The 135,255-nt window shown below is 43.6% G+C and overlaps 1 protein-coding gene across 4 annotated transcripts; it reads left to right on the plus strand.

Moving 5' to 3' along the window:
- Window positions 1–34,711: 34,711 nt before the first annotated feature.
- LEPR (leptin receptor) lies at window positions 34,712–117,573 on the plus strand. 4 transcript variants are annotated; one of them, XM_090049634.1, is made up of 19 exons: window positions 34,712–41,115; window positions 51,381–51,433; window positions 55,693–56,001; window positions 57,899–58,016; window positions 71,852–72,057; window positions 74,594–74,733; window positions 75,869–76,013; window positions 83,946–84,239; window positions 84,418–84,535; window positions 90,265–90,464; window positions 94,836–94,984; window positions 95,263–95,422; window positions 95,525–95,607; window positions 97,390–97,606; window positions 101,140–101,322; window positions 102,113–102,208; window positions 103,844–103,946; window positions 104,733–104,808; window positions 110,619–117,573. In XM_090049634.1, the coding sequence occupies exons 1-19, from the start codon at window positions 40,778–40,780 to the stop codon at window positions 111,444–111,446; spliced, it is 3,816 nt and encodes a 1,271-aa protein (XP_089905760.1). In that variant the 5' UTR covers window positions 34,712–40,777; the 3' UTR covers window positions 111,447–117,573. The 4 variants fall into 4 exon arrangements, with proteins under 4 accessions (XP_089905760.1, XP_089905763.1, XP_089905762.1 ...); XM_090049637.1 differs by lacking the exon at window positions 110,619–117,573 and adding an exon at window positions 105,451–108,652 and having other exon boundaries at window positions 34,731–41,115; XM_090049636.1 differs by lacking the exon at window positions 34,712–41,115 and adding an exon at window positions 41,137–41,203.
- The last annotated feature ends 17,682 nt before the right edge of the window (window positions 117,574–135,255 follow it).

The raw sequence follows: 135,255 nt of genomic DNA on the forward strand, positions 1-135,255 counted from the left end.
GTCGGAGGGCCACTTAATGGGTTTTGGTGAGGGGTCAAGGCCTGCAAGGGTAACCCCACCCCTTGACAGGTGCCTTGCCCCCTGGTTGCCATCTTGTGACTGGAAGTCCTGCCTTTTACTCCCTGACCTTTGCCACTGGAAGTCTCTCCCCTTGGCCAGGAAGTATGGAGTTTGCCTGTATATGGTGTGTGGAGGGATGTGTATGGTGGGGGGAGTATGTGTTTGGGGGTGGGGGGGTGTTTGGGGTGTAGGAGGAGTGTGTGCGTGTGGGGGGGGGTGTGGGTGCGTGTGGCAGGGCACTGGTAGGCAGCTACCAGGTGCCTGATGAGGGCAGCCATTTTGAACAAGGCATATAATGGCTCCAGTTTGCTGCATCCAGGGAAGGTGGAAACATCACCTAGCTGTGCTGCAGCAGGAACAACCTTGGAGGTAAGGGCAGGAGCTTATGGATATGGTTTAGAGGCTCCTGGTCCTGGTCATGACCTAAAACTGCACCCTGCCAGGGAAGGATGACCTGGTGGGGCTCCTGGTGGCGCAGGAGTCCCCAGGAAATGTCAAGCCAGTTATCTCCCCAGTGAAAGGTGGGGGCTGGCGTTAAGGTGCCCCTCCTCATCTTCAGGTGGGCTTTGGAGAAATCTGAGGGAGTAGTGGGGTCAGTTAATTGGTGGGTGCCTGCCTGTGGGCTGGATCCAATCAGCTGGCGAGCCAGATCTGGCCCGTGGGCTGTATTTTTCCCACCCTGATGCAGTCCTATCCCATGGTAAATAGAACCTAAAATGTGGTTAAACCACTGTGATTTGATTTTTGCCTCCAATTACTGAAGGATAGAAAGGGATGGAAAATTTAGCACAGAGCGGCTGGTGCGCAATAAGCCCTCCTCCCCGCATTAAAATATGGTACAATTTGCTTATATGCCTGTACACTCACTGGAAAATTCACATAGGTGCTTTCTGGGCACTTTGAAAGCACCTAAGCCAGTTAGGCAAATACTCTGGTTAGGTGCCTTTGAAAATTCCTCTAGTTGATGATCTGTATCTTTAGATGCTTAAAAGCTTAATGCTAAAGGTTCTTAAGGTTATTATGGGTATTGGTAATAATGTGTCTTAGATTTCAGATTTTTAAGTGCTCATCAATAGCGGACTCATGTTGAAGTGCAGAACACCTACTTTCCTTTATATTTGAAGGGCTGCTGGACAGGGGTCATGGTCTTCAGTTTTTCTTTAAAATAGATAATGAAATGTATCAAGGCATTGTCTGTGTATCAACAACAGGGATCCTGGTTTTCTCTTTGCCATGGAAAAACATGGTAAAAGAAGATTTTCTCCTTTAAGGAGAAAAGCATGGGAAAGTGCGGGTTTCCTCTTGCAGGCTAGCAGAGTTCCAGGCTGCAAGGGACCACCTGGGGCTGGGGAAAGCAGGACACGTGTGGCAGCCAAGCAGTGTGGTGGAGAGCAGCTCTCGCAGCTCCCTCTGGGTAAATCTGTGAGGGTGAGGAGGGTATAGGCAACGTGGCAGAGGGGCATAGGCAATGTGTAGGGGAGACAGGTGGGCACATGATCTACCCCCCTCCTCCCCGCCCCCCTGATTTTGGCACCTGTGACACGAGGCTGGAGCCTGGGTGGACTGGCAGTGGGCAGGAGCCATCTCAGCGGCCCAGCAGTTGGGACCTGGTGTGGCGGGGAGTGCTGCACCACCATGGCCACCAAGGTGAAGTGCCCTTTGCCCACCCAGCAGCAATAGGAGGCACAATTCACCTTTGTGGGTCCTGATCACTGGGCTGTGGAGGTGACTCCTGCCTGATGTGGGTCTGCCAGGCTGTAGCCCCATACCCTGTGCCTCATTGTGGGTGCAGAAATCTCGGGGGCAGGGCATGCTTCCCCCCACCCCAAATGCATTGCCTATGCCCACACTCACCCTTCCCCACACAGCCACCCCCTTCCTCACACGCTGGAGCCTGGGGGCAGGGGGCAGTGGGTTGGGAGTGAGCGGCACCAGCAGGGATGAGGAGAGGAGGGACTGTGGATCGGGAATGGGGGGACTGTGGTTTGGGACTGAGGGGCAACTGCATGGCCAGGGCACCAGCATATTAGGGTTGCTCAATGCCACAAAGCATTGGAGTGGGGACAGCTGCAACAGGTCCCATGTTTTGGTGCATGGAGGGGGCAAGGGGAGCTCTGATTTTCTAAGATAAAAAAAATCCAAAATCAAATGCCCAACATATAGGTATTTCAAATTTATTTTATTATAATGAGTAAAGCACTGGTAGTCTTCCAAATTGCTTTAACATTCATCGTAAATGTATCAATAAAATATTGTCTTCAACTGATAGCTATATGGATGGTGGAATTTCATTTCAATGGCAGAAAAATGCTGATTTTGAGTGTTTTAATCAGAGAATTTTGGATTTTTAAACAGAGAAAACCAGGATCCCCAACCAACAAGTTTCCAGCTTCAATAAGCTGAGAGAGCAATTCTGCTTGAGAGAGAACTCACTTACTAGATATTCTCATAACTCTTGGTTCCTTTTATGGATTTATGGTTCTCATCCCTTTATAGTTCTAATTTTTTATAACTTGGGCCTAGTACAGACAGGGCAAGAGTATTTCTGGTTCCTCAGTAAGAAAATGACTTTGAGCAGTTTACCAGATCACCCACATCTAGGTAGCAATTCAAAGCCAGTTCCTCTAAGCAAAGAGTACTGGTCACGCCAAAATTCATCTGTCCCAGCTCTCTGGATTGTTCTTGCCCTTGTTGGTGCCCTGCAGGGTCAGGACCTGAGGCACACTAAGGTGGTTCGTTTTGCCTTTAAGGGAGAGGCTTTTTCTTCTCTATTTGTGGATCGTGGAGCCTTCCGATCGCAGAACAGGGCACGAGTTTTGTAAATTGTAATAAAGAAACTTTTATTTGTTTACTTGCATGCCGATGACCGAGACGCGTAGGTGCAACAGCTTGATTAAACGCTTTCTGTTTCAACGTGAGGCTACAAAACAAATCAATGACTCTCTCTCTCTCTCTCTCTCTCTCCTCGCGGATCGCAAATCGAGTCAGTGCGCAGGGAAGGGGTACGCTGGGACAGTCGGTGGCGGAGAAGCGCTGACGCGGTTGGCCAGACCGCAGCAAAAGGGACTAATCTGCTGGGTCCCAAAATGGCTTCTGCCGTGGTGCGGACTTGGCGCGGCTTTTAAAGATTTCCCCCTTCTCCTCCCCCCCCAACTCCTCCTGACCTCAGAATGGTATGCTGTTTTTCGTGCCTTTTCTAAGCTTGTGGGAGGGGCTGGGTGTTAAACTTTGTGCTTGTGGCACTCTAACTGAAGTGAAGTACAAAACAGCCCTGTTTCTACTTATCAATGAGAAAGATAACACAGGGGTAAATAGGCTTTGCTCTCTTGGGTAACGGATATGGCTATCTTCCCATATAAAATGCATTCCTTTTTGTCTCTCATTTTTGAAGTATAATCTCACTTCTCTGTCTTGCATTTTCATTCTACCATAACACAGAACATATGTGTGGGTAGCAGCTTGACTTTGAATCTGGGAGAGTATGCAATGGCATACAGAAGTTTTTTAAAGTTAACTGTAACAATCGTTTGCTTTCCATTAGGAAGTGTTTGTTAATTGGGGCATATAGTTATAGACAAGGCTCCTTTCTTTTCTGTGTCCTCGTGACAAGGTATTTATCATAATTCGCAGATTTGCTAGAATCTGACAGCCTCACTTTGTGCACTTCTGCTGTGGCCTCAAACTTTTAACCTCTGGGTTGTCAGCTAGGTGCCTTAGGGCCCATGCCACCCTAACCCCATGCGTAAGGGTAATACCATGGAACGTTCTTTAGAAAATACTGTAGATTATTTGGATTCACTTCACTAAATATATGGGGCCAGCCAGAATCTAAACAGGGATCATCAGTCTCTCTCTTATTTTTTACTGAAACAAAAAACTGGCAGTTGGTTTTGTTTTGTTTGTACGCATGTAATGTTATATACTCTGTAAATAATGATATTGTGTAATTTAAATACTGCACAAATGCAACACTGATAAGGCCTAGAATCCCTCTTTAAGTATAGATGCCTGTCGCTAACCATATTCTTCAGAACAATTGGCACAGTAAAAATGTCCTGTGATTAGCTTATATACAGAAAAGTTTTATTCATAAAAGTTCACTGAGTGCAAATAAGTTCACACACAGAAGCTCTCAGCCTGTCCTCGTAAGGTCTGTTTCCTGCCCTCTGATCATGCGCGTGGCTCTCCTCTGGACTCTTGCAAGCTTCTCCACATCCTCTTTGAATTGTGGAGCCCAAAACTGGACGTAGTACTCAACGTAAGTACTCAGTAGGTATTCAACGTAAGACCACAAGGTGGGTTCTCCACGAAGGAAGGCTTAGAGTTGTATCTTCAGAAGTGATTGGGATACATTTGGCCTTTTCAAGTCATTATCCTTCAAGCTAATTTATTAAATCTTTTCATATGGATTCAGTGTTAACTATCTTATACTTAAATAGACACTTTGGCTAAGTACATGCATTCAAGAAGCCCAACGCAGAAGTGCTCTCACTTTCGAGCTTTACTTTAAGTGCCCAAGGTTAGGTTGGGAGCAAACGGAACAGAAGTTAGCCTTTTTGGTGGGGTGGTGCTCGGAGTCTGCCTACACAGGCTGAGCCCAACAGGTGGTGGGGTACATTTTAGTGAGTGCAGGATTAGGCCCTGAATCCTTGAAAAATGATAAGCCCAATTTCAGATTTAAATATTACTATATTTCAACAGCTTGCATGTGACTGAAGGACTGTGATAAACTTAAAAACAACCTCCCCCACCAAAGTTCTCTGCTCTATTAGACCACTTCAGAAAACACACAATAGGAGCGTTACTACCCTGAGTGCAAATAAAGGATGCCTTTGAAAACCTTTGAACAATTTCTTGGTAAATAATGTATTGTATTGGCACTACAGGTAGTGGCTTTACTGCCTGTCCAACTAATTGGGCAATTAAAAAATAACTAATGGACTATTGACACAGTACCAAATACCCGGTGATCCTAAGTCTTCCTTTCTGGGGCATGAGCTGATAAATGGAACAACCTGACTTCCTCCACTTAGCAGGGCTTCAGGAGCATGGCCCTGTTTGTCTCTTGGCTTTCTAAATTCTGTACAGATTTTAGGGAATCTACTGGGTTCAGAAGGGAAAATAAAATCACTGCTGCTTTTGCAGGCAGAAGATTGGGAAGGTAGGGAACGAGTTTCCTTTCCTTCCATTGAAGAATGTGAGGTGTTTCCTATGGGGAACACCATAGACACTGTCCCAGATGGGGTTTTTTGGGCTTGCTAAGTGGCTCAAAGAAAGGAACACTGCACTAAGGCTAGTGCAGCAGGCTTGTCTTTTGGAGCTTGGGTTGAGTCCCAGGCTTGAAATCTTGCAGTTTTGATTGGTGGAGCTCATCCCCCAATCAGGAGGCAGCGAGAGGAGTTCAGTCACACCTCTTTCCTTAGGGGAGGGGGAGAGGAGTTCCCGCCTCTCCCCCTCCCCCCCCATCTCGTGGACCTGATTGCAGACTGCGACACTCAGGTCCAGAAGACTGCAGGGGCGGAGCCCTGGAGAGTATAAAAGGAGCTGTGTGCCCAGCTTGAGGGGAACACATCTGGGAGAGAGAAGAGTGGGGCTTAGAAGAGCTAGGGAGAGCTGCTCAGCAGGGCGAAGCAATAGGCCAGGAAGAGCCCCTGAAGACTTCCATCAGTGGGGAATGGCAGACGGCTCCAGCAGCTAGGCTCTTGGTATGCAGCACGGTGCACAGTGTCCAGACCCTGCGAGCTGCGTGAGGCAGCTCGGGTCTGCAACCTCTGGCATGCGGTCGGAGACACGGTGCACAGGCCAGTGCACAGAGTAGGACCTTTGGAGCGCTTGGGTGGCTCAGGTCCTCAACCCCTGGAACGAGGCTGGGAGCTCAGTGCAGGAGGCGCTGCATGGAGGGTCCAGGAGCAGACCAAACCTGGTGCTTCATGAGGCAGCCCAAGCCTCCAACCCATAGCAAAAGTTTGAGTCCAGAGAGCCAGACAGTGATCAGGCTGCTGAGCCAGCCAACATGGCCAAGCCAGAGGCCCCAGAAGCCCTGCATAGAGGAGCCCTGTTCCAGGGGACAGTGACCCCCTCACCGAAGCCCACTGCAGGCGAGAGAGCAGCCTGGTGCAGAGGATGAGGACCACCCACCAGGCCTGGGGAAAAAGGATTCCCACAGGGGAGGGGAGGGGAGGTCTCCACCCCCCCCCCCGGTAAGTTAAGGGCTCCTGAAAGGGGAGGTCCCACTGAGAGGGCCCCCCCCCCAAAGTTACCAGCTTCTTTGTGGGCCTTGGGAAAATCCCTCAAGATTAAGTTTATCTTTGGGGTTTATCTGTTTCAGATCAGATACTTACCTGTGACTTACCTGTATCTGGAGCACTGGTGTAAGGTTTTATGTCATTTACCCAGATAGTATTGTTGATATTACTGGTTTAGAGATCTTTATAAATATATATATACAATGTACATATGTTTATATCCATGCTCCTTTCCCCTGTGATGAGATAATGTAAATAAATGTGTATATAGTTAAGTCCCCTGCCTGTCCTGGCCTGGTTCTATAGGGACGGAGAGAAACTGAGCGGTCTGCAGTTCCCACACGGCACACCTGCCAGCTAACAATCCCCTTCAATTGGAGAAGGGGAGTATATACCCAAATTACCTGAGCTACACTAGCAAGACTATTGGACATTATTCATATAGCCAGGAAAAGTCACAACTGTAAAATGGTAGCTAATGAAACAATCGGTGTGGGAGCTTGATGAAAAAAAGAGTTCTTGGAGCTAGCTGGTCTATGTATGTATCCAGGGAACTCCAAGCAGCATACCCCAAATTCTGCAACAGACTGTCTGAAACCAGCTTTGTATCAAGTGCACAGACCTTTGTTTGAGTGAACAGCATTATTAGAAATTGGTTTTAAGACATGAGAACAGAGAAACACCCTCTGCTTCTTTATGGTCTATTGAATGCATCAAAGGTTTCTGGGACTTCATGTCTGTAAGCTGGATTCATGTGTTTCTGGTTCTGCATCATGTATTGAGCGTGGGCAGCATAAGTATTTCTTACAATCTACATTTTACACATGCATTTGGTTTTCCAAAACAAGTTGGAAAGTAGTGATGCTACATATTAGTATGTATAGGTGTGCTGATGTACATCTGGGCATGTTCACGTAATAGGACTTGGGGTTCCTTTCTACACCAGGGACTCTGGAATGGCATTTGAAAAGCACAGTACAGTTTGTTTCAGTGTACCTTGGTAGAGGCTGGGTTTAGAGGGCATTTTCATCACCAGACTTATCTCGTTACCATTCTGAACCATGTTAAATAGCCAGGAGTTAAACATGATTTTATGTCAAAAGCCTCATGTCCATTAGGGAACTCGCCTGCTGCCAGAATTCAGTAATAAGCAGTTTTCTTTGTGTGGATCTATGCTAACCAGAAGGAGGACGTAGGTGGGCCTGGGGACAGAGGCTTCGCTGACCCTCGTCAGTGACAGCGCAGGGATGGGCTGGCCTGGCGCTTGGGCCGAGGAGAGGGGCTCTGGCTGAGGCTAGGGCGCTGCCCTGTGATGGGGTGCCACAAAGCTCCGTAGGTTGCTGGTGGCAAGCAACCTAATGCGAGTCATGATGGGATCCGGTACAGATGTTCGTTACAGTGTTCTAACCTACAACCCTGAAGTCTGATACCACATCCCCCCGGGGTTATCTTACAGTGGATCCGCCATTTTTACAGCAATCAATGTACCCTGACTGTTCAGTTACAGCTGTAGAGTGCTCTCTGCACATTTACCATGCAATAAGTATAATGTTTGTACCTGGCCTTTGTTATTTATTTATATTTTTACCAACTCTTACTTGGGGTTTTCTATTCCTTTTCACTATTTTAATATTCATAATGAATATAAAACCTTATCTGTGCTCTAAGTAATGTCTGGCACGGGAAGGATTCAGATTAATCATAAACTACTAAAGAGCTTTTATTTTATGATACTTCAAACTAATAGAGATCTGGCAGTAAATGTACATCTATTTTTCATTTTAAAACGTTTTTTCGTGTGAGGTGAGTGTAAATATTGGGATCTCCTGAAACGTTGTAAGATGGTAGGTTTTTCTTTTGCATCCTTATTTTTGACTTGGTGTGACAGAAGTCCTAATTAGCTTAATTCCAACTCTAGCTGCTGCTGTATAACTATGATGCTACTGACAAGTGATGGAAGAAACAAGTAGCTAATGATAACAGCACTCATGGCTATGCACATTGCATTTTCTTTACTGACAAGAACAATTAGACTAATAGACAGAAATCAACAACAAGTAGATTCTTGGAATCAGTTATCAGACATAAAACTTGGATTTTCTTATTCTTTGTAAAATAATTTAAGTAAATCAAGGGGCAAAAAACAATGTTCGTTCTTCCATTTGTTCTTCTGACACTTAAGTAGACATGCTGTAGTGCACATCTCCACTAGGTTATGGTGCAAGGTATTATAAGTTACTGAAGCTAATTTTATTCTCATCACCAAATCTCTTTTGTAATGTCTAGGTAATGAGGAAGTCTGTGGGTAAACTCATTACAAGAATCAGTCAATACATGTTTTCCTGTAGCACTTTCAGTAATTGCATTAACTTGATAGCATTTCCCTGGTTTTCTGTAAACTTTAAAATTGAAGTAATAGACCATTTATTATTACTGTATTTTTACTTAAATAAGAAGCCTGGGAACAGGTTTTAGGCTATTTTGCTCCCACTTAAACACCAGAACATCCTGCCACAACTAAACCTCTTGAAGTTTGTTTCATTGGTTGTTTTTGATAATTGATTTACCCCGTTGCTTGCACTCATCGGAACTTGAGTGGGTGGAATGAGAAGTAGTGTGGGAGAAGAAAACCACAGGTAGATATCGGTGCAATTATTAGTGAAATGCTATGTTGATTGCATTAATTCAGGTGTCTATGGTTATCCCTAAAATGCCTATGGATAATTGTATGGCTTGGTTCACTTAGTACTTAGAACGGAATTGGGGAGTTACGAGTATTTGCACTCGTGTAGCATCTTTCATTAAGAATCCTCAATTATTTTAGCCATATTAATAATTTAATCCTCCCCAAACTCTTAGAATGTGACTTGCTCAATCAGGAATAGAACCTATAACTTAAAATTATAAGGCCTTTTCTCTTATCTGCTACATTACAGATCCTCCCTGGTTGACTCAAAAACAAATTGGGCTTGTAGCAGGACGTCTTATTTCTTCAGTAGCATTGAGACTCATTGATGATGTAACATGACAGAAGTACAGGTGGAAAAAGACATTGAAATCTATTGAAAAGAAAAACTACTTATGATGTATTATTGTGTTGTGTTAATCTGCCACTGTTATATGAATAAGATTGCTTCGTCTCATAGACCTGATGACGTGTTTGGGTGGACTTTTGAAATAAATGGAGCTGTATGTGAGCTGCTGCTGCTGCTGCTGCTTCAGAGTTGGTTGTAGGATCATGTAATAAAACTACAGTCTAGTCAAGGAAGGTATCTGTTTCTGGAGGCTAGAAAATTAACTTTTCTAGTTTATATTTGTGCATGGCCAAAATTGACTATTGACTGACTGATTTTTTTTTTTTTTTTTTTAAACGTGCAAAACTTGGACTGTAGAGAGACACAATTTCATTTGAGCCTCCTTCCTCTTTACCCAGCATTATATTAAAGGGGGTGTTTGTTTTAGGCATTTTCGAAAGGCCAAAACTTGAGGGATTTGGCTAAAATGTTGGTGGCCTCATATAGCAAGCTTGAGTAGTAATCCTGAGCAGCTACATACATGCTTCAGGGTAGGAGGGGAACACTTTAATTAGTGCAGATCTCAGAGCTATTCTAATTCGACGTGCCCACAGTGTCACATGCATTCAGCTTTCTGCACTTCAACATGGTGGTGGGGATGTTTTAACTGAAGGTTGTTTGAAGAGCTTTATTTAAAGTGCCACTAACTACACTTGACAGGCAAGCTGCTGGAGCGTGCTAACACTCAATCAAGTCTGCTCTGATATATGCTAATTAGGATGCATTGGAACAAAGGTCCATCACATGTATCCATGCCCCCTGTGTCTGGCGCAGAGTCTGAAAGAAGGCAAAGAGTTGGGACTGAGTGAGACAGTGTTAAAGCTGACCTCACTGTCAGAGTATAGAGTGCAGGGCATAGTAAAAGGTATGATTTGAGATATAGATCTAGCCAGAATTGGGTAAAGTCATAAAGATGAGGCAAAGACTCTTCAGTGTATGCTCCCTCCTTTTCTCATCTGTTTGCGAGGATGCAGAAGGAGAGCATATTTGAAGAGGTGCATGTAAAATTGAGGCCAAAAGAATGGGGCTTTTCTTAGGTTTACAAAATGGCTTTTTTAAAAGAAAAGCCCCTGAGTTTTGCTCTTGATTGGGCCTGCTTGCATTCAGAAATGGCACATTTTGTTTTGGTAAAAAGATTTGAAAATGTATGAAATTTTGTTTGGATGAAGACAGTTTTCATACCTAAACATTTGGGGTGATAGTCTGCCCCCGTTTAAGTAAGCAAAATTAACTTCAGCCAGGATTTCATTGTAGCAATGCGCTGATGTGAAACTGAGCATCTTGCGAAAACTTCACCAAATTCAAAATTTCTGAGTTCCCAAGTGGAATAAAATGAGATTAAGTCTGTGGATACTTGTCTTGAAATTTTGCAAAATACTTGCTCAGTCTACTTTTATTCAATACCTCTCTGGCTGGATATACTGTGTGAGTATAAATCTTAAAAGAAGGGTATTTGAGAAACTGGAATGATTGTTGGATTTTATAAAGCCCTACTTTTTTGGAAATACTTCTTACATAGGAAATTAGAGTGTTTATCTCTTTTGGTTCTATGCTGAGCATTGCTGTCATTTTGGCAGGTGATTATAATTTTGTCTTTAAGCCTGTGAGAAAACTGTACTTTTGATGAGGTTACAGCAGCATCTAAAAGTAACTTTGCATGACCAGCAATGTCCCTTTTTCCCCCTGGTATTGTTCATGTACATCTGCACGACAAACTGACTAAAGTGTACATCCAGAAGACAAGAGGCAAAAACAAACCGACTGTTGGAGAGCCTGCAGACTGCTCTGTCTGAAGTTGCTAATGCTGCTTACTGTCACTCACTCAATTATCCTCTGTGCTTCTGATATTGTCCACTGCTAATTCATGGTAGGTAAGTGCATGATCTACAGGCGTTTTTACTGGAATCAAGAAGCCTTGCTAAAACGCTAGTAATTTTTTTACATTATATAAAACTGCATCATTTTTGTCCTATCTTCCTCTTTCTTCCTCCAAGACATCTTTATTCAGAAGAGACTGCTGTCAGGAGCACATTTGCCCTGTTAAGTATTGAGTACATCTCTGCAGAGCAGAGAAGTCTTGAATTACCTTATTCTCTTGCTGTAGCTTGGAAATCTGTATCAAGTGGCATGTGACCCATAATGTGGTCTCTAAGGAGAAAGGGAGCCATTAGGGGAAAAACCTCCTTTCAGAAAATGGAAAAGTGAATCATTAGAAAGAAGCAGTGGGCACTGAGAGGGCTCTCCTTAATGGGGGGAAAAAGCACTGGATATAAATTTAGCTGATTTTTTTTTTTCTTTTGGACACGCTTCTGAGTATGGATATAAATCTTGTAGTTATCAAGCTCTTCAGCTTGATAAACACAGTGGTGGATGCATTTTTATAAGCCCCTGTCTCTGCTAATCTACAGAGGATGTGAGCTGTTGCAGATCCAGCTGTAGTCTCTCATGATCTGAGCTCTGGAGGTCTCTGGTTCAGGTCCTGGTGTGGCAGCCAAGAGGGTTACAGTTTCATTTGGCATCTACTTCTTGGCTTCCTTGAAGTTAGAATAGGGATTGATTTAGTCCTTGGTGTCAGGCTATCTTTGATAGCTTGTGCTAACATAAGGCCTCCTGCAGAGTATAATTAAGTCATCCAGCTGTAAACAGGGATGTTAGAGTGTTAGAAATGGAATATTGTTAGAAATGCACAGCTTGCATCTTGCACCCGATAAGAAAGAAACACTGCCAAGGACTTTGTTCCTTTCCCAGCCTTGCCACAGCTTTTCTTATGCTAAATCGCAGACTCTCCCCCAGCTTCTCCCTAGCCTTTCTCATACAGATTACAGAAGCTGGAATTCAACTGACTGTGTCCTTGAAAGGGGGGGCGGGGTTGAACTCGTGGTGACCTATAGTAGTCTCTGAGCATGCTTAATTAGCTGATGCATATTTACCTCTCTGCCCTGCATACTTAAGTAGTTAATTATACTATACATGCGATGTATGTAGTGATGTAACCACATGTATGCTTGTATGAAACGGAAGTGAGCTGTAAGAGTTCCTGTTTCTGCACACGTACCCAGGAGGAAAAAGATAAATACAGCCTGCAAAATTCCTTGGTGGGTTCAGAGTAATCTGAGTTTTTGACTCTGCTCTGACCCTATTTGCAAATACACCTTTTGTGCCATCTAATGAGTGTGTGTCTGTGATTTTGGTGGCCTCCAGAGAAACGAACTGCTTTAAGCATCAAGAGGATGGTATGCTTCAGACTGGTGCACAGGTTCTGCAAGAGCACTTGTTAAATAAGAATGACAGGATGTGCTGAGCTCAACAGTAATGAAGCAGACTGACAGGAGTCTGACAGTGCAAATATAATGGCCTGGTGGATGTATTTTGAAAGTGGAAAAGTATCAAGAAGGGCCAAGGTAAAGGGGTACAGAGGAAGGGGGAAGGTATAGCAAAAACCAACCAACAGACATCACATTACAGATTGCACAGTGTTACTACTGTAGCAGGCCAAATGGGGAAAAAAAAGATGGCAGAGAGGGGGCAGAAAGTGCAGTTACCCAAAGAAGTATTAAAAATTCATCATTTTAACCTTCATCCCACAGGAGGACATAAACCTAGTACCAAGGAACAGTATTATTCTCATTTCTCCACACTCTGGCTTCCCTTCCACCTACAGTTTTTCTATTCTCCCGCCCTGGAATCTGGTTATACCTTTCCTGCACAAAAGGGTTAGTCATTTTAAAAGAAAATTAGATCAAATATGTTTTAATTTATAATCTAAAGGAAAAGCCTTGGGGAGAAAGGTGTCAGTTTCTTGAAAAACAGGTTTGTCCTTTAAAATATTGAACAAGTACAAAGGTTCACATGGCAGACTGGTTTTCTGTGTCTCGGAGGCAGCATAAGTACAACCTGTGATGTAAATGTTACTATAGTAACAAGTGTTTTTATTTAAAAGCCCGGTAAATAGACATGTCAAACCCATATAACTTGTCGATGTGTAAGTTAAGCTGCAAGCCCGCTAGTTGAAGCTACTTTTCTTTGCAACACCTGTATTTACACTGCAGTTGCTTGCCTAAGTATTTCAGGTTTTCCTTTTAGCCAAGTGTTTTATCGCCTCACTGTCTCTAAAGCTGGCTGTCCATGTAGAGTTTGGGAGAACATACTATATAGCCCATAGAAACACATGATACATTCCTCCCCTCCCCAGAAGAACTGGGACAGGCATTGCATGTCTTGAAGTACCAAGTTTCCTGGTATTTCCCTTTGCCTTCTAGCCCCTGTGGCTGCATCCAGACAAGCATGGCCATTTGTTTTCCTGGGGACAAGTAGCAGCAGCACAATACCTTGTGCCGCTGCTACTTGTCACTGGGGAATGCCTGGCATGCATGGCAGGTTACCCTGGGTGGGGTAGGGGAGGCTGCGGCCAGCAACTGTGCTGGCTCCAGCAGCCTTACCTGCAGTCCCAGGGGCTTCCAGGAGCTGCAGCCACAGTGGCGCTGCAGCTGTGGCTCTGGCCAGCCAGGCTCTGGTTTTGGGTGGCGCACACTGCTGCCACGTGTGTCACCATGCTTTTTTTTTGCCATGGGTTTTCTTGACCCAGGGATTTCCCAGGGTCAAACTGCCACCCCCTCCCCCATGCTGCAAAGTCTGTGGGGCTGTGGGGTCACACACTGCATATCTGTGGTCATCTGAATTTGCCCTGCGAGTGCAGCCCCAGGTCACTCTTTACTCATTGGTATACACCAATTAGATCTGAAAATGAACCTCCCTCCCTCTTAGATTTCAGCAATATTCTGCTGTCCTGTATGCATTGCATGCTTCCTTGTTGGAAGAACTGAACAACTTGCACAACCATGGTACCATGTTTCATGGAGTCCAACAGCATATATATCTTCTGCTCTTACTAAAGTTGTGCTCAACCTCCATTCTGAAATTGTTCCGAAGGAACGTGTTATCTGTTTGCCTAAAGAACTGGTCAGACTAAGGAGGTACTAACTTGATTTTCCCCAATGCACCATTCTTGGAAAGCTTTGTTCCTGTTTTGTCAGATGCTGCAGCTTCTGTGACTAGCACATCAGGGAGCTGTTAGCACAGGACCAGGGAGTCTGGGGTGAGGTGGCAAAAACTGCTGGGACTGGGAGTTCTTAAAAAGCAACATTTTCAGCAGCGTATTTTCCATAGCTCATGCCCAAAATGTTTGGCAGTGCCACAAGAGTTAGCTGACCCTTTGAAGAGTCTAGGTCACTACAACTTGTTTTAAAACAGCGATTCTCAACCAGGGAGAATCCTGAGGTGCCTCCAGATTCTTTTAAGACTACAGTATAACCTCATAAATCCAGATATAGAAAATCCAGAATTAACAAAAATCCAGCACTTCCCTCCACCTCTGCTCCAGGAGGGGGAAGTTTGCACGTGATGGGTGCGGCCACTATTCACCACCAGGTGCTTGTGCTACGCTGCTTCTCCCCCACTCCACAACCAGCCAACGCTCCGGTTTCAGAAATCCGGCATTTTCAAATTTCCAGCTGGTGCTTGATCCCAAGCATAAAGTTATATTGTACTAAGGGCTGTCGCTCAGTATTGACACTGTGAGGGGTACGAACCCTGCCCATGCTTCACAAGATAAACCCAGAGATTTCAAATATGAATCCACAGTGTCAAAAACATTTAGACATGTTGTGGTCTGTCTGAGTTCTTTGCAACAAAAGAATTGGTTGGGGTTTTTTGGTAGTCAGAAAAAAAACAGTGAAGGTTAAGGGCTGGCTTTTGCTGAGAGTGCTTTGAATCTAAAAGGTTTGAGAACCACTGCTTTAAAATCTGAGAGAGAAGCATCAGTATTGCAGGTGGAGGACCTGGGTCACGCAAAGACTTTGAGTGTAAGGGGAAGACTGCACCCCCTACTCCCCCATACACGACTGACATGAAGGACTTCTAAGATAAGTGGTACTGATAAACTGCAAGGATTAGCTGCATTTAGAGAAGTGAGAATTTCATGGTTTCACTTTCCAAAGGGGACTATACTGGGAATGACAACAGTGTGAAGTTTTGTTAACTTGGGAAGAAGGGAAAACTAATGTAGTAGTAAGGCCCTTCTAGGTCATTTTAATGATAAAAATCTGTAAACCCAAGGCATTTGAAAATATAATACACTAAATTAAAGTTTACTTGTTTATTGTAGATCAATCTTTTGGGGGTGATGAGCAAATATAACTTCCACTGGAGCAAGAGACACACAGATGCATCTGATAAAGGAAGTTCCCTTTAAAAAGCTACAAGGCAGCTATTTATGCTTATTTTCTATACATATAATTACCTACATTTTATAGGCATAGAGCATGCTTATTTATTAACCTTGAAACCAGTTAAACAGGTGTAATATTGATACTTAAATCATGAGAAAATGTAAATAGAATCTAGAGTCCTGGTGCTATTTAATGACTTAATCAATGGCTACATAAATTGGTAATAGGTGTAGAAAGCATGATGCAAAACTTGGAAACTGCAGTAGTTGAGTCAAGCATTTTACACTTGTGTCATAAACAGTTATCTTCCATTTTATCCTCAGAGATTCGTTGCGAGTCTCATATCATCTGTATTTCTGTGAGTCATTGAATTACTTCATCCTCTCTAGCTGTTTTCCTAACTCAAAAGATTAAGATGGGAACAGTATTGTTGTACCACAGGGTGAATTTGTACACATATTCAGAGCCCTGTCCTATTTATTTTTTGTTGCACAAATGTGTGCAGTCAAACACTGCATTAGCATTCTGCCCAGTGAACACTGAGAATATGTAGCTGCATACAGGTGTCTGGGGGACAGCATTTTTTATATTACAGTAGCAGTAGTCCTCCCCCCATTGTGGTGGTGTGCGTCTTTCATCAGGACTTTATTCACATCTGGCTAGATACCTATTTGTATCTGCACCATCCATGTTAGCAATTGTACTAAATAAGGAGTGGCACGTCAACTTTGGGAGACTGACATCATGCATACAAATCATGAGGATATATCTTCTCTTTAGCCAAACTGCAGCAAAAGGCATGGTAAGCTGGGGACTGGGATTGGGGCTGAGGAAGGTCTAGTTAAAAGTTTGGTCCAATGTTGGCTCATTTTGGAGTGGGGAAGGGGCAAATTTTTCTGCATCTGTCAGTTTATCCATCTTTTGCCTCCTATCTTATATTTTAGAGTATAAATTTTCTAGACCAGGGACAGTCTCTTTGTTAAATGTTCTTGTAATACCTAAGACAATTGCCTTCTGGTCTGTGACAGCATGTGCACTGGTTTTTAAAGTGTAGCTACATCAGTAGCTTCAAGAATGTGCAGCATGGATCCGGCGGGTTGCAGAAGTGTATATGTACATTTTTCTTATTTCTATTATCATACAAGGAACATAAAGTGAGGTCTTGTGGATTAACTTGTGCTGGGCTGTGCTCAAAGAAAACAGAAAATGGATGGCAGGGCAAGCAGTCCTGCATCCATCAGACAGGCAGAAACAGTAAGCTCCAATGACCAAATCCCCGAATTAGGTGTACATTTTACTAGGGAGCGTAACAAATCACTGTTAAAACAACTCACCAGTGCTCTTAGTCAATATGGTGGATTATTAATCTCTGGAAATCTTTAAATCAGAATGTCTAAAACAGATGCTCAGACTGAAACAAAAATAATTCAGTGGGATTCCTTGGCCTGAGCAGGAATTAGGACAAGATGATTTCTTGTATGTTGATCTGTTCTGTGGATTCAGGGTTACCAGCAAGGCTGTTAGATTTCAATCTTGGAGACTGGAGAGTAGAATTCTTCTAGCATAAACCCTCCTACTGAGCCAAAGGTTGTTGCTTACATGTACCCATTTTTTTTTCTTTGTGCCAATAGATCATCTTGAAATAATTTCCTGATGCCAAGACGGAAACCTCATTCAGTCTATGAAGAATAGAATGATAAGGCCCTGACGTTGTTTGGGGGCCCTGGGCACTTCTCCAATACAGTCTGATATGTGCATAGCAACTGCCATTAATATCCTGTGTCTCACAATCGCAGAGAGTAGATGCTGAAAGGGAGAGTGAATTGAGTTCGACCAGGGTTTTGTCTACTGTTCCTCTCTCACTTGCAACTTCACTTGAAAGTGTGATGGTTTCAGTTTTTTGGCAAGGATAGTTGTGGCGTGTGAAGCTTCTTACTTCTCAACTCTCCCATATCCTTACTTCCCCTAACCCATAGCTGTTTTGGGGCCATGAATCTGCTTTCTGCAGGAACCTACTGGCCACGTTTCTTTCACAACGGTGGATCACTCAGACTTTCTACACAGAACTATTTTGGAGATCTGTGCTGGGTTTTGCAGGGAACTAGTTTTCTTCTGCTGAACTGCCCCTCTTTCAACGCCCTATCTTTTGCAGCAAAAACTGAATTGTCAAGTAACCACATTCTGCACCACATTCTGTAGACGGAGTGATAAATTTAACTGAGTTGAAAAGTTACAAAGCCACAGATAATACCTGTGGTGAAGTATGCAGCACAGTGTGGCCAACTTTTGCAACATTTGGTCTTAGCTCTTGGAATCAAGTGCTAAAAAAAAAATCTCTTTTCACTTATGATTGACACGTTAGAATTTGCCATTTCAAAAACTAACAGATAAATGAAAAGGACCCAACTTTTAGGTTTTTTTTAATTCTATAATTTTTACGTGGGAATAATTTGGGGGGGGGTGTTATTTGAGTGGTTATGGTGGGTAATACCTATTGCCTTAATTTGTGAGATTTAAGATATTTTATAAGATATACAGGTTAGAATTGTGGGAAAAGATACCTGGGTATGTGCTTTAAATGATGGTGAAACATATATGCATTTAGTAGTGGACAGCCTAAATATAATAATGTCATGCATCTGCAATGTGGATTTAGAGGCAATCTGTTCCTAAAACTCTAGTTCAATGGGAATCAATGGGAGCTGCAGCCACTGAGTCCATCTGAGAACAAGACCCTTGATTGCACAGATAATACTGAAGTTATTTAGATATGATGTTGATTATGGTGTATGCATGTACTATAGGCTTGGCAGCTTCTGGTTGAAACTCTGATATTAGATTTTAAGAAAAGGGTAAAAATAATAATTCCTTTAACTTATAGCCTGTACAAACATTTGCTCTCCCAAGAGAAACTCTCCTGGGAGTGATATAATCCTGGCTGTTCCCAAGTTATTTTGCTTCTGGAGTGACCATTTTTACTCTGGGAGAAAAATCCTAAACATCTGGACACTCTTGATCTCTCCTAGGAAAGCAGCAACTCTTCCAGGAGAAACTGAATGGTTGGTCTCTGGTCTTTGACTTCAGCAACAGTGGGAAAGTTGCACTGGTTTCAATAGCAGCAGGATTAATCCTTCTTTTCTTTAATATTTGGAGTTCTTATTTAAGCCTGTGCTCCTTTTTTTTTTTTTTTTTAAATCTTGATGCTTGGCACAACAAGTGAGAGCTTTGCTTTGCCGCTAGCATCTCTATTATTAGTTAACATGATTCATTCCTGTGTGTCTCCAGGGTGAATCACTGTCAATGAGGTTTAGACAGCTAACAATGAATGATTCTGTCCTAGAAGGTAAACACAGATGCACTTGGATATCAGCAATTGTTTTTTAAGTTCAGAGTGACATTTTTCCCTTCCTTTGTATAACAAAATGAATCAGTGAAGTGCTCTTGAACTGGCACAGAAGAATAATCACTGTTTTGGTTATAAAGGTGTATATCTAGGCAAACTTTTCTGAAAACTAGTTATGCTAGTGTCGACTTATAACAAATATTGCACACTGGATATGGCAATCTGTGCTACTGTAAACCAGTTAGAATGAGAAGTTCTAAAAAATAAAATACTAGTAATATGACTTGATTTTCTAATATAGACATCTGCTGTCTATGGATCTAATCCCAGGGTGCTGGCTTATTTCCTCACTTAGAAAAAATTAATTTTAAATCCAATAATTCAAAAGATTGAGTATGTACAATCGTATCAGGGTGGAAATGTTATAACCATCTTATAGTCTATGTTTATTTGCAGCAACACCTGATAAGAATAACCATCTCTCACCAACAAATTTTCTCCTGGGAACATTTTCGATAGCATTTTCCATCATAGCTTCGTAGTTTCTAGGGTCAGAAGGGACCTGAGCAGATCATCGAGTCCGACCCCCTGCCATGGCAGGAAAGAGTACTGGGGTCAAACGACCCCAGCAAGGTGTACATTTAGACTCCTCCTAAAGACCCCCAGGGTAGGAGCCAGCAGCACTTCTCTTGGAAGTTGGTTCCAGATCATGCTATAGAAAATGTTCACATGACACCCCCCTATAATAAAAACAGTAATTTAGGAGCAAGACAATGCTAGGGCTCCACTGTGTTGCTATACAAAGCTATTAGGCGTTGGCTGTGTATAGTTTCAAACCTTGTCTCTGTTTATTTTGAAATACTTTATGAATATGAAAAAATAAAGCCATGTTTGATGGATCAAAGTTACTATTCAGATGCATGAATAGGACCTAAATGAACTTGGAAAGCCTCCTGGGAAAGCAATATTCAGCTTTGAGGAATGGAGAAGTTCTAAAAATACGTTTTGTTTTTTTCAGGTCTATATTCTTATGATGCATGTTAAAATGAACAGGATTTCTCAATTTAGAAGTTTTGGCTTGTATAATCTGTCTGGCCTTGCATGTGAAACAAAAGAGGAACCTTTAGGGGAAAGAAAAAAGTAGCAGACTTAGGGAGATTTGGACTATGTCTGGCAATAAGGAGATTGCCATACCCATGCTCTTAGCCTTTCATCCCAAGAAAAAGTGAAAAGTCCCAATGGAAGCCAGGGAAGAGGACAGTTTGAGGCTTCTGTTCCTTTTTGAATGTATGGAAAGACGCTAGATTTCTTCTTCCCCTCCAGGGGATTCTTCTCTCTTCCCAATGTCCTTCGCAAATAGGGATAGGAGAGGAAAGAGTGCATTTAAGTTTGAACAGTGTTGCTGCTTTGCCCTACTGCTGATTTGAGACCTTGCCTATATGTAGTGCTGGATCTGAGCACCAACATTTCCTTTGAAAAAGCTCAAGATTTTTTCCCAGTCTACAGCATTTGAGTGGGTAGAAGATCAGCCCAGGCAAGTCTTTCTTTCTAACCATGTATTTTCCGTTGATTTTCATAAGTGCCAGGAACTCCGTAAAAACACATCTTTGCAGCAGATCAGTCATTGCAGCATAAGTTACATTTGACTCACTTTGACAATGAATTTTATATTTTCATTAGACAATCCTAACCTTTGCTACATAAACCAAATAATTGCATTGTCAGAGTGTGCGCCCTCTTTGGCCAGTATTTGATGGATTTTGAGCATAATGATGGTGAACTTTACGCCCACTGTCACGGGGCCGTTAGGTTAGGTACGAAATCTATGAATTATAGAAGAGATTGGTTTCATGCATAGTGTTGGGCCTTGGGTAGTAAAAGAAAAAAAAATCCACTGTTACTTTTTATTTAGCTTAGGTTATCCTAGCTTTGCTGTTTTCATTTACTTGTACCTCCTGCAAACAAATAAAATTAATAAAATTCCTAGTCTAAAACCATTACAATGCATTTAATTAATTGGATATGTTTGATACTAATTCATCCAGAACACATTTTTAAAAAAGTCTGTTTAGTTCGTTTTACTGTAATAAAAAGGATCTATTTAGTCTGGCTCTGCTTGAGAAATCCTATGTTTTTCCATAGTTGTAGCCTGTTGCCAATTTATGAAGGTAAATATAGACCTTGGAGTGTAAATGAATGTAAAGCCCCAAGGAATAATGGAAGATGAATCCCTCAGGAAAGGGAGCACATTTTTGTACAGAATGTGCCTAATCTCCTCCTCTGCTTCTTGTCTGCATCATGGATTGCTAAAAGCAGCTCGCTGAGTGCACAAAACTGTAAATAAATTAGTCAGGACCAGTTGTTGTCTGTCTTTTTTTTTTTTTTTCCCTGCTCCAAAAATTATTTAGAATACATTGAACATACAATTCTGCTCTTATTATTAGTGGGAGTAGGAGTAGACTCTTACAGCAACAAAAAATGATCTCTATAATGAAAATAACCAATAGCCTCTGGTTCTTCTTTCCATTTACCGTATAGTGAAAATGCATCCTAAAATGTCATCTAGTAGGTGGCCTTGGAATTTCCCACATAGAAAAAAGTTCAGTAAATAATGACTAATAAACAATTTTGTTAAAACAATGTTTTTCCATATTAAAAACTTCTCATGTAATGAAATACAGGAAAACGCTTCTTTTACTTTTTAGATGATATGCAGTTTTCCATTGTATGCTTTTTTCAAAGAATATCTATAGAAGAAAAACATGCAGCTATTTTTTACCAAAAGCAGCATTGTTAAAATAGAATTAATAAGATTTAGAGCCTCAGCTGCCACTTTATTAATACATTCAAAATGAAATCCCTGTAGCAACAGATATGGGATAATAAATACTACATTTAAGGATGAAGTTAGAGGGGTTTTTTATGTGGCATTGCATTCCCTATCCTCCTTACATACCAAACAACTTGCGCACTGAGGTTGGGATATAGAAATTATTCCTGAGGCCTTCACTATATGAGGAATAATAGCACAGGGCAGAATCTCCTATGGCAGAAGAAGGTGGTTCCTCACAGATCTAGAGATAATGTGCCAATGAAGTGCGACAAGGATACAATTCACTGTTGCCTGTTTACATTTCTTTCATTGGTTAAATACCATGAATAGTACAAAAGGCATGGATTTTTGGGGGATATTTTTTTACTTGATCAACTGTGTAGTTGGGAGAGAGATTACACAAGCTTTAGGGAACAAATTGCACATTTTCAGGTTTGGGAAGGAAGCAGGCATTGCTTGGGCTTTATAACAGATAGAACAGCAGCATTTCTATAATTCCATATGGAAATGAAAACAGTCTGCTGAAAAAAATGGAGGACAGCTATGAAGTAGAAGCAAAGGGAAGTTACCAGAAGTGGCTTCAAAGCAAGAGAAGTGCAGGAAAACAGTTAACCTAATTAATGGAAGAGCAAGACCATCCAAAATGGAAAAGGGTTATTATTACCTGTGGAGTGAGGGAGATTAATAGAGGTAGCAGGTAGATTGTAATGAGTCATAAAGCCATTGTCTGTGTTTAATCATTTTTGTAGTGTCCAATAAATTTTGAATTTTTGACTCTAGGCCCATTTCCTGAAGGAGTATGAGGGTTGTAAAGTCAGGAAGGGAGTGGATCTTCGGTGAAGTGTTCTCCTACTAGTTAGTGTCTCCGTCCTTTATAACTTTTTTCTGTAAGAATTCGTTGTGGTGCATAGTCTCTGTTTAGTTTCACCCATATAGTTTCCATGAGGGCATTTGCTGTACCGGATGAGAGAGACCACATTTAGTGTTGGTTCCATGGGTTCTGATGGTTTTGCTGCTGGATTGTGGGGCCACTGATTGTGGTGGCAGTGGAGACATGTTGGCAGGTTTTTCATTTATTATGAAAGCAGTGTTGTGTCCCATTTAATGTCTGTTGTTCAGTGGGGAGTTTGCTTCTGACAATGAGTTGGGCCCGGTTTGGGGGCTGTGTGAAATCCAGGATCAGGGGGTGGTGGGAATATTTTTCTCAAGGTTTGATCCTTTTTGAGTATAGATTGTAGTGGTGATCCTTCTTATATGTTCCAATGTGAGATGACGTGTGACAACCAGGGATATGTGGACAGTTGAGGGTGGGGGGGATGTGCTTCCGTTTGTGTTGGTGTTAGAGTAGTTTACTGCAGGGTGTTTGGCTGGCTGGTTTCAAGATGCGTTCTTTTTCTCTAGTGGAGTTTCCTTGCTGGGTAAAGGCTGGTGAAGTGGATGTCACGGGTCTTCTCAGAGCAGATGCGGTGGCAGCTGAAGCCCTGGTTATACATCACAGCTTTATTGCTTTGTTTGGGATGTTGGCTAGTTATGTGGATGCAAGCAAGATGATCCATGGAGTGTCTTTTGGTATCCTTCAATGTGGTGGGACCTGTCTCTCTAGCTGTGTAGGTTAATAGTATGTGCTAGGCTGGGAAAATTGCATTGGAATGCATTGTCTTTCCCCTGAGGTGGAGAAAGCAAGGACTGGTATTTGTTAACAGCACCCTGGAACCTTTCTTGAGAGGGAACATGGGATGGGGTACCTGAAGTCTGCATTGACACCTCAAAAGGATTCATGAACCGCTGAGGGATGAGCCTGGCTCAGTTGGATGGAAAGAGAGAAGACTCGGTTCTCATTCTGAGAGAGAAGCACAGGAATTAACTTGAAACTACTGCTTACTATGGCTTTCCTGTGGGAAGGTAACTGATACGGTACCATTGTTTTGACTTGCTATCAGGGACTCATCTGTTGTTGCTGAATCAGACAGCTGAAGGGACTCGCAGCCCAAATAGAAACTTCTTGTTTTTTTCACTTGAGTGAGGTCTTTGTAGTAGTTTGTCATTAGTGCTGGGGCAAATTGGTCACAGTACTTAAAGACAGGAAAACTAGATCTCCTCATAGGTGAAATGAGATCTGACTTTACAAGTTCCCACAACAAATATCAGTCCAATAGTGCCATGAGCATAATTCTAATATTATAAAAGCCTTAATCTGTCTGTCTGTTCATAATGCTTTATTTGAACTCTGATTGGTTGTCTGAAGCAAGCAATCAGAGTGCTCCAAGAGCACTCCAGACAGGGGGTGATGGCAGCGCTGCAGGTTGCCGCCATGATGGTGGTGATTGGGGGGGGGAGGTGAGGCCAGTGCTGCTGGCCTCGTGCCCCCCCCCCCCACTCCCTGGAGGCAGCGGCAGTGGAGCAGGGTGTGAGGCCAGTGCTACTAGCCTTTCCACACGCCCCCCCCCCCCGGCCTTGCTCTTTAGAGATGGTGGCGGCATGGGGTGTTGGCAGAGGGGGACAGAGTGGATGGTGGGGCATGTCCCCCTCCTGCAAGATGGCAGTGTGGGGTGCTAGCGGCGCAGCACTTTCCCTCCCCCGCCTCCAGCCTTACCACCACTGCTGGGCTCCAACAAAAGCCAGCAGGGACGGGGAGAGAAATGGGAAGGGGGCTACAGTGGTGGTGCTCCACCACCGCTGTTGAGCCCTGAGAACAGCCAGGGGGGAGGAGAGCTGAGGAGGGGAGGGGGTTTCGCATGGCTGGATGCACAGCGGCAGCAGTGCTGGGTGGTAGCTGCAGCCGCCAAGTTCAAGCTTCCCCCTCTCCCCCGTGTCTGGGAGGTAGTGGTGCCACAGGGTAGAGCAGCGGAGGGGGAGGCTCTTGGGGCTGGAGGCGGAGCGGCGGCAGCATGAGCTGATGGGTGGCAGCACTCTGTCCCCGCCTGCCCCCCCCCCCCGTCATTCTTGTTGCACAATTGGCTGGTGTTTTATTGTATAGAATAGTGGTCTCCAAAGTGGGGTGCCCAAGATGATCCATTGGGGTGCAGGAAGAAAATATTAGAAAATATATATAATATATAAAAAATATAAATAAAAATATACTGGGGGTGCGTGCTCAAAAATTCTTTACTGATAGGGGTGCATAATCAAAAAAGTTTGGAGACCACTGGTATAGAGGATTAATTTGTATTCAGGCTGTGCTGCCTGAGGAGAGCAGGGAGCAAATCCTTTTGCATTTGAGGTTTTGTGCTGCTTAATCTGGTGCCATACTTAGACACTGTGCTGATGGGCAGTGAATTTATCCGGCCTCCAGAGGAATTGGTGTAAAGTGTAGAGTAGTTTTTATGTTGGATTATTAAGATATCTCCAAGGCTAAACAGTATGAAGTACTCTATTATCCTGTCCTGTCAATGAACCTTTGCTTAGAGTTAGATGTTCTTTGTTCTCAGTCTCTTGTAAAATATGAGCATAGGTCACAGCATCTTCTCAGTGCATTGCAGTAATGCTTGGAAGCTAGTAATTCACAGTGACAGTGACTGTTTGTCGATAGGCTGCTTGAGCTTCATTATTTATCTAATATTTCAAGGGAGAAAGTTCTAGACTGAATGTATGTAAACAAGTGTTAAAAACAGGGCTCACAGAAAGCTGTTTGACTTGGTGAGCCTGGTGCTATGCAGAAGTGAAGTGATATATGTTCACTTGCTGTATGTTCATAGCAAAGCTTCAGGCTGAATCTCCTTTTTATACCCTTTTTTTAACGTGCTTAAATTCTTCTGGTGAAAACATTTGGCATTTCTGTTCTCCATGCCCTGTGTTTTTGTGAAAGAGTCTGGATTGCATTTTCATGATAGTCAAGATCTATTAGCTACAGCTGGAGATGGGGAGCCAAGGGAACACTTCCCAAATAGGTTGAATAGTATGTTAATGGTGGGACAAAAGTCCTGAAAATTTCTGTTAATTTTCACTTAAAAATTAAACTTACAGTGCTTATGGGCATGATATTTTGTTGTGAGTTAACAATGTGGCATAGACTTCATGGTAAAATAAAGCTTTCACAGATAATGAAGAAATGGATAGTTTTCTGTTTTGTAGAAAATACCATCAGAAATTGATATTTCTGAAGGTACTGTTAGTAACATAGCAATTAAAACTAATCTAAAATACCAGTTATTAGAATCAGAGTACAGTTTTTCCCTGACTAGAAACTCACCAGATTTCTGTGTTCAGTCCCATGGGTTTTTAAACTTCCTTTAATCAGAAGTGTCCAGCCCTGCCCCTGGCTGAGGAGGTCTCACACTGGGCTAGCATGTCTTCTGAGTATTGACATCCCATTGCCTACCTTGTAGAATTACTGTACAATTGTGCCCCAGATCCCAACTGTGTAGGCATGCCAGTGTTACAGTTACAGACTTCTCTAGGGACATCTTTTATATTCTGAGTATGACCCTAGCAGTACATAGCAGATTCCAGGTATACAGAAGGGTATATAACAGCTCACACCTTTCCATGGGTGGATCCAGGATTTGTAAAGGGAGAGATGCTGGAGCAGCGACCAGAGCTACAGGACCTTTTGATTTTCCTGAATCGGGGCCCCCTGCTCTTGGCACCCCCTCCTTCTCCAAGCTCAACTATACCTCCATTCCCTTCCCATTTCCCTTCTCCCCCACCAGCCATTGCCACTGTCCCTGCCTGACTTGGGTGAGGGAGAAGGCTCCAAAGCCATTTCAGCCAGATGCACAGGGAGCCAGGAAGAGCAGCAGTGAATGGTTTCCCCATCGCTTAGCTTTCTCCCAGACTGGTGGAGAACACCTAGGAGGACTGGGGCAGGAATAAAGAGTCTGCCCAATGCCACCACTGTTGCTGTCCCCAGCTAAGCCTGGCTCCCTGCACAGCCTGGTTGGAGCAGGACAAAAGAAGCTCTGGAGCTCCCCCTGCCTATAGGTCAGTTGGGCCAGCAGCAGCAGTGGGCAGGGGAAGGGGGTATGCCTCTGAGCATGGAGGGGAAAAGAAAAAAAAATCCCCAGCTGCTGTTCACACGGCACAGTCTGATGGAGATATGACTGTGCCTCTTTACCCACTCCTATAGATCTGCCCCTGAACTGCCCCTCTAGATCTGCCCCTGTGATGCTGCCTGCATTTTCTGCTGTGTCCCAGGTGGCCTTTTTCTGCACACACAGAATCATAGAATATTAGGAGTGGAAGAGATCATCTAATCCAGAAGATCATCTAATCCAACCCCCTGCTCAAAGCAGGACCATCCTAGATCATTCCAGCTAGGGCTTTGTTGAGTCAGGCCTTAAAAACCTCCAAGGATGGAGATTCAACGAGCTGTCTAGGTAACCTGTTCCAGTGCGTCATCGCCCTTCTAGTGAGAGAGGTTTTTTTTTCCTAATAACCAACCTAAATTTCCCTTTCTGCAACTTAAGCCCATTGCTTCTTGTCCTGTCATCTGCCACCACTGAGCACAGTCTAGCTCCATTCTCTTTGGAACCACCTTTCAGGTAGTTTCATAGTTTCATAGTTGGTAGGGTTGGAAGGGACCTAAGCAGATCATCTAGTCCGACCCCCTGCCACGGGCAGGAAAGGATGCTGGGGTCAAATGACCCCAGCTAGGTGGCTGTCTAGCCTCCTTTTGAAGACCCCCAGGGTAGGAACAAGCACCACTTCCCTTGGAAGTTTGTTCCGGCTCCTAGCCGCCCTGACAGTGAAGTAGCGCCTCCTGAATCTACTCTCGGTCAACTTATGGCCTTTGTTCCTTGTTACCCCTGGTAGTGCTCGAGGGAACAGGGACTCTCCCACTGCCTGATGGTCCCCCTTGGCAAGTTTATAGGTGGCCACCAGATCCCCTCTCAGCCTTCTCTTGTGGAGGCTGAACGGGTTCAGGTCCCGTAGCCTCTCCTCGTAGGGCCTGCCCTGTTGCCCCCTGATCATGCAAGTGGACCCTCCTCCGGACCCTCTCCATATTGTCCACATCCCTCCTGAAGTGCTGTGCCCAGAACTGGACGCAGTACTCCAGCTGGGGGCTGACCAGTGCGGCATAGAGGGGGAGGATCACCTCCCTGGACCTGCTTGTGATGCATCTATGGATTCATGACAAGATGCAGTTAGCCTTCCTGACCGCGTCCCCACACTGCCGGCCCATGTTCATCTTGGAATCAATAGTGATTCCAAGATCCTTCTCTGCCTCTGTGCTGATGAGAAGGGAGTTCCCCAGCCTGTAGTTATGCTGCTGGTTCTTTCTCCCCAGGTGTAACACCTTGCACTTGTCCATATTGAAACCCATCCTATTCTCATTCGTCCACCTCTGTAACCTGTCGAGATCTAGTTGTAGCCTGTCCCTCTCTTCTAGCGTGCTCACTTCTCCCCACATCTTAGTGTCATCTGCGAACTTGAACAAGGTGCTTTTCACCCCCTCGTCCAAATCGCTGATGAAGATATTGAACAGTGCAGGCCTGAGAACCAAGCCCTGGGGAACCCTACTGCCCACATCTCTCCAGGTGGAAAATGACCCGTCTACCACCACTCTCTGGATGCAACCCTCCAGCCAATTTGCGACCCATCTGACTCTGTAGGTGTTGACACCACAGACACCTAATTTTTAATGAGGATGGGGTGAGAGATGGTGTCAAAGGCAGTCCTAAAGTCCAGGAAGACTACGTCCACCACAACACCTGCGTCCAAGGATTTTGTGACCTGATCATAGAAGGCAAGCAGGTTGGTCTGACAGGACTTGCCTCTAATGAACCTGTGTTGATTGCCCCTAAGTATAAACTCTCCTGCTGGCCCCTCGCAGATGTGCTCCTGGATAATTTTCTCAAAGAGCTTCCCCAGTACCAAGGTAAGACTGACGGGCCTATAGTTTCCTGGGCCCCCTTTCCTCCCTTTTTTGAAAATGGGGACCACATTGGCCCTTTTCCAAGCACCTCACCAGAGCACCTCACCAGAACACCACGAGTGCTCGTAAAGCTGTGCCAGGGTCCTGCAATGACCTCTGCCAGTTCCCTAAGCACTCTGGGGTGGGGAGGTTATCAGGACCTGCTGATTTGAACGCATCTAGTCCCTCCAGAAGTTCCCTGACTAGGTCCTCACTGACCCTGGGCCTGGCTGCACCTCCCCTGGGTCCGTCCAGAATCCCAGTGTGGGGGATGTCCCTGTCCCTGCTCAGAAAAATGGAAGCAAAGAATCTGTTAAAGAGATTAGCTTTGTCATCTGGTGCTACCACCAGATGACCAAGCATGTCCTGCAGAGGCCCCACATTGTTGGGCACCTTCTTTTTACCCACTATGTATTTAAAAAAAGACTTCTTGTTGTCTTTGATCTGGGTTCCATCTCTACCTCAGCCTTCCTAATAGCCCCCCTACAATCTCGAGCCAAGGAGGTATAATCCTCCTTGGTGATGGCCCTTCCCTTCCATTGGTTGTACACCTCCCTTTTGGCTTTGAGGTGTTTGTGGATTTTTTGGTGAGCCATGGGGGCTTTTGTGCACTCTTGCCCCCTTTGATCCATGTGGGCATTGTCATGCTTTGGGCTTGGAGGATCGTCTCCTTAAGGAGCAACCACTCTTCTTGGACTCCCAACTCCCCTCCCCTCCTGGACCTGAGTGCCTTCCCGACTAGTCTCCTTAGGTAGTTTAAAGGCTGCTATCAGATCCCCCCCTTAGTTTTCTCTTCTGCAAACTAAATAAGTCCTTCAGTCTCTCTTCACAAGTCACAGGTCCCATCCCCCTAACCATTTTTGTTGCTTTCTGCTGAACTGTCTTCAACTTGTCGATGTCCTTTCTATAGTTCAGGTCCCAAACCTGGACACGATACTCCAAATGTAGCCTCCCCAGTGCAGGATAGAGTGAAATAATTACTTCTTTCAATCTGCTGGCAGCACTCCTACTAAAGCAGCACTGTATGCTGTTAGCCTTTTTGGCAACAAGACCACACTGTTGACTCATATTCAGCTTATTGTCCACTGTAGCCTGCAGGTCCTTTTCTGCAGAGCAAACCTGTAGCAATGCATGGGATTGTTCTGTCCTAAGTGCAGAACTGCACTTATCCTTGTTGAACTTCATGAGATTTCTCTTGGCCCAATCCTCCAATGCATCTAGGTTACTCTGAATCCTACCCCTACCCTTCTGCGCATCTACTACACCCCACAGCTTGGGGGTCACCTGAAAACTTGCTTAGGTTGCAATCCATCCCATCTTCCAGTTCATTAACATATTGACACCACCTAAACGATGCATTCAGAATTTTAATAGGTTGCCTAAAACCCATCTGTAGCAGGGGACTGTTTGTGCCTGCTACTTTAAGGGCCTGCAGCTGGCAGCTGCCAGGTGCCTGATGAGGGCAGCCATTTTGAATCTAGGGCTGCCCATATAAACAAGGCAGTACTGCTGCTGGAGGCCAGGCAACAACATTGCCTTGTCGGAGGGCTGCTGATACCATCTGAAGGTAAAGGAGGAGCTGTAGGGGATGGTCAGGAGGCTCCTGGTCCTGGGTATGACCTAAAATTGCACCCTACCAGGAGTGGGTGGCCTGGTGGGGCTCTCAGTGGTGCGGGAGCCCCCAGGAAATGCCAAGCCAGTTACCACCCTGGTGAAAGGCGGGTCAGGGCGCTTTAACCCCTAGCCCCCACAACTGGGTGAGTTACCCCTTGTTGGAGGGTCTGGAAGGTGGACCCCATGGAGAAAGGGAGTGTGGCCTAGCTAAACTTCCCCTGACTGGTCCATGCTGGGGCCAGGACCAGAAGGGTCAAAGGGCCAGGGGCCCACCGCGAGGGACACCCAAGAGCTGAGGGTCTGGGGTTCTGACTGGCCTGGAGGTGGGCCAGGGCTAGTGAGCCGAAGGTCCCGGGGGGACCACACGCAAAGGAGAAGCAGTTCAGGGAACTGTGCTGCCCAGTATGAAGGTGAAATAGACCGCCTGAGAAGAGGAATCCAGGCGGGGTTCAATTAGAAGGATTCTGCAGCCCAGTGTAGGGAGCCGGTGATTATAATAACATCTGGATGCCATCTGTGAGGCTTGGGCTGCTGTGTAGGGGAGGAATGGAGCTGCAGATAGCGCCCCCTGGCATCAGGGCAGGAAATGGGCAGCCTTCCGCTTAATTGACATCAATTAATTACCAACAAGGCATGGCAGGAGAGAAGGTGGGCAATTAGCTCAGAAACAGGTGGGCAGGCCACGGTTAAATCAGCTCTGAGAAGGCCTATTACACCACCTCCATTCCCTGCCTATACGCACTATCTGGCATACTGCCCCCTTACATCAGGAGGAAAGTAGGAGGTGACAGTGACCAGCAGGTACAAGAGTCAGATGACCGCCACCTGCTATGTGGACATCAACAAGTGCACTGTCGTCTCTCATCGAGAAATAGCTTTTTGACCTCATCCATACCATTATCTCTTACCTTGATTTCCAGACAGCCTTTGATCTGGTATCTCACAAGGTACTGATCAGAAAACTGGAAGGTATCGAGTCAACTGTGGGACCATCAAGTGGGCGTGAAACTGATTGCGGGGTAGGACACAGGGAGTCCAAATGAATGGATTGGCATTGTCCTGGTGAGATGTGGGCAGCGGCATACCCCAGGGGTCAGTACTGGGCCCAGTGCTGTTCAATATCTTCATCAATGACTTGGATGAGGGAGTGAAAAGCCCATTGGCCAAGTTCGCAGATGACACCAAGATATGGGGTTGTGTGGACACACCCGCAGGCAGGCTGCAGATACAAGCAAACGTAGACAGGCTGGTGTGTTGGGTAGAACGGAACCAGATGAGGTTCAACTTGGAGAAATGCAAAATGCTGCATCTGGGAAGGAAGAACCCCCAGCACACCTACAGGCTGGGCATTGCTAGCCTGACCAGCCCTACAAATGAAAGGGATCTGGGGGTAACAATAGACCCCAGCATGAATATGAGCCAGCAATTAGACGCGTTAGCTGCTAGGGGCAATAAAACTCTGGCATGTATCATTTGATGCATCTCCAGGAAATCAAAGAAGCAATTCTCTTGCTTTACTCAACATTTTTGTGGCTGCAACTGGAGTATTGCATCCAGTTCTGGGCACTGCACTTGAACAAGGATGTGCTAAAGCTTGAGAGGGTCCAGAGAAGGGCCACCCCCATGATCAGGGACTTGCATGGCAAGCCATATGAGGAGTGGCTGAGGGATCTTGGACTCTTCAGCCTAAAGAAAAGAAGGCTGAGAGGGGACCTGATTGCAGCTCACCACTATATCAGAGGCATACATCAGGGGCTCAGTGAACAACTTCACCAGGGTGCCCTGGGGGAAACTAGAAACAATGGCCACAAACTCCTGGAAGATAGTTTCAGGATGAACATTAGGAAAAACTTCTTTACAGCTAGCGTGTCCAGACTATAGAACAAGCTCCCCCCAGGGGACCATCTACCCTAGAGGTCTTCAAGGGAAGACTGGACGGTCACCTGGCTGGGGTCGTCTGACCCCAGATGTCTTTCCTGCACATGCAGGGGGCTGGACCCCGATGATCCTTCAGGGTCCCTTCCAGCCCTATGATTCTGATTCAATATACCATTGACCACATCATTGAAATCAGCCAGAACTATCCTCTGGCAAAAAGAATGGGATAAATTAAGTGACAAAGTTGTTGAATGGAGCTGGCGAGGAATTACTCCTAGTGAGGCGTTAGCATGTGGCTCCAATTACAAAGGGCACACAGGGCAAAGCCTAAACAGATTGAGAGTGGATCTGGCAGATGCAACTTTTGCAAGAAATCATGGGGCCTCTGTGCAACTGACCCATGTGTTTGTCAGGAGAAGCAAATCGTGGAACATCTTTTGAGATGCCCTGTAGCACTACAGTGCACCCCACAAGATCTGACAACACCAACGCCAGAAGCAGTGGCCTGTGCAGAATATTGGGAGAAGGCCATATAGGACAGGTGGACTGGAGACACAAAGACAAAGAACTCAAATATGTTTTCAGTTATGTCACAAGCCACTATAGGTGCAATCCTGGCTATGCTGTGAATGAAAGGAAAACCAGGTTCTTATTAGGGCTGTGCAAAGCTGCGGTAGCTGATTCAGTTTGGAGGAGATTCAGCCCAATTCGGCAGCAAATCTCTGAATCCAAATTGAATTGGGAGACCTATTAAAAGGTCTGGATTGACTTGGAAGCCTCTGAATCAATTCAGAGAAATTCAGCGCCAATTGGGAGATTCAGCCATAGACTAAACAGGCAGCAATCCTCAACCATGCTGGACACAGCTGCTTCCAGCTGATAAGTCTGTTGTGGTGAGCAGAGGGAGGAGGGAAGGGGCATGGGGGAGCAGATCAATGCCCCACAGTGAGGGAGGAATTGGGGCTGAGGATGGGACAAGCTGCCTAGCCAGGGTGGGCGTGGGACTCAGGGAGGGGGGCTCCCGCCACTGTGTGCCGCCGGTCCAGTAGAGCATGGGAGTGGGTGCGTGCCCTTGGATCTGCGTAGGGTAGACTGGGCTAGGCTGCACTCCAGGAGGCTAGCCTCAGCAGCCCATTGCAGGGCTGTGCTCCACAGGGTGGATGGAGCCAGTGCTGCACTCCAGGTGGCTAGCAGTAGCCTGGAGTGTAGCCCTGCCTCTGCCCACCCTGCAGAGTGCAGTGGAGCGGGGACTATGGGGGGACTGCAGCCACCCTAAAATTCCCCATAGGCCCTGTCACCGGCCCCTCCCCAATCTGGGTACATGTGCCCGCCCCCATACCCTGCTGCTGCTTGCCCAGCCAGGGCATGGCGGGGCAAACCGCGGCTTGTCCAGGAGCTGCAGGGAGGTCAGAGTGGCTTGTGCTGCTGTGCGCCGCTTGTCTGAGGCAGCACAGCAGCAGCATCCTGCACCTCCCTGCCCCGGCTGGGTAAACGGCTGGAGAACATAGCCCCCACTCCCAGTACCTTCCGCCACCTGTCCGGAGTGCAGCCTGGCCCAGCCTGCCCTATGCAGATCAGGGGGCACACACCTGCTCCCATGCCCTTCTGGACCGGTGGTGCGAGCTGCCGGAGGAGCCACTGGAAGAGCAGCTGCCAGACTATTGGAGTGTAGTGGTGGGAACCCCCCTCACCGAGTCTCGCGCCCCCCCACCCCAACTGGGCAGCTTGTCCCAGCCCCAGCCCCAATCCCTCCCTTGCCATAGGGGTGTTGATTCCACCCCACTCCTCCCCCTTCCACCCACCACAACAGACTTACCAGTAGGAGCAAGCTGTGTTCAGCATGGTCGAGGACTGCTGCCTGTTTAGTCTATGGCCAAATCTAATCGGGACAGTGACTTGAATCACTGTCTCTCTGAATAGCTGAATCCGAATCCAAATCCAAATCGAATACTTGCTGCTTTACACAGGCCTAGGTCTTATCCTGTATTAATTACACAATGGAGATTATATGCCGTCATGTATAGTTAGTGTAATATTTTTACAATAGAGGTTTTTTTAGATACCTAGATCTTTTTAAATGACTATCTGTTATTTTTTTCCAACTTGCATGTTTCTAATCATGGCAAGTTATTGTAATAATTACTTGAGGAAGAAATATTTTCTAGAGTTGGGTATCTGACCTGTCAAATAAACTCTGGTCAATTGACTGGTCAAATTTTCCATTAAGAAATGTGTCAGAAAACAATAAAATTATATTTCTGTCAAGAAAACTATAAAAAATAGCAATTTTCCAAATATCTGTATAATCTTTGACTGGTCAAAAAATGTGCAGTCAATTGACTGGCTCACCAGCCCTAATATTTCCTCATCGAATTTATATTCTTATATTACTCCTAGATATAAGTATTAAGAAAGAAAGAAACTCAGAAAACCAATAGTTAATACTTATAATATCTACTAGAGTATTGATTTTAATATTTTTTCATAACCTTTACAAATGAGCTCTTTAGTGTCATATTCACACCACATAGTACCTAACTCAGTATATTCATTGAGTCCTACTGAAGTGAGTAGCACTTTTGGAGTAAGACACTGCATAGCGTGAGTAAAGTTATTAGAATTTGGCTCTTAAAAGCCAATATTTTTTGTCCTTCAGACACAGTAATAAGAATATTTGTTATGAATATCACAACATTTATTCTAATTGTTTGGTGAAAACATAGAGATCCTTGGAAACTGCAACAAAACAGGCTTAAGTAGCTGGCAAGCATTCCTCTGTTTAGTTTTGTTTGTCACCTTTCATATTACTAATGGGATACTTGTGCATGCTGCACCATTAAAACCATTAACCAAAATACTTAAACAGAAAATAAGTTTAATTTTTAACAAATGTTACTATGGATTCAGACAGTACACACTGTTCCCAGAAGGTTCTCTATTTAGGTAAAATACACCCACTCTGCATTCAAGAAGGATAAGGATTGTCATTAAATTTCTTTACATAGTAATCAGTGTGCACTAGACAAATGCATCCCAAAAGAAAAAAAATCTATGAAAATTCATTCATTTTAAAAATGAATTTGCTTTATCTTATCTCATGTAGTTGCCATCATCTTTTCCCACCACCTCTCATGAACAGTTGAGTAATCAGACAGTACTGTCAAGAATGCTTGAAGGAAATGAATTTCAAAGTTGAATATACACATGTTTGTGGAAACTTCCCTGTGCAAGCCAGCTCTTCAGTTTGAACTCATTCGGTAAAAGAACCAAAAGGATATTGTGCAAGTTAGCTAACAAGTCACAACTCAGCAACACAACAAAATTTGAATACTTAGTATCAAAATACTGGTAGTAACCTCTGATCAGTTATCAGAAAAATAACAAAAATATCCAATTGAATTCATTTATTTCAATTTAAGTACTATGCTCATTGATACTAAAGAGGTTTTAACAACTATAAGAAATAAATAAGAACTGAAGTACCCAACTAAAGAACTAAAATAACCCAATCCTGGCTCGGATATCGTGATTGAACAGCAACTACTTTTCTCTTATGAAAGGCCACAATTAAGGTTTGAGAAAAAGTTCATTTATTATACGTAATTGTAAAAGATTGTTTTTAAAATGGGCTATTCATGGTTTCAGTCAGCCCTGCAGATACTTGCACATATTTTTACTTTCATTTATATTAATTGCTGTTTTCTGAAGGATTAGATCCAATTTTATCTGCAGTGGTTGGCTGACCCTATGTAACTTTAAATCAAATGTTGTTGAAAGGTGGAATCATATTTTTGCCTCACCATGTCTCAGTTTATCTAACAAATCTAAGACCTGAGTGAAACTAGTAGTGAGAAAAATGTTTTTTTTGGTGTTCACTAGATCTTCCTATATGGAAGGAAAGCAGTCATAATGCTACCTGCCAATTTTGGTGCAAAGGTGACAAGCCAGAGAGAACAGATATCTACCACTAATGACTTGAAGATTATGCCAGAACTCTCTCACACCTGTTACTTAAAACTGACCTGTATTGCAGGCCTGCAACTAATGCATGCTAGTGTAAGATATGTGGTAACTCTTGCTGGGACACACTCACCCTTTCATCACTGTAGGATCAAGAAAATGAATATGCTTGAGGGAATAATGTGTTTTGTAGACTAAACAATGTCTGTGGTCCTTATTCTGCAATTGGGATTATGTGGTCAGATCTTTCTGCTGCCATGGATGCCAAAGGGCACAGATCAGTTTGGGTAAAATCTGGGCCTGTCTCCTTAATTTCATGCTGCAACTTTGGGGATAAATAACAACATAAAGGCTGATCTGCCCTGTCCACTGAGAAGTGTATGGAGAATCCCTGTGTAAGGTTCAACTTTTTGTTATGTTTGTGTCCAAGCAAGGGACTAATATGCCCAGGCACCACCACAGTACATTAGATAACAATCTCCCTCTCTTTGTAGGCACCATATCCAAATCAGATGTTGGTGACTATGGTCTTCCACAGATCTCTTTTCTTTGAGGCATACAGAATTTCCAGTGTCGAAATCATCCATTTAGATAGACTCTTGACATAAGTCAACATCTGTCTTCCACAATCTCTCCTTCCTTCAGTCTTTCCAGTTATGACCAGACTTTCAATTTCCTCTTTCCTCATAATGTGTCCAAGAAACTCCAACTGTCTCTTTCTGATGTAAATCAGCAGCTTCCTTCTGTAGCCTGCTCATAACCAAATATCTTCATCTGCAGTGTGACTTATCCAACATACCATCAAGATGCACTGTAAGAACCACAGCTTGGTTGCTTCAATTCTCCTTCCATACTTGGCGATATTGTCCAGCATTTTGATCAGGACTGGTGTAACATAACAATCCAAAACTCTTAACTTTGTCCCTATAGAAATTTTTCTATTTGTCAATATCTTTTTCATTTTCAGAAATATGTCTTTTTCCATCCCTATTCTCTGTTTTATTTCATGATCTTGTGGCCTGTTATAAACTAGTCAGGGGGGATCAGCAGGCATTGGGGGAGTCACTGTTCCCCCGAGCACTACCAGGAGTGACCAGGAATAATGGTCACAAGCTGGCAGAGGGTAGGTTTAGGTTAGATATCAGGAGGCGCTACTTCACGGTCAGGGCAGCTAGGATCTGGAACCAGCTTCCAAGAGAAGTGGTGCAGGCTCCTACCCTGGGGGTGTTTAAGAGGAGGTTAGATGAACATCTTGCTGGGGTCATTTGACCCCAGTACTCTTTCCTGCCATGGCAGGGGGTCGGACTAGATGATCTGCTCAGGTCCCTTCCGACCCTAGAAACTATGAAACTATGATCACATGTACCAGTTTCCCAAATAGTTAAATTTATCAACCTGATTTATCTGTTCCTTTTCCACTTTGATGTTGCATACCGGAATAACAATAGATTGGGGCAGACAATTATAATTTCATAGTTTCTAGGGTCAGAAGGGACCTGAACAGATCATCAAGTCTGACCCCCTACCCTGGGCAGGAACGAGTGTTGGGATAATAATACCCCAGCCAACCTCCTCTTGAAGACCCCCAAGGTAGGGGAGAGCACCACCTCCCTTGGGAGCCCATTCCAGAGCCTGGCAGCCCTAACTGTTAAGCCTGAACCCACTCTCAATCAATTTTGTGGCCATTATTCCTTGTTATCCCAGGTGGTGCCCAGGAAACAGAGCCTCTAAATTATTTCAGATGGAGGGCTGCTTAATGAGGTTTGGTGAGCTTTTGAGGGCTGCGTGGGTAGCCCTGCTCCTTGAAAGTTGCCCTGCCCCCTAGTTGCCATCTTGGGACCAGAAGTCCTGCCCCTAACTCCTGACCTTTGCCACCAGAAGTCCCCCCCTGCCCCATGGAATACTCCTTTTGGGAGGGGAGGAATTGCCATCTTATAACCAGAAATAAACCATATCGTACACTACAAGTCAAATGCCTACTATAACATATTTTAATAGTTTTGTCATGATTTGTTTGTATATTTTATATAGAGGTGATTGCATAATAACTCAAAAATAAATTCTTAGTCTTGAATATCATGTGAGGGGTGTGTCTGGGGTGTGTGTGTGTGGTGAGGTGTGGGGGTGTGTGTGTATGGTAGGGTTGTGTGGTGAGGTATGGGGGGTTTGTGGTGGGTTGTGGCTGTGTGTGGGGACATAGGGTATGTTGGGGTTGTGTATATGTGGGGGCACAGTGTCGATGTGTGGGGTTTGTGGGGGGAGTATGGGGATCTGTGCAGCAGGGGACAGGGAAGGCAGCTGACTCCAGTGTGTGGGCTTTTCATCTTGTGCTCCATGAGCGTGGGGCTGCGTGTGCATGGCGCTGGCAATAGAGATGGCCTGTCGGGGCCTGTGCTTGCTGCAATGTGGAGTGCTGGCTGGAGCTGCCCACTGCTGGGCACCAGCACCCCAAGTGCCCATACCTGCTGCTGCTCCTGCTGTCGCTGCTGCCTGCTGGGGCTCCACACCACGGGGGAAGTGTGGTGGGGGGGATCCTCGCACCCTGCCACCTTCTCTCACACCCACGTGCTGCCCACCTGAGCTCCGTGTTGCTGCTGCCACCTCCCTGGTTGCAGGCTGTATGCTGCCGTAAGTCCAAACCCCACACCCTGTGCTCTTGCCCATCTGCCATTTTGCCCCCATCCCCATCACTTCCCTATATGCTGCTAGGAGTGAGCAGGATGCCAGGGAAGCTGAGCAGGTCCCCAGTGGCTGCAGCAGCCCCGCCTGGAAACTGCCTGCTGGCCGTGCTGGACCCTTCTGCCCACAAGGGTGCGAGCGAGGCACAGTAGGGTATGTTGGGGGCATATATATATGTGGGCGCCACGCTTCCACCCTTGTGGATGGAAGGGCTGGGCAAGGTACAATTCATTGGTGAGTACTGTGGGCTTACTGAAAGTGCCTGGCAGGCCAGATGTGGCCTGCAGGCCATATTTTGCCTGACCCTGCAATAGATTAATGTAAATTAAGGATCTGGGATTTTGTTCTAGATAAGGCTTTTGACGACAAATTCCCATGTGACCTTCTCATAAACAAATTGGAGAAATATGGAGTAGACAAAACTATTATAAGGTAGATTAGATAACTGGCTCAATAGCCCCAAGCAGCAGTAGGCAACCATTGATCCTCTGGATCATGGTTTACACGTAAGAGGTCTAGTCAGATGAATCCATTTGTGGTTGCAAGCTCAATCTGAGAGCAACACAGCTTGTTACAAGTTTCATAGATCCATATGTTGTCTGAATTGGAGTCCAAGCATACAGACACTGTTTTCTTCTTTCTTGCTTTACTTCCAAACTCTGGATTAAAGCTGCTTCATGTAGAGCTGTTCCCTTCAGATCAGACAGGATTTCACACGCTTCTCCCAACTTTCTATGTTGATGTTGAAAGACTTCCTATAATTTTGGCATGCATCATGGTGCCACCATAGAGGGTGACTCCACTTTGTAGAGCCATCTCGAATCTCACAATACAAAATGTTCTTTGGGGATAAGGTCTCCTCCCATTCTCTTGACATGGCAGATGCATCACAACATCCTTTTCTTGATGGTGGTTTCCAAGTGTGTCAGTCCTGCAATCTCCAGTACCTCTGTGTTTGGTAATTTGTCTTCCCACTTTATTTTCAGATCTTACGCAGACATCTCATGTCATTGGAGACAGGTAGGGGTGCACACAGGTGCACATGCACCCCTCGAGATTGGCTGTGCATCCCCTGGCAGGACCAGCTGCGAAATCGGAAGTGCACTTCCAGTTTCACCACTGGCTCGGCAATCGGCCACTGGGAAACACTTCCCCCCCTTGACGATCTGGTGCCCCCCCCGCCCCCAGACTTGGGAGGCACCAGCTGCCCATGTATCATGTGAAAGCTGTTCAGTCTTTTGATGTGTCTAATCCCAAGCAAAGGATAATTATACATCTATCCATGGAAGAAGGTTTTGAGTGGAGTCCAACGGGGGTTTGTCCTGTTCAACATTATTTATGTTTTGGATACTTAGGGAGTTTCTCGAGCAAGCTTGCAGACAACATGAAACTGGGAAAGATTACAAACACACTGAAGGGCAGTAGTGCAATTCAGAAGGATCGTGACAGATGGGAAGCTGGGCTGGAGCTCTGCACTGATTAAGCCCCTCAAGAGTATTGTGTGCAGTTTTGGGCTCCACTTTTGAAAAAGAAAATAGAAAAAGGATATGGGTCCAGAAACAGGCAACAAAAATTATATGAGAAGTTGAGGGAAATAGGCATGTTCAGCTTGTGAAAAAGGGGATGTGGTAGCAACTTTCAAAAATGTGAAGGGCTGCCATGAAAGAGAGGGAGAACACTTTTTTTGGGGGGGCACCTTTTTTCTTTTGCCATAGAGAGCAGGACATAAACCAGTGGCTTGAAGCTGCAGCAAAGGAGTTTTAGTTTGGGTATCAGGAAAAAGCTTCTTCCCTGCTACAGCAGTGAGGCAGGGGACTAGACTGGGGGCAGCTGTGCCATCTCCATCCCTGGAGGTGTTTGAGAAGAAGTCAGATAAGCTTGGGTTAGGGACGCTGCACCGCAGTGGTTCCCAAACTGCGGGTCACGGCCCCAAAGGGGGTCACAACATCAGCGGATAGGGGCGTGGGGGTGGGTTGGGAGTGAGGGGCCATGCTGAAGAAATGGCCCATAAATGGGGGTGCTGCTGAGGAACACTTTGGGAAGCACAGCTCCAGGGGTAGCTACGACATGGGTTCTGGGCTGGGTTGGTTGTCCCGGGGCACTTGAACAGCCCTCACGGCGGCAGGGCGCTGAGCACCGCCCCTGGGGCTGCCCGCGTTCACGGAGGCCGGGATTGTGGTGGCTAGCCCGGGCAGGGGGTGGGCTCCAGGGCCTCCTTCGGGCCCTCCCTGGGCAGGACTCGCTGCCACTCCCATGCCAGCAGGGTTGCGAGGAGGCGCCGGGAGGGCTCCCTTCCCGCATCCAGCCAGCCCCGTCCTCCTGCGCTGCTGGGGGCGCCGAGCGGAGCAGGTAGGTGGTGCCTCAGGGGCGGGAGGAGGCTGCGCGGCCCGGCGGCGGGAGCAGGTGCGGGGACGGCGCCCGGGCACGCCGCTCCCAGGTAGGTCGGTCGGGGCCGCCCCGGGCTTGCCCCGGTTCCCAGGGGAGCGGAGCGCAGTCGTGGGGCTCGGCGCTTCGCTCCCCTTCACGGCCCCCCGGGGAAGTAAGGCTTTTGAAATCAAATGTATCCCCCCCCCCACACACACACACCAATGATAGAAATGGGGAAGGGCGCGGGGGTCTTCCCCAGTTTCCCCAAGATTTTCAGCAAGAAAATTCCTCAGAGGCCACCGAGTGGGGAAAAGATCAAAGCAAGCGACACGCTTGGATGCTCCCTTCAGCGTGCGCTGCGCCGGGAGCCTCTGAGGAGCCGGGGGAGCGGGCTGACCAGCCGGGCACGGGATTTCTTGCCTGGTGTCTTGACGCCCGGGGTGTGCAAAATGTTAAGAAAACAGCTAGAGTCCAGTCTGGTTCTGAACTCGGAAGGAGAGAGCTAACTAAATAATGCATTTAGACCTCCTGGAAGAGGTCCCAGAAAGCGGCAGAGGTTAACTAAACAGAAGTTTAGCTTGAAGTTGGCAAGAATGTGCCTACATAAAATATATAGTGGTGCTAAAAACTAAACAGAGATCTGGAAAGAGAGTCCGTGATCTGGTTTGTTTTCCACTTTAAGTCTGTTTGGCTAGAAACTAGTTTGATTCGCCCCCCCCCCCATAACAAAATCAAGTAAAAGTCATGTTTCTTTTTGCAAATATTGTAAACATGACCGCAAACAAAGCAAAACAGCAGTTCCAATATCATTGCAAAGATCTCGGAAGTGAGACTAAGTTGGTCTGTATATTTACTCTCTTAGTTTTGTTTAGGCTTCTTCTGGCTGCTTCATGTAATAATAATTAAATTAACTCTTCATCGTACCATATGTGACTCGCAGTGCATGAAACAAGGGCAGAGTTTGTCCAGACGAATCTTTCTTCTGTAGAAACTAATCATGTGTGATTACTGTAAAAAAGAGAGACTTATTTTTAGAAGTGGTTTGTGTGAAGATACATAGTAGCTAGGAGTTGCTATGAGTTATCTGTACCTGTCCATTTGCTTAGGTACAAATGTTTGAACTTAGCTGGTTAACATTGCATGCCTAAGGCAACTTGAAGTTTTCATGGCTCTCAGAAAGTTAATGAGAGCCCTTGCTGCTTTGAAAAGTCATTTTGTAAATTGATATATAGACACTTAATGACCAGCACCCAAATTAGAAAAAAAAAAGCAGCACCTTCATTTTAACACTGTGCTGCTGGTCCTGACCTGTGCTTGGGAAGTAACTGGCAGTTGCGGGGTTTAGAGAAGTGTAGCTCTGCAGAGGTACACCTCCACTACTGTCTGATTACAATAGCTAGCCATGAAAGTAGTTTCTTTAAGAAAAAATGGCTTGAAGGTGGTGAGTTGTTCCATATCCATCAAAACAATTACATGAGTCACCTATAGAGAACCGTTCATGTGATCCATTGACTCCTTCCTTTCTTAATATTGATAGTAGGTGTCAGAAAGGATGACTGAGCTTACAAGCGTAAAACTAAAAATCTTTATTCCAGAAAGCATTGCAATTTAAACCTCTGGATTTTTGATCAAACTTTCTGTAACAGGTGAAGCTTTCCATATAACAGATCAACTGGGTCTACAGAGCTAGACCCTCCTCAGGCTGGTGTGGTCTAAAACACTGACTTTGTTTTTCTTGGAGTTTTAATGGTTAAACCAGCAGAAGACAAGTCTCAGCAAATGTGCAGTGGATGACTGGCTGATCTGTGAGTCACTGACACTATGGGAGCCATTATAGTCCATAGTGATAAAATAGTACTTAGGAAATTTAATCCACTAATTATTGACACAGAAGCTATAAATAGAGTTTATAATGAAAACACTGAGAAACCCATAACTACCTTGTGCAGCTATAATATAGAAAGAGTTTTAAATGTTAGATAATTACAAAAAGCTTTACTTTTGATAGCACTGAGAACACAAAGTGAATACGTGCAATGATAAATAATAAAGTATCTGTACAGTTAAAGAACAGTTGTTATCTATTAGTTATTTGAAATGATTAGTATTTGTGCAGTCTCCATCACTTGCAACGAATGTGCATTACAAGCATGCAAAAGCTACAATTTTTGCTATATTCCCTAAAGAGAGAGTAAAGTACAAAGATTCTGTGGCTCAACCTATTTAGTTGATTTATATGTCACTCTTGATTTATTTGACTTATTTGTCACCCTTCCCAACATGGCTTAGGGTAGCTTGTGATTGAAATACAAGGAATGGGATTTTAAAGACAAGTTACGTTACAACTATGAGCAGATCCAGGATTTCAAAGAGGGGTGTTGGGGATCAGTGACCAGCACTGCAGGGGTGGTTGCACACCCTGCTCCCCCTCCTTGTGGGAAGATCATACTGTGGGAGCAGCAGGCGGAGACTTTAAGTCCCCAGTGAAGTCATAAGAGTCTCCCCCCTTCCTCCACTCTTGGCAGCCCTCCCTTTTAATCTACGTTCATGGCACGTTCCCCTCCCCTCCCAGTCCCCTTCTTGCCCTCTCTGCTTTTTCCTCTGGAGCAGGAAGGGTTTTGGGAGATCTGCTTGCCACCGCTGTTGGTGTCCCAGCCGCTCTGGCTCCGCTTCAGTCAGGACTGTGGTGAGTGGATGCATGGGGTACTGTTCCCTCTCCCTACCCCTGCTCCTGGGCTGTTGAGGAACACCAGAGGGGGGACTGGGCTGGGGGGGAACCCACCTGCTGCCACCGCTGTCCCCACTGAGCCCAGCTTCACACAGCCTGGCTGGAGTGGGGCCGCAGCAGCTTTGGAGCTCCTCCCTGCTCCAGGTTTGCCAGAAACAATGACAGTGGTGGGTGGAAGAGGGAGGAACAGGAGGGGAGGGAAAGGGAAGCGCCTCTGCCAATGAAGGGCAAAAAAGGGGATGCCAAGCAGGCAAGGGGAGATGGGGAAGAGATTTTTTACCTGTTTCTGAGATCTTGAAGTCCCCAGCTGCTGCTCTTGTGATCCAGAAGGAATCACTGTAATCCAAAGTGGGGATGTAACAGTTGCACTACACACCCTATGGATCTGCCTGGTTATAGCAGCATGGATGTTTGCAGTCTTTGCCCAGCTCCTGATAAATAGGTGGCCTCTTCAGAAAACCATGTTTAGTTATAGATGGAGCTCTTCTGGCATTCTCAGAAAAGAGGCTAAGTACTGACTGCCCGTGAAGACTGAGCAGCCCATTAAACTTCTACATAGGTTCCTCCTGCTCAGACCTGAGGCATGTTGGTGTGGCAATGTGGATATAGTTGCTCTTTGCAGACTTTATTGTATGTAGTGACTAAAGAAATGAAAGATCTTGGGCTTAATGGCTAAAATGTTGGTATTAGTCACAAGCAAAATCAGTTCATGGCTGATTTCCAAATTGTTTCATTTACTTGAGTACAAAATCCTCTATTGTACTAAATCACAAACAAATTGAATAAAATCTCATGGCCAGAGGTGTTGACTGAGGAACCACAGGCTTTACTGAAATCAATGGGAGCTGTGCCTTTGAAAATCAGGCCAGATGCCTGTAAGCCAAGATGTTATTCCTAGGATATTCTATCCTTAAAATGATCTATTTAATATTTAAAAGCAGCTGTAGCAGAGTGGTTTTTTTTAAGGGCAAGAACAGTCTGTGTGCATATAGTATTATGCTGCTATTTCCCATTAACTGGCAGCTGTTATTTTTTTTGTAAGGAAATACAAATCTTCTGTGATATTCTAATAACTGGGTTCCTGCAAGTTTCTGACCTTGGAGATTCAGGGTGCTTTTGATTTCAGTTTGATCAGTCATATCAAATAAATAGGTAACAGAAAAAAAGCTTTGATCCAGCAACTCATACTCATGTAATCTCTGTTAGGGAAATCCTGGCCCCACCTAAGTCAATGGGAGTTTTGTTTTTACATGGATCAGAGTTGAAAAACAGTCAAATTAACAATAACAGCTAAATCAGTAATACTGATGCAGCACTATTAACCAATGCCATGCTCTTTTTATTACTAATATTTTGTTCAAATACTAGTGGACCATTCCAATAGGACAAGTTCTTTCATTCCTCTCATTTTAATTAGATATTTAATATACAAGAAATAAATATTTACAATAATAAGGTGGTTGGAGTGGAGTGAGGAAGGCTCTAGGAGAAACAAATTAAATGTTTTTGATATTCCTCCCCTGTGAATAGCTTAGTTCCCCATAGATGGGAGCATACAGGCCACCAGGTCATTCTACCTCTATTTCAGCTTGAATACTGAAGGTCCCAATCTTGAAACTACATTCCTGTGCCAGTAGTCCCAAGAGGTTGTACTACATATGTAATAGCCTGATTTTATTTTCATTATCCTCCTTTCCATCATCGTGTTTGTCAATTCCAATTAGAGATAAGACCACACATATTACAGAGGCTTTCCTTACAGTTTCATTCTATAACACTTAGCATGGTGGGTCTAATCCTAACTGGGGTGTTAAGTACATTTGCAGTACCAAACTACTTGTAGACGGGGGCAAACATGCTGGGCAACTATCCAAGATTCTGTGCTGCAAGGACAGGGTACAAGTAGAGCTGCCTCTTTCCATCCCCACCTGCATCACTGGTGCAGAAAATTATTCACTGTCCTTAAGTCTAATCTTATATCTACCAGTGCCACCTGAAAATATTTAATAGCATTTGTTCTCTGACTTTTTTTTTCAGGACTGAACTGTAGGTAGAAATCTATCAGGGCAATAAAAAAAACTATTACGTGCTAAGAAAAATAATAAACCTGCATTCCCAGAATCCCCCTTTCCCTGTGTTCCCTGTTTACTGTGACTTACTGGGAGGAGCTCATTATTTTTAGTGTTCATTAAAAAGAGTTCATAATTTATATTGGTAAAGAGATCCAAAGTTGTGATTGGATCCAGCCCACTAAGAGCAGCAGCAGCTATTATCCTACTCTAGGGATTCTTATCTATAGACTGCTACAGGGCTTGGCTTATTAGCCCACTTTATTCAAACTAAATGTAAAATCTCTGGAAGGCCAATTGATGCCAGAAACTTCACTCAGCAACAGCTTTCCCAACTATACAGTTGGTCTGGTAAAGTCCTTGCCTTGTACACTTCCTGGATCATCACACCTACAACAATATTTCAACCCTACTCTGAAACCTCTGGAAGAGATCATCTAGTAATGGACAGCAAGGCGTCAGTACACTGATGACACCCAGCTCTGCATTTGTTTTTTGCTAGCATGGGCAATTGTGTTTCCCATTTCTGGTGTTGTTGGAACCAGGATAAAAAAAGGCAATAAGAAAAGGAAAATGTTGTTAGGAAATGGCTGGAGCTATAACTTCATCTTCTCTTCAGGACATCTGTCCATTCCTAGTATCAAAGTGTGTTTGATTTCTTACTATGCCTGTTCCCTGGCAATTGGGTCTAAAAATGCATGTAACCTTAGAAGACACCTAAGACTTCCTTTTTGGCAACAACTGGGGTGAGCAGTGGGAATCTGTGCTTGGTTTTGCCTCCAACCTCTATGTAATCTATCTGGATGAAAGCAGCACAAAAATAGGGAAACAAAACAGCACCCCTGAGTTTTAAACCTGCGAATGCAATAGGGCCTTGGTATTTCAGTAGCAGCCTCTCCTCTGTGGTAGCTGCTCTTGATGAGAACCCAACGACTTACAATATCCAAGGTAGAAGGTGTAGGGTGTTAGAGGCAGGACCTTTTCTCTTGAAGCCTTTTGGGTGTTAGTTTCCTACCAGGAGATCAAGATGAGTCAGGCTTAAGATGGGAACCTTCTGTTGCAGTTATGCTAACATCTGATAACATGGACATACATTATTTTTATTTCCACCGATTAGCATCTGATTCCTGATACAGCCAAGAGATGTTGTTTTCTATGCTTCAGTTGAAATCCGCCTTTTTGAAATCTAGCATGCTAATTTTGCTGACCTCATGCTTTCCCTGTCTCAGGATCTAGAATGCTGTTGTATTGTTGATCACTTGCTCCCAAGTTACCCATCACCTTCACTTCCTCTACCAATTTTTCCCTGTTAGTCAGGACAGCATCCAAGATGGATGATCCCCTAGTTGTATCTGCCACTTTCTGGAGCAAAAAGTTGTCCTCCACACAGGTTAGGAACAAGCTTGACATTTTATGTTTGGCTGCATTTTTCTTCCAACACATGTCTGGAAAATTGAAGTCTCCCATCAGTACCACCCCACAGCTTTTGGATAGATTTGTCACCTGGTTGAAGGATGCCTCATCCACCTCTTTTTCCTGACTGGGTGGCCTATAATAAGTCCCGATCATTATATCAGTGCTGCATTTTTCACCTTTCATCTTCACCTTTCGTCTTCACATTCTGTTTTGCAGTCTTCTTTCTCCTGAACCAGGGAAAAAGGTATGTGCAACACCAACACCTTTTCTCCCAACACTGTCCTTCTGGAACAGAGTGTCACCCTTGATGTTGACATTCCAGTCGTATGAGCTATCCCGCCAGGTCTCAGTGATGCCAGTCAGATCATGGTTCTTTTCCAGGCTGCAGCTTCCAGCTCATCTGGTTTACCCCCCATACTTTATGCATTTGTTTACATGCATTGGACATCTTTTGCATTCTTGCTTTCCTTTTGTGCCACTTGTTACAGTCCTATAGTTCTCTGGCCTTTTTCCAGAGTTGAGTTGCTTCTCTGAGTCCTTTCCCCTCTGGACTGCTTGCTCTGTTGCTGGAGGGTTTTGAACACCATCCCCCGTGGAACCTAGTTTAAAGGTTGACCAGGGGATGCCCAAAGATGCTATTCGCCATTCCCCTTAGATGGATCCCATCTCTTGACAGCAGTCCTCCTCCCAAGAGCATCTGCCCTTTGTCAAAGAAGCTGAAGCCTTCATGTTGACACCACCATCTCAGCCACACATTCACTTCCAGGATACGGTGGTCTCTACCTGTACCCTTGCAGAATCGATGAGAACACCACTTGTGCCCCAGACCCCTTGATCCTCCTGCCAAGAGCCTCATAGTCACCTCTGATCTTCTTGGTGGTATTCTTGGTAGTATTGTTGGTGCCTACAGGGGCAAGGAGGAACAGGTAGTGGTCCAAAGGATGGCTGAGCTTTGACAGTCTCTCTCTGATGTTCTGAATTTGGGCTCCTGGCAGGCAGCACACCTCCCAGGCCCCCAAATTTGGAGGACAAATTGGTGCCTCTGTACCCTGCAGAAGGGAGTCATCAACTACCACCACTGTTCTCTTCCTTCTTGAAGCTCCTGACCTTGCACTTCTTGCTCTCTAGGCTACTGCCTCTTCTGCCTCATGCTTTCAGGTGTCCTCTCCTCTGCTTTTTCCTCAGCAGTTCCATTGGAGAGTGCTTGAAAGCAGCCACTGACATCAATCTGCTGCTCTTCAATTCTGGGAGTCCTCCTTCAAATAGTTCCATGCTGCTACTTGTCCTTGCATTTTGGGGTCTCCACTACCAGCCTCTCATAACTCTTGTCCAAGTAATCTTCTTGGTTGCAGTTGCAGTACAGCATGGATACCTGCATTGGCAATGCATCCGGGGCGCGCATGGGTGCACCTGCACCCCCTGAGATTGGCCATGCTCACCCTGAGACGCACCAGTGGTACTTCCGGGTTTGCTGCTGGCATTTCTACTGGTGATTGGCCACTGGTGTCCTGTCCCCCCTCAGTATTAGGATACTGGTGCCTCCCCAGTATTAGGAGGCACCCAGTTGCCTGCGCCTCCAGTCTTTGAATCGTCTCCTCCAGGGCAGACACCAGTTTACAGTTGGTGCAGATGATGTGCTCTTGATCCTGTGAGAGGAACACAAATATAGCACATCCCACACAGGCCAACAGCTCACCCAGACTCCATTTGTGTCTCCTTTGCTCCTTGGAGAACACCCATCCTGTAAGGAGGAAGAAGCAGAGGGGGAGGAAAGGGGGAAATAAGACGTGTCACAAGAACCTGCATGTCAAACACTTGCACCAGGGCTCTTACACACATACACGCAGGCACAGAGTCTCCTGCTCCCTGGCACCCTTCTGGGGCGAATGCCTTAAGCAAACTCCCTCTCTTTTTGCTGCCCTCTGCTTGCTGCTCCCATGGGTTGCTTTTTATAAGGCTGCCTATTCTAGCTTCATCCCTCAATTACTCAAACCAGAGTAAGCTCTGTCACTTGGTCACTCCAGAAGGGGGAAGAAAAGAAAAGAACAAAAAAGAGAGAAGGAAAAAAAGAAAAGAAAAGGACCCCCCAGTTCCCAAACACACACACCAGGCACTAGTCAAACGTACCCATCAGCCACCCTAAGTTCCTAGCACAGAGCAAACCTTCTTCATGGCAATCTCACACCTGAGCAGCTTATCCCAGAGGGAACTGCTCGCTGCTTACTGTTCAGCAGTTATATTTATAAAAGTTATTTTTCTGTTTGTCAGAAATAAAGAAAAGTTGGGGGTTTTTTCATTGTAAGTGCATGGAAATATCACTAACTGTGAAGCCTATGAATTGACAAGTTTGACAAATGGCTGGAGGTAGCCTGTTACACCCAGGCTTCATGTCCAGCTATTACAGAATGCACTGATAGAACGAGACTTAGATAAGACTTTTTATGGAAAATGACCTTATAATACCTCTGCTGCACTACAGGATAACTCCCTCATCAGAGTAAACCCTGGTTATGGGTTGACAGGTAAGAACACTAGCAAACTGAGATAGCCCTTTATCCTAAGCAGGGGCTATGAAGCGTTACATCTACAATTTGCAACTCTCTTCTTTAATAACTGGAACACAGCTCAACTGTGTCTTAATTAAACTGGATGAAGCTAACAAGTAGGCATGGCGAACTCTTCTCACAGGATGTAGCTACAAACAAAAATCCTGCACAGTCAAGGTACTTAGTACAGAAGAGAAGGGCATGCATGGCTTGAAATTCAGTTGCACTGCTGTGGGTTTCTTGAAGAAGAAAAACCCTGATCTTGTAAAAACTGAAGTGCCTTTATAGCAAGAGCATTTTTCACTACCGCCTTAATGAAGGGTGATAGTGGTGTCATTGTCATTTAACACTGCCAGTTTAAACTTCTCCCTGTGTTGACAGATGCTCTGAATAACCAGGCTCTGCACAGTGAAGGTGTGGAGGAGCTGGGATCAAATGTCTTCTTTTGTAATAGTCTCTGTCTTTCTCTCTGCCCCTGTTCTCACTCTAGACTGGAGATTTGGGAACAGATCTGCTGTGAAGGCATTATTGAAGACACTGTATATAGGAAATGAATTATCAATGGTTTATACAGTCATGGGTATACTTGCCCTATTGGCATCATATGGGGAGGCCCAATGGTGTGATGCTCTGAAATATACAAAGATTGTGAATGTGTTGGGAAAGCTTCCTAAATTTTGTTTTCTGAGAATCATATCCATTTAGTGTGGCTAAGGAGCTCTATCTGGGTAGGAAAAAACTACGTCCAATATTTTTTCTTTAAAAACCTGAGTCTTCTACTGAACAAACCATGTTTATGTAGTTCTGCTAGATGCCTCCATCATAAGTATAAATGTGTTTACATGTGGATCTGAGCAGACCTCGTGAAACTGCAAGGTTGAAATGCCCAAACTGCCATCTACCGATCTAATCTATACACAAAGTCGTTATGTGTTAATTGTAATATTTAGCTAAATGTCTACAGTTGAAATAACTTATTACTGAAAATGGATTGCTGAAATCATGGTGCTCAGATGTGTGTGCTGTATTCTAGAAATTAGTAGTGCTCAGTCATTATGGCTGTGTGGATTTATAATACCTTGAAGAAGTGCAAAGACAGAAAATAAGCCGTATATGAGTTGAAAAATGCATGAGGGAAATGAAGTGCTGCCTAATTTTAATGCTTAGAAATTGGCTTTTTGATATTTAATCACGACTAAGCAGGATTACTTTGAGGAAAAGCCTGTCACCATTCTTCTATAATGCTATTCATTCTGATTTTCTTCATATGAAGCAACCAGCATCAAATTAACAACAGCATACCGACGCAAGTCCAGTGTTGTTTTCAGAAGAATACATTTTCTTACTTTTGCAAACAGGTATAATTTAGAAAGTGCCAGCATCCTAGTAGAGTAATAGATAGGCAGTTGTCAATTTATGAGTCTCCATTTATTGTGGGTTTTTTCTTTTTTTTTTCTTTTCTCTCTATTTTTTTCTCTTTTTTTGCAGATCTAGTCTGAAGATGTATTGGCAAAAAGTTTTGACAGTGTTTCTGCACTTGGGTAAGTTACCAGGGCACTGACTTTGGCATAATGTTTGTTTCTGAATACTTGTATTCCCCTGGCTATTGACTTGACAAATAAAAAACTTGATTCTGGAAGATTTTCTGGTATCATTTTTATTTGCAGTGTTCAAGAGAACAAGTTTTAGACCACAACTCTATTGTATTAGATGCCACACAAATACAGAACAAATCCTAAATGCATGTATTTCTCACCTAGCATTTAAGGGATTTGTTTAGTACCTTTTACTGGACCAGCTATATATTTGGGAGTGATGTTGGACAAGACTTCAGGCATAACATGCCCTTCCTTATGACTCATTTCTCATTGCATCCAGAATTTCTGTTACCAACATAGCACTTTGCAGGATTTTTCCGTAACTTTCAGGAGCTAATTTAAAAAAATGTAATCTTTAAATAGCAACTGTGAAATAGTTGTGGTGAATCAAGCCAAGTTAATACAACTAACTCTATAAAGGTTAGAAGTTTTGGGGCAATTTGAGCTGTTATCCTGACAACACCAAGTATGTATGTATGTATGTGCAAAAGATTTTTTTAAACCCTGTATTATAAAAAAGTTAAAAACAAAAGGTGAAAGTACAAAGTGTGTGGGCCCCTGAGAGGCTGAGCATGAAAAGCTTGTTAGTAACAAAACTCTCAAAGAACCAGAGATTACAACTTGCTTCCCTTCTAACACCTTTCATGGGGTTCCACACATAGGATAAACTATCCACTTTGAGGTGTGCCCCCTTGGTGTCTTGGCATGACACAAACTGGTCCACATTCTGTTATAAAGTGAAGTATCCAAACTAAAATGAGACGTGCCCGGAAAAGAAGCTGAAGATTTGTAGGGTGGTGTTGGAGTTGGGTTTTGAGAGCCACTTTCTGCAGTTTTTCAGATTTGCTATCTTGGCCTGGTGCAGCAGCGAATAGCTCAGGCAGATCACACTCCTATCTGCTGTTTGGTATGAGATGGAGAAAATGTAAACTGTCTCAGAGAAGTCCAAGGCCAGCATGCCAAAGGGTGCTGAGGGCAGCAGAATGGCCACAGATGGGAACAGCTGAGGAAGTCATGGAAGAGAGTTTCCTCCACCTCCTCTTCACAGAAAGGGCATGCCACCAACACTGCTGGGTTTAAATAATGGACAAATGTAGTGCTGGCCAGGGCCCTGTGCAGCAGCTGCCACTGAAAATTTCCAAGTCTTGGTGATGGGCAGGTCATACAGGGTACACCAGGCTGGGTAGGCTTGGTCTAGTGTTGCTGCTTCTGGGTGCTGCCTACATGTCATGTCAGGGTGGGCAGCAAGGTCACTGGCATGATGTGTTTTGTACATATGTACAGTGCCTTCCTATTCAGGATCTCAAAGCAGACCCCAATGCTGGTCACATTGGACATGGGGACAGACAGCGGGGTATGGGGCCATCGCTCGTTGTTGGCAACTGGAGAGATGGGCAGTGGTGGGGATGGCCTGTCTAGTAAGGTGCCATCAGAGAGGGTTCAGCTGACCTCTGGTCTTTTCAGTCAACAGGAAGCAAAGTGGACAGAGGGCTGGCCCAGCTGGGTGGGCTGGGCTTTGACCAGGAGTGAGGTAGACCCATCTGAGTTGAGGAAGTGGATCAACAATCTCTATTGAAATCAAAGGCAGCGTTTATATTGGTTCAATGGGAGCAATAATTTGCTCTGATTTCCTATTTATCTATGTTTGCACTTAAATACCAAGACCTTCACATACTGAATCCTTCTACTGGGTATTCAGCTAATCAGAGAATATAAAGACCTTTTATTTTTGTTTTTTAGAAGTAAGAAGTAAATGTTAATTTGGTACATGCTGGAGAACAGATTTATTTATTTTTTTCCTTGTATTTTGTTTATTTGGCAGTAAAACACTCAATCTCACTTAAGGGTGATCTCCGTCAAATTCCAAGGGAATACAAGTCCATTTTACAAGCTAGCACCTTCATGACAGTCTCAGCAGAGAACTTGCAGACAGTTGAACCTCCACCTCTTAACCTGAATATTAATAATTCGTGTATTATAATTGTATTTTTGCCATTCATAACATTTACATTTTCATGAAAAATGAACAATGGGATGTGTGCTGGGATTTAGTTTCATGTGTTTACAGCGATATGCTCTTCAACAGCTATATGAAGCAAACTGCAATTCCTTTCCAGACTCAGCTGCAAAATGAACTAGATGTTCTGCCCCACAGGCAATCATGTCACTCTTTTTTTTTTTCATCATGGATTAGGCACTAATATGCTGTTCAGTCAACCATATCCTCCATATGGAACCAGTAACCCTAATGAAGCTTATGTTTAACAAGACAAAGACTCTGCCTTGTTAAATGAGAGAGAGAGAAAGAAAGAAAGAACAGAACTTATCAGGGATTCAGTGATCATAACATGTATTTATAAAATAAACTGAACATAGATACTAAAGTAGTAACATTTAACTACTCTTGACAAGCATAGAAAATAATCTTTCACTGTCTGGTGATTTACTATTCAGTTTTCCTTAGCAACTGAGTTGTGTCTGTAAAAAAAATTCTCAGCAGCTCATATTTTTGCTGTTTTGGAATTTGTTTGGAGAATGCAGAACAAGAATTTTAACAAAATGTAACAGTGGTGGAACTGGGTCAGCAGCCTTGAGTGCTAACTTGTCAGGGGTGGGGAATGCAGAACTAACGTCTGCTGCTGCAGCCCCCACCCCCAATCGCACCAGTGGCACAGCGGTATCCAGTAGTCACCACTAGCTCCATGCATCCTGCTTCCCTGGGCACCTGACGTGAACACCTCTGGTAACATTTACAGTATTCTTGCTAAAAGCAAGAATGTGCAAAAATGAACCGCATATATTTCAATAATTATTTTCATTATGGGTATTAATCCAATATTTTTGGTCAGTGCCGTAGCAAGGAGGGGGGTGAGTGGGGCGACTGTCCTGGGTGCCAAAGCGAAGAGGTGCCAGCAGGCAGTGCCCAGCTGGGGTGGGGCACGGGATGGAGCCATGAGCGGCTCATTTGGAGGGGGCATGGGGACAAGGGGAGGGCAGCTCCTGCCATTGCGTGCACTCCCAGGCAACCACAGGGAAGGCGTCTTCCCCCTGGATCTGCATGCACAATGAAGGTGGGGTGCCACCGTGCGCTTTGCCCTGAGCGCCAAACTTCCTTGCCACAGCACTGTTTACAGTAAGCTATTTACAGGAGGAATTTGCTCATCATTGCCAAAACAAAGTTGCATAGTTCCCTGGAAATAAAACCCTAAATTAGACAGATAATTTTACTCTCTTTCTACATTTCATTTCTCAGAAAATGCTCCTGGAAGATTCTTTTAAACTTATCCAGTAGTGTATTAATGTAAAATATATTAATCAAGGATAATAAATAGTGTCTGTTTTGTTGTAACAAAATATTTCAGTGGGTTGTGCCAAAATGATAAAATAAGGCTTATGAACAACCCTAATTTTGGAGATGTCCAGAAAATAGTTGTAAAGTGCAAACCTAGGTTTAGATTTGAATTCCCCCAAATTTGTGTGCACTCAGATCTTGGGCTAAATTCACTCCTGGTATGAAAATGGTGTAATTTGTTTGATTTTGATCCTTGATTAATATTTTTGAATTTCAGTGAGTTTATGCCAGTTAAAGCCAGACAAAAATTTTCTAAGATTTAGAAAATAAAAAGTTTGGCTCATTAATTTGGGGAGGGTAAGAAGGATAGGAGGGTCACTCAGTCGAATATGAGGCATATGAAAGTCTTGAGAGCCTAAGTCAGTGGTTCTTAACCTTTTTAAATGGAGGCACTCTTCAATAGCCTTGAGGCACCTCTCAGAAAACGCTAACTCCTATTAGTTTCCACTTGTTTTTTTTGGCTATAGAAAAATAATAGAGCAATGTTTCTGTTGTATTCTGTTGCAGGTCAGAATGGTTTTAACACTAGGGATTCGTATGTGAAATTTCTGGGTTTATCATACAAATTATGTTTGCTCACCTAACAGTGCTAATGTTGTGTGGCACCCTTGAAAGAATCTCAAAGTACTCCATGGTGCCCTGGTACACTGGTTTAAAATCACTTGCCTAATTCAACAGAAACATCCACACCAATGCAGAGGACATTGGCTCTTGGAGATTGGTTCTGCAAAAAATGTTTAATATTAAAAAAGTTTTCGTATAACAACATTCACTTTATTTTCATCAAGGATGAAGTAGAGTAATTGGTTTCCTTGATTTCATATTCTTCTTTCATATTCTTTATTTTCAGACTTTCTTCAAGTGTCAGTTGCTCATTGTTTAGTACATCATATTCCTCCTTGGAGCTTTACGTTACCTTGCATGTCACCAGATGAGACGTCTATCATACCAGTGCCTTCTGGAGCTGTAGAGACCAACTCCTGTTTGAATGGGGGCTGTGGAATGGCTGATACCAACCCAGTGGTGGGGGTGACTGAACAGAGTTTTCTTTGCTGCCTTTGGAATGATATAAACATAAATTGTTCTTTGTACAAACCAAGCATGGAAACAAAGAGTTTTATTTCTACAGAAATAAGTGTCTTAGCTTCTCTTCACACAGGTAGGTTTGTAATGTAAGTATTTAAAGGAATTTGGACCTCACAGTTTCTTCATTTTTCAAGCATTTTGGCCGCTTACAGACATTTAAAAAAATGGCATTTTACTTAAAATGCCATGTGCCCCGTGCCAAACCCAGCACATGCCCAGAAGAGGCATCATGTTAGTTGGACTTGGCTCACCCAACATCTGTATAGATCAGGTGCTTCAGCCGGGCTTTTATGGCACGTTTATCTAATAGCTGATTGAATCAGCTACTAGCTAAAAATGCCAGGAAGCCCCACTGAAGCACCTGATCTATACAGATGCTGTGGAGCCAGGTTGAACTAATGCATTGCTGCTTCTGGTAAAGTGCGTTTTCCCTCCTCACCCAACATCTGTCCTTTATTAATTACTTTTTTCCATTTGTATTGGGTCCTGTACAAGCATGAAGGAAAATCTTTGCTTCAGAGAGACTGCAATAAAAAAAATAATGATAATGAAGTCAGTGGCAAAATTAGCTTTGATTTCAGTAGGGTAGGAATTTAATCCATCCAACATGGCCTTCTTTGTTAAATAAGTCATTTTGTAAAGTATAACCATAAGAATTTTGTTGCTTTCTCATACCTTATACTGGTTGGTAGAGCTGTAACAAAAAAAACTGGCGAATGACAGAAACTTACACACACACACACAGACCCACACACACAGACCCACACACACCCTTTCCTACCTCTCTCCATTTGTACTGGTAAGCAGAACTTTTTGTAATTGACCTTAATTATGTCCTTCTTTGTATCTGAACAATATAGTGAGTAATTGCCAGGCAGATCATGGCTAAGATGTTAATCTTTAAAACACTACATATATGCATGTGCTTTCTATAAATTCATTTAAACTCAAGAAGGCCCCTTCCTAAAATTTGCAGGGATGAGGCCCAGACGTAACTGCAGATGGGAAAATGTCAGTTTTTTTCTTTTTCACTTCCTGTTGTTTCTGTCCGGCCCAGCAAGTACATTGATGGTTAAAAATACTGTATTGACCTGAATCCAAGCTGACCCTGAATTTAAGATGACCCCCCAGTAATTAGATTTTATACATGAAAAATTTATAAATGATATATACATCATTCATGTATAGAATCTAATTATTGGAGGAGTGTCTTAAAATCATCCCCACCTCTGCAGTGGGGAAGGCAGTGGTAGTGCGGCAGGTGGTAGGGAAGTCAGTGTGGGGGGGGACAGGAGGAGGGAACAGTTGGGAAGGAGGCAGTGGGGGGTAGGGGCCAGGCAGCTTGACCTCTGATGCTTTCCCCCACCCACCTCACTTAACCTCCCTAGTGCCTATCCCCACTCTTCCCCCACGACAGCCTCTGCCCCCCTCATGTCCTTCCACCCCCCCAACCTTTCTCCAGTGCCAATAGGCTCTGTCCCTGCTCCAGCCTGGGGTTTGGCCCCATAGCAGGGGTGCTGGCTCCACACCTAAGTGGGTACGGAGCCTACTGGTGCCAGAGCAAGGACGAGGGGTTGGAAGGGGAATAAGGGGCGGGGGGGCGGGGAGAAACTGCAGTGGGAGGAAAAATGTGGGGGGAAATGGCCAGAAGCTGTTCTGGTGGGAAAGGCAGGGGTGCAGAGGTGGGGGGTGGGGCAGGCAGGCAGCAGCTGCGGCTCTGGCCCCAACCCAGGGCTGTGGACGGAGCCAAAGCTAGAGTCGAAGCAGCTGCCTGTCATCCCGCTGCCTCCTGCCTCCACTGCCTCATACTTTATTCCAGGATGAGGGGCTTTCCCTGACCATGTTAAATGGGGGGGAAAACCTCATCTTGGAATCAAGTAAATGTTGTATTGGTGGATTTATTTTAGCTTTTCAAATGTTTTAGGTTTCAGTGTGCTTTAGAAAGCATTAAAGTCTTTCTTCCTGTTTAGATTTGAGCTGGAACACTGAATGTTGGACTAAAGGAGATCTGGAACAGCTAGTCTGTATCTTGAAATTGTCTAAGTTGCATGTGAATGGTGATTTGAAGGTTCATCTTTTATATGCTCTGTAAGTACGAAATGTATTAAGTTTGCCATTGTCAGCGGTAGAAGTGAAAGGATTTCCTAAAGCACAAGTAAACATGCCACAGTTTTACAGTTCAAAAATAGTATTTCTCATCTGTAACGTTTCGATAGCATTAAGTCTTATAGTGGGTAAAATATCCATTTTGACTGTTGGCCTGTTTGTTTTAAGATCATTTTTACCTAGGACAGCAAGGTATTGTCATATATGTTTCAGTGTTTAAATGGTATATGGGTAAGATGAAATTTCTTTTCTCTTTTTGTCCTTTCCTCATATTTATGAAACTGCTTATTTTGTTTTGGCTAAGTCAAAGATGCTTTGCATCAATATATTTATTTTTGCAACCCTTAATTCTTTTTATACTTAAACTTGACTGTAGTCCTGTCTGCTTTAGTTTACACCTATTCTGTTGTGTGTCGCAGTAATTTATCATGGTACAGTAAAAGCTTTTTATCCGGCATGAGTGGGGTAAAGGGGGATTCTGGTTATTTGGGCTTGCAAGTGGTGGTGGCAGTGGTGCAGGGTGGTGGCTGGTAGCAGTGGCCTCCACCACCGCCACATGCAATTTCCTGCCCCTCTTCTGTGAAATCAGAGCTCCTCCAGCTTCCTTTGCTCACTAGGATGCAAGTCCAAACCCCTCACACCTCACCCCCAGCCCCCCCACTCCTGCTGGTGCCCCTATCTCCCCACCCACAGCGCTTCACCGCTGCTGGTGCCCCTTACTCTCCGCAACAGTCCCCAGGCCCTGCTGGCACCCCTCACTCCCCAAATGCAGCAGCCCATCCCCAAGCCCTGCCAGCGGGGGTTACCAGCTGCCAGGACTATGGGGCCAGGGACCCAGGTCTGCATTCCCCTATCCCCCACAGCAGCACTGTGGGAGCGCAGGTGTGAGCTACCTGCTGAGGGCTCAGGGCTCCCCACTCTGATGCCCTCCCCCTAGGGCCTCCACAGCCTAACGGGCAGGACCCAGTGTGGTAAGACAGAGCAGGGCCAGGCAGGGTAGTTCCTTGCCAGTGCAAGTCTTGTGCTGCCCTGGCAACGTGCCCCCTGCCTGCCCAGAAACAGTGAGGGACACAACTCTGCACCGCTTCTCCTGCTGCTGCCAAGAGGGCAGGGGGCACCTTGCCATGGTGGCACAGGACTTGCAGCAGCAAGGAGCTTCCCTGTCTGGCCCTGCTCTGCCTTACTGTGCTGGGTTCCCTCCACTGGGCTGCAGAGGCCCCAGGGGGAAGGGCACCAGGGAAGGATGCCTGAGCCCACAACAGGCATCCTGCCCCTGCTGCACACACAGATCTGGAGGGCATGTGCCCCCTTGCCTCTCTCAGGAGTGCACACAGCAGTGGGGAGCCCGTCCCTCCTCCCCTGCCCCTCCCTCCCTATGGAAGCCTCTGTCCCTCCTTCACCCACCAGACTTATCTGCAGGAGCTGCTCTTCAGGTTCCCCGGCAGCCATGTGCATGTGTGAGCATCCCCTGCCTGACCACCGTCCTCTTGCTCCCCCCAGCCCCTTGAAGACTGGAACTCTGCCAGCCTGCAGAGAGCTCTTTGGAAAAGAAGAAAATCTGCATTTTTCCATTAAAATGAAAAATCCATGTTTTTCTCAGTTAAAAGGGGGAAATCCGTGTTTTACCGTTTTTCAGTGGGAAACAAAAAACCCAGATCCTGTCTTATTTGATAGAATCTAACATTTTTGATATGCCTCTGAGGGTAAAAACAGATGTTGTTTTTGTTGCAGCAGCATCTGTGCTAGAATGTGTTCTGGCAGAGCTGATGTGATTGAGCAGTAGAAACAGATGACACCGAGGTTGCTGTTCCTCTGCTTCCCTCTGAAACCCCAGGAGTGTTAGCGGCCCAACCCTATGGCACAATGGCCTCAGATACCTGGGCACACATTTCATGCTGTTGTACTCTGACCCTGCAGGAGAATTCCCAGGGCACACAATAAGCAAACAGGCATCCACCCCGTAAGGCATCACAAACCAGATTTCATTGCACAAGCATTTTGGGGCAACTGGGGTGCAAAAAGTTTGCTTGAAACTTGTGCCTCCATAAACGTTTTTATGGTATAAAGGCAACTACTGTTTGCACTCCTAGAAGCAATAGACATAAAAATAATATTAAAGACTGTTCTAAATATTTGTTTGAAAGGTAGCAGATTTTAATGACCTGGAACTTGAGAAAGGTGCCTCTTTAATATGTTTATGCATTAAATGAAAGGATAATTCAGTGATAAGTGTATGAGTTTACATTTCAAGAGTATCTTGCTCTCCATGTGCAACTGTTGAATTGCATGGCATTCAACCCTGATGGATTTTCTATTTTCTGCTTTCCTTTTAATTTCAACTTGTATAGAATACTGGGGTTAACATCTGTGTAAGGAAATATGTGCTTCTTTAATGAAGGTCCTGCTGCTGCTAGGCTGCTGTTTTAGCTTGTTGGATTACTGTAGCAGTGTGATCTCGCCCTTTAAGTGGAGCAGACAGCAACTCAGCAGTGAGTGACTAGTTGGCAGTTAAAAACCCAAGGGCAGAGAGAGCAGGTAGCTCAAGCTGGAGAAGGGCAACTGTGGCCAGGAGGCAGACTGAAGCTCAGAAGAGCTTGCTTCTAGGAAGGGCCAGAATTAAGGGCTCTTGCCTGCCATCTGAAGAAAGGCCAAAGGTTTTCTTTTGCTGGTTTGTTTGCTGTTTTAGGCAAGGATTATTGTTGGTGGTATGAGGGCTCCCAAGGGAACAAAGCCAGCTGGCACTCGAACCCATTTATGGACTGGCTGAGGGGCTCCTAAGTGGACCAAGCCCATCTGTGTGGGAGCAGGCACACCAACTCACGTACAGCGATCTTGCAGTGAGGGAGCGTCCGCCACCAATAGAAAGGAACATTGGTCTTGTGGTTAATTAGATTGGATTTGGAAGATTTGGGTTCAGATCCTTGCTTTGCCTGTGTGTCATTTGATCTCTGTGCTTGTCATTTGTACAATGGGGATGATAAATGTTCATAGATTCATAGATGTAGGGTTGGAAGGGACCTTGCAGATCTTCTAGTCCGACCCCCTGCCCTGGGCAGGAGAAAAAACTGGGTTAAAATGACCCCAGCCAGGTAATCATCTAGCCTCCTCTTAAAGACCCCCAAGGTAGGAGCCAGCACTACTTCCCTTGGAAGTTGGTTCCAGATTCTAGCTGCCCTGACTGAAGTAGTGCTTTCTAATGCCTAGTCTGAATGTACTCTCTAACAAGTTATGGCTGTTATTCCTTGTTACTCCAGGAGGTACTCCCCACTGGTCCCCCCCTAGTAAGTTTATTGACGGCCACCAGGTCCTCTCTCAGCCTTCTCTTGTGAAGGCTGAACAGGTTCAGGTCCTGTAGCCTCTCCTCATAGGGTCTGCCCTGCTGTCCCTGGATCATGCGGGTGGCCCTCCTCTGGACCCTCTAAATGCTGTCTACATCCCTCCTGAAATGCAGTGCCCAGAACTGGATGCAGTACTCCAACTGCGGCCTGACCAGTGCTGCATAAAGGCGGGGGGGTATCACGTCCTTGGCCCTGCTCGAGATGCATCTGTGAATGCGCGACAAGGTGCGGTTATTGTGTCCTCACATTGGCAGCCCATGTTCGTCTCGGAATTGATAAGGACTCCAAGATCTCTTTCTGCCTCTGTGCTTTCAAGAAGGGAGTTCCTCAGCCTGCAGGTATGCTGCTGGTTCTTACTGCCCAAGTGCAGCACCCTACACTTTCCAGTATTCTCATTTGCCCACCCCTGTAACCTGTCCAGGTCCAGCTGCATCCTGTCCCTCCGTTTTAGTGTGCTCACCTCACCCCAAATCTTGGTGTTGTCTGCGAATTTAAACAGGGTGCTTTTCACCCTCTTGTCCAAGTCACTAATAAAGAAATAGAACAGTGTGGGCCCAAGGACCGAGCCTTGTGGGACTCCACTGTTCGCTTCCCTCTAGGTCGAATGTGACCCGTCCACCACCACTCTCTAAGTGGTTCATTTCCATCTTTTTCTTTAAAATGAACTTTTTAGGGCAGGGACAACCTGTTACTATATATTTACTCAATTGGACCCCAGTATTACCTGGGGCATCATGGTGCTGCCATAATACAAATGACAAATTCTAGGAAAACAATAGAGCAGTCAAGATGTATATGTAGTGGTCCTTATTTAAAAAGTCAGCACTGGTCCACAGATACCAGATATCAGTTTTTCTCTGTACTCAGACTGGGAAGCAACTGTTGTAACTGGTAGTAAAGGCAAATCTTTTTTATTGCCACTAAATACTCTAAAACCAAACACTCATTATGCTTTCTGTATCTCTATAATTATTATGCATAGTCATGTTGGAAACAAAACAGCACTTCCTCATGTTCCACCCCAAATCATTATGTAGAAACATCCAAGTTGGTAGGGATAATTTAGTGACCTGTGCATCAGTTTTGCCATTTCTAACCTCCTTAGAGTTACAGGTTCAAATTCTAGCCAGGTTGTAAAAGCTGTTCATTTTCTCAAGACAGATTTAATCAATATATTTATTTTGTGTGAGACAAGGATTTTTTGGGGTGATTAACTTTTATTGGACAAGCTCAAGGGCTGGAACAAAAACAAAGTTAGACAAGGTTTTGAATGAGGGGAACTCAGTGCCCAAGATGAGTGGTCATTCCTTAAGGAGACGATACTCAGGGCCGAAGGGGTGACCATCCCAACAAAAAGCAAGGGGGGCAGGAGTGCCCAAAAGCCCCCCTGGCTCACCAAGGGTGGCCAGGAATGCCTGACTGCCAAAAAGGCGGCGTACACCCGGTGGAAGGGGGGCATTCTTCATCAGGTTCTGATCATTCCTGGACCATCACAGCTACAACATCACTCTAACACTACCATTTACTCTGTGTGTAACTTTCAAATGAGAGCTTAAAAACAGAAATCCTGTGTGCACACTGAAGACTTTATGCCATCCTGTATAGACATAATTATTATGCGTAGGCATGTTAGAAACAAAAAAACACTTCTTTGTGTTCCACCCCAATGAAAGCATTATGTAGAAACATCCAAGTTGGCAGGGATAACATAGTAACCTGTGTATCACTTTTGTTATTTCAAACCTCCTAAAAATTGCAGGTTCAAATTCTAGCCATGTTGTGTGTGTGTATGTGGATGATTTTCTGTGGTATTATTAGTTCAAATTTGATCTTTCTCAGCCAGCCATTGTATTCTTAGTTAAAACTGTGATTAAGGAGACTTCTGTTTTCTACCCCAAACTCCCTATGTAAACCAGTGCACACACGTCCAAATTATACAAGCTTACCGCTGATATGTTCATTCTCTGAGGGTACGGTATCCCACCAAGCTGTATGTGAAGGTATGTCCACATGGTGGTTGGAAGTGGGATTGCAGAACGTGAATGCACAATTAACCTAGTGTTAATCTAGCAGGCTCGTCTACCAATAGCAGCCTGGGCTTCAGGATGCATTAGAAAAGCCCAACTGTAACCCCTGGTAGTAATATGAGCTCTCATGCTGACTTTTTGGCTGCTTCAGGTTCAGGTACATAGCGATGCATCCCTATTGAGCATAGATACATCCTAAATGTAAGTAAACAGCTTGCTTGCCTTGTTCACCTTTATATTTAGTGTTATAATTCTCTGGAAGAGGGATGTTTTCTCTAAAGCATCTCTGCAAAATTTGTCATAATGACTATGTTGCTATAATTTCCTGTGTGTTTAATAGTTATTTAGAAATTTCTGAATATTTTAATCAGTTCTTTGGAGCTGCTGTGTGCTGGTCAAGAAGATGGGAAAGAAAGTGATTTCATGCTTGAGCCTTTTTTTTGCTGCTCTGATTTCAGTGCGCTCATCTAAGCGTGTAGTTACTAAGCAGTGTTAGGCTGTGTTAAAGTTAGCAGGTGCTGTGAGCAGTCTCATGTTAAAGGTTTATACTCTCTAATGGGGACCTCTCAAACCTGCCACTGGAAGGATGGGGAGGAGGGTTGTAGCCTGTCCCTCTCTCTGACCTGTCCCTCTCTCTGGCACTCTAGTCACAGTATAGACTGGGGAAGGAGAGGGGAAGGAGGCAAGGTGGGTAGGGACCCTCTTGTGCTGCTTGAATCATTCCTCAAACATCCCGACTATTCCCTGATCATGCCTCCAATTGTGCTTCTTGGATCAACTCCTCTGCCCTGATTGCCCTCTTTTCATCCTGATCCACACCCCCGCACCCTGCCACCTGGATTACCCTCCTGCTGCCCTGATCAGCTTGAGAGCATCCGTGGCAGCAGGGAGGTGGTTTCCCTTTTCTTCCTGCTCCCAGGCTCCCTCCAGCCTGTGCTGCCTCTGTGCTCCTGGAACTAGCTTGCGTGCCCCAGCTGGAGCCTGAGGCTGCCTGCTCACCCACCAGCTCCTCCCTAGTGATTGTCCAGTCACTTCCGGCAGGGGAAAGGGGAATGAGGTGGAGGGAGTAGGAGCTGCTGGGCAGCTGTGGGGGGGCAGGTGGACATGGGCCTGATCTGGGTACACGTGGAGCTGCTGGCTCCACCAGTGGAGCAGCCAGAAGTTGTTAAGGTAATTCAAGGTAGCACTATTTAAAGACAATCCTCACTTCAAGCATCATCACTTTAAGACACCTAGAAGGCACTTGTTAATTAGGTGTACTGTGGACACCTAATTAAGTGCTCTTAGTGTGGTCTGATTGTGTAACCTCACCCATAGAATATCTTCTGTGTATTTATTGATCTGATAATGCATATGGCTGGCTTTTATTTAATTTTTCTCTGCTCCCATGTGGTATGTAAGGTTGCTCATGTCTCCTAACTTGTTAAAAGAGGATCCCAGATGATTTCTTTTATAAAATATCAGGACAGTTATAATGGAGCTTTATTTTATCCTAGTTTTACTATCTTTTCATTAAGAAAGGGCATTTCTCTTTGCATAAATGGTCCATACTTTATACATACATACATAAACTTTTGGTAAAAGCAATGATAGTAAAACTACAAGATCATATTTTTGCAATTGTTGCTGCTTTTATTATTATAAAGCAAAATCATTTAGCATTCCATGTTTGGCAGTAACTCTTGTTTTCTTCCAGAAGAAAAATGATGACTAGTTTTCTTACAAAGCTCTTATGATCCCAAGGAACAACTGACTTGTTTATTTCATATTTTGGTAAAGAGGCAGCTTCCCCTCTTGGCTTGCTGATATCTTAACATTTTCCACAAAGTCCCAACTACTCTGAAAAGAGTCCCAGTTTTAAAATATGCTTTCCTGGCATTTATTTCTCTCTTGGAAGACTGGAAAGCAATCTAGGATCAAACGCCAGGATTCTTGTACTTAGGCCAGGGAGTGATGAAATTAATGGCCTTGAGGAATCTATAACAAAACAATAGCTCACATATGGCCCTCAATAACTCAAGCATTAAAAAAATATTTTGATTCCCCCACTCGGATTGTAGTGATGTGAAATAGCTCTGAACAGAAAGTGCTTCCTACTGTTCATAACAGAATGGGTCTGAAGTACAGAGATGAATTGTATGGGATTATGAATATATAATGTTGGAGATACGATGTAGGAGAAAATCTGACACAGATAATGAGAGGGAATTTAAATGGCTGTCCAAGAACCGCCTTTACTTCTCAGGGTGGAACTTTCTTGGGAAGAGAAAGTTTGTTTTTAACTCTAGTTAATTTCTCCGTTTTATCTACATTAAGTGTTGCTGTTTTCCTGTGGCAAGTGAATGATCTGGATTCCAACTGTGTATTTTGAAGGAGTGTTATGATTCTTGAAGGTATATGGGTTTTAATTGACTATATCCTGGGCGAAATGTTCATACCAGCAAGGACTGGGACTTCACAGATGAATCCTGGCACGCTGACTACAGATTTACTCTTTGGTTGGCAGTGTGTCACAGACCCACAGGATTTTCTGTGCTCTTGCCTCCTACTATTAAAAAGATGAGTCTTGCAGCTCCACTACCCTGAACCCTGGGGCCTGGTTTTAGCACACCTTTTCCTTATTGAAGCTCTCCCAGCTGGGTCCAAGAGAACACTGATCTCCTGGTCAGTGAGTTACCCCACTCAGGAATTATGCAACCATCAGCTGCTCCTTAGTGAGGCAGAAAAGCCTTATCAAAATAAGATGGATTTTATTAGGCACCGGGAGCACAGTGTGCAGGATTCGTTCCTTTGAAAAAGCCAAGTTTGCATGCATGTCCATGATGGCAGTGTTATGTGCTTCTAGCCAGAACATCTGGGATTTCATTTCTTCCCCATCTTTTCACAACTTGCTCCTTTGTTTCCAGCTCTAAATCATGCTGCTGTCACATTATGCCTCTTTTGGCTGCTGGTAACTTAAAGCCAATATCCAGCTATTGCTCTTCCACTGTATCTCCAAGATAGTTCCTTTTGTATTCAGAAAGTCCTTGATAGTGCTTTTGTATCAGCTGTTATGCATCTGTGAGTCCCACATGTCTCTGTCCCTTGAAGGAAGTAACCCTTTCAATCTTGGTAGCTAACAGTACAATAGCAAATGAGGAAACAACCAGGTACGCTTTCATAAAAATAGTGCAGACATTTTCCATATTCTCTTTGTTGTGTCCTCTGGATACAGATACAAATCCTTTCCTTATGTAAACTGTTAACTTCATTGTACTGTTAAATTTTGGCTTCTTGGAGAATTTTAAACCTTTTTTCTTGTAGAGATTCTTTAGTTGGGCTTCTCCTGGTATCCTGTGAGTTTGATATAAAGTTCAAATTTCCAGCTTGCTGCTTTCTACCAAATTTTGCCCATACTTCTTTTCCACTTTTTCCACATAGCTACAGGTGCTTACCTGGAAAGGCGGTGAGATGCCAGCTAAGGAAGTCTATCTGGACTCACCGTTCTGGAAACTTTTGTATTCCTATGATGTCATTATAGCCAGAAAACAAATGAAAAAATTGAAGTGGTTGGGAGAAATAAACCATGTCTGTTTACTTCTGAAGAATTGGCCTTCCAAGTAAAACATTTTACTGAACAAAGGAAGAACCCATTATGTCTGTAGCATATATGCTGAAGCATGTCAGTTTGTGACTAAAAATCTAAATTTAGCAATTTAGAATGGGGAGAGTGTTGCTTCTTTGAACAAGTCCACTTCAGATAAACTGCATAAAATAAAACTCAGAAACTTTGTAAGGAATGCTATTATTGTAACACATCATCATCTGAAAAACAAAACAACGATGCATAAGAATGGTATTACCAATAGCTCATACCTATAGATTATCCCTGAGCTAGAAATATGGTGGTTAGATCTGGAAAAGGTTAGATGTGGGAGGTGGTATTTGGGTTTTGGGTTTGAGACCCAAATCATCAGGGTTTGTGTTTAATTAGCCAGAACATTCTGGAACTACTGCTTTAATATTTTGTCCCGGAATAAAGGAAACCTTGTGAGATCAGTTTGTCTCGCAACTGATTTCATGATTTGCCAACTATTTTTATTTGGAAATGGTGGCCACAAAGAAACCATCCCTGGAAACAGGGACCCGTTCAATTTTAAATCTGACTTGTAGCCATTGGCATGTCATCAGTTAAGGAATATAGGCTTGAACCTTCATGGATTTTGAAGGGTACTGTATTCAGAGCTCTAGTTTTGACCCATCCCTAGTGAACAGCAAGGTGAGAGCCCACTCATAAATTCAAAGAGCTCGTTCAATGTCCAACAATTATTTGATTTCCTAATTGTATCTAGTGTAATTATATTTAATGGATTTTGCATTAGGTCCCAAATGAAGTTATAGGAAAGACTGTAGTAACTCGAATGATCTTTGGTTCAAGTCTTTGATCTGTGGGGATGTGGGGTAAAAATTGTACTGTAGGCCATAAATGTTGGATTATAATTCTTATGCTATATTCGTTGTATTGGCTCTCCGTGTGCACAAAAGGTAAATAATCTAGGTATGCCTCAATTGTATATTATTATGGCTTGCTATTTTTATAAAAGATATATCATTACATTTTGAAACATATTAACAATGGAAAATAATTTTATAAGCCATATAAACTGTGTCAGATCTGGAGTTCAATTATGCATTGTTGTTAATTTGTTATGGATTGTTTAGGAGAATAATTATGAAATGTATGAGTAATAAGAGTAGACAAGCAGTAATTTAAAAGGAATTTTTTTCTGAAGTTTTAAAAGAAATATAATACAGGGAAGAAGCAAGGCAAAAAAACAGAATAACAAAAATGTTACAAGTAACTCCAGCACTGGATGCTCAGACTGGAAAGTATCTCCAGCTTAGACTTACATAACTGCTGTGTAGGGCTGTGCAAAACAGAAGCGTTTTGTTTTGGCCAGCATTTTGACGTTTCAACGGAACAGCGTTTCGTTTGGACTTCTGTTTCGAGTCAGAATGGCTGTTCTGTTTTGTTCCGTTGAAACATTTTGCCCATAGTATATAATGGGGAAGGTTGAAACAGGCTATAACTTTGTCATTTCTGATTTGGATAAAACTTGCCAGAATGTAAATTGGATGCTTATCTTGCTGGGATCCTATGACCCCAGCTGACTTCCTGCCCTTTGGGTAGGGGGCTGGACTCGATGATCTCCCGAGGTCCCTTCCAGCCCTAATGTCTATGAAATCTATGAATGGTAGCCCCTTCTGAGAACACGATTTGTGCCAAGTTTCAAGAAGATAGGTGCAGGGGGTTTGGAGAAACTGCACCTCAAGCTGCGGACAAGCAAAACTCATAACAGATGATCCTGTGTGTGTTAAGGCACAGCAGGATGAAAGCTGCAGGGGTGGTGACCCCTGCTGGAAAACTGCACCTCAAGCTGTGGACAAGAAAAACTCGTGACATGGGTGCTTGTGCAACTGTGTCTACCTTGGGGCATTGGTTGGGGGGGGTGGGAACTACTGTAGGCCTGGCTGCTAAGCTATTGTGTTACCAGTTGCCAATTAATCATGATTCGCTCAGGGACCAGCACCATACACAGTTCCTAGTTACTACATAATGACTTAACAAGCATGGATTAACACCTACAAAATTACAGACTAAGGAGAGGAAATAATCAATACAGACAATCAACTGCCCCAAGACAGACACAGCCAGTTGCACAAGTACCTATGTCATGAGTTTTGTCTGTCAGCAGCTAGGGGTGCAGGGCCCCAGACCCCCCCTACACCGATCTCCTTGACAGCTGGCAGGCTTAGTGGCTGCAGCAAGGCCTAGCAGCCAGGCCTGCAGTAGTTTCCCCTCCCCTGTGCCCCAAGACAGACACAGTTGCACAAGCACCCATGTCACGAGTTTTGCCTATCAGCAGCCAGAGGTGCAGAGCCCCAGAACCCCTGCTCCTATCTCTTCAACATCTGGCAGTCTTTGTGGCCACAGCAGGGGCCACTACCCCTACAGGTTTCAGCCTGCTGTGCCTTAACACACACAGGATCATCTATGTCATGAGTTTTGCTTGTCTGCAGCTTGAGGTGCCGTTTCCCCCAAACCCCTGTACCTACGTCCTTGAAACTTGGCAGGCTTTGTGGCCTCAGCAGGGGCTAGTATGCCTGCAGTTTTGACCTTGCTGCGGCTTAACACGTACACGTGATGTGAGTTTTGCTTTCAGGATTTTGGGGTGCAGTTCCTCTGAACTACCTGCACCTATTTTCTTGAAACTTGGCATGCATTATGCCTTCAGAAGGAGCTACCATTTCTGCAAGTTCTATCCAAATCTGGCCAGAAAAGACAACATTATAGGCTGTTTTGACCTTCCCCATTAAAGCCTATGGGCAAAATGTGAAAACAGCATTGAAACAGCGAAACATTTTGACTTGCCTCATTTTCTTTCGAGGCTGTTTCGACCATTTCTGTTTTGTTTTGCCTCAAAACAGGTCAAAACAGCGTCAGAATATAACTGGTGGCGAAATTTTGCACAGCCCTACTGCTGTATCATTGAACTCTGGCAAAAAATGCCAGATGACTGTCTATACTGACAGATAATAGCACTGAATATTCATAAATCATTTGACAATTCCTCAATACTGCAAGTGCTTAGGAAGAAGATTCAGTCACCCACTATTTCCTAGAAGCTTAGTGGAGCATCCTCGAAAATGGCTGCTGGAAGGTATTGTATATATTGATATAATCAAAATAAAATAAATATATGTGGGGCAAAGCAAAGTCAGAACCTAGTTTGATAAGAGATCCATGTTAGTAGATCTTCATTTCAGGACCAAGGCCATATAATGGCATTCACTGTGACAGATACATGCTTTCCTGACTAATCGCTCAGCTCCAGAATGTGAAGTTTTGCAAGCACCTGAGCAACTTGTATTTGCTGCATTAAAAAACACCCCCAAACTCCTACAATGAACATTTTTCCATAAAATATAGAATTGCCTTTCCCTCCCCTAGATTAAATATAACATTAAGTCACATTATCTATGGGTGGGGGGGATACTTTACAATAACTATTTTAGAGTTATCAAAAGTATTAGGTTTTTTGGCAAAAAAATGTGGCAAAGCCAGTAAAGAATGCACAATTACATGATATAAAAAGGCAGTGATTGTTTCCATTTGTATAACTCGCCTGGTTTTGCAACTCAGGAGAAGTTTGGCCAACCGGATTTGTGCCATTCAACTCATTACATTAAGCAAGTGTATGTTCTTCTTTGTACAATTGAACACCGATCACACTTTAAGAATGCCTTCTTTTTTTAAATATTCTTTTTGGTTCAGAGAATTGAATTAATTTGAACCTAAATTCTAATGTGACACCATACATCTGCCCTTTCTATTGCATAATACACGATATCCATATCATACTGTTTTATTTAGAAAACATCATTATTTCTCCTTAATATATCTGTGGCAACTTGTTTATGTTCAGTGTTTAAAACTTGTGAGGGCTTTATTAAACCATACATTCTTTCAAAAGTATTTGTAGTAACAGAGTATTCTTAGGCCGTTTGAAGGAAAGTGTTCCAACCATGTGAAAAATGCATGAAATCAAATCTAGAAACTTCAGCCAAAAATAGTCTCTTGTGTTGTGGTTCAGTTCTGAGAAGGAAACAATACAGAATATAAAAGAGTTAGTTACTAGATATTTTCCAGGAGTTGGTCCAAAAGAAACTGTAGTAATGCCTGGGTTTGAATGAGATTTTTTTACTAAGAAAATATGTCAAATTATATAAGAAACAAACATGTTGTGCCTTCAAAGTAAACACAACTTCTTTAGTTTATAAAACGTAGGTTCGCACACCAATTACAATTCTGGGAGTATATTTATCGGATGTTTTGCAGCTACAACCTGGACACAAATCAAATCTTGTAGCTTTTTTCACAAAAGCCTGAACCTAATTCAGGGTATTGTAACAGTTAATATGACAACAGTTTTTGAAGTAATATAAAAGCTCATATCTCCTGGTTTAAATCAGTGTCTAACTACTATAAATTAGGATGAGTTCTCCATTAGGTGGCAGATTATTCTGTATCTGCTTACCACGGGATTCCTTGTATTGTTATCATAAGGATCTAGTTCTGGCCACTGTCTGACACTGCAGTAGTTGGACTACAGGTCTCATCCTGTCTGGTAATTCCATTTTTCCTAGGGGCCAAGTCTCAATAATGCTGTTTCATCAGATTGCTTTGCTACCTTTTTAAAAAAGAAAGGGGGGCGGTACTGGGGACCACTGGTTGCTGTAGTAGAGATTCAAGTAGAATATTTTATTTTATTGCTGAGCTTGAATATTGCTGTTTTCAGAGCAACCTCTCTGTTTCAAATAAGTCTTATCCAAAACACAGGTAGGATATGGTAGCATGTGTAGAAGATTGTTGAGGAAATGCTTTCTAAACAGTTATATTTTCCCAATGTAGATCCGATTTGTTATTGGAGGACATACCTACAAGTTCTCTAAAAGGCAATTACATGGTTAGTCACTGTGCCAGCAAGGAACATGACAAGTATGAATGTCACATACCTTCAGTGAAACTCAGCTACACTTATATCTTATGGTTAAAGATCACAAATGGTGCAACAACTCTTCGGTCACCTTTACTGTTGGTCACACCCATAAATATCGGTAAGTGTTGATTTATTGTACACCTTTGTTATAGAGAGTGATACTGATAATCAAATGTCCTCTTGCTACTGGATGAATCTTTCAAGAACCATAGGTAGGGCTGTGCTTATTCAAGAGTGATGTTGTAGCTGTGGTGGTCCAGAACTTGTGAGAAGCAAGGGGAGGGAGGTAGAAAAACAGCGGGAGGAGGTGGGGGGTGAGAGATTCTCAGGGATAGCAGACACTCCACTCTGCTGTTTTTTAGTATCCCGTGCCTGGTTCCTGTAATCAGAGGTCCAAAGACTGTCTTTCGTTCCAAAGCTTGTCTAACTTTATCCCAGCTACATAGTCCAATAAAAGATAGCGCCCTGAGAAATCCTTGCCTCTTTCATTTATTCTTTGGGTAACTTTTGCTCTCTGGACCCAGCTAGTTTTGTTTCCCTTCTAGTGCAAATCTAGGAATGGGAAGGTGTCCTGGAGGCACTTGCCTTCTCACCTGGAATGGAGAAGGGTAGGACAGCTTGTGGAGAGCCCCTCTGTGCATGCATCCAATGGCAATGGTTAGCTGTGTCCTTTTTATTACCTAACTTGTAGTAAAATGGAGGAAATTAGGTCCCATGGGTTGCGTTTTATTAATTTCCTTTTTAACTGATGCTTTGCAAAAAAAAATAATTAAAAAATTAAAAGCCTTTAGGATGAATTATTTGGACGATGAGTAGATTATATGGATCACTGTATGCTGCTTTCTGTTTAATTATGTCACAGAAACAAATTTCAGTTAAACAGCTGCACCTGCCAATGTTAAAAATGACATAGATATAATTCATGTAATATGCTCTGAATAATAAGTAAAGTTAGATGCATTTTAAAAATGTATAATTTTAATAATGTGCTCTGCAATCAGTGAGCTCAATAAAAAGAATAATTAGTTTTAAAATAAAAAGATGAATATTAGCTAAGGTTGAGTTGTTTGCGCACATGAGCCATAGCAACAGAACACATGGCAACAGAATGTGGAAACATTAAGTCCAATCATGTGACCATTCAGATTACACTATAGCAAAGAAGCCTGTTTTAAAAAGAAATGCTTCTTTGCTACCATAACGAAATTTTGATGTCAAGATTACCTACTCAAGCTTGCTAAAGCTGCTTTGAAGCATTTGCTTCTGTTTGTTTCCTTCAAGAGTCAGTCAGGTTCAAACAGTTAGGGCTACTACTGAATTTAAGGTTTGGCCCTGAGTAGTTCAATAAGTTCAATATCTTTGATAAGTTGAATAAGAGATTGATAACCTTACTCAGCTCAAAGAGTATCTGTCTTACTCCTTGAGAATTATCACTGATATTCTTCAGTGAGACACTTGCTCAGAAAATGGCCTTTTAAGGACACAAGTCTGTGATCTGATCCACACAGGTGGACATTCGCACCTGAATGAAACTTATTAAAAGAAGGCGGCTTCCCACAAGTTCTGTGCTTGGTCTGCCCATGCAGATCGTAATGTAGGACTTAATTTCGTGTGTAAGATGGCCTTCTGAATCCCTGTTTAAAAAATTTGCAAGTTCTTTGTTTTTAGATGATATACATATGCTTGTCTATTTACTTAAATATTATTTGCTAAAAGTGGTAGTCCTGAGTGAGAGAAACTTAGTGGTTTCCTTCAAAACTATGCCCTAGAAAGATGAAATTAGACATAGTTGTTTTAATTGCACAATGATAAACAAATGTATTTGGTAACAGCTAGAAGTGGAATACTAACGTCTTAACTTTGTTCAAGAGAGAGTGAATTTTATACTGGTGTAGTTATCATTCTGGGTTAAGCATCCACTTTTTCTCCTCTTTGTCCTTTTTTATCCCTGTTGAAGCCTTGTGAAATCTTCAGTATTTCTTTCCATCCAGGAGGGCTGTAATAAGGAAATTATGGTAGAATGGACAGGGCTACATTCAAAGCCTGTGGTTTAAGATACTAAGAGAGCTTCTGCTTATTTAGGAGATGAGCAAATAGCCTGGCCAATATACCTAGCCCATAACCCAGTGTTTTCTGGCTTTTGATATGTGGGGGACACTTTTTTCCCCCCTCACTTAACATTTGTGGCACACTTTATTTGTTGGTCATGGCCTGGGTCTAGTTCATGGGCCTGTTCCTGCCATGTGGGGCAGACCCAGCAGAGGGCCAATGCCGCCATTTCTGGCAGCACACCAGTGTGCTGCAGGACAGCGTTTGGGAATATCTGCCCTACCCATTTTTAGCAAAACACTTAAGCCAATATTTATGCTGTATAAAATCAGGGCCTTGTGAAGCCAGAAAGTGATCCCTAAATAATTAAGCTAAACATGGCTTGGTTTTTAAATATTTTAGTTAGAATACAGCTTGCAAATAATATTACACCACATTGCTTTTGTCTATGGAAACTGTATTTGAAGTGTAGATGATGAAGTTCTGGAAACATGTTTGGAGAGAAGTTGCCGATTGAGTGGTAAGTCCTAAAGATGTTGTAGCTGGCACACACTGACAACAATCACTGCAGTGGGTGTAGTAATCATTTTAATGTTTTTGTACAGTAAAGCCTGAGCCTCCTTTGAACCTGCAGCTAGAAATGACAGACAAATGGCAGGTAAAGATCTGTTGGTCCAGCCCAGCATTGTATGCCCTTCAGTATGAAGTGAAATTTTCTGTGAATTCTACTCAAAATACTTGGCAGGTGAGTCTATTTGTTTTGCTTGCTTTAAGGTGAAATAAATCTAATTCTTTATTTAAGCAAAATCGACTACAACATTTGGTCTAGATCCCACAGTGTCAAAAATCTACTGAGATGCTAATGTAAGAATTACTCTCTAGGGCTAAGTACAGACAGTCAAAAAGCCCAAGGCCGAATTGATTCAGTCTGTGTAGGTTAGGCTAAGCTGCAGAGTTTGAACCAACAAGCAAATGAACACATTCACTTTTGATTTAGGAAATGCAGCCACATGTCTGCAGTGGCTGAAGCCAGAAGCTGGGGGGCACTAGAACATGCCAGCCAGCCACTCCAAGGCTTTTCCACCCTCACTACTGGAGCAGAGGGCATGGCCAGCCCCAGCCCATGCTCTGCCTGGGTCAGGGTGGGGGAAGGTGGTAGCACTGAATTCATAAAACCTTGAACAAGAACAGTTCTTTCTCTGACAAACTATAAACTAAAAATTATAAATACAGCCTGGGAAGTGAGTTTGCTTCTTTTTCCTGTTGCCCCTGAGGTCTCTGGTTTAACCCTCTGTTACAGGTTTAAACCAGGGTCTGATCACTTAAACCAGTTTATGTGTAACTTGTGTCCCTAGCCTAGGGCAGCTACTAGTTCCCGTTTCACCAAACCTGCTGAAATCTGCAGTGGGCTTTGAATTTGAAACTTACAGCATTCAAAGCACTTGTCTCTGCTGAACGAGTTAAAGGACTGGAATCCTGGAAGTCTCAGACTTTTAATGTGGAACAAAGTACCATTTACTTGCATACCAACACACCCACTAATATCTGCTACTCCCTCTTCCTGGGCAGGATTTTAGCCTTTTTGAAGTTAAAAGCAAAGTTTCCTTTACCTTCACTGGAGCTAGGTTTTCACTCAGTTTGTGTGTGTGTTGTATTTATTAATGAATTATAATTACAGCACACACTTTTTCTATCTCTGATATAAGAGGATCAAATGTTTAATAGAACCCAACTAAATATTGTAACTATTTTCTACTGGTTTGTGACTTACTAAAACTTTGAATAAACAGTTCTTTTAAACTAAAACTCTGTTTGTTCCTTTGACTCCTCCATTCTTGTGAAGTGTCATAAAATAATAATGGCTTCTGATAACTTAACAGGTGGTTAAGACTGTCTTAGAAAATTCCCTGACCATAGACGATACGCTGCTTGGTTCTTCATATTTAGTTCAAGTACGGTGCAAGCGTCTTCATGGTCTGGGATTCTGGAGTGAGTGGAGCACACCATACAGTTTAAACACAGAAGGTACATCATATACAGTCATTTAAATAGCCATTGTTTGGAATGCAATTGTTTATTTTGTGGAAATGAATACATGTGTGCATCTATTATTTAATGTGCTTTACTTAGTAGCCATTATAATCCAAAATACAGGCAGTCCTTGGACTTAGAACACAATTGGTTCCTGAAAACCGCATCTTAAGTCAAAATGTTGTAACTCGGAACCAATTTTCTCATAAGAAACAACGTTATAAATGGGGGATTAGTTTCTGAACCAAGCCCCAATACCCTTTTTTCACCAAAAATACCCCAGAATTTTGTACTCAATCAAATATAGATGAGTAATATAGCTACATTAATGTATTTATATTGTAAATAGCAATCATTGATTTGGAAGGACTTCTTTGAGGTGACTTTGCTGGTCTTTTTTGAAAGGCTCTTGGTTGGACTTTTTGAAAGGTTCTTGGCTGGAGTCTTCTCAGGAGTCTTGGCTGCAGGTTTTTCTGGAGTCTTGTCTGCTTTCTTAAAGAAAATGTCCAAGGAAGTTTGGACAGATGTTCTCCAGGGAGATGAGCAACGCAGCGAACTTGTTCGCAGGCGTGGCATTGCATCGGATCAAGCGTTGTAAAGTCAAAACTGACATCATAAAATTGAAATAGTGTCAATTTATAAATGTTGTAAGTGCGAAATGTTGTAACTCGAAATGTTGTAAATCAAGGACTGCCTGTACTACAGTGGATTAGGTAAAAAGCATGCATAGTAAATTCTCTAAAGGGTGCACTAAGATTTGGCTACACATCTTACGATAATATATTGTCATTTGTAAAGTAATACCTGGCCCAGTGGAGATTCTGGTGTCATATCATATATTTCCTCTAATAATCCCATTGCATATCTTTGAGATCCCCATTGTGGGATTGGGTTGCTGTGCTTTGGATCCCCACAGTGGATCTGTTCACTTTTTAGCTTTCTGTTGTTTGGGTGAGTTCTTAGCCTCTAGCCTCAGTTTGTGGGCATGCAGTCTCTGTGTGATATCTGTCTTCAGAAGTAGGACCCCGCAGTACAAGCTGCTCAAGCTGCAAGGCCAGTTCTGAATTCCTTTATGATAGTTGAAGCCAAAAACAGACTTTGCAAAGGAATTTCTAAATTAATTAAACTTTAAAGATCTAGGCAAATCTGGTAAGCACCACTAGAAAGTTCCCCTTTCATTGTGAGAAGCAAAGTATTTTTTGGACAAACTGTATAGTTGAGAGTGCTCTTAGACAAGCTTTTGGGTCACCTGAATAATGGAATTTTGTGCCCAAAAGCTTGTCTAACATTTCTCCCAACTATACAGTTGTTCCAATAAAAGATATTGCCAAAAAAGCCCTTTCTTCTTGCTTGTCTCCTTGACCATCACAGCTACACCATTCCCACTGTTCCTTGCCCTACTTTCCTTGACACTGTTTGATATTATTTGGGACTTAGTCAGAATTGTAAAGTCCACGACCCCAGGGTCTAAGATCCTTTCACTACTCTTCTCTGCTTATAGACCTTACTTTCTGGTTCTGGTTTCCTTATGAAAAAAGCTAGTATGAGATCATTCTGTTAATAGGCTTTCAGTGTCCCATGTATGATCAGCCTCAGTTCCCCATCAAATGAGCTGTTGTTTGGCTAACAGAACCTAGGCCAGGGGTGGGCAAAATGGAGGATCCAGCTGGTGGCCGGACTCCATTTCCCAGCAGCCCCTGCCTGCATTGCGCGAACTGGTTTCCATGGAGACCCCAGTAATGGCAGGCGAGGGCAGCGAGGAGCTAGGTTTTCCATGGAGACTGGCCCAAGCAGCACTAACAGGGTATGCGTCAGGGCTGGGAGCTGCTCCAAGACCAGGGCTGGAATCCTGCAGCAGTGACAGAGTGCTTTGGAGCCAGGGCAGAGCCATGATCCACTGCCTGCACACCCCTGTCTGGGGCATGTGGGCAGCAGACTGCAGTTCTGCCCCAGCTCTGGACCACGTTGTCACAGCCACAAGATCCTGGCTCCAGAGCAGCTCCCTGCCCAGCCACGTGCCCTTCCTTTGCTGCTGGAGCCAGTCTCTGTGGAAACCCTGCCCCCGCACTGTCACAGGCCCACTGCTGCTGGGGTCTCCAGATAAACCCGCCACAGTGACATGAGCAGGGGCTGCTAGGAAATGGAGTCCACCACAGGCCCAATCCAGCCCATGGGCCAGACTTTTTCCATCCATGGTGTAGCCCTCAAAAATGTGGTGGCCTTGGGCAGATGCTACATTTATGTCCTAGGGTGCTTCCATTTGAATGGATGTTACTAAAGGTTCAGTGACCCTTGTTGTTTAGTCTCTAGTCTTCTGCTGTATATGACTGTTTTTTCTGTATGTTTCAGTTTAATTTCAGGGTTACAGAGCCACACCAAAAGCAGAGAACAATCTTATGGTCAAAGTGGTGGTCAAAAAAATTAATAATGTTTTTAGTTTTTTGCATCTGACCCAAAACAGGTTATACAGAAGACCTTTCCTTCTTCACTGTATTCATCTTTTTTACTAAATTTCAAATCTAATATACGTGAATAAGTGTGTTTTGTGCGTGTGTTTACACACACAGACATTAGGGATGCGTGAAGCTTCAGTAGCCAATTCAATTTGGAGGACATTTGCCCTGATTCAGGGACTGAATCTTAATTGAATAGGGAGACCAGTGAAAAGCTCTGAATCACTTTGAAGTATCTGAATCAATTCAGAAAATCTTTGGAAAAGATTCGGCTGCTTCGGAGATTTGGCCATAGACTAAACAGGCAGCAGACTCAGCTGGTAAGTCTGTTGGGATGTGGGAGGGAGGGAAAGGGGGAGGGGGAGGGAGGGATTGTGGTTGGGGCTGGGACAAGCTGCTCAGCTGGGGCAGGGGGACATGGGATGCGGGTGCAGCAGCTCTGGGAGTGGGGGCTCTGCCCTGCTGCTGCTTACCCAGCTGGGGTGGGGAGGTGGGGGTGGGATGCAGGCATGGCTCACTCCAGGTGGAAGGGGGTAAGTGGCAGCAGAGCAGAGCCCCAACTCCCAGCAGTGATGCCGGTACAGCAGTGTTGGGAGTGGGAGCTATGCCCTGCTGCTGCCTGGAGTGAGCTGTGCCTGCCTCATTTCCCTCCCCCTGCCCCCACACCAGCTGGGCAAGTGGAAGCAGGGCATAGCCCCTGCTCCCAGTACTTCAGCGTCTGCATCCCATGCTCTTCTGCGTTGGCTGGCAAATGGTGACAGCACCTACACCTGCCATGCCAGGTGGCAAGTGGCAACAGGGCAGAGTCCCCACTTCCAGCACTGATGTGGGTGTGGCAGTACTGGGGGTGGGGTCTATGCCCTGCTGCTGCTTGCCCAGCCAATGTGGGGGGGGGAGCACGATGCAGGCTCGGCTTGCTCTGGGTGGCAGCGGGGCACAGCCCCCACTTCCAGCGCTGCCATGCCTGCATCAACATGGAGCGGGGGCTCTGCCCTGTCACCGCTTGTAAGCTGGAGTGGCAAGGCACAGGATGTGGGCATGGCAGCACTGGGAGCAGGGGCTATGCTCTGCTGCTGTTTGCCCCCTTCTGCCTGGAGCAAGCCATGCCTGCATCAGGCCCTCTCCCCGCAATAACCTGGCAGGGCAAGTGGCAGCAGGGCAGAGCCCCTGCTCTGAGCGCTGCCGTGCAAGGCATCTCCTGCCCCTCCTCCCGGCTCCAGCTAGGCAGCTTGTCCCAGCCCCAATTCCTCCCTCCCCCACACCCCTTCCCTGCCCCAACCACAACAGACTTACCAGCTGGAGGCAGCTGGCCTGCTTAGTCTATGGCCGAATCTCTGAAGCGGCGCTGAATCTTTTGGATCTGATTCCAGTAAATCGAATCAAGACAGTGATTCGAATCTCTAAAATGAATCACTGTCCTCCAAATCGGCCAAATCCGAAGTGAATATGTGCCACTCCTCACAGACCTAATACACATACACACTCACACCCAAGTATGCTATGCATGTGTGTGTTTATGATGCACACACCCACCCCTAACCTCTATTTTATAGTTCAGGTTTTGTTTTAATTGTCCAACAGTATAAGAAGTTAAATGGTTTCAGAGCTAGCAAAGACTTGCATGTAAAATACAAACCATCATAATTAAAAATGTGATTATTACACACATGAATTAATAATTTAAGACTTATAAAACAAGTATTCTTGACATGTTGCACAGTAATGGCTCCTCTGGAGTTAGTTAAGTCTGTCAGCCAGTCACTCATCCGTAAGTGTCAGAGGATGATCCTAAAACAATAGAGCTTACTAGGTCTGTTATTCTGAATTGTTACATAGTTGTTATAGCAGTTGACTGACTTTGCAAATCGCCCTTTTTCTTGTAAGTGAGGGATATTGCTTATATTTTCCCATGACATTTTCAACATTCGCCTCAGTTTATTTCAGTGACTCTTGCTAAAGTTATCTGCGTAGTCATTGTTTGAATATACAGGCATATGTGTACTTTACAAACAACGTTCTGCATTTGTGTGCAAACTCCATGGTCAAAATGGTCTAACATGGGTGTCTAAAATTAGATGTCCAAATTACCAATTTTACCTCTTTAAAGGAGGCTGTCTTCAAAGGTCCTCTGAACCTATTCATTACCAAGTTGGTTAATTACATGCCTACATATGGCATTGGGTGCTTAGTTTTATGCACTCATCCTGTACATACATATACCATACTGTAGCTCTAAATAACGACATCGTTATAAACATGCATGTGTATATGGCTGCACATATATACACATTCTGAAAGGTTGCAGGCATATCTCAAAGTATATGCAATTCATCGAAAACACTGAGATGCAGTAGATATATCTATTTAACATCCTGTTATTAATTGTGTTAAATACTCATTTCACTGACAGAAAGTCATGTTGTGATGAGCCTGATGACAGCCTTAGAGTGAGTAATTTTTTCGCTGCAGGAGACATAAATTGGCCCATTTTCCAAATGAGTAGTGTTAGTTTTAACCAATGGAAGAACAGCGCAACCAGCAGCACAGTTGGTAGCAACAAAGAGACTGGTAACAAAGAGGTTGCTTTGCATTCATGCAAGTAGATTAACACTTCTGAAATCAGAGCTATATTTCTGTATGGCTGATAAGCATTATATTTAGGTCTGTTTATAATCAGAACATCTATACTGATACCAAAGTGATGGTGTTTTGCACTGCCATTCAAAAGATACTTTATTTTGCAACTGACCCCAGTAGTTTCTATGGAACCTTCTGCACCACCGAAGGTCAGATCTGTTTTATTAGGTGCTCCATACACTGCTTTTTTTTTTTTTTTTTTAAATATAGTCCAGCATGTGTTTAAGTCAGGGTGGGCAAACTTCAGCCCCTGGGCTGGATCTGGCCCTTCAACTGACTGGATCTGGTGAGCGGCCAACAATTAATTGCATCTGGCCTGCAATGTTCTGCATGGGGCCGAGCCCCACCTGCTCCTGCCCAGGTCAGCCTATGCTGTGATCTCCTGTCTACCCTGTCCTGGCCTCTATCAGTGCACAGAGGTTCCCAGCGGGGCTGCTCCCACTGCTGCAGCATCCACTCAGGTAGTACTCAATAACCCTGCCTCCAGTGGCTTCTCCTCCTCCTGCCCCTGCTGCAGCCCTCTGGGCAGTTGACAGTGCAGGAAACCTGTGGGGACATTAACTGGGCAGCAGATGCCCAGCCAGGTGGAGTGAGGAAGCTGCAGTTGGGTGGCTCCTGCCCCAGCGTGCCAGGGCTCCAGCTCCTGGCTGCCTTCCACCTACTTTGCATGCTCAGTGCAATGAGTAGTCACCTGCAGGGGGGAGCTGGAGCCTTATGCACTGGGGCAGGAGCTGCCTGGCTGCAGCTTCCCCCTCAACTGGCTGGGCATTTACTGTCTGGCACATTTCCTCATGGCTTCCCTGCACTGCCTGCTGCCCACAGTGGTGCTGCAGGGGCAGGAGGAGGAGCTTCTGGAGGTGATGGGGCTGAGCAGTACCTGGGTGGCTGCAGCTGCACTGGAAGCAGTCCTGCTGGGAAGCTGTGCTTGCTGGCTGGGGCTGAGGCAGGCAGGAGCACAGTGCAAGCAGCCCCGGATGGGGCTCAGCCCCATGTGAAACACTGCGGGGGCAGTCATGGGGTGGACTGGGGGGCAGGTCACACCGCACCTGTACTGCCCAGGCAAACTCTGTTGCATGAGCCCCCTGTCCTCCCCTCAGTCCCCCCACTCACAGCCATCTCCCAGGTCCTACCATGTGGGCAGCCCCCCCGCCACGTGCACACCTACCCCACATGCCCATCCTCCACCCCACCACCTGCCCACAATATACAAGATTAAGACTTATTTTGAACTATGATGCAATCACCCCTGTATACATCACTCAAAAATGTAAATCAGGACAAACAGGTCGCTAGAACTCATTAAGCGGTCTTCCAGCTGAAATAATTGTCCACCCCGGCTTAACTCCTATTAGTGAATGGCTGACTAGGAATGGCCTTACACACATTTTTGCAGTTTGCAAAATTGGAGGCAAGATGTTGGTGAGCTGGTGAATTGGGCTTTTGTTCATTAGTCCCTATTTGTTTGGCTACTTCAGAAATGGTTTATAATCTCCTTAGTAAGAATACAACTCTGACTAATTTGATGCAGCCTAATCCTGGCTGTGGTTCAGTTTCAGTAACTGTTGTAGGGCCTGATTTTGCTATGCCAAAGTTAGTGAGAACTTCACTCCTGATTTCAGAGAAAGCAGGATCAGGGAGGCAAGGCAGCTGAGATGTTGCCTGAAAATGTTGTCCTACATGTTGCTAGTATCATCTTCTATTCAGAAATTTAGTTTGACTGGATATTTTCCCACTTACCATAAATATTTCCCAGCTTGCTCTTAATTATCTGATAGCTGTGTTCATTGTGCTTTTTACCATGTCTAAAATTGTAGTGTTGATTTGATTTTTGTCATTTTGTCTTCATAATAAATAATTTGTCCCACTTTATGTACTGTTGCATAAGTTACCCCTGGATTTTTGCTTCTTTACTATAATAGAGTTTTGAAAATTTGTGCTTCTTGTGTGAAAAGCACAGATATGAAATATTTATAAAAGCTCATTATGCATCTTTTTGAAGACTTACACTTTCAGACTTTTAGACAGCACTCAGTAATGCACTGTTGAATGTCCTAAGGTAGGTCAACAATGTATTAAGTGCGTGATGGGTGCTTCTGCAAAGTAACTAACATGTTTTAGCGTACCGGGTACATGCACTATAAGCATAAGACCTAATATTGCACTGTCTTTTTTCATCACGCATCTTTAAGTTAATATTCAAATATTAACTTAAGTGAATGTAATCATTCTATTAATATGTCTTCATCGTTTTATATGCTCTTGGCACTCAGAGAATAGCCAATTTTAGTGGATTTTTCCAAATGCAAACTTGATTTGTCTCACAATGACTTAATTATTCTGAGAGCATGTGTAAATTTCTAATAGTTTGTTATAAAATTAATTGCATGTGTGTATTTGCATGAAAAGCGCTACATAGTTTTAACTTGCAAAATAACTACTGCAGCATTAAAATGGCTATTTGTCTGATGTGTCAAAGGCCCGACATTTTCAAAAAAGTGCACTGAAAAGTATGTGAAAATTTACTGTATGTGTAAGACTGTGCTGTAGGCCCTGTAACCTCTTGTCATTTCATTCCTGTGTGATTGGAAATTTTGAAGGTACTTGTCCATATATGTCTGATAGATAAAAGTAATTAAAAAAAGTAATTGGGTCTTCTGCAGCTGTTCCAATATTCCTTAATTCTCATTACACTGGGAGGGTTGGATTTCTTTGTTTAGGAGCTAGGTTCAAAACAGTAAATATTTTGAATTGTTAAATGATTTTCTAAAGCTACTTCTTCTTCTTTGAGATTTCATTTCTCACAAGGGTTTTTTTGTTTTCTTTTCTCCCATGACAGAAGTCATGTACTTTCCTCGTAAGATACTGACGAGTGTTGGTTCTAATGTTTCATTTCACTGCATCTATATTAACAAAAATCAGATTGTTTTGTCCAAGAAGATTGTTTGGTGGCTAAATTTAGCAGAAGAAATCCCAGAAAGTCAGTACACACTTGTGAATGATCACATAAGCAAAGTTACGCTTTTCAACTTGAATGCAACAAAACCTAGAGGAACGTTCTTCTATAATGCATTGTACTGTTGTCATCAAAGTAGGGAATGTCATCACAGATATGCTGAATTATATGTAGTAGGTAAGATTCAAGATGCTTTCAATTTTATCAAGAGCTTCAGAACTTTATATGGTTGGAATATTTCAATTTAAAATTCCAATCAGCCTTTAGCAGTCAATAGTGAGTTGAAATTCATATTTTTGTGTATTAACGGTCTTATCTGTGTTTTATATTAATGTTTTCAATGTGTTTTAAATAGATGTCAATATCAATATCACATGTGAAACTGATGGGTACTTAACTAAAATGACTTGCAGATGGTCCGCAAACACAGTCATGTTGCTTATGGGGAGTTCTTTGCAGCTAAGATACTACAGGTGTGTATAGTCCTTAATGCATTATTTTTGTTTGAAGACTTGCTCTTGAAATATTACAGAAAAAGATAGTAAATCTTTATGAGGTTATAAGATCTGCTGCAGCTTTGCAGGCCAATCTTTAACTGGCTTTACAGCTGGCATCCAAGCTGGAACTTGCAGATTTCAGCACATATTCCATGTGTACAAATTAGGTCATTTCGATACCTAAAATATATTTTATTTAGACATTCTGCATTACTTGGATGTCAGCTGTGATAAAGTGGCCAGAAGCATTTGAAACTTAGGTAGAAAATATTAAATAACGATGTGAGATTTTTGTGTGAGCTTTATGTCGGTAGGACCTTGTCCTTAATGAGCAAACTAATGTGCCTTTTTAAGTTTCCCTTTTTTCTTCTAAATACTTCTGTTATTTCTGTGATGCAGATCCCATCTCACATTTATTAAATGAAACTTAGATTTGTATGGGTTTTCTAAGAGGAGAATTTGCCTGAATCATAATTTGTATGAATGAGACTACTTGCTTGTGTGTATAAATTAGAACAGTCCATATATGCAGGGCATATACATATGAGTCTGGAAGCTGTCTCACTCCAAGGCCCTTGCTACACATTACATACATCACAGTGGTTAATCATGCAATAAATTTATACTGGCCACATGTGAAAAGTAATTATCACAGACTTATTGGGTTAGTCATACAATAAATTTACACCAACCACACATGCAAAATAATTGGCATACCATAAAAATGACTATCAAGCTATAAACAGAACCAACTAGCTACAAAGTTAATGCTTGAAAATGTGTAACAGTTTAATAGCTGGTTTCTATCCAGCTTTAATCTGAATATGTATCAGGGCCCCAAGTGAGAAAGATATTGTTCAAGAGAAAATGATAGTAAAAGTTGCTTTGTCTTTCTTAGCAGCTCTATTGGCTGAAGTGATTTTGAGTTCAATACTGCTTACTCCATGCTCTTATGTTCCGAAAGAATGACCTTGCTTTTTAGTCTTATAGCTAAATTGGAAGGAAGAGGCAGACTTGGAAATTCTGACTTCTTTCATACCACTGACATTAATGAAATCATTCTAGACCTACTCTAGGGTAATGGATGGCAGAATCTGGTCTGTTTTTTAGAGAGAATTTTGATCAATAGACAACCTCTGCTACAATTTTGGAAAAGGGAGGTCGTATTCAGACTTGTTCCTTTTGTTTCTGTAATTTTTCCCTTATTTTCTAATTTAAAGTGATTCTGACAGTCCCAGCTAGTTAAAGAACTAGAAGATAGGTTTCTCAAATAGACACTATTTCACTCCTCAAGTTAGAACAGTGTTCCATAATTGGTAAGCTTTTTTCTCCGCATCATCTTCTCCATCCATGGGATCTTCTCTGCAGTCTTAATTCCTTTTCCCTCTTCTTCTGAATACTACATCAATTTTAGAAAACATTCTTAAGCCCAAATTCAGGAAAGTATAACTGTGTCTATCAAGAGCTATCCAGTGAAGAACAAAGGGACAGCTCAGGTGCCAACTTAGAAACTGCTTCCATAGCCACACAATCACACTGGCAGCATGGTGGCAGCTAGAGCTCAAGGTGCAGAGAGAAGTGCAGGTCCCTGCTGTAGCTCATAGAATTTTGCAGGAAGCACCATGAGTTACAGCAATCCTCCAGACCCGACAGATGATCGCAACTGGGTCCCAGGAGTTGGGGGATTCATCTGCAATTTGGAGTGGCTGTGAGTCTGCAGCTGTTCTCCCCTAGCCCTGCAGCTCTCCCCATCTAGCAGAGGCAAGGAGGGACCCAGGTCCCTCCCACCTCCCAGTCCTGGTTCTGTCTTCAGAATAGGAGTGGGGGAAGGGAGCAGAGGGAGTTTGGTCTAGGGTTTTTTCAGCTGGGAGGGTAGGTTGGGTGGATTGGAGCTCCCTGCCCCACTCTCCACTGCTGGCAGAAAAGTCCCAGACCAAACTCCCTCTGCTCTCTTCCCCTCTTCCATTATGAAGACAGCACTGAGAGAAGGGCTGAGCTGTTAGCCCACTCCTGCTCCCAGCACGTGCAGACAGATGTTACTGAAGGTCCTCTTTTTTGAGCGTCTTCATCTGAACCCTTCTGCAATGAGGGTTCACATTGTCATGGGATCAGGCCCTTTTAAAGAGCTCCGCAGCCATGCACTGGTGTTTGGTCAAGGCTGTAGAGCACTTTCAGGGGCCAGACTAGGCAAAAATTGTCACTTCTGTCTACGTTTTCCGTGCTGCCCCCTTGTGTCCTGCTACCCCAGGCGTCTGGCTGATTTGTTACACCTTTGTACCATGATGGCTATTCCTGCTCATGGGCCTGATCCTCTGTTGCATTTCCCACTCCTCTTAGTGCAGGCTGAAGTGGACCTCCACGCAGTTGTGGAGAAATTAGCAGGGATCCTGGTTTTCCCTGATTTAAAAAATACCAAATTTTCTGCTAAAAAATACCAAATTCTGTGCTAAAACCCCCAGAATCCGTGATTAAAATTAAAGCTCCCCCACAGCCTTCCTGGCCCTGCTGGTACTCCTTGCCCCCTACCCAGAGCCCCTGCTCCCCCAACCTTACTGGATGGGGCCGCCAGCTGCCAGGGCTATGGACCCAGGCCCACAGCCCCCTGCCCCCACTTCTGCCTTGCTGCAGGCTTGGGCAGACTGGCTCCCTGCTGCCATGCACACTCCCAGGGGCAGAGGGGGCCTGCGCCCCCCAGACTTGTACACAGGGCAGGCTCAGGCTGAAGATTCAGGCTACCACTCTGCTTCTCTCCCCTGGGGCCTCTGGAGCCTGGCGGGCATGACCTGGTGTGGCTGTGGAAAGCAGGGCCACGCAGGGATCTCCTTGCCACTGCTTCCCCCCACCCCTGGCACTGCATCTCCTGTGCCTGCTGCTGCTTTGAGGGTCACAGCCCTGTGCCACTGCCCTCACTACAGCCCCACGTGCAGGAGGCATGTCGCTGGAGCAGGATGGGGTGAGCAGTGGCAAGGAGGTTCTCCACATGGCTCCACTGCTGCACTGGGTCGTGGCCTCTGGGCTCTGGAGGCCCTGGGGAAGAGAGGCAGGGTGGCAGGGAACAGCGACTAGCAGCTTCTCCACATGGCTCCACTGTTCCCTGCCACCCTGCTTCCCTCCCCTGGGAACTCCAGAGCCCAGTGGGCACAACCCAGCATAGCAGGCAGCAGCGGAGCCACGTGGGGGTCTCCTCACTGCTGCTTGCCCCTGTGGGGATCTTGCCGCTGCTTGCCCTGTGCAGCCCCATCAATGCATCTCCTGCACGTGGGGCTGCAGTGAAGGCAGCAACATGGGGCTGCACTCTCAAAGCAGTGGCAGGTTCAGGAAGTTAGGGTGGGGGTGGGCAGTGGCAAGGAGATTGCTGCATGGCCCTGCTGTCCCCAGCTGTGCTGGGTTGTGCCCACCGGGCTTCAGAGGCCCTAGGAGAGGGAAGCAGGGAGGGAACCCAAGCCCACAGTCTGTGCCTGCCCTGCATTGAGATCTGGGGGGCGCAGGTCCCCTCTACTCCCTGGGAGAGCACATGGCAGCGGGGAGCTGGCCCTTCCCCTCCCTCAGACGAGCCACCCGCCAGTCCGTTCTTTTTCCTGCTGGGGCTCTGCAGCTGTGCATTTGCAGCCCTGGGCCCCATGTCCCACCCGGCTGGGCAGCAGCCTCAGCCCTGCCCAGCTCCCTTCCCCACCCCCCACTTACCTGCTGGAGCTGCTCTGCAGGCTCCCTGGGGCCACATGCATGTCCATACACATGGTGCCCCCTGTCTCTCCACCTTCCTTCTGCTCCCTCCCAGCTCCCTGCAGGTGGGAACTCTGCCAGCCTGCAGGGAGCTCATGGCAAAATGGCGAAATCCGTGAGTGTCTTGTAAAACGAGGAATCCACATTTGCCTGTGGTAAAAGGTAAAATCTGCAGTTTACTCTTTTTTTCCATGGGAAACAGAAAACCTGGATCCCTGGTAATTTAGTATGCTTGCCCCAGAGGAAGGGATTAATATAGCGAATGGAAGATAGGCCGAGGTGAAAGCGAGAGAGAGGGTAGCATCAAGGGGGAGGAGAAGAGAACCAAAAAGGAGTGAATGAGGAAAACGTCTAGATGGAAGGAGGAAAATAATGAGAAGGCACTAGAAATAGGAAAATGTGTTTTATCCAAGGGACAGATCTATAGGGGAGCAGTGGCATGGTGATCATGTTTCCTAGGGACTAGAAATATTGCATAGATGTATTTGGCATAGGTCATGACAGCAGTCTGCTTTCTCTTGCACTTGGGCTGGTTTTGAGCAGGGAAACTGGAGGAATATATGGCACCTTATCTGCACGAGCCACTTGGTGAAGTTTTAACCAAAATAAACCAACCCTCACACTCAGAATAGTAAATGATTACAAGAGTCTGGCTTTTTAAGTGTGGCTAGGGCACTAAGAGGGGGAAATATTTTGTTTGGTATTTAGGATAAAAGAAATGTTTATTTTTACAGATTACTTCAGTGTGTTACTTTGAACAGTGCAATCCTGTGGTTTATTACAAATTAGTGTTCAATTCATAAAGAAATGCCATTAAAACTTTGGTTTAAAAGTTTAAACCAATGTTGCAATTATAACCTTTTGAGATTTTTTTCATGAAGCACTAGGCTGCTTGTGGCTGTGCAGGAAGCCCTGCAGGCAGCCTGGCAACAGCCTGGGAAAGCAGGCTCTGCCCAAGAAACATGGCAAGCCTGATCTTTTTTCTCTCCCCACCCCAAGAGCCTGCCTACCTGCCTGAGCTGTGAGGGGCCCGGTGCCCCCTGGGACCACCCGATTTGGGTGCCTTCAGGCTGGTGCTGCCTGGTTGGGGGGAGAGGGGGCTGCTGCTGATGCGGAGGGAAGCACCAGCCCCCCTGCAGCCTAGGGACCGCTCTGTCCGCTGGCAGCTCGCCTTCCCTTCCCCACTGTCAGAGAGGCAGGTAAGTGCTGGGTGTGTGCATGACATGGGGGTTTACTTCGCCCTAAATTGAAGTGGTGGGTTTTTAAAGCCACCACTTCAATTTAGGGTCCCCGTTTCGTCTACACACGCCCAAGGTCTCCAGCTCTCAGGAGAGAGTCTAGCCACCAGTGTGTCAGATATTGTAGGGTGGGATTTTTCAATTTGTCCTTTAGAGCTGTTCAGTTCAGCATAAATATTAAAATAGTTATTGGGTAAGAGCAAAAGTATGAGCCTCTAGCTGATCTCAAGACATTAACTGAATATTTCAATACTTATGCAAAGTAGGACAGCTTCAGTGGAAGAGTCCACTCCAGAATTCCCTGTAGGCTGACGGTTATCGCAGTCTCCAGAGAGGTGGAAGATCTCCATTCAGCTGCCAGCTCTGATTCAGGCGGGTGGGGATATGAATGCAAGCACACTGGAGTGCTATAGGACCACCATCACACATCGTCACTGATGTTATGAATGGTTCTTAAGTCCCTTTGAGAATTTAGCATGGAAAGTCTGAATGTTTTCCTTGAGTCTGTTCAGTCAAACCTATTTAGTTGAATTCCACCCAAGTTTGAGAATAGTTTCAAACCAAAACTTTTGCAAGTTCCTGTGAATAAAACAAACTGTTCCCTAATACTTCTTCCCCCTCCCCCAAAGTTCTCCAGACTCTAGTGACAGTATTCTCTTTACTTCTTCCTGATGCTTATTTTATTGATACCACAATCAGTTGTTTGTTGAAAGTTGTTAACTGAAATATTTAATCTCTTTTAAGGAGCAGTATCTACTGTTCTGACTTTCAAAGTGAACCTCCAAAGTCGGAGATAAAAGAGTGCCATTTACAGGGGAATCATTCCTATGAATGCACATTTCAGCCTATATTCCTTTTATCGGGATATACCATGTGGATAGAGATAAAACACCTGTTGGGAACACTTCAGTCCCCACCAACATGTGTCATTCCAGCAGATGTAGGTAAGTCAAAGATTTCCTTAGTGGCTTTTTCTTCCAGTAGTAGTCTTGGCGCTCAGCATTTATACATCATACACATAGTAGTTGTTCATTTAGAAAAACCAAAAAAAGTCATGATCCCTTTCAGTGATAATTTAATTCATCCAAAATGATTGAAAATACTGAAATCCTTTCCACAGAGTTCAATGGGCTTTGAGTCAGTCCAGGAGCAGTGCCCCTTTACCAGCAAGAGCACCAGCCTTGGCCAAAGGAGATGTGCTCAGTGAGCTCTCTGTTTCCATACCCCACTTTTCAGCATCCTGGATCTATTTCTGAGTCAGACACAGTATATTTAAGATGAAAGGCAATTTTGTAATGTTTATCAGCATTGTGGCCACTGCAAAGACTTGCAATAAAGTTTGGGTTAAAAACTTTTTATGGTACACATTTTGAAAGTTAATGGTGCAGCCCTTTTTAAACACGGAATTGCATGCCCAAATAGTCATAAAATTACTAACTTCTCCAGAAATGCTTTTGTTATGATAACTATATGAAAGTAGCCAGGCAAGAATGTCTGGGTTGTGTGGCAGCCAGAGATGGCTGATATTCTTCAAATAAAACCAAACTGAAATATATATAAGAGTCACTAAGAATCACTAAACTATACAAGAACTAACCTCTGTAGCCAGGGTCCTTATTTTCCTAAATTTAATCTACTCCTTAGCTTCTTCCTTTTAGTTTTCAGAGTCATGTTTGTCTTAGAGTGGAAGTTTCTGGGGTCAGGGCAACTCATGTTTGTGTTTGCAGAGCCTACAGCATGATGGTGCCTCTAGGCTCAGTGTATATGAACAACAATAATACTAACATGAAAGTAGTACCATCATTTTGATTCCACTCATGTAGTGATGTTGTGCTTTCCAAAAAAATTCTAAACAGACCCCAAATAATATTTTAGGACTATAAGTGTGTGTGTGGGAGTTGGGGGGGAGGGGGTGGTTAAGACTACTTTGGTTAGTTTATAAAGATTTGGTTAGTCTAAAATTTTAAGTCTAAAAGTTTAATTCTACCCTGCTTTCTACTTGAATTCAGCCTAGCACAGCTAAGTACATCTCTGTGAATTAAAAACTCTAACTATCCAAACACAATTAATAATCTTTCAGTGAGTGTCTTGTGTCCTCTGATATGACTTATGTTTAGATTCTTGATTCACCCCTTGATCCAGCAAAGGTCTTTAACATTTGCATGACCTGTAAGATACATGTGTTCCAGTTTTAAGTCCTGTCTAGAACCACTGTGAGATTTTTCTCATGTCATTTTTGCAACTTTTGGTATCTCTCACTTGGATTGTTTTAGGTTCAACAAGCTAACAGAACTAACTCTAGTGGAATACATACATTTGTTTTGAGGCTACAGGAAAAGCCAATGTCTGGTACAAGACTTCAGGCATTTGCATTGCCAAGTCTACAGGGAAGGTTTACTTACTGCCAAGCCAAAGATCTGCAAGGTCCAAGAGAATAAACACGTGTTGGCTTTCCGCTGGACAAAGTGTGACTATCTTGCAGAACAAAATTAAGATTTGAATTCTACAATCTCTGCCAAAATATTTTTCTTGCACTTTCTCAAAGCAGAAATATTGATTTTTTTTTTCCCTTTACATCTGTAGTCAGTGTTTGTAATAGATATTTCTTTCTCTTCTTCAGTTAGATTGCAAAAGCAAGACAAGAAGAGAACAGAATGAAATACAATGTTATAAGGGAGGTATACGACTGCATTCACAGAGATAATACAGCTTTGGCCCACATTGAATCAACCATTACTATTTAAAGTTTAAATTGAGGAAATGAAAATAATTGCACAGGGAAAAAACTTAATGCATTATGGCCACAGTACTTCCTCAGATCAGTTTTGGGATGTAGAATTTAGTTTTGCGGCTCTTTTACTTAAGATGTTACTTAAGCACTATCCTGATGAGTATGTTAAAGCATGGTAGTGCAATTATGCAGTTTCCTTGTGAAGCAGCCACTTTGGAGTTCACAATCATTTTGTGAATTCAGACACTTTTAAATGAGTACATATTCAAGGAGCCACTTTTTAAAAAAAAAACCATTCTTCAGAATTTTCATCCTTTTTTTGACAAGCAGGTTTGCTGATTCTTATGACTTTTACCTGCTGTAGTTCTGACCTTCAGTGTTACTTTTCCTCAGATGGAACATACCTGTGGGGGCAACTTCTTTTGTTGCCGTGTGCAAGTGCCATTCCTTTCCCCTTCCTTTGCTGAATCTGCTCCCAGCCCTTTATGTCCATGCCTGTTCTGCTGCTTTGCTTTGTGTTTCCTCCCCTATCTGCTCCTGTGCTCTCTGCTTCCTCTGTGATCTGCTATATGCCACACACACAGGCTGCTTGTGCCACCTGTGGCACTTATCACATGTTGCCACCCCTGGTATATACTATTACACATAATGGAGCATGGAAGACTGCTTTGATTCTGTATTTTACTGCTGCTTGAGTGCGCCAAAAGCATTTGGCACTCATCTTCCCCACAGCTATCCTGTCATGCAACTTGCCAGTCATATGCATTATTACTTGGGCTGATAGATCAAATATCCAGTCTCTTTGACGAAAGGATTGAAGAAGATGATAAGCCTTGTCCAGTGCTGACAAACACAGGCCTCCAAATGCATCTGCTCTGAGTAATTTTAATGTCCGATTTTTAAAACTCAGTCCTCCCTCTTAAACCTCAGAGAAAGAACTGATTGCAGTTGAGCTACAATGAGTGAATTGTGCTCTGCATGTTAAAAATGTAGAAGTATGTCATCTGTAAGCAGCAGGCTTTTTCTTCAGCTTCTGTTATTTTTTTTAAGAAGGTGCTTTTTGACAAAGCATTATCCTGGTCAAAATGGTGATTTGAGATGCCTGAAATGATCTGCTGGAAAAGATGGTTTTGGTGAGATTTTCCATCAGGAAAATCAAAAATGTTCATTTCAAAGTGGTCCATATCTACTAGAACCATTACCGTGTGTGATGGAAATTGAAGTTCTTGGTCACTTATGCCTCCATATTCCCATAAAGACTCTGTTCCCTGACCAAACTACATCTCCTATAATGGGCTCTGGTTCTTCCATTTTGGCAGTGATCACGGGTGTTTGTACACGCCACAGGGGTTTACTTTGGTTTAATTCTCCCTAAATTGAAGTGGTGGGTCTTTAAAAACACTACTTCAGTTTAGGGGGAAGTAAACCCCTGTGGCGTGTACACAAGATTTATTTCATAGACATTAGGGCTGGAAGGGACCTCGGGAGATATCGAGTCCAGCCCCAATAGATTTCATAGATTTATTTCATAGACATTAGGGCTGGAAGGGACCTCGGGAGATCATCGAGTCCAGCCCCATCAAGTCCAGTCAGGCCTGACCCTCACCTTCCTCTCTGGCGGCGGGGAGGGGAGAGGAGGACAAGCTGCCCACCGAGGGGTCCCTGAGCTGCTGGGGGGTGGGGTGGTGCTTCCCTCCATGGGAGCGGCAGCACCCACCTGCAAGCCCCCGGCTTGAGTGGTCCCGGAGGGCACCACAGCTGCAGAAGAAAGAACTGGGCCCCCGCGCAGCTCAGGCAGGCAGGCTCCGGGGAGGGGGGAAAAAAAGATCAGGCTCTCTGCCTTTTTTTTTTTTCCCCTTCTGTGGAGCCTGCTTGCACAGGTTGCTGCCAGGCTGCCTGCACAGGCTGTATACACAGCCCCTGAGGCCTGGTGCATGGGGCCCAGGACCCAGTGCTTCCCTCCGCAGCAAGCTAACCCACCTCGGAGATGTTTTATTTTGCTGCGTCCCAAAGTCATTTAACATGCATTACGCCTCCAACATGTGCAAACAGCCCACCATTAAAGCGCATTACGCTGCCAACACGTGCAAACAGCTGCACCATTAAAGCAGTGCAAAAGGGCATTAGGCTGCTTTAAAGGCCAATTTTGTGGCATGTACAGATGGCTGTGGAGGGAAATCACAGTAGCTGATCTGGTTTTAGCCATCACTGTAGACCTAACCCAATTGAAATGACCAACAAAATTAAACTGCTTGACATTTCATAATTGAGTTTTTCTGAACTGTGTATTCTATGAAAAGAATGAGATTGAAATATCAAAGCAATTTTGGAATGTCATAATAGTAGTTTTCTCTAAGGCAGAGACTGTTCCCCTTCAAGTATGTAGCAAATGAGTAAGCCAATCTCTTGTGATTTAATAATGAATTAGAAAATGCCTTTGCATTAAATGCCAGATTTGCCTGGTACCAGCTGAGTTAACAGTATGGTCCAGTACAAGGGACAAATGGATACCCAGTAACATTGTATCACATTAGAAATTTTGGAGTGCAGATTTTAGTTTCATTTCTTCTTTTCATTTTTCTAGTGAAGCCATTTCCTCCCTCCAATGTAAAAGCAGAAATTACCAAGAATGTTGGGCTGCTGAATGTGAGCTGGACAAACCCAGCATTTGCAACCATTGAGCTTAAGTTTCAAATTCAGTATGCTGTGAAGAGGAAAGAAATAACTTGGGAGGTACTAGCATACTTACTCAAAATTAACATGTGCCTCACTACAGTGCTTGTGCATGAAGTCTCTATCAGTTAGCCAGTATTTGTTGAATTCATTGTATGTAGTAAATTATATTAATATTTCTTCATATTTATTTTAACAAAGGAATCAGAATCTGATGTCTCTTTCATTGGAATCAGTGACAAGAGTTTTGAATTTACCTTTCTGATGAGTTAAAAAGTCAATCAGATGCCTAAAAAGCTTTGGTGATTTTAATGCAAGTGTTTTTACTTCTTTTATAGACATACGAGGTTTCTAAAGCACAAACAAAATCAGTCCTGATAAAGGTACCAGATCTTTGCGTTGTCTACATTGTTCAGGTGCGTTGCATAGGAGTCGATGGAGTAGGTTACTGGAGTGATTGGAGCAAATCCGCTTTTACGGTGGTAAAAGATGTCAAAGGTATGTGTAATTTACAGATACATTCCAAAGTTGGTAGTTGCATCAAATTTCAGTGACAAGTGTGAAATTGTGCTCCTCCTTAAAATAGATGTCATTTTGCAGCTCCCCTGAAAGGTCCAGAATTTTGGAGAATTATTACTGAAGATCCCATAAAGAAGCAGAAAAACATAACTTTATTTTGGAAGGTATAAATGATTGTATTTCAGCTTTTCTGTAATGTTTGCTCTTCCCATCATTACAATGATTGGGTCTTTCACTGGGGAGGGATACACGATCCAAAAGTGTTGGTAGAGTTAGAGATGAGAATGGTACTAGCACATACTGTCCCCAATAACAGAGTCAGATATTCATTATTCATACTCCTTTATGTACTGTTCTATTAGGAAGTAGTTCATTAATTTTACCACCTTTCCTTTGGCAGAATTGATAATAGAGGGTAATAGAATTAATAATGCTTGCTGATAAATGTTAGTGGCAATACTGTGATATAAGAATGCAGTCCTTATCTCTTTCTTCAGTTGGCCTCTTCCTTGCACATCCGTCTCCTTTCTGCATTTCTCTCCTTTTCCCCTTATTCCTTTTGTTTTTCTTCACTATAACACTTCCTACAATTAGCCAGCAGAGAGAAACTACCTTTCTTCTCTAGCCTTCAATAAGTTGGTCATATGACAGTGGGACAAAATCTTTTCAACAGCAGGATGGTTGTTCTGGGTGGTTAAGAAGGCTCAATTCCACAGCAGCCAGGCAGGAATCCACAGGGACGTGTGTAGATGAAACAGGGCCCCTAAATTAAAGCAGTGGTATTTAAAAAACACCACTTCAATTTAGGGCCAATTATACACCCGTGTGGTGTACACACCCCGCTGACTTTTCTGCCTCTCTGGTGGGGAGGGGAGGGCAAACTGCCGGTGGTTCCTGGGCTACAGGGGGGCGGGGTGGGTTGGTGCTTCCCTCCATGGCAGTGGCATCCCCCACCCCGGTGGCATCTGCCCACAGGCACCTGGCTCAGGTGGTCCCGGGGGGCACTGCAGCCACGGAAAGAAGCACGGGCCCCTGCTCAGTTCAGGCAGGCAGGCAGGCTTCGGTGAGGTGGAGGGAGATCAGGCTCGCCACTTTTCTTGGGTGGAGTCTGGTTTCCTGGGGTGCTGCCAGGCTGCCTGCAGGACTTTCCACAGAGCTGCGGAGCTGCACAGAGCCTGGTGCTTCACTTCGCTTCACAGCTGTAGGGGCAGCAAACAAAAATGCTTTGGAGGAGTGTTACTTTGCTGCACCCCAAGTCATTTAAGGCGCATTACGCTGCCGAATTTCCTACAGCGGCTGGAATTAATGTGCAATTTGCCCCCAAGGCATGCAAACACTGACACCATTAGAGTGGTGCAAAATCATTTAGCCTGCTTTAAAGTGTCATGTACACATGCCTCTCGTTTCATCTACATATGGCTCAGTAGAGCTCCAAATCAGCAGAACACTAGCCAGTGAACTAGTACATTGCCCTGGTTGTCATAGGCCCTGAACAGGCATTCATTTCTAGCAATGGAAATCTTGGAGAAATTTCCAACACTAGAAATCTTTCCAGGGGAAGGGAATATAACAGTGTTCAGCCTGCAGATGCCTCCTCTCTCCTGCTCTCTACGCCTTCATTCTGGTCTTGAGAAGGCATGGGGAGCAGCAGCTGCTCCACTCCTCCTGCTGCAGCATGGCAAACTGAAGGTCTGTATTTCCTTAGTTCCCCTTGCAGGAGAGACAGAACTAGTAGAGCTGTTCAGTGTTAGAGCTGGAAATATTGAGTATGTCAGAATGGACAATAGCATTTTAGCTATAGAAAAGTATTCTTGCTACTGAGCATCATTTGGAGTTATGCTGTCTTAAAACTTGAAAGCTGCCCTCTATTAAGTAAAAAAATCAGATTTTATCATTTTTATGAAAGCATATCACAGGAAACTAATACATGCTAATGTGTCCTGCAGCCCTTGATAAAGAATTACTCATTATGCAGTGTGAGTAGATATATGATAGAGCACCGCACTTCAGAAAATATGACTTGGTCAGAATATGTAGACAGTGGCACTACGTACACGTTTCCATGGACCGAACAGGCACGCACTATTACAATTCTAGCCATCAACTCAGTTGGAGCATCCTTAGTGAATTTTTATTTACCTCTGTCACAGCAAATGAGCACAGGTAAGAACAAAAGGTTAGTAATGATTATGATGCATTAATAATGTTTAACTTCAGGGATTCAGTTTTTGAGAGTTTCCTATTTCTATAAAGGAAATCTTTGTCTTACAATATTCTCAGCTATTGTGTGGGACGCAGTTTCTGTAGACTACTGACAAAGCTGTCTGGCAAATGAGTATTTTTTTGTCCCAAAAACACTCAAAACATCCTCCTCATTTTTTCAGAACTCAACTTCTCTAATTCTTTGTTTGCAAACACTCCAACATTCTGGCTTAGGGAACATTTTGTTGTTTCCAAAATGAAATAAGATTCCTGAGCTTTTGGCTCCCCGGGTTTCTGGCGCTCAGGCTGCCTGGCTGACTGGGGGGCCTGGTACCACCCACCTGCTAGTGAATCATGCAACCCAGGGAGTTCATTTCCCCTTGTAACCTGGAAGCTGGCTGCCAGGGAATTCTTTGCAGCCTGCCACGTGAGCTATTGTAGGGGGGGAGCCAGTGATGCTGTGGGGGTGAGAAGCCTGTGCGCGGTGCAGTGGTGCAGGTTTGGCAGTAGAGCAGCTAGGCAGCCTGCATGGTTTCTGTTGAAGTAAAATTTCCTAGAGAAAATTTTCAACCAGTTCTACTCTATAAAGCATAATATCAAAGGCCAACACTGTGCTGTTTCATTAGTGACTAGATAGTTAGTAGAATCATTTGTATCAATTTAGCAAGCTTTTACTTTGCTTTATAAAGGTTGTCTATATTTTAAATAATGCCACCATATAAAAAGCTAAGAAAACCTACATTGTGGGAAACAGAAATATCTAGACATAGATATACTGTAACTATTTACACTTTAATTGTTAATAACACATACTTTTCATAGGTCAGGTTCTGGCAGGTGTACAACATACATATGTTCCAGAAAAACTGCATTGAGCAGCAGAGCACAAGGGAGTCGGCTGACTTCAGACTCTTCTCTGTGCTGTTTACATCTTAGCATTATGATACTGAAGGAAAAATTGGATGTTACTTTACATCCCAAGTGCTAGTTTTCTAGCTGTAGAAATGGAATTTTTGGCACTTAAGTGCAACTTTTAATTCTTTTGCCTGTGCAATGTGTGTACATGAGCATTAGCACAGCTGCTGAAGTTTGTGCAGTAGGTTGCACACTGGCCAGGCAGGTATGTAGCTATTAGAGGTGTGCAAAGCGGGTCTTATTCCATTTGGATTCGGCCTGAATTGGGGACAGGGATTTGATTTGTTGATTTGGATCACTGTCCCTGATTCGATTCGGCCAAATCTGAATCTGAAGATTCAATGCTGATTCAGAGAATCAGCAATTCGGACAGAGGCACAGCTTTAAAGGTTTTTTCTACATGCCTCGAGGTACGAGTTGTGGCCGCTAAATGCTGCGATGCTGGGGTGGATGGAGTGTCCCACAGGAGTGTGGGCGGGGGGGATGGACCACTTCCAGGTCCACTGGGGAGCATGCTGGGGGCCTCCCCATGTCCCCTTGGCTCGATGATTGGCCCTGGGGTGCCCCCCCAGACCCAGGAGGCATCAGTCACCAAACTGGGGGAGGGTGCGGGGGGGCTCCCGTGCACTCTCCAGCAGACCTGGAAGTGGACCAGAAATGCTTCTGGTCCACTTCTGGGTCTGCTGCAGAGCACCCTGGGGACCCCCCCCCCCAACGCTCCTGAAGGATGCTCCATGAGCCCCAGCATTGCAGCATTCACGAGCCGCCTGGTACCTTGAGGTATGTAGAAAAAAATTTAAAGCTGTGTCTACATCTGAATTGCTGAATCTTTCTGAATTGATTCAGGGGGTTCCAGTTTGATTTGGAGAGATTAAAGGGTCCTTTGATTCTATTCAGATTAGGAAATTTGGCCACTGAATTGGGATGAATCGAAACAGGGACTGAAGCTTCGCACATCCCTAGTAGCTATGTGTACTGGAGTATAAGTCCTGAAATTATCAGGAGGAAGAACACCCTTCTGTGTTTTAAACTCAATAGCTCAGTGGTTAGGGCAATTGCTCAGAAAGTAGGAAACCCAGGTTTTAGTCCTTTATTACTTAAGGGGAGTAGTTCAAACCTGGGTCTCCCCTGTTTCCCAGCACAGTGCTTGAACCACCAGGCCAACATTATCCAGCCTCCTTTTGTTGCTAAATCACTATTCAGTTTATCCAATATTCAGTGAAGTTAGAGATGCAGATTCAAATCCCCTCTAGGTAAGAGGGGCCTAGAACTTGGTTCTTCTGTTTCTTGGATGAGTGCCCGAACCACTTATGTCATCCTCCTTCATCTAACATCCACTAGTTAGAGTTTTGCCAGCTATAATTTTGTGACTTATGCATGGAGAGTATATGCATATATTGGACTGCAGGCCTGCCCCACCACTGTGTAGCCTACTGAGCATGCTTATGTGTCTACACTGTATTGGGAAATGGAGTTGAATATTGTGCATGAGTACCAAAAATGTCACTTATACAGATGGAAAACTGCCATTTGGGAGGGTAAAATGAAATAGAATTCTGCCCTTGGTCCACAGATTTATGCTGAATATCTTATCAGCAAAATGTTGTTATCTTTAGCTATTGCTATGACTTGGCCTAGAGGGTGAAAGTTAGAGACCTAAGTAAAAACCAGAATATATAGAGAGAATACTCCATGTGAAATGTGGTGGGAAATTTGATTTGTTCAATATTTGGGGCCAAGATGCTTAGTGTAAATCAACATAGTTCTCATTTCAGTGGAGATGCACTTGTTTACATCAGCTGAAGATGTAGCCCATAATGTGCATAGTACATTTGAAGCTGCTTGCAGATGTTAAAAAAAACAAAACAAAAAGATAAACCTGGTGCTTTACCTTACATTCTGCGCATCCCCGAGCTGAGCCCAGCATGTGCCCAGAAGAGGCAGCACGTTGATTGGACCTGGCTCACCGAATGTCTGTATAGGTCGGACTCTTTAGTGGGGCTTTTTGGGTGCTTTTATCTAATAGCTAATTGAGTCATCTTTAGCTAAAAGTGCCAAAAAGTGCCACTGAAGCACCCAATATCTACAGATGCTGTGGAGATGGGTCAAAGTAATGCACTGCTTCTTCTGGTAAAGCACATTTTTTTTTTTTGGTTTTGTTTTTAATGTCTGTAAGCAGCCTGAGTTTAAGAAACTAAAAAAAATAATGGTAAAGAACCAAAATGGTTGCAGTCATTCAACTGAATGAGGTGCCCAGTATGCATCTCATCTAACCCTACTTTATAATGAAGGTTGCTTACAGACGTGGAAAAAAAGAAAAAACCCCCAGCATTTTACTTTCAGCTTGCTGTGCCCCAGCACAGAGTGCAGCACATTTCCAGAAGAGTTTGATTGCATCAGCTATTAGGTAAAAGTGACAAAAATCCCTGCTGAAGCACATGAGCTATACAGATGTTGGGGAGCAGGGTCAAACTGATGTGATTCCTCTTCCGGTAAAGCAATCCCCCCCCGCCCCATCTGTCAGTGCCTGAAGTATCCAATTACATTTTAGAAATTTGTTTTGGATTTTTTCCCCCCAGTGAATACAGTTCAATCACTTGCAGCCTATCCAGTAAACAGCAGTTGTGTAATTTTGACATGGACGCTTTCACCTCCAACTTACGTGATAAAATCTTTTGTTATTGAATGGAAAAACCTCAATGAAGAAGAGGGAATGAATTGGATGCATCTTCCTCCAAATATTAGCAAATGCTACATTTATGGTGAGTTTGTACCTGAAAATATAATATTCTTATTGTTGTCTCTGCTTTGGTGGAATTACAGTGATTGATCTGTCCCCTCATTATCTTTGTTTCTGACGGTTTGTGTGTAAGATCCAGTACAGCAAATCTTGCCCATCAGTTGAGAGCCCACTACCGGGTTAATGATGTTGACTGATGCAAGACTGCTGAGTGGTCTTTATCTCTGTTCAAACACAGGCGCTGGTCCTGTGTGTTGCTCCGTGTCATGTGGCCGTTGGTCCATGAGCCTGTGGATTCACTGGCCGCTGCATCCAGTGAGACCACAGACTAGTTGGTTTGGCTCTGCAGGTACCTTCATGCAGCCTGCTTAGTATAGACCTGGCCTACCTCTATGGGAACCTGTTTTACACAGATGTATTTGAACTCTTCTGAGTAGAGTTACTCCCAATTACATCAGTTCAAATTTCTGGCATGTCATTACTTTGCAGGAGTTGGCCTGATTTATCTGTTTTCTGCCCTGTACATATGTCATCTTTATATTTGGTTACTCAAGAACCAAACAAGTTTTACTATTTAATATTTTATAGTCTTTCATCAAAAGCCAATAATTCCATGAGGAAAAAAATCTTAGACTATCCAAAATAAATTGTTAGCTCTGCATTTAAATCCAAAATTAAAAGGATTAGGCCAGAAAAGATCATTCCTTTCTTGTACAATCTATTGCATACAATCAGAGCCTTTTTAAAGGTCAGACTTCAATCGCATTACTACACTGGAACTTAAATTTTTAAAAATCTTATTTTCTTTGCAGATCACTTTATACTTATTCAGAAGTACCAATTCAGTCTGTACCCTATCTTTCCTGAAGGAGTAGGCAAACCTAAAACAACAGATCAATTCATCAAAGGTGATCTATAGGAAATTATCTTTTTTTAATGAAGCAGCAGTTTGTTACAAGTTCCCTTTAGAGCAGAACTTTTTAAATCCTGATTTTTATGAGAAACAGAAAGATAAGTGTTGATATCATCCCAGTTAAAACAATGGTCCAAATCATCCATTGGTGTCACTGAAAACAGTTTTGGTGGAGTCAGTGCTGTACCTCATCAACCTTGCCAGATTGTCTTCCTGCATTTTATACAGAGCCCTACTCAATTTTAAGATCTGCCAGAATTGATGGGGGGGAAGGGACTGAAAAGCATGTCTATAAATGGCCCCAAGCCAACTTTGGGATCCTGTATAGTGTGGCGCCTCAGTCCATAAATGCTTCCATAGTTTAGTATGCCTGGTGAGGGTTCTGGATAAGACTGGAGAATGGATACTTACCATTGGGCACATCTATATTAAAGCGTCACAAAACATTAAAGCATCACCAAAAATGTGCTCTTTAGCTAATGGGCATTAAAATAAGCTAATGTGCTTTTTGCTAGTACCTCATAATGAAGAGTGCCTGTAGACATGCTAGGAGGCTGCACCAATACATTGTAATTACAGTGCCTCCGAGCAGACTCAATTAATTGAGCCTGCTGGAGCATGCTCCAGCAGACTCCCACATATTGTGTATCGGTGTCCCTGAGCGTCATAATGGCAGTGGAGGGCACTTGGACTAAAGCTTGTTGAACGAGCTTAAGTTCAAGTGCCCCCACTTAAGTTCAAGTGCCTGGAGGTACTAAATTTAGTGTGCATTACCTAAAGCACATTAATGAACGTCTACATGTACCCACTGAGACACAAAAGTCAGTGGGCTTTTAAAGTAATTTTACTTTGTGTAAATTTGAACATAAGATAAGGGTCCTTGGTGTATAATGCAGCTTACCTACCATATCTGCCTAGATCCAAGACAACCCTGAATTTAAGACCCACCAATAATTAGATTCTATACATGGAAAATGCATACATTTGTTATAATTTTCTAAGTATAGAATCTAATTATTGGAGTTTTACCTTAAATTTGTTCCCCCATCACTGTAGTGGGGAGAGCAATGGTGGGGCTGGTGATAAGGGGCAGGTGGTGGTGGTGAAGTGATGGGAGGGTCAAGCAGCTTGACCCCTACCACCTGTCCCCCTTACTGTTTAGCCGCCTGCTGCCTCTTCCCCATCTCCCCTTTCCACAGCCTCTGTCTCCCTGCCTACCCTCCAGAGGCTGGGGGGCGGGGGTGGAGATGGGGGCCCAAGGCTGAAGGGTGGAGCAGGCACAGAGAGGGCAGAGACTGCTGGAGGCAAGTGGGGAGTACAGATCAAGGCTGGAGCTTGAGCCACATAGCTGCCTGCCCCGTCTTGTATTTGAATCCAAGATGAGGGGCTTTTTTCCCCCTAGTTAAATTGGGGGAGGGGAAAACTTTATCTTGGATTAGAGTAAATACAGTAACTGTGTTACCTTCAGCTTAAGTGTATTTAACTTATTAAATCCTTTGTTTCTAGTCTGTACATATACTCATCATTCAGCAAGACATTTAATTTATGACATTTTTAATTGTATGGCAGTTTGGGCTAATGGCTAGAGAAATACTTCAAAATGTTTGAAACTAATACTATTTATTTTCAGATGAGAGTGGAAAACAGAACAATGTGGGGCTCTATATGATTCTACCAATAGTTATTTTATCCTCGGTTTTATTGCTTGGCATGCTGCTGATTTCGCACCAAAGGTATGCAATTTATTTTCATAAAAAATATTCTGAATGTCCTTATCAGATGATACTACACCTACAGAATTCTTTCTGTCTAGTTAAGGACTTGTGTTTGATTGTCTCTCCCAACCCCCAAAATAGCTATATGGATGTGCTTTCTGTGAGAGATGAAATACTGTATTGCTTGAACATGGCACTAGAAAATGAAAATTCCTGAGCATGTACATTTGCTACTTTTGAATTAAGCTGTTACTCTCTCCATTTGAATCTGTGCAATGGGGATGCTTCCCTAAAGTGATTTGGGGTTAGTAAAGTGCTGATTGTCAAATTTTGTTACAATATCTTATAATTGTCTTTATTAAGAGTCTGCAGTAACATCTATGGAAATATTTATAGTATAAATAAATACATAGTATAAATGTTATATAATAATTTGCCTTGAAGAACCATGCTTGAGATCGTAAATGGAAATGAGTCAATGGTGCTAGCCAAACTTGTGATGACATTTGCCACGTAACAAAACCATTACCCAGTATCTAATTAGCCATTTTGGTGGGTTCAACTGAAGCTCAGGATCATAATAGCAGAGGTGCTTGAGCTGAAACTTGATTATGCCAATTGATATGCTTGGCCAGAATAAGTATAATCTGCCCATAAAGGATGTTCAATTATCATGCAGATTTAAATAAAAATGAAGCAATTCCTTAGTTGGTGTGGTTTATGCTATCATAATAGTGAGCAGTTGTTTCCTTTGTACAATGTGCATGCACAGAACCAAATCAATAATTGCTTTCCATATTCCAGAATGAAGAAGCTGTTTTGGGAGGATGTTCCAAACCCCAAGAACTGTTCCTGGGCACAAGGAGTGAATTTTCAGAAGGTATGGGTTTCTGTGGCCCTGTATTCTTCCTGTGGCTTCGTATTTTGTAGACCTTAATGTGGAGTTTAATTTTTTTTGTTAAACTCAGCATTAGGTGTTATCCAAAAAGTCAATTACAACAGTTCTGAAGCACTGAGAGTAGTAATGCAACCATTGTTTTCAGCTGTATGAAGCTGTCAGTCTGAGAGAGGCCAGAGCATTAGATCCAAATCGGTTTGAATCAATCTGGGGAAGTTTAGATCTTCAGATAATCGCAGAGCCAAATCCAGAGCCAAATCCAGCAAACAGATGGCCCTTTGATGTAATACATGTTGAAATCAATGGGTGCCATATGTGCACATCCAAGGCCAAATTCTTTGCTGGTGTAATTTGCCTCTCCTACATCGATTCAGTTGAGCAGTGATAAATTGGTCTTTAAATAGACCAGTACTAATTTACAGCAGCAGAAAATTTCTCTCAGTTCCAGGATTTGACACTTACTGTGTAATCACTAAGAGCATAATTTGCATTCAGATTATTATTTCTGAGAGAGAGAGCATCTGATGGACAGAAACTCTGTTTAATTTTTTTAGCTATTAATTTTCATTCCCAGTGAAGTTTTCTTTTCTCATCTTTTTATTTTATTTCATTTCATTTAAACAGAGAATGGACATTCTTTGAAGTCTAATCATGATCACTGCCTGCTGAACCATTGTGCCAACTCCCAGGCTTCATATACAGAGTTGTTAGAAGATTTTTCTATTTACATTCAGAAGACAGGAAACAGATCAATACAATGCTGATTTGTTTAAAGAGAACTAGTTCTGGAAGTAGTTTCATTCAATACATAAAATGCCCATGCAAAATCAGACCAGAGCCAAGTTTGTCCCCCATACTGAACCGGACCAAAAAAACCCAAACAAACCAAAACCCCAGCTCCCTAGTCCTCTCTAAAATACCCGACTTTGTAGGCAGAAAACCAAACTTTACACTGCATTTCCACAAAATTTACTGACCTGCTTACTAAGGCTCTGTCTTGCAAAGGGTTTAGCGCTTTCAGTTCCTAGCATTCAAAAGCAGTAGAGTGCCCTACACCTCACAGGAAGTGGCTGTTGAAGCAGAAATGTTTGGTCTGGGGCTCCTGCAATTCAAGCCCAGTTACCAACTTCATTGCATTTTTTTCTCCTCTTTTTTTTTTTTGCGGTAATTTTATTCAGCATGGTAACTAACCTGATTTTAATACACAACAGCTTTGGGAGTTGCAGACATATCAAGGAAGCTAAGTCTGGCCTTTAGAGGAGCATGTGGCTCCCAGAAAGGTGATACACCACTGTGTATATGCATCTGAGTGCATAATTTTAAGGTTTTCAGAAATAATTATGTCCGTTGTGCCTTGGTTTTCTATTAAAAGGACCATGTGCATATTTTATACAGTTATTTAGTTATTGTCTGAATATATGTAGTTGCATAAGAGAGCCAGTTCAGTCAAAATCAAATGAGAGACTTTAAAAATCATGGAATCATAGAAAATTAGGGTTGGAATGCACCTCCGGAGGTCATCTAGTCCAACTGCCTGTTCAGAGCAGGACCATTCCCAACTAGATCCTTTTAGCCAGGGAATAAGAAACAAATAAGAAACAAAAACTAGTATTGGTCTTAATATGGCAAAATCTGCTTAATGTAATCTTCATTAATCATTGTTTCCAGCTTACAGCTAACACTTATTTACAGCTTTTGTTCTTTTATTTTTGTTTTAAATGGTAAAGTATGGTTAGAATGCAAAGAATAACATCAAGTTCTTCAAAAAGTTCAAGGAATTTGTGAGAGAAAGCCTGGTCCAGAACTTACAGATCTCTGTGGAAGTCTGTAAGCTCCAGTGGGTTTTGTTCGGTGCCATTGAACCAAATAACTCTGCAAAAGGAGCATAAAAGTTACAAGTTTGGAATACACTCAGCTGCAGGGCTTTGCACAAAGTCTTGTTAATTGTTGGGAGTATTGCAGATGCGAGTTGCCGAGAAATTGTTATTAATCTCTTTAAAAAGGGAAACTCGTCTCAGTTACCATGACCCCAGTTAACATGTGCTCATGGAACATGCATGTTGCATCTGGCGCTATGGACCTAATTATTGTATACCACTCACAGAAATTACAAATCTAAATCAGTCTGGCAGAAGTGAACAAACTGACAAAACCCTCCATCACATAACTGTACATTTGCATGTTCTTTTGAGTCCACAGCTAGGGGAAAAAGAAATTATCCATTTAACTATAAAGCACGTGGTGCTGCATAGGAAATCAAAGTTGCTTTTATTCACCTTGCTGTGCAGTACAAAAAGCTGTGCAGACGCAGTACAGCTTAATATCAGTAAATCCTACATTTAGACTGGAATCCTGCAAAAACTTACATAAGCTTAATGTTAAGATCATGAGTAATTCTATAAGTTATTCAATGAAGTTACTCAAATACTTAAGGATTAGCAAGTTGATGAGCGTTTGTGGGACTGGATCATAGCACCTAATGCTGTGGGCCTTACAGCTGAGTTGTAGCACTGATCCTGCAATGATTTATACATGTATGTGCAGACCCATAGAAGCCAATATGATTATTCACTGTGCAGAAATGTGTGGATAAATGTTACATTTCTAGCACTGCAGTTGCCCCGTAGTGCTACAGTAGTCGAAGGAACTGATGTGTGATGTCCCATGTAGCACTACAGAAGTGGTTCCTGGACAAAACAGGAACTTCTCTTTAGTGCTACATTTTGGAGCTTCATAGGTAATGTCTGTCCTGTGCATTGTAGCACTTTGGTCTCGTGGTTTACTGACATCTTACAGTGCTCTGCTCCTACCCCCTCCCCCAGCTCTGAGGAGACAGCAGAGTGGAGAATCATTGAGCACACCTGCCTGCTCCCCTGCCTGCTTCCCCTGGGCACTTTTACATGTGGTCGGGGGGCAGCACTTTAATTAAAGTGGCTCTGGGACATCTGCCATTTTGAAATGCGTGGACACTGATACATGGGACACATGAGGCTGCCGGAGCATGGTAATTACCACACTCCGGCAGACTCAATTAACTGAGCCTGCTCTGATGCGCTGTCATTGCAGTGTGTTGGAGCAGCTTGTGCACTCACGTACAGGCACCTCCTGTGAATACAGGACTGGGGCCCGTGTTGCTTGCAGTGAGTGGGATTGTGGCCTCCCTGAGACTGGGTTGTTGGCATGGTGCTGGGCTTGCTTGCACTGAGTAGAGCTGCAAACCCACTGTGGGTGGACCTAGTTCTTGTCCCATTCAGACAGCCCAGGCCTAGAGGGAGCTCCAGCTCTAGTGGGGGTGGATGGGAGCAAAGAAGTAGGGTCAAGCTGCTGCCTGGCTGAAGAGCATGTTGTCAGATGCCTTTGCAGTGGCTATAGTGCTTCAGCTGGAGGGCTCTGCACTTCTGTCTGTCTCACGCAGCTACCTTTTTGGTAGCCCTTCCAAGTGCTGCAGCACTTGTCATGCTACAAATACATGTCTGTCCATTGACAAGGTTAAGCAGATGTGTAAGCCTTTGCAGGATCAGAGCCGAAGGATGACAGGATTAGGTCCTTAGTATGTTTTGAAACCTCCCCATTTCTGGCCAATGAGTGCAGTTAATTGTACTCCCAATGGCATAAGCCCATGAATGCTTCTTTTGGTTTCATGGAATTATGTTGATTGCTGTAAAAATATTTTTGCCCAAACCATATGATGTGCACACATTGAGAGAGTGCTTCCGAGCATATTTACCCATCTTTCTCTGTAAGTATTTACTTTATATAGTATTACATTTCCTCAGGAGATTGTATGTGCATTGTATTTGATTAAATATCCAACATGTTTTACTAAGCAATGTGTTTTGATTCAGCAGATGGTGACCTTTACTAAATGAAGTCTCTGTTTTTAAATCCAATATGTTTGTAGGCAATATTCTTGATGGGATTTTGTAGAGACATCCTTAACTACAGTTATATTAGCATGACAGTAGATGGAACAAGGAGCTCTTGTGCAGAATCATTTACACCCTTATGTTTTAGCTAGTTATTGTGGGGAAGAAACTTCCCTGCTGGGAGATGATCCCACAGATGCCTACTGTGGGGTTTCTTTTTTCAAGTATCTTACATTAGCCACTATTTGTGATTTAACATATTAAACTGAGTGGAGAAGTTTTGTTCCTTCCTTAATTCAGAGTTGATCTGCCATAAAGAGGGAAGCATTTCATCAAGTCACATTCAGTATAAATTAAATATACTGCTTGGTATATACACTGTAGCAGTGGCTTAAAGCTTATTTCAGCTTTAAGCTTCCTAATTTCAAATGCAGACTATTTCTAATACTTCTGACGACCAGGAGAGTTCTGAGTGTGTGAGCAATGCAGAATCCATGCCAAAGCAGTCACTTGGCTTCAGTTCAGGAAGATATCTAAGCACACAAAGGGCTGTAGATATTTGAGTCCCCCCAGTGAAGTTGGAAACATGCTTAAATACCTTATTAAATCATGGCCTTAGCTTCTACTGATGGCTAGTCTAATCTAAAAATAGACTAAGATAGGTACATCAGTACCATATCTTCTTACAACACGTACCAAGCAAAGTTTTTGACACGTTCCTAGTTGCTTTAACAGATTTCCTGCTGTGATATATCATCTGTATGACTTGTTAACATAAACAGAATCTACGTTCTTAACTATTTCTGTTCTTATTTGTCATAATTAAACTCATTAGGCGGTATGCATTTTAAAGTGAGCATTTCTTAGTGCTAAATACAAATAAAAATATGAATTTCCTTTTATTAGCTTATACCATGGCCTTTTTAAACATTCATATACAATTTGTGTTCCCTTATGATGTGACAAATGGGTGTATTTACCCAGTAATGGATCTGGGAACAGGGCTGGAGGGTGTAGCCTCCCAATTTGGCTGTGCCATGCACATGCAGTGAGCTGTGAACTCACTGCTTGGTCAGCAGGGGCTTCTGCCGAGCTCTGTCACCATTGAGCTTACACAGGGGATGAAAATTTGCTGTTCACTTTTCCCCTTCCTCCCTTTCCCCTTGAATTCAGCAGTAGGGGAAAGGAAAGGACTAGCAGTGGTAGCACTCACCCTCTGCTTCAGAGCCACGTGAAAACAGGGGCTCCAGCCAGACCCTGCACCAAGAGCTCACAAGCAGCACAGCCAGTGTGTTGCAGCTGCCACTTTGGTTCCACCCCTGTATTGAGCTAAAATAAAAGTGTGCCTAGACAGACAGATGTTCAGTCTTTATTCACACAGGAATTACTGAAATACTGAATTTCTAAAAGTTGTGAAGGGCAGAATTTTACCTCAAAAATAGGAAAAGTTATTTCAGGTGTTAGTTAGTGGTTTTGATTGTTCTCTACTGTGTTGAATTGTCCATGCATTTAAAAGAAAATACCAAGACATCCTGTTGAATATAGGGCATGAGCTTGCAAAGCATTTAAGTATTATTTAATTTTAAGCATATGTTACAATATATACAATGGAAAATTACAATGGAAATTAATTGGACTGCTAATTCTTCAAGTCAAATCTTAAGTATTTTGCTTTCTTGGGCTGGATTACTAAACACTCGGCATTATATACCTGGGACCTGTGTTTGCCTCCCCTGTCGCCATTCTCCACTTCCTCACGCAAAGTGCAGGAAGAGAGCAGATGTTGTTTTCTTATTTCAAATGCGTGCTTTTATGTTTAAAGATATAATATTACTTTTCAGGTGTGGTTCTTAAGTACAGTAGCTTTATATTGGAAATATAGCCATTAAATAAGAGATGAGCACTAAAATATGTCTTTTTTTCTAGCCTGAAACTTTTGAGCACCTTTTTATCAAGCATCCCGGAGCAGTGTCATTTGGGCCTCTTCTACTGGAGCCAGAAATAGTATTGGAAGACATCAGTGTTGCTAAAGCTCTGAAAAATGAAGACAAGCAAGATTTTTTAGCAGTCAATTCAGTGTTCATAAAGATTCAAGACTCAGAGCATGACTCTGCTTGTTCTAGCAGCCATTTCAATAGTAACAGTTTATCTGGGGATTCTCATGATGGCCAAGTCAAGGAAGGAGATACGAGGCAGTCCAACATCAAATATGCTACAATTATCAGTAACTCCAAATCAAATGGGCTTTATGAACAGCAAAATAATCTAAGTAGTTCTTTTGTTGGATGCTTCCCAGGTGAAGATTCCTTAGTTACTGCCCCTTTTTCTAGTAGTTCTTGGGAGGTGGGGAATGATGCATTACTCATATTACCTGACCAACATCCATGCCAACCCAGCAAAACTCTCTCCCTTTCCCGTGTTTCTTCGGAGGGCTTTTCAGAACCTTCAAACCAGGATGATGCCTTTCCTGATGGAGACAGCCCTGAGCGGAGCCTTTATTACTTGGGGTTAACATCCATCAAAAAAAAAGGAAATGACATTTTTTTAACAGAGAATTCCAGAGTAATGCCTAAACTGGACACACATGATGCATTCAAAGACCTGGGTTTTCTTCAGGATAGTTCTTCTAATTTAAATCCCTTTATCAAAAATAACTTTAAATATAAAACTTCTGTTAAAACTTTCGTACCGTACATGCCACAGTTTCAGTCAACCTCAGTGAAACTGCAAGAGATGACAGAGAACAAAATTTAAGTCGTAACACCAAAGGGTAGATTTCTAGCAGATTGATATTGTTAACATTTTTTAAGTATCAATAACTTCCCCTCCACCTTCAGGAATACACTTAAAATTACTGGCTATGGGTTGCTCACACTTTTAAAATTGTGTGCCTAATTCCACAATTGAGTTCCCTAAATCATCAAGAGAAAAACCATTTGTTGGCTTAATTTTCACACCCAGACACCTACATCTAATTAGGATTTTAATTTCCACATTTGGTTGCATTCACAGTAGCATTTCATGCCAAGTTGGCTGTTGCTGGTGCTTGCTGTTCCTGTTTTTCCGAGCACCCAAGTGAAGAATTGGATGTCCTGTTGCAGACATTCAGATATGAAGACTGGATTGGTTCCTGTTGTAAGTTCCTGTTGTAAGGCTATCAGAACTGGTATTTGATTTAATCTGATTTAAAACTATCTTTGTTACAGCTCTGTCCATAGATCATATCTTGGCCTATGGCCCATTTCTGGATCAGGGTCCCTGGCAGACTTAAAACTCTCCTGAATCAAAAGTGATTGTGGGGAACGTACATGCCCAACAGACCTCCCTCCTTCAGGGAAACTATTGCAGTGGTGAAGCTGGAAGCTGCTGCTGAGGTGACAATGCTTGCCTAACATCCAGGGGTTAACGTTGCTGGTTATCACTTAGCATTCACAACAGATGGTCCCAAAATGGAACAGATAAGCAGAGGGCTGGACAAGGTCTCATCTGGCAGAGAAGCTCCCAATCTCAACAGTAACCAGAGAAAGGCAAAGCCCAACAAAATATTCTAAACACACTTAACGAGCTCTTTGGAGAAGGTAGTGTTTTTTTATCCCCTCCCCCTCCCAATTTGCATCAGCTGGAGCAACACGAGATGTACAGCTCTCGTTGCCCTGGGGCTGGAGTAGCCTATGCATCCCCAGCTGCAGTGGGAGATGTGACCAGGATGCATATACTCAGTGTGACCTACCTGTTCCCTTTTCCAGACATGTGGATTAGATCCATTCATACTGTGGATTGGACCCAGTTCTACACCTGCGTGGTCTGTTTCAGATCAGAGCTGTGCAACACAGGGACAAATTTTTGGAGAGTCGTGAATGTGCCTTCTCCATATTCACAGACACCTGCTTGTGGCACGTGTGTACCTATATTGCATACAGAGGCCCATGCAGAAGTTGTTCACCATTTAAGAGCAAAATGTTAAAAATATAGTATACTATGTGAACAACATAGGAAGAGCATGCCCTCATCTCAGTCTGGAGTGCTGAGAGCTTCCTCTCCAGTTTAAATGTGATGTAACTGTTGATATATAGAGAGCACTGAATCCATTAATTGTATTTTCTAGTGTTGGGCCAGGTAGTGTGCAAAACCCCAACATAATCATGATGGGTGATAATGTATATGAGCCAGTTGTTTAGATGGCATCTGTAGTAAAGGGTGTATGGAAGAAGGCAGGCAGTGCTGCATCATTAGTTGGTTTAAAACTTAAAATACTCGTACTTAATTTAAATCATGGAAAAGAAAAGGGTTACCAGTATAACATCTAGCAATGCAAACTGTTATAGGAAAACATCTGTGTGCTAAATAGTACATCAGTGTACAAGTTTTTCCCCAAATAGGAAAAGGTATCAGTAGCTGAAGGTATACATTAATGCATTAAAATATAGGGAGTCATACTTTTGGGGTTCACAACATCCCCATTTGTAGTGTTTGTCCATGTAAACAAATGTATCTGGAACTAAAATGGGCACATTTTGGAGACCCCTTTGGAAATGAGGTTCTTCACCTTTTATTGGTGAAGTTACCAGTAAAAAACTATTTCATGAGACCCCTTTAAAGAAAAAAGGAAGGAAGCACAGTCTTGCATCACTGGAAATGACTAGTAGCCTTAGCCCAGATATCAATCCTAGCTGAGCTGTTCCTCCAAGTAAGCTTGAGGAAGTCGCTTCATCTCCTGCCTCACTTCAGCCAGCAGACAGGCTGGAGAGGATGTAGGATTTCTGAGAAAACCAGGTGCATCTCAGCTGAATTTTTTTGGATAAACAGATTGCAAAGCAATATAAAAATCCAAGCTCATTCTTCAACCAAATATTTTTTTCTACTCTATCATTAATAAATATTTTTATTTTCAGAATGTTATAATTAACTGTTTTGAACTACTTCTAAATAGTATATATAAGAGCATTATGTTTACATATATAGTTTCAAAACTTAATCTAAACAAAAGCACCATAAATGAGTTTAAAACCAGCACCACCAAAAAACCTTTGAGCTGTACAGAAACATGGTATTTAAATATTAGCATTAGGAAATACTAGACTATGAAAAGGATTTGAGCAAATGTAAACCTACATTTTAATTTTAAGACCTGCTTTTTAAAAAAAAAAAATATTGGATTAATTTTTCAAAACTATGTAGGTCATTTTGGCCTGCTTATTATCATTATGAATATGAACATATTAGCCACCAACAGCTTTGTTTGACATTCACTCCTTGCTACACAAATACTTCATCATGTGGATAATCAATGAATAAATTATATACATGAGGGTAATGATAGATTATCTACTGGGAACAACGACTGGGTAGTGGAAATTATCGTATCTCAGATGGAAGCAAAACTTAGGCTTTGGAAACCAGGGACAGAGTATTGAAAGAGCAGACATGTGACATTGTCTGATTAATCTGGGATGCATCAGGCAAGGTATTTTCATTTGAGATTGTAAAATATGAATATCATTGTACAACTCATTAGTCAGATCTCATTTATAATGTTGTTCGCAATTCTGGGCACTTCATTTAAATTAGAATATGTAGAAAAGGGCTACTAGGAGATCAAGAGACTGGAGAACCTCCTTTATGAGAGGAGATTTAAAACTCATAAAAGACCCTGTACAGTACTTAAGTGCTTTTGTAACTTAAGTATGTGAATATTTCCAGTGACTTCACAGCTACTAAGGGCTTTCCAAGGATTGGGGTCTTAATCACCTGTTGATTTTCTAACTGTGTATTAGAACATAAATTAGTTAAGATTTTTTACCTCTCTCTGAAATAACCTGGGTAAATTTTGTGACTCATTTGGAATCCGCATACCTTCCAGATCTCTTGAATCCCTTCATTTCTCTTATAGCAGTGCTCATTAACTGAGAACATTGTGCCTTACCATATATACACTGCTTGGCTGTCTTTCGATACAATAGCCAGGATACTCAAATCAAAGTGTGAAATGGAAGCACTTGGGGTCTGGTTTTCAGAAATGAAGAGCATCCACAACTCCCATTGAAGCTGCTAGGGGTTTCAGCTGTTGCCTCTGAAATCCAGCCACCACTTCTAAGTTACTTTTGGTTTTTTGTGTGGAAGAAGTCTACTGAGCCTGACATAGCAAGTTATCATCCATAAAAATTAGTTGTCTAAGTTATTTTTAATTCCCTACACCACATGTAAGGAATATGGCAACTATTAAGCTGAGCTCCCTATGTAATCAAGGGGGGGGGGGGGAGACAAGATTTTAAGAGCAACCATACACAACCTACACAATTTTTTAACCTCTTTCATGCATGTTGAATACTTTATCTCCTATTTTCTAAAGCAGCCTGCAAAAATATAGCTAAACTAAGTTCTTAATACTTTGAATGGGTTGTTTTTGCCCTTCTGTCATGGAGCAAGGTAGGACAAAACTATACCACCTTAGCATGCTTTACAAAACTGTCTTTTTGAACAGCACCTTCCATTTCACCTGTAGAGAATGGACATTGGATACTTCACCTCAATGCCTACAGGCAACATCTGCATATCCTGGAAACACCATCTGTTACTCTCTCTCTTTGCTCTCAACTCCCCTGGAAACGTTGCAGCTAAGGCCTATGATTCATAGCGCCTATGATTCCTGACAGTAAATATTAAGAGTTTGACATCAGTGATGTCTTTCCTTAATAGTATTCTTAATGATTACCCTTCATTTTCCCTTGGGTGTGTGTTTTGTTTATTTGTTTTAACAGAAATTGCATATCTTTAAAGTCACCTCAGATAACTGGGTTTACACTCAACCTTCCTACATATACAACAGGATGGGATTGAGCAATTTTAATGAATAATATTTCATTTATTTATTCTTATTTGTAATTTGCGCAAAGTAGATTTTATGTTTGTGCAAATAAATGTACACGATATTTTTTTCAAGGCTTATTCACAACAGTTGCTCAGACTTCTTCAGCATGTGCTACATCTCTGCAAAGGGTGTGGCATAAAAAGCCAAAGGAAACTGTTGCTGATTTCCATTTTTTTTTTTCCTTGATTCTCTGTGCCAAACTGCCAGGAATTTGGACTAAGCTGAAGGATCAGGCACAATTTATGAATCTGTAGCAAGTAATTCTGTCTCAAGGTCAGTTGTAAACAATATGCTACCTGTTCCTCATCTCAGAGGGGAATGTTGGTCGTTGGAGACTTAAGAACAAACTCACCTCCAATGTAAGGCCCTAGGCAGACATCATGTGTGTTGCATGTTGCATGCAAGTATTGCATAACCCAGTGTAACCTGCCAACTGGCCACATGTTACAGTGATCATGAGATAATTCTGCACCACAAAGAAATTGTTTCAGCAAGCAGCTTCTCTGAGGCTGGTCTGCCATTTTTATCTAGGGATAATCTATTTTAACGTCTGGCATGTTATGATTTGTTGTGCAATACTCGCATGTAGCACACCACTTGTAACATTTGCCTGGGGCCTACGTGAGTGCTATAAAGTGTCACCTTCTTACATTAGTACCGAATTTGGACTTTGATCTTTTAGTCCCCTTTTTGTGTAAGGGAAGTCTAAATGCTATGTAGAAATTACACTTGCAAGTCAAACGTCTCGGTTTTCTCAGTCCTGAATGCCATTTTTATTAACCAAAGCATTCAAAGACCCTAATTTAAAATTAATTCAGTGGCTGAAAATTGGTATTTGGGAAATGGAAATCTTTGAGGGCTCCATAATACAAATTATGATTTGGTCCAGGAAAAGGCCTGGTCCACAAAAAGATCTACTCACATCCATGAAGAGCCATGAAGAGCTGCCTGAGGTGGAAAGGAGACAGGACTCTCGCACCTTTTTCTCTGAGCATCTAGGACATTTTTTTTTAGACTGAGGGTAGTATGAAGACAAGGAGAAAGTGATAGGAATGGGGTCCCAGCTTACCATCCTGGGTAAACTGGTTCTGGGAAGGAGGCTTGCTGAGAAGGTAAGTTCTTCTTTTTGCCCTATATGTATACATAGGTATAAAGGGTCTCCATCTCTCTAATATTATCCAGCAGCCATTATATATGAATCTTGAGCTAGTTACACTCACCCTTACCTTGGGGCTGACAAATCCTAGGGTCTTAGTGTATATGAAGAGAAGGGAGCCCCTTCAAAATGAGTGGAAGGATGATGGCCCTGGAGCACAGGTGCACTGCAGAGGTCCTCAGCATCATCCCACAGATGCTGGGAATCCTAAGAATGATATTTGACTCATGAGAAGTACAGCAAGTGGACTAGCGGTAAGAGTTTGTTTCAACTTTTTCTAAGGTAGTTCAGTGTCAGCTCCCCTCATTGCTAATGCTGGGACTGCCAATAAGGCTGCGTATTTTGCCGAATGCTGTCAGGAAGCCCCTTGAGGTTAAGCTGGGTGATAAGTGACTGAGGAACACACACAGCTGCTGAATTAAACCCCTTGCAAATTAATTTTAATAGCATTCAGGAACATGACTCTATTAGAACAGACAATTAATGATGTTTCTGTTATGGGTCAGATGCAACTAAAAGTTAAATGCACATTTTTTCGGTATTATGGTTGGTGTCTAAAGTAACAAGAACTTTCTTTTATGTATTTTGTCTTTGTGGATTGTTAGTTTACATTTTGGTCGCTCATTTGTCTAAATCTTTTCTTTTGAATGTATGCAAAGGAATATTTTTGTGAGGGCATTTTGCCTCTTGCTAAAACTGTGAACTATATTTTTACATGGCTTTCACTTCTGGAACATTTTCAGTTATGTAAGTCATTATTCTGCTTCTTGGATTGTAAGTCTTAAAGAGTGCTTTCTAACAACTGCAGAGTAATTTTGTATTTATTTTTGTGAATAAAATGTTTATTGTTATATTTGCATAGCTGTTTGTAGTCTGCTCTGTATGGAGCCTTTGTTTCCGTTTTGGAACCAACAGTTTGTGACAAAGTCTCAGAAATGTGAGAATCTTACAGTTGTGAACTAACTGAAGTTTCAGGGTGACTGAGCAGGTCCATGATATGTAACCCTGTTTCATCCAGTTGCTCTCAAACTTTAAGCAGCTATGAACCATTTCAAATCCTCTGTCCCCCCGACTCTCCCTTCTCTTACTACTGTGCTACTAATGATGCTTTTTCTGTGGCAACAATGCAGTCTGGTTGTATGGAAGAACCATTGTATGGGAGTCCTGGAGAAAAGATCTAAAGAAAGTAAACCAACCCCTCCCCCCTATGCCATCTGGATTTAACACACTGGATATGGCTGTACAACCCCCTGTTTTGCATCTATGCTACTTACTTCCTTTGCTGAGTGCAGGACTTTGTGTTCATTAACACCCAATTTCTTCTCATTGCTTGCATCTCCCACTGCTCTAAAGTCTCTAGGTCCCTTTGCAACTTGGGTTAGCCTTCAGTGTGTATGCTACCTTTTCAATTTTGGTGCTATTCACCAATGATGTCATGGGTGAATTGGTATCAGTGGTTGAAATCAGCTGCACTGGATGGATGCAGAGAACTGCTTGGATTTGATTGATTTTAGTTAGTCAAGAAATGTCTAGAACCCTGTGCATAGTTCTGCATTATGTTGCATCTAATGAGAAGTGTCGCGTGGGGAAGATGGATGGACGTTATTGAAGTGATGGGCATCAGGAGGTGCACTGTAACATTCCAGTGGCCCACGGACTGCAGTATAAGAGCTACAGATCAAATCAGGTACCACTGCAGCAAAATCACCATGTATTTTTATAGACCTAATGTGAGCCAGGCCTAACTTCAGGATTATCAACATGAACTCAAGTGCTTTGACTACATAATATTTGCTACTAATTTTCTTTCACTCCCTTCATGAATAGCCATCTCTCTGAACACTTGATTCAAAGAATGAATATGTCTAGATTGCATCAGTGATGATGCACTGAAGAAATTGCCCTCTTGCTCATTCATTTATTCTTGTTTGTAATTTGTACAAATCTTCTCTAGTTGATTCAGCAAAATATGGAGTGTGGATACCCATTGACAAATAAAACTGTTCCTTTTAGCCCAGAAAGAGAAAAGGGAAAAGCCAGGTACTGACTTTCAGTTCCCTGGGAGTCATCTCTAACGAAAGCAAATTCTGCATTTTTGGGGATATTTTCCAGAGCTGGCCAAATTCCAAATGCCACCTTCAGTTTACACTGGCCACTCTACCATAATCAGAGGCTGCATATGCACATTTTGGGACCAGTATTTAATCTTATAGGTAAACCTTCCTTAGGCATTAAGGACTATCCTGCTGGTGGCATGATAGCTTTAACTTGGATTATGTTTCTTGTGCCTTCATGGCATTTTTATCTGCATTTTATAGTCTAATAAAATTACTATCATGTAATATGGCACATGAGGGTTTTTTTTCCCTAAAAAAATGCATCCTTTTGGAGATAATTATTTTCTTTCTCACAGTAACACTAGTTTGGGAGTTGAGTGCAATTTTAAACAGAAGCAAGAAATTCTTCCCGGGGGATTCATCCACCAAAGAGTCAATTTGATGAACCCAGAACCTATGCTGCTAGTCATCCTGTTTTATAAGAGACAGCTGGCTGGGTCTACACAAAATGCTGATGGAGCAGCCATGTAATACTTCTAAGTACTATATTAAATGTATAATATAGTACTTGTATAAACAAGTAATAAACAGTAATTGGAGTTACTGCACCGTAGCATCGCCAAATGGCTTTTAGGTGATGCTGACTGCGCAGTAGCTCGTTATTACTACGCAGTGGTGTCATGTCATATTTCGTGCCATGCGTTGCTACCATGCAGTAGTAATGAGCTATTGCACAGTTGGCATTTTGTTTAGATGGCCAACCAGCAGGATCTGCTTGGCAAGCTCCAGATCTCCTGCTTTTGACAAGTTTGTAATACTTGCATTACACTATATTGCCACCTACCGGCCATTTAATTTACAATGTATTGTATGTGGCTGAATGTGAAAGAAGAAACGTTTGCATTTCCCAAAGCAATACCCCCTTTCTTTTCTTTCTGAAGGGGGAAAGAACTTTCCTTGCAGTCCCCTTTCCTCCTCCTGCTGTGAATTTCCATGCAAAACTTGTACTGCATAACCCAGAAGTCCTCCTTCCTTCATCGTGATTGTGATTTTTGGATTCATTGACGAAAAATGAATTGGCTTCACCAGAACTGCTCCTGAGGCTCACTGTCCAAGAAGGCCCAAAGCCATGTGCGACTTCCCTGGTTTGTAATGCTGGACTCTCAGGTAATGCTACTAGTCTCTTTAGCCAATTCTGCTCTTTTAAGGGATGCACACAATTTTGGGAAAGTGAGCAATCGTTTAGATTAAAGGCAGCCTTGTGCTCTAGACCAGAAACCGGGGGACAGGGGGGCACAGAGGAGGAGGAAGAGGAATAAAAGATGAGGAGATATAGGAAGCTTGGAAATGTTGCTGCCGAAGGCAAATTTTCCACACAACACTTTTCTAGACTCTGGTTGTGGACCTATCTGTTTCAGACCCTTCACCTGTTATTGAAGAAGTCATTAGCTGGCTTCAGTGGGTATGTGAGCAGGAGCTGTTACCTGGATGCCCATCCAAGAGCACAGGCAAACAGAAGAAGAGATGCAGAGCCAAACTCCTCTTTTGGTTTATGTGGATGATGTGTCCTTTCCCAGGAAAAGATCCCTTGCTTCACTCCTGAGTAATACCACTACTAGTGCTTCTCAGGCATTGGCAAGAAGTTAGAGTAAATAGCAGAAGTCTTGTCCATCTCTAATTATTGTGGCCCAGATAGTCCCTTTGCCATTAAAGGTGTGTCACAACCACTTTACAAATTGTGCAGCACCTGTGATTAGTGACTAGTGAGCATCACTCTCTCCCAGGAGCAGGTGGGGAGTGGCATTAAGTGCAAAGCAATGATCTGATGCAAAGGTCGCAAAACTTTTGTTCAGTGATAATGGGCACCTTATTCATGGTACTCTTCTTTGTCTGCAACACAGCCAGCTTGGTAGCCACACTTTCTTTGGCTCTAGGCTATAGCGCTGACCCCCCTGCCTTGACTTGCAAAGGACTGAGTGAAGCAAAAGCTTCAGTGAGCAGCAGCCATTATCCCTTTTATAGCTCTGACTCTTGGGCTGCATCCATCCATGGGGCAAAATGTCATGTTGAGAAGAGCTCTGGAGCCCCAGTTTCCTGGCAGGAGTGGCAGGTGTGGACAGCATGCTCTGTCACCCCCTGAGGGCTACCACTCCACTGCAGCTGGTTGAGACAGTCTTTCTGCCATGGGGAAAGGGAGAGCAGAAGAGCAGCTCCCTATTGCTCCTTGGCTGGAGAGCTCAGCTTCAAGGTGACTCAAGTTCCAGCGGTCCGTGGACTGCAGTATGAGAACTACAGACCAAATCAGGTACCGCTGCAGCAAAATCGCCATGTATTTTTTCATAGACCTAAAATGAGCCAGGCCTAACTGCAGGATTATCAACATGGACTCCAGTGCTTTGACTGTTATATCTGCTACTAATTTTTTTGCACCCCCTTCATGAGTAGTCACCTCCCTAAAGACGTATGTGTCTGGATTTCAGCGGTGCCAGGGGCCTGGAATGCCTGCAAGCCCCCAGAGCGCTCTCCTTCCGTAGCGCTGTTTGTAACCTGTGTGGAAAGGCTGGAGACAGTGCCTTCAAAGGGGCAGATAACACATTGCATAGTCATTGTCTTTCCATCCTGCAGTGGATGGATAATGGGGTTGGTTCCCTTCCATCGTTGTCAGGGTACCTCAGCATATAAATATGGGCTCCTATACGAGAGAGGAGAGGTGGTCCAGGTGAGTGAACTGCTCCATATTTGTAACTCCCTACTGAATATACAAGGTGCCCAATCCAGAGCCTAATCCCAGTGCTCCTAAGTTTTTGGGTTTGAAATGTGCAGCCCAGACCCTCCCCCAATCTGACACAGCATGGAAATAAAAGCCTTGTTATGCTGTATGCTGTGAGTCGTGCAAATATTGATCTGTGTTAGGGCTCCCTTGGAGCCTGGTGCAGTCGCAACCTTAGTCTAAAAGCCTTCTCTGACTGTTCCCCACTTGCACAGCTGTGACTTGCCACCAGAGACCTGGTGAGCAGCTGCAGGACTAGGAGCTGTAGCTGTGGGTTGCTACGAAAGGGATGATGAACCCTCTCTCCCTGCTCTTCAGGCAGGGGTGTGAGAGATCCTGGGATACTGGAGGACTTCAGCCTGGGCGGCACATCTGTGGGGAGTGGCCTCACCTTGATGGAACAGGAGCTGGGGAGTGCAGATCAGAGAATCCTGCCCTGGAGTGGTGTAACTTTGAGCTGCATAACAGGTGCTTAAAACAACTTTAAGGTGTTATTGTGTGGACACTTCAGGGGCCACCCAAAATTACTGTGTAATAAGGCCCTGTGTTGCTACTGTTGAATACTCCATCAGCAGCTGCTGTACTATTTCAGAGGATAAAAGACATGCTGAGACCATGTTCTAAGAGCCACTTCAAATACATTTGTCTTGGCAAAAAAGCCAGAACATTTTGGAGGCCCCTGTCTCACACTATATTAGACATTCATTCAGCACCCACTCACATGCACGTTACAGTGCAAACAGATTAGAGGCCCCTCCTACCCAGCCTCCTCTGCATCAACTGCCGATGTGTTCTCCCAGTCCTGAAAAGAGCTGCTCGGAGAACCTTGATCAGCTTGACTCAGTAAGTTGCTTTTATTAAATACAGCAATGACTTGAGGGTGGGGAGACATTTGGAGCAATTTGCCATGCAGATTCCTGCATAGAAAAGCCTGGGTTCCTTGGGGATGTGCTAGTCTGAGGGGCTTGTGGCTGGGAGTCATTCAGAGTCAGTGGATCCAGGTTTCAGTATGGATGGCTCCTTGTGATGGTCCTTCAACAAGGTATCCAGTACACTTCTCTTGCTGGCCAGCTATCTGGAATGCAACATAAAAAGCTTATTTTGGGCAAGTCTGAACAAATGCCATTGTGTCAGCAAAAATAAAACAGGCTTGGCTATCTGACTTAGTGCAATTGCACTCCATCAGAAAGATGTTAAAATTGACTCTCTTCTGCAATTTTAAATGTGTTTTACTAAGCACACATCATAATTTTTCTAGATGGCATTTCAGTTTGTGTATCAATGAATGATGATAAATGTTATAGTATGGAGGATTATAGTAACTACCGGGCTATAGTAGTATAGTGACTTGTGTGCACTACCTCATAATATTCTGCAAAAGTACTACAGTCAGTTTTATTAGTGATGCTCAACCTTTTTGGCTGTGGGGAGTGCCCAGACCATTGGTCCAAATCTCACTGGAGGCCCCGATCCAGCATGGGATGGTGGTAGCAGGGCCCCATCCAGCCATCCCAAGGGGGGCATGAGGCATCCTGGCTCCACCCCAGGGTAAGGGGTGTGGCCTGGCCATGGGCGGAGGGGGCATGGTTCAGCTCCAACCTAGCCCCATGGGGGAAAAGGGGCGTGGCCCAGCCCCATTCAGCTGTGTGGCTCCAGAGGGAGCGCAACCTGGCTCCAACCTGCTGTGTGGGCCTTGGGATTTGGGAATTTGGCAGCAGGGGAGGGTGGCCGTATTTATTGCCATCATTTCCCTGCTGCCAAATTTCCTGATCCATGGGGAGCCCTGTGGGCTGCACACTTATGGCTCTGTGGGCCACATTTGGCTTACAGGCCAGAGGCTGAGCACCAGGGGTGTGCAAAGTGTGCAGTATTCAATTCAGATTCAGATTTGGCCGGATTCAGGGGACAGTGATTTAATTCGCCAATTTGGATCACTGTCACGATTCGATTTGGCCTAATCTGAAGATTCGATTTTGATTTGGAGAATCAGTGATTTGGCCACAGACGCAACTATTATGTTTTTTCTACATACCTCGAAGTACCAGGCATGGCTCATGAACGCTGAGATGGTGGGGCGGATGGAGTGTCCCATGGGAGCGCGGTGGCAAGGGGTCCCACACACGCGTGGCAGCTGACACAGAAGTAGTTCTAGTTCACTTCCGGGTCCTCCACTGAGCATGCTGTGGACCCCTTGTGCTTCTCCCCAGCTTGGCGATTGGCTGCAGGGGGACCCTGCGTGCCCCTCCAACCCAGGAGGCACCAGTTGCCGACCCAAAGAGTGGGGGGTGGGGTCTCCCACACTCCACAGCAGACCTGGAAGTGGACCAGAGGTACTTCTGGTCCACTTCTGGGTCTACTGCCAAGCATGCGGGGGACTCCTCCACACTCCCATGGGACGCTCCATCCACCCCACCGTCCCAGCAATCACGAGCCGTGCCCGGTACCTTGAGGTATGTAGAAAAAACATATAAAGCTGTGTCCATGGCCAAATCTCTCCAGATCTATTTGGAGGCTTCCAGTTCAATTTGGAGAGATTAATGGGTCTCCTGATTTGATTCAGATTTGGAGATTTGGCTGCTTAATCAGGCTGAATCTCCTCCGAATTGAATCAGTGACCGAAGCTTCACACAGTCCTACTGAGCACCTCTTGTTTTATTGTAATACTGTAGTTTATTATAGATTTGCTACAGTTCTGCTAACACTATAATTAAAATGCAATTGGAACTGAAGTTGTACAAACGTCTTGTTGTAATGCCCTGTTTTAAGTTTATACTTGTGAGGGAGCCACAGTTACTTTAACTATCAAGTGTACAGAGATAATGATGGTGCTACAGGGCTGTGGTGGTGTTGCATGGTTGGATGTATTTTCTGCTCTAAATCTCAGTAGCTCCAATTCCTTTTTGTTGTGCTCAGCCTATATAGAGAGAAAATATGGGTGAAAAAGTTAAAACCAATGTGAGCGTTATTATAGGCTTCAGGCGGCCAGGACTTCACCCTATGTGCATAAAAAATTGTTTCACTGAAAAGTGATTTGAGGAGAAAGAGCGAGGTGTTCTTTGTTTGCTCTCTTAATGATTTGGATGCCAGTTGTTTTTTGGTATAGGTAGAATGACCTATTTTATTTTTAGTGTCTCCTCTCCCGTCCCTCCACAAACTCTTCTTGGGCCATAGGCAAGAAGAATACATGTCCTGGGGTAATACATGACCGTGGGGTAAATTGGGTCTGTTCTACCATGGTGCTGCTGCACTGTGTAAAACATGCCTCTCGACATGTTTTTACCCTGCGTGAAGCCTACCCACACGGACTTAGCTCTCAATGAAAGAAATAAGGCCCCACCAAGTAGCTTTTGCTTCCCACAATGCTTTACAAGCTGTTGCTGAGCTGGAAATCCCTGCCCTCCTTTTACCTTGTGATAACTTATTTACATGCCCATTAGTCTAAAAACCTGAAGGCCATACTGGGTTTGTTGCTTCTTGGCCGTGCCACCAGTAATTAAGCTGTTGTAAGGCAAATTAATAATTGAAATCAAATTCGTTGTCTCCAGCAGGTTTGTTCAGTTGATGATGACCCAGAAAAAATAGAATACAGAATATGAAGATATAGAATAGCTGCTTTGGCAGGAATAAAAACCAGTCCAAGCTCACCGCTAGACCTGCTGCAGACAGAGGAAACTCAGAATAGATACGGGCAGACTTGCTGAGTAAGAAGCATCATTCTCGTACTGTGTTTTTGGGAGAGCAGCAGCACTTCAGTTTTCTAAAGAAATTGTTCTCTTCCGCAACTTGCTTTTACACACTTTCTATATTCCTCTTGCCCCAAACCCTGATGCAGAATAAAGGCAGGCACCATAATATTTTTTTCAAGGCTCAATGCTGTCACAAAATAGAAATGTGGCCACCAGGCGGCATCATAGAGTTAAAAAAGCCTCCTTGTTAAACTGTGGTTTATCCAAGACCTAAAATATCACACATATGACTTATTTCGATACCGGTTCTAGCTGCCCACAAGACTTAGTCTTGAAAAGACTCAAATTTAAGCTATTTTTATGAGGCAATCACAGCTGAGAAATGGGATTCCTGTGGCTAGTGAGAGCTGTCATTCTGCATGATTAACTCCAGTATGCTTATGAGTCAAATGAGGTTTGTTGAACATCCTACACATCTCTCATTTGACTTTAAAAAACACTGCTCATTGTAGGACACATCTTCTAGCCAAATGCTGTCAATAAGCTCGGAGGCCCCCGAACCTATTTAGAACCCACTGACAAAAGGATGAATTGATCTCCACATAAAACCAAAAGAGTTTATGTTTTACGCTGCTCTCAGACTCCTTTCTGAATCTCTGAGTAAATATTAAAAAAGTGACTGAGCAAATGATGAAGTGTGACAAAAGGGAAACAGGGTAAAGTGGGTGAAGTCTGCTTCAAACGGATGTCAAACACTGATGATTTTTTTGCAGTAGGGCATGTACAGCCAGAGGTTGGAAAGCTCGTCTTTGCCCTAAGGAGCGTACAAAGCAAATTCTGATTCAGTTGTATCAATTGCTTAAAAATATTGGACCTTGTGCAGTTTTAAACTCTCCCTTCCAGTACCTGGCTTGTATGAATAGGAGCTTATGAAGGTCTTGGGCTAGCTGTAGGTTGCCTAAAACAGAATTTTCCTGATCTGCACTGAAATTAGATCCCTGGGACACCTCTAAAGAAAGCGCACCTTGGAGCATTTAGTTTATACTGGCTTCCTGACATGTTCAGGGAAGGCCATTCCTGAGAACCCCCTCATGCTCACCCAGGCTTAACCTGGAAATTCAGCAGAAAAACCCATCCTTCACATTTCCCGCTGTTCTTGGGAGTGCTGGGAATAAAGGTCTCAAGGGCCCCACATGGCTTTAGGTTTCAGGATTGCAGCATGCTAGTAGGAGGAGGAAGGACCAGGCATGCTTTCCTTTACCAAAGCAAGGACGTGCTGTGTAGACGTGCTGTGTAGCCTGTTCCAAAACTTATGGAAAGCAGAGTTGCCCTTTGACATCACTGGACCTTGAAGCAGTCCCTCTTGGCTTATTATTTTTAAAAATATAATTTGAGAAAATGGACTTCCCAAATGATATTCAAAACATTGCTGAGAAAGTGGACTTTTTTTGCTACTGCTGTTTCAGTCAAAATTATTCATATCACAGGACTTTCTGTTAATATCAAGGATGCTGTTCTAGTCCAGTACGGGGAAACTCCCGTCTGTAGGAATTTCAGACAAGATCCTCTGGAATGAAGAGGGGAACATAATTTTCCATTCCTCATTTCCATTCTGTTGGAAAAGGAGTCTTTTGGATCAAGCCCTGTATGAATTGCACAAACTCTGCTTTGAGCATCTTGTATACAATAATAAGAATATTCAGTTTTGAGGACTTGACCCAGAGGTCAGATCACATAATTTCCTCTGACTGAATTGCAGCATTGTGATTCTCACAATGGGACTGCACATTATTTGGACACATTGCCAGGAAAACACAAAGAATACGCAAAAACAATTTTCTTTCAAGACGAGCCAAATTGGAAATGAGCAGTGCCCCAGCCCCTGGAAAACTGCTTGGTTTTGGCAGGCATCAGTCTGTTCTCCAATTATCATTAAAAAATGAATTGTCTGTGTGAGACTCAGATTAATTACTACCCATCAGGAGTTTCTTATGCAAGAGCTGTCATAAGTAAAGTGGAGAAAAGAACAAAGACACTTGTTGGGAAATTTGAAATTAAATTCTGATGGTTTATGAAGAAATGCTGGCCCATGTTTTGATGGTCTGAATGCAGAAAATAAGTGATGAAGGGAAGAGCAGGGAAGAAGGCTTTGTGGGTAAATTTACTGGTGGCTTTGGAGAATGTGGGCTCTTGGCTATTGAAGAACAGGCTTAGCACAAGCAGCAATGCCAGTTTATCTGTAACCTTCATTCTCAGAGTGCATGCGACCAGAGTGTCCTTTCCCACAATTCTTTATTACAGGAATTCATTATTATGAATTATTATAAAATGATTGTACACCGTTTTGGATTGGCTGCCAGAAAATGCAAACGACTAGTTTTCCTAAACCCACTTACTTTTCTGGACTCATTTTGTTAAACATCTCACCACATGTCTTTACCTGTAAATTAACAAATATGACCCAGAATTAATGAGTTATTAATGAATTAATAAAAGGGGAGTATGCTGATGCTATTTTTATATCAATTCTTTTCAAAGCAGAAAAATCAATTTAAAATAAAAACCAACCCTTTGAAAACATGTCATTTTGTGTGAAGAGTGAATGTAGTGGTTCAAAAGATGAGTAAGAAGAAGGGCTAGAAGAATACTGGCAGTGAGACAGCTGGCTGTCAGATGAGTTCCCCACATAAAAAGCTCTTATCAGCAGACAGTTTGCAATCCCACTGCACTTAGTGTTGTGCGGTCATGAAGGGTGCCTATACACAAGCAGCAAGGCATTGGAGCATATCGAAGCAGATTCGATTAATTGAGTCAGTGGGAGTGTGGTAATTACCATGCTCCAGCTGACTCCAGCGTCCTGCGTATCAGCATCCTCACACTGAAAAACGGCAGAAGCGCTTTAACAGAAGCTCGTTCAGCTAACTTCAGTCAAAGCACCCTCGCTGCCATTTTTCAGCATGGGGGTGCTGATACATGCCACGCTCTGGGTGCCTTAATTACAGTGACTCTCAGAGCCACCTGAAAACACCAACTTCAGAGTCCCAGGTTTTAGACAGCTATGACTTGTCAGTGACCAGAGCTCTGGCTGTCCCCTCTATTTTGTGATGAAGAGAGTACATTGCTTGAGGGCTCTCACTTCTTTATTTTCTCCTTTCACAAATGTGTTCTTTCTGCTGGAATACCTAGGAAGAGAGGACTTCTGTAGAGTAAAGTTAAGGGTGAAGAAAAGAGGCCATGCTTCATTGTAGTCTTCCCTCCAAAGGCAATGAATAACGTAGTTGAATTAACACTACTTTGGCTTTAACACTGCCTTCCTATGAGCCCCCTCTCATGAGGTCAGGTTCTACAGAACTTTGTGACATAGGAACTCTTAGCCTATGGATTGGCTCCATATTGACACCTTTTAGTGGCTTAAAGCACTCGTTATTCATGTTAAAATTATGTCACTTGAGTGTAGGATTCTCTCTAATCCAGATAACCTTACTCCTCTTCCATTAAGGTGTGGCCACTCACAACAGCTGTTCTGTCCAACTTGAAGTCCTCCAGCAGCCCAGGATGCAGTGGCCCCTTCTAGACCCTCGTTCTGTGGGCTCTCGTAACCTCGGCTGCTCCTGCTAATATTATTTCCCATCTGATGGTTGTTTTCATCCTGTGCTGGATGTAGTAGGTATAATTATTTGGAGAAGGGTGAGGACTCTCCATGCAGAGATGGAGGAAGCTGGGAAAAGGAGAAATAAACAAGGCATGATCTGATGTCTTGCTAATTTTCTTGTTCTAATTGGTAGGTCTTTGAAAGATGTGCCAGTGACCAGAAACATAAAAGGGGCAAGTATCACTGTTTGGAAGTGCTACAGCATTAACAGTAAGAGTGATGGAAGTTCCTAACGACTAAGGTGTTTAAGCACTGGAACAGATTAGGGATTCTCCACCACTGGAAGTTTTTAAATGCAGTTTAGAAAAACACTTCACTGGGAGAGTTGAAACAGGGATGGTCCTCCTGAGGCCCACCCCAGCCCTGGTTTTCTGATTCTAAGAGATTTTAAAATCTCTCTCTCAGTTGTATAAGAAGTTGTACAGTTATTAATACTAAGGATATTTTATTTAAACCAAAAGCAAAAGTAGAGGTAGCATTGGTAGTACTGGTATAACTGAAAGCAGAATTTACCCCCTAAATTTCAGTCTGGCAATGTACTGTTAAAACTTACTGTAAGGTTGCAGCCACGTGACAGAGTCTCATTTTCTTTCATTCAGTCCACTGCTGTCAGTCATAAAGTAACTGGACACGCGCAATATTGTATTGGCACTCAGCTGTACTAGTGTTTAGTCTAAGGAAAAACATATTGGTATTTAAGACAGCAGAATGTTTCTGTTGCACAGTCTTTTAAGTTGGCAAAACAAATTATTAGAATTAGGCTTAAGATACAAAATTCAGATCCTAATTTGATTCTGATCTTCCTTATAGTTCAGGGGTGAGAGGAGATTTGCTTTGCATCCATCTGTATATAGTTGCTATTTATTTGAACCCATCTTAGAATAACCTGATTTTCTCACTTCTTGCCATTTCCAATTTACTTTTGTGATTCATTGCACAAAGGAATGGCTGTCTTGACACCATTCCAGAGCCTGCTCTGACCAGTACTAACCAGCAAGCGATGTCTGCCATTACGAAGCTTCTCGTGAGTAGATGTGCTCAAGATCCAGTATGCTCAGACTGCATACATAAATTCCCTTCTGCCAGTTCTACCAACTTACAGGCTTCTCCAGCTGTCAGATAACCTATCCATTACTATTAATATCTGCTATTAGGCACCTGTCTGAACTGCTACAGTTAAGAATAATTTATTCACTCCTCCTGATGTAAATTAATCAGGTTTAGTGTCAAAATTTGGCAGAGTTTTTTGTTTTCAAAATCTGCTTTACATTTTGCTGGCCAGCTACAGTGTGCATGTGTATATGAGGGGGATTTTTACCAACTGAAGATACTTTTTCACACCTCCAACAAAATAGAAGCGTAGGTTTGAAAAGGATAGAGTCAGGGTATTCTAATATTATAAAAGCTGTAGTCTGTCTGTCCATAATGGTTTATTCACACTCTGATTGTGAATAAAGGCCAGTGCTGGCCTTGCCCCTACCGCCCCAGGCCTTGCTTCTTGGAGCCAGGGGGCCAGAGTGTCCCCCCCACCCCCAACAACAGCCTATGGGGAGGGGGAGGCAGTGGGAAAGAGTGGAGGAAGGGAGGGAGGGGAGCGGGAAGGAGGGTGACCGGTGGCTGTGCCCTGCTGCAACTGCCACTGCAGCTGTGACCACTGCCGTGACTTGCCCCAGCCCCAGCCCGAAGCAGAGGGGGGGATTGGCCCTAGGCTGAAGTGGTGGTGGGGTGGGGAGCAGCCCGGCCCAAAGCCGGGGGTGGGAGGGGGCAAATGGCCCCAGTCCAAAGCGGCAGGGAGGAGCAGCTCTGGCCCTGGCCTCAGCCCTGGCCTTGGCGTGAAGTGGGGGTGGGGTGGGAACAGCCCTGGTCTCAGCCCAAAGCAGCAGGGGAAGGCAGGGAGTAGCCATGGCCCTGACCTGAGTGGGAAAAGGTCACTGGATGCAGGCCTCTGTCCCTGCCTGCCCCCTTTGTCATCCTTGATGGGCAATGTACTAGTATTTTAATAGTGTTCCGGGAGTCAAAGTAATGAGCGGCACTTACCAGCAGCTCGAGATGGGATGGGACGGGACGGGTTGGGACATGCACAGGGCAGAAGGAGGAACCCACGAGGCTCATTAGCCTCCTTTTTGTTCAATTACGGCTGGCCAATGGCGTCGGACGCCAGCTGGCGGAAATAAGAACGCCGGCTGCTGCCACGGAGGAGGCGGACAGCACGGGTAAGGAGTTGCAGTTGCCATCGGTGATGGGAGGAACCTTTGCCACAAGATCCACGGAGCCAGAAAAGCCAGCAGGGACACGGGCAGAGCGAGGCAGAACCTCCTGACAGGAGCCCGCACCGGACAACTGCAGGCATGGTACCCAAAGACGCAGCAGGAGTAGCATCTGGAAGTGACGCGACCCACAGGTGGGGCACCGGGACGATGGGGCATGGAGAAAGCCGTGCCAGGTAGGGAAGATCCCGGGAGAGCCCTGAGGGGGTTCAGTTGGGGTGGGCATTGCTGCCAGTCCCAGATAGAGTGATGTGCAGAAGAGAAGAACGCTGGAGGTGATTGGTCTCGGGTGGACCAGAAGGAAACCCTAGGGAGTATTCGGGGTAGGCTAGTAAGAGGGTAAGGAGTGACCTGGCATTTTGTATTTTGTTGTTCTGTTTATTTAGTCACCCCTGGCAAAGGGGCAGAGAGATAGGGACGTGTACCCCGGGGACCAAGGCTGAAAGTTTACCTTTTTTTGTATGTTTTCACCTTGAAGGAAGGGGTGCATGCGAGGAGGGCAGTTAGGAAGGTCCTTACCACAGTCACAGTGGCTAGGGGCCACGGGCACTTAAAGGCAGGCCAGGAGGCGTTACCCCACAGTGGGGAACAAGACCAACGGACGGGTGACGCACTGAAGGTGGCATGAGGCCGGGGTGTAGGGGTGGCGGAGCCCCATGAGTGACTGCCAGGTAAATCCCAGGCCACCGGGTATCCCGTCAACCGACCCCTCCTACTGAGGAACAGCAAGTTGTGGCAGGAGAGAGCGGGGTTGGTGACACGGGAAGAAGAATGCTACTCCGGCACAGACACAATCCCGGGAGGTTTTTGACCTCTACCCGCAGAACAAAGATCGCTTGAGAGTGGTTATTCGAAGCCCAGTGGTCACAAATAGATTAAAAAAATAGTTAACTAACAAATTCATGGCTGGTGCAATATCAATTCAGTAATGACAACAGAATTACATCACAAATTAATTTGATTTACTGTTTAGCATAGGAGAAGCTTGATAGTGAAATCCCTGGTAATACTGAAATCCACATCCAAACAAGTTGAAACCCTATTAATGCAATCTAAATGCCTGATTGTCCTACCACTTGCTCATGGAGCATCTTTATTCACATTCATAAGTATTTCTCTGGCTTTGGAAGACTTCATGGGAGAAAAGCAACTCTTGTGTGCATTTACTAGATAGGACCTTTAAAAGGAAATAGTCACAGTAAAGACATGAAAGCAAGAAGCAAATGTACTTCTTTACTTGTCAGACTCATGACAGACATCTTCATTAAAAGAGAAACACTTTAGAAATCTACTTTGTTTTTCAGTATTGAGTCTACCTATTTATTTTTCCTGGGTGGAGAAATGGAAACAGCCTGCTCAGCAGGAGAGTAGTTTCCTCCTTGACCAAATCTGTCTATAATAGGATCATTTTAAATAATGTTAGCTCTTCTAAAAATATATTTAGACACACTCTATAGGTGGGAGCCTTTGATAGACTTCCTTGACTTAAAATGGCTTGAATAGATTCCGGGGAAATCTTTTTGGCTAGCCACAAACTAGTTCCCCACCACTCCTAAGTGCTGTTCCAGTCCTGTTCCCTTACCTGACCTGCTGCTCCACTTTCTCTTCCCTCATCCGGGCTCCCTGCCTGGTCTGCTGCTTTGATTTTTGATCCCAGCCCTGTGCCCGGTTTGCTGGTCTGTTTTCTGATTCCTGCTCTAGTGGCTGCTGTGATGCCTTCCCGTCCCCTGATCTGCCATGTGCCTAGGGTCACAAACACACAGGCTGCCCGTGGCACTTGTGCCACACATTGGCTACCCCTGCTAAAGCTTCCTGGCTAAGCAGATGTTGGGATTAAGGAGCCACACAAGGTTCAGGTGTCCAAGTGCCTATGGATTACAGACTGGAGGTTTTTTTGTCAGACAATTGCTCTGCTCCAAGTAATGTTCTGGCCTGCTGAGGTATATTTGCTTCATAAGCATAGGCTGGTTTTGTGCTTTTGACTATACTGAGATATATATAGCAATTTAAAAGGATTGTTTTTGGCTTGTACAATGCCTCAGCCATGTGGAGAAGCTAATGGAAAGGGCAGACAGCCGGCCTCTCTCTGCCAAATTTCTATATCTGGATGACATCCTAGTGAATGCTAAAACCTTTTAATAGGAACTGATACACTTACAGCCTGGGATAATCTCAAGGCTTTTGAGCTGAAAATGGACCCAAAACATACAAGAGTTCCAAAAAGAGATAATCCAGCATGAACACATAGTGGTAATAATCAGTGACAGATTTTTGTTGAGAAAAAGAAAACTAAGACTGTGTAGAAATGACTAACTCAGGTTGTGCAAAATTCTGCTGAATTCTGCTCAGATCACAAAAAAGTTTATTTAGGGTTTGTGCGTAATAAAACAAACCAGTATACACGGTGTCTGAGAAAGCGAAGCTTTGTTAATTGAAAACCAGCCAAACATGATTTAGCGTTTTCAGAGTTGAAAAGTTCCCTTCTGACTGCTCTTGGTCTATCCATATTTCAAAACCCTGTTCCTATTGGACATGATTGCTGGGGTAGCATTCACACATGAACAGCACTTGCGAGAGTTTTTACAGTAAAAATCTGAAGTTTTCTGGAGAAAAATTAATGCATCCGTCAAAATGAATTCCTGCTGAAGGTTACAGCTACAGAGTTTTCACCACATTTTGTACATGAGGAAGCTTGTTGTCAGGAAAGATGATGCATTCCTGAAGTGGGTCTTTTGATTTCACGTAACTTCTTAGATGGCTAGAAAATTGCAGTGCAGTGCTCTGATTTCACAGTTGCACACAGATCTGGGCATAAGCATGGTAGTTGCCAATACACTGTCCAGATGGTCTTGTTGGAAAGCTGATTACCAACACTGCTGTAGGCAGGAGAGCAAGTAGTTGCTGAAAGGAGTTATTATGCTCAGCAAAGATAGCTGTCTCTTATTTTTCCACAATTTGCAGAACTGCAAGTATTCCTGGTTTACTTGTGCAAAGACTAGCTACAGGGATATTGAAATGGGCCATAAAGCAGCTAAAAGCATTGCAAAAAGAAGCTTTTATGAACATGGAATAATAACTTGTTAGGGTTTGGAGGGACTTCACGGGTCATTTAGTCCAACTCCTTGTACAAAACATGACTGGAAAATCATTTGGCAAGAGTAAACATCCTGGAAACCATCATCCCCTCAGAAATCCCATAGTGAAAACTTTCTGGTAAGAGTGCAAAAACGTGGAGTTTAAAGATTAAATATAATAGTGGAGATAGGAAAAAAGACCATAAGATAAATACAGGAATCACCTGATTGTATCAGATATACTGAGAAAGAAGATGCTGAGGTTACAGCATGCATGTCCAAAACGCTGGATATTTTGGGGAGGCAAAAACCTTCACCTTGATCTAGTGAAATGTAGGCAAGATGTAGAAATTTAGTGTACGAACTAAATGCAAAGAAGGGCTTCCCTAAACTGGGAGAGTCCTTATGCAGTCAGACTTTTATGTGCCTGAACCTCTGCTTGAGACAGTGCAGCAATCATCAATTGCTGGTAGCTATGACTAGTTCATCAAATAGCTTGAAAGTTAACAATAAGGCTAAGTACAGACAGTCAAAAAGTGTGAGGCTGAATCAATTCAATCTTCACAGGGTAGTCTAAACTGCGTAGGTTGAGCCAATAAGCAAGTGAACAGGTATTTTGGACTCCAGAAATGCAGCCACAGGCCTCCAGGGGCCCAGACCAGAAGCTGGGGGCACTAGAGCGCACCTCCCTGCTCAGCTGAAGCAGACAGCTCGGGCCAAAGTTAGCCTGCCCACACTGTGAGGGTGTGGGGTTTGCAGGGGAGGTACAAAGCAATCTGAGATACTGGGGGACTGTGAGTTGGAGGGGATCTGGCACAGAAGTTCAATAAATTGATTTAACCTAAATCAGTTAAGTCTGATACTACATCTACCCAGGTTTATCCTAAACCTGTTTTGGCCATTCTGAAAGTGGCTTATGTGCACCAAACTTATGGGCTAAGGACAGGCATTACATATAAACTGGTTTAAGTGATCAGAAACTGGTTTAAACCTGTAACAGAACACATGTTCAGTGCATATAAACCAGTTTGAA

The sequence above is a fragment of the Crocodylus siamensis genome, chromosome 5, assembly GCF_052110815.1.
Source record: "Crocodylus siamensis isolate JL-2025a chromosome 5, ASM5211081v1, whole genome shotgun sequence".
In the NCBI taxonomy this organism is placed as follows: Eukaryota; Metazoa; Chordata; order Crocodylia; family Crocodylidae; genus Crocodylus; species Crocodylus siamensis.

Excerpts from the sequence above, each read along its gene's own strand:
- LEPR (XM_090049634.1), top strand. The coding sequence starts at position 40,778 with ATGGGGGTGCTGCTGAGGAACACTTTGGGAAGCACAGCTCCAGGGGTA. Across the intron at positions 84,240-84,417 it reads TGCTGAATTATATGTAGTAG|ATGTCAATATCAATATCACA; the intron begins GTAAGATTCAAG and ends TGTTTTAAATAG. Across the intron at positions 95,423-95,524 it reads GGTGGTAAAAGATGTCAAAG|CTCCCCTGAAAGGTCCAGAA; the intron begins GTATGTGTAATT and ends GTCATTTTGCAG.